Here is a 127166-nt window from a genome sequence, read left to right as displayed (position 1 = left end):
GTTCTTAATTATTAATTTAAATAAAAAAATATAAAATATAAGGTATATATTATAACTTAACTTAACCATGCGGTTAAAAGACCCCACTTACCGGTATAAGGATACGATAACCCGGTCCGGCTACGATATTACAGCTAGTAATTACACCGCCAGCTATATTAATATGTACGTAGCTACACTTTAATATTATATAATAAAATAAGCGGCCCCAGCCCGTGTAGCGATGGAACGAATAAAAGTAGATATAATAACCAGGTACGAGGAGTCACGTAACGGGCCCCGGAGCGACAAAGGCACGACGCCCGAGGTAAGCCAACCAAGGTTAGATCACCGTGATCTAAGGGATGGATCACTATGAGCTAGTAACGAGATCACCGTAAGCTTATAGGTGATCTAAAGGATTAATAGAGGAGGAATTAGATATATAACGAGAAATATCTCTTATATATTTTATATAAATATTCTTTATTTTAATAATCAATTTAATATAACGAACGTTATTTAAGTTTTAAAAGAAACCTAGTAAAACGTACTAGGGTTTATATTAATAATATGAGAGAGTATTTAAACGTGCGATAAAAGTCGCTTTTATTAATATAATAAGTAATAGCTTATAAGAATAAAGGTAATTAAAGTGCGTAAACGTTAAAGGTATTTATAATAATTTTATTAAAACTATTTACCTTATTAATAAATTAAGATTAATATTTAAATTAATTACTAAAGTAAAAAGTATTTATATAAAATATATAAGGGACGTCCGTCGTTATATATTTAATTTCTTTTCTTTATTAATCCGTTAAATCGCTTATTAGCTTACGGTGATCCTATTATTAGCTCACGGTAATCTATCCTTTAGATCACGATGATCTTATTATTAGCTTATAATAATTTATTTTTAAATCACGGTAATCCTATTATTAGCTCACGGTAATCTATCTTTTAGATCACGGTAATCTATTCTAATAGCTTATTTAGGGCGTCGTAACCCCGTAGCTCCTGGCTTACTTAGTAATGCGGTAATTTAGTCGCTTTTTATTACGTAATTCCTTTTTAACTACTTTTTCGGGTCGGGTCTATCCTTTCGTTATTTAAGATATTTTTATAGTTATGTTTATATATTTTTATAATATAGGGGAGTTTATATTAATATGGTTAATAATACGGTTAATAGTTATAACGTTATAGCTTAGTCGAGATATAATAACCCTGTTTAATAAGTAGGGTTTTAGCTGTATAATTAAGTCGGGTTATAATATTATCCTCCTTTTTTTAAATACTTTATTTTTAAAATATTAACTTTATAAATACTTTAATTATTTATATTATTAAGTTATAATAAGTTTCTTTTTTTTATTATTTTTTATTATAATATTTATTTATTATAACTAGTCGTGTTAAGAAATCTCGGTTTAAAAAAATTATTACGCGTTTAGTTTTTATTATTAATATAAAATTTACGGGTAACTTAATTAATATATTTTATACTCGTTATTTTCGTTAGAATTTAATTTATTATATAAACGAGAAGTTATTTCGTTATTCGAAATATATTCGGGTTAATTATTTTTATAATAATACTTTTATTACGTCGGTTTTAACGAAGCTGGCCGTTTAATAGAAGAAGCTGGAGGCGGAGGAGTCGGACGTAAAAGAGGCTTTATTCCTTTTATAAACGTAGCTATTTACCGCCCTAGGTTGTTTAGCCCGCCTTTATCGTATAAAAAAAGTTATAGTAAAAAAGCGTTCGGAGGCGTTTCGTTAAGGAATATAGGAGCTAAACGAGGAGGACGGCGTTTTTCCTCGATTATTAATTAAGAGAACTTCGTTTTTAATAACCTACGTTTTTTAAGTGTTTTTAAGGACATTAATTAGTCGTTTTTTTTGGTTTAATAAGTTTTTTCGAGCCTAGGCCGTTAATCCTCGTAAGGGAAGCTTTTTTTAAATTTTTAAAGTTCCTCCGCGGCGTTCGCTAAGTATTTCTTAAGCTTTTAGGTATTATTCTTTAATAGGTAGCCTTTTTATTAAACGAGGTATTAAAAGTTTTATTCTTTCTTTTTTTTATTAATAATTTTATCGATTTCGTACTCGTATTAATCTGTTTTAATTTCTAATTATATATCGATTAAAGTTTTTTTAACCGCTAGCTCGAATAATAAAATATAAAATATAAAGTGTATCCGTATTATTTTAAGTAGTAATAATCGGTAATTAGTTTTTAAAATAACTTTTATAATTTTAAATAGTTTTATTTTTTTAAAATCTAATTTATCGCTTAATCGTTTTATTTTAATATTTCGTTATAAGAAATTAACTTTTTCTCCTTTTTTATAAATTAATCCTTTTAACTTTATTTAATCGGCGTATCTTTTTATTCGTTATTAAAAAAATGTAAGGTTTTATTATAATATAATTTAAAGTTCTTTTAGTTTTTTAATTTATATAGTCGTAATTAATACTAGTTCTTTTTCTAAAGGTTTTTTAATAACTTTTAAGTCGTACCCGTAATTCGTTCGAAATAATAAAATACGCGTAGCTTCGTTATTTATATTATTATAAATAAATTAAGTTATAAATAATAATTATATTTAATTACTTTATTTATAATTAACGTAGTAGCGTAAATATTATTTTAAAGTTTAATTTATTCGTTTAGTTTATTTATTTATTTAAAAGTAATAAGCCGTGAATAGTTTATATTTAATACTAAGTTATATTATAAGCGACTTTTAGAATTTAACGGTAAATAATTTATTTCTATTAAAAATGATCGTTTCGGGTAACCCGTACTAGTTAATGATTGTTCGAAGGAATATATATATTAAGTTGTTAATATTATTAAATTTTTTATACGGTAAGAAGTAAGTATATTTTATAAGTTTATTCGTAATTATTAAAATATTATCGTAATTAATTTTAATTAAGGGTTTTTTTAATAAAAATAGTTTAATAACGAAATTAAGTATAATAGTTTTTTATACTTTATTTAATAATAAGATTAGTTATAACTTTCTATACGGCCGGTGTTGAATAGTTTTAACTTTATTATAAAAGTTATATTTATTAATTATTTTAATTATAATTAATTTAAGGTTTTTATAATCGAATTACTTAATAATTCTTTTTTAGGTTTTAAATATCCCTTAATATTTATATATAAGATATTTATAAAATTCTTTAATAAAGTTTTCGCGATACCGCTTAAGGATATAGATCTTGTTTCGGTAGAAAGTAAGACCGTTACGGTTTTCGAAGTAATCTTTAAAATAGTTCGCGGGGTTAAAGGTTTAATTAAGTTATCGAAACTTAGTAACTTAATTATCGTGGTATTAAACGTAGTTCGTAACGTTTAATTATTTTAATAATATAAGGTTACCGTCCTGGTTATAAGTAAGGATAGTTTGCGTTTCGGGTAAAACCTCTTTTTAATAGTTCGGTTATTAATTTAATACGTTAACGCGACCGTTCTCGTTACCATTCTAATAAATAATAATAAAGTTAAATTTTAATAAGAATTTAAATTATTATATTTATTATTTATTTAATTCTTTAATAATAATAAACGTTATAAAGTTTTTATAATTAATATAAACTTTAATTAGTTTTATTATTTTATTAAAATAATATCTCTATTTTTTATAAGTTTTAATAATAGTTATTAATTTTTTATTATAAATTTAATAATTAAATTCTAATTTATTAAGCTTTTTCGAAAAAAATACGACCAGGTGTAATTTCTCGTTATTATTTCGTTAATTAAGTTATCTTTTAATCGTATAGTTCGATGCGTCGGTTTTAATTTTAAAAGGTTTAGACGGATTTATTACGTAAAATATTAATTCGTTAAGGATTCGTTTTTTAATATTATAAAAGGCTTTATTTTTTTTTCTCCGTTTATTAGAATAATTTATCTTTTTTTATTAAGTTTATTAAGGGTGTCGCTATCCTGTTAAATTTGGGGACGAAAATCCGGTAATAATTAACTAGTTTTAAAAAAATTTTAATTTCCGTAGCATTTATAGGCGTAAGTTATTCTCTAATAATTAAAATTTTCGAAGGTTTTATTTAGATTTCGCCCGAAGATATTACGTATTTTATAAAAGTGACGGATCGTTAATAAGATTCGTTTTTTTTAAGTTAATTAATAGGTTAGCGTTTTATAGTTTTTAAAATATTAGTTTTATATATTCTCGGTATTACTCGTTATTTTCGGAATAAATAAGGATATTATTAAAGTATATTACGATAAATTTATTAAGATATTTTTATAAAATATAATTAATTATAAATTAAAAATTAATTAATATATTAATTAAGTTAAATAGTATAACTTAGTATTCGAAATAGCCGTATTTAGTTCGGAACACGGTTTTTTATTTTTTCCTTTTTTAATTTAAATTAAGTTATATATATTAAAAAGGTTAAGTATTATAAAGATTTTAATATATAATAGCTTATTTTATAAATCGTTAATTAAAAAGAAAGGGTACCGGTTTTTAATAATAATTTTATTAAACTTTTAATAATTAATATATATACGTTATTTAGGTTTTTCGTTTTTGCTCTTTTTTAAAACGAAGAGGATGAGGAAGCCTGTTAGTAATATGGATAGTTAAATAACTCTTTTCTCGAGATTTTCCGTAATATACTTTTTTAAAGCTTATTTATATTCTTAATTAAGTTTATATATAAATATAAATAAAGGTTTTTTCTTATTTTTAAAAAGTATTTTATAATTTTATTATATATAAAGCGGTAAGTTTATTTCTAGTTTTTTATTAAAAAGAGTTTTAAATTATTAATACTTTTTTAATATAATTATTATAACGTTTAGTTTAAATTTTTTAATAATAATATATACTTTAAAAACTTTAAATTTATTAAACAATTACTTTTTAAACCGTTATTTATTAATTAATCCTTTTTTTAATATATTTTATTAAAATTAATTTATTTTTTAATTAATTTTAAAATTATTTATTTATAATTAAGGTATTTTTAAAATTATATTATATTTTACGACGTCCGTAATATTATACGTAATTTATTTATAGCGTTTTTTAATATTAATTAAAAGGTTCGCGATTTTTTTTCATATTTTTTTATTATTATAAATTATAAATCCTTTATTAACGGTTTTAAATCGGTATAGGGCGTTTTTTTATTATTATTCGAATTTAAAGTAATTAACGATTCGTAATAAAATATAGTTTTTTTATATTCCGTTATCGAGTAGCGCTTTAATATAGACTTTTTTTACGCTTATTATTAATATAATATACTTATAGATAGCTCGATTATCCGTTATTTAATATAAAGACCTATTTTAGTCCGCTTATTATTATCTTTTTATAATAGGCGGCGTCCGTTTTTTAAACGCTGTTCCTATAAGTAATTAACGATCTTTTATAATTAATCCTTATATTATTATTATTCTTTTTTTTATCCTTTTTAAAGCGCTTCTTAATATATTAATAAAGGTGTTTTTATACTTTTTTTTATACGAAGTACTATTTTTAATACTTAAGATCCGGGTTTTTTTAAGTAATTTAAAAGTTTATTAAGTCCGCGATAATTTATAAACGTTTTATAATTTCTTTAATATATTAAAGGGGTCTTTTTATTAAATATATATTTATACGTTTTAAAAATATTAAACGTTTTCTTTTAAACGTTTATAAGCTTACGATTTTTTTTAAGCGTGTTTAAAATATTAATCCTTAAAATACTTTTTTTAATCTCGTTTTTTTAAATAATATTATTATAATTATTATAAGTCTTTTTATATTAATAGGTACGCGCGTTATTTATTAAGGATCGATATTTAAATTCTTTCGATAATATAGTTCGGATATAATTATATAATAGGTTATTTATTAATTTTTTAAAGAAACTATTCGTGCTCGAGTTTTTCCGCGAGGTATTTTATATAAGCGTTATATATACACGAAATCTATAAAAGCGTAAAATATTTTTCGTATATAAAAGAAATTTGTAAATCGTTTTTTATAACGTAATTACTATAAATTCTTTAATTAAACCCGGCCGTAATAAATATTTAGCGCAAGTATTTCGAGTCGGGGTAAGGAATATTAAAGATAATTAATTATTTATTAATCTTTAAATCTTTAAATTTAACGATCTCGTATATTAGTTCGTTTATAAGTATATTTGTTAAGCGTTCGTGGTCTAAAGGTTACTCTAATTAGTTCGTAATATTGTTTATTAAATCGCTATTTTGTTATAAAGGAGGGATTATTCTTTTTATATTATTATAAGATTTCGGCTATAATTTTTCTTATTTTCTAAAGCTTTAAGGAACTATCCGGTACCTTTTTTATCCGCTAAATAAGAAGTATACCTATTATTATAATAAGCTATTTAAAATATGCCACTATTTAATAATAACGTTATTATTTTTAATAACTATTATAAAAATATTTTTTATTTTAATAACGTTAATATATTATTTATTAAAAACTCGTTAAAAGTTTTTCCTTAATATTTAATATTTTTAAACGTAATATCCTAGTTTTTAATAATTATAATAAATATTACCTAATTTTTTATCTTATTTATTATATTTAATAATATTAAGGTTTATAAGTTTATTGTAATAATTATACGCCGTAATATTTTTAAATAATATATAATTATATTAACGTAATCGTTTTATATTAATTTAAGTTCGATTAATTTATCGTTAAAATCCGCTTTATTTTTCGCGGCGTCGTTTATATATACGAGTATCGATTTTAATAATAAGCTCTATATACGAAAAAGAGTTATTAGGGGCGTTAAGCCGGCTAAGTTCGTTTTTAATATTATTTTTTAATTCTTAATAATATATTATAATTTTCGTAACTTCGGTATAGTTTAATCGAATTATAATACGCCGGAACTCGGCTATATAGGAAGCGGTTAATCTTTTTTATTTAAGGGTTTTAAGTTCTTTCTCCGCCTATCGTTTTTTATAAGTTTATTTAAATAAGGTTTAAATTAAGCGAGTATTTTATTTTTAAAAAACGAGGCGGCGTAAATAATTCGTTAAGTAACGTTTTAAAACGTTCTTTTATAAAATTATTAATAAGTTTTCGCTGATTTTATTAAAAAATGTTAATATATTAATCTTTATACTTTTTTTTAATATAATAAGGGTTTAAATAATATTAATAGTTATATAAAAGAGATATACTTTTTTATATAACTTATTAATATTGTGAAGTATTTATTTTAAAGCGCTTTTAATTAAGAGCTTATTACGCTCCTTTTTAAGCTTAACGTAATAATATTAATAATTAATGCTTTTTTACTCGAATTCCTTAATTCGTTTTATTAATATTTATTAAATAGGTTCGTTATTACTATTATCGCTATCGATATTTATAATAGGGTCCCGTTAAACGGTATTAGGGGTAGCGATAAAAGTCTTTCCTTATCGGATAATATTACTAAGGCCAGGTATAAATATAGTTCTTATAATATTATTATTTAAAAGTTTAAATAATAATTTATAAGAATAAAAAGTAATTAAAATATAACGAACGTTATTTAAGTTTTAAAAGAAACCTAGTAAAACGTATTAAAGTTTATATTAATAATATGAAAAAGTATTTAAATATATAATAAAAGTCGCTTTTATTAATATAATAAATAATAGCTCGTAAAAACGAAAATAATTAAAATATATAAATGTTAAAAATATTTATAATAGTTTTATTAAAATTATTTACCTTATTAATAAATTAAAATTAATACTTAAATTAATTATTAAAATAAAAAGTATTTATATAAAATATATAAGAAATGTCCGTCGTTATATATCTAATCTCTTTCCTTATTAATCCGTTAGATCGCTCGTTAGCTTATAGTGATCCTATTATTAGCTCACGGTGATCTATCCTTTAAATCACGGTGATCCTATTATTAGTTCACGGTAATCTATCTTTAGATCATAGTGATCTTATTATTAACTCACGGTAATCTATTCTTTAGATTACGATAATCTATTCTAGTAGCTTATTTAGGGCGTCGTAACCCCGTAGCTCTTAGTTTATTTAATAGCGCGGTAATTTAGTTGCTCTTTATTACGTAATTCCCCCTTAGCTGTTCTCCCGGGTCGGGTTTATTCTTTTATTATTTAAAATATCTTCGTAATTATATTTACGCGTTTTTATAATATAGGGGAGTTTATATTAATATAACTAGTAGTACGGTCGGTAGCTGTGATATTATAGCCTGGTCGGGGTATAGTAATCCTGTTCCGGCGAGTGGGGTTTTAGCCGTATAGTTAAGTCGGGTTATAACATTTAAGTATTAATTTAATTTATTAATAAAATAAATAATCCTAACGATTTTATTATAAATATTTTTAAATTTATATATTTTAATTACCTTTATTTTTACGAGCTATTATTTATTATATTAATAAAAGTAAACTTTTATTATACGTTTAAATACTCTTTTATATTATTAATATAAACCCTAGTATATTTTATTAAGTTTTTTTAAAACTCGAATAGCGTTTATTATAATATATTTATATTATTTTAAATATTAATAATTAATAATTAGTTTTCGAAATAAGTTTTATAATTTTAAATAGTTTAATTTTTTTAAAGTTTAGTTTTTCGCTTAGTTATTTAGTTTTAATATTTCGCCGTAAGAGGTATATTTTCTTTCTTTTTTTAAAAATTAATCCTTTTAATCTAGTTTAGTTAGCGTGTGTTACAACCCGACCTAACCATACGGCTAAAAGACCCTACTTATTAGTATAGGGATACGATAACCCGGTCCGGCTACGATACCACAGCTAGCAATCGTACCGCCAGCTATATTAACATACGCGTAGCCACACTCTAATAATGTGCGATTAGACAAGCGGTCCTAGCCCGCGTAGCGATGGGACGAATAACAAGGTACGATGAGTCACGTGACGGACCCCGGAGCGACAAAAGGCACGACGCCCGAGGTGAGCTAACCAAGGTTGGATCACCGTGATCCAAGGGATGGATTACCGTGAGCTAGTAACGAGATCACCGTGAGCCCACAGGTGATCTAAAGGACTAATAGAGGAGGAATTAAATATATAATAAGAAACATCTCTTATATATTTTATATAAATATTTTTTATTTTAATAATTAATTTAAGTATTAATTTAATTTATTAATAAAATAAATAACTTTAATAACTTTATTATAAATACTTTTAAATCTACGCTTTTTAATTATATTTATTTTTATAAATTATTATTTATTATATTAATAAAAGCGGATTTTTATTATATATTTAAATACTTTTTTATATTATTAATATAAACCTTAGTACGTTTTATTAAGTTTTTTTTAAAACTTAAATAACGTTCGTTATATTTTAATTACTTTTATTTTTACGAGTTATTATTTAAACCTTTAAGTAATAATATTATAAGAACTATATTTATACCTAGCCTTAGTAACACCGTCCGATAAGGAAAGGTCCTTATCGCCACCCCTAGCACCTCTTAGCGAGACCCTACTATAGAGGTCGATAATAACGATAGCGATAACGAGCCTACCCGATAAGCGTTAATTAAACGAATTAAAAAGCTCGAGTAAAAAAGCGCTAATTACTAGTATTATTACGTACGGTTTAAAAGAGAGCATAATAAGCTCCGGACTAAGGATACCTTAGAATAAATACCTTATAATATCGATAAGCTATATAAAAAAGTACGTCTTTTTTATATAATTATTAATATTATTTAAACCTTTATTATATTTAAAAAAAGTATAAAGATTAATACTTTAATATTATTTAATAAGATAAGCGAGAATTTTCGAAGCTTTTTTATTTAAATTAAAGCTTATTAATAATTTTATAAAAAGATATTTTAAAACGCTATTTAATAAGTTATTTATACTGCCTCGTTTTTTAAAAATATGGTATTCGTTTAGTTTAAACCTTATTAGAATAAACTTATAAAAAACGATTAATAAATTAAGCTATGCCGTACCGAGGTATAACGAATTTTCGAAAGTTACGACGGCTTTAAATAAATCTTTAAATCATTTTTTTAAAACCTTAATAAAAAACGACAGGCGGAAAAAAAACTTGAAACCTTTAAATAAAAAGGATTAACCGCTTTTTATATAGCTAAATTCCGACGTATTATAATTCGATTAAACTATACCGAAGCTATAAAAATTATAATATATTATTAAAAATTAAAACAAAATATTAAAAACGAACTTAGCCGGCTAGATACCCCCGATAATTTTTTTTTCGTATATAGAGTTTATTATTAAAATTAATACTCGTATATATAAATAACGCCGTAAAAAATAAGGCGGATTATTATAATAAATTAATTAAATTTAAATTAATACCGGGCGACTACGTTAATATAATAATATACCGCTTAAAAATATTACGGCGTATAGCTATTATAATAAACTTATAGATTTCGACGTTATTAAATACGATAATTTAAATAAAAAATAACGCGTTATTTATTATAATTATTAAAAATAAAGATATTACGTTTAAAAATATCGAATACCGAGGAAAAACTTTTAATAAATATTAAACGAATAATATATTAATGTTATTAAAATAAAAGATACCTTTATAATAATTATTAAAAGTAATAATATTATTATTAAATATAATAATTTATTTTAAATAGCCTGCTATAATAATAAGTATATTTTATACCTAGCGGATAAAGAAAGTATTAGATAGTTTTTAAAAGCCTTTAAAAGTGGAAACTATAATCGGTGCGTCGCGATGCTACGGAGGGGGCAACCCTTCTCACATAATAACGATAGCGATTCCACGGACGACACCATAAATTAATTAGCGTAACTACTAGATTACGAACGTTTAATTAATATATTAATAAAAGAGTTAATAAATAAGATTATAAAGTTTAAAGACTTAAGGATCGATAAATAGTTAACTATTTTTAATATTCCTTACCTCGATTTAAAATATTTACGCTAAATACTTATTATAGTTAGACTTAATTAAGGAATTTATAATAACTATACGGTAAAAGACGATACTCGAATCTCCCTTTACGTACGAAAGATATTTTACGTTCTTATAAATTTTATACGTATATAATATTTATATAAAACACTTCGCGGAAAACTCGAATACGAATAGTTTTTTTAAAAGATTAATAAACGACTTATTATATAATTATAGTTTAATTATATTATTAAAAAAAATTTAAATATTAATTCTTAACGAATAACGCGTATACTTATTAGTATAAAAAGATTTATAATAGCTACGATAATACTATTTAAAAAACGAGATTAGAAGGAGTATTTCGAGGACCGATACTTTAAATACGCCTAAGAAAAATTACGAGCTTATAATTATTTAAAGGAAAACACTTAACGCTTCTAGGATATATAAGTATATACCCGATAAAAAAACTCCTTTAATATATTAAAAAACTTAAAAAATATTTATAAGTTATCGCGAACTTAATAAACTTTCGAATTACCCGAAAAACCCGAGTCTTAAATATTAAGGATAGCATTTCGTACGAGGAGGAGTATAAAAATATCCTTACCGGCATATTAAAAAGCGCCCTATAAAGAACGAAAAGAATAATAACGACGATACAAGGATTAATCGTAAGAGAGTATTAATTACTTATAAAAGTAACGTTTAAGAAATAAACGCCGCTTATTATAAAAGGACGATAATAGGCGGACTAAAATAGGTCCTTATATTAAATAATAGATAATCGAGCCATTCACGAGCATATTATACTAATAATAAATATAAAAAGAGTCTATATTAAAGCGCTACTAGATAGCGGAGCGTAATGAAACTATATTTTACTACGAATTATTAACTGCTTTAAATTCGAATAATAAGAGAAAAACGCCCCATATCGATTTAAAACCGTTAATAAAAAACTTATAATTTATAATAATAAAAAAGTACGGAAAGAAGTTACGAACCTTTTAATTAATATCGGAAAACACTATAAACGAATTACGTGTAATATTACGGACGTTATAAAATATAATATAATTTTAAAAATATTTTAATTATGGGTAAATAATTTTAAAATAAATTAAAAAATAAGTTAATTTTAATAAAATATATTAAAAAAAAGTTTAATTAATAAGTAACGGTTTAAAAAGCGACCTTTTAATAAATTTAAAGTTTTTAAAATATATATTATTATTAAAAAACCTAAGTCGAATATTATAATAATTATATTAAAAAAGTACCGATAATTCGAAACTCTTTTTAATAAGAAATTAAAAATAAGTTTACCGCTTTATATATAATAAAATTATAAGATACTTTTTAAAGATAAAAAAGAACCCTTATTTATACCTATATATAAACTTAATTAAAAGTATAAACAAACCTTAAAAAAATATATTACGGAAAATCTCGAAAAAAGAGTTATATAACTATCTACATTACTAGCAGGCTTCCTTATCCTCTTTATCCCGAAAAAGAGTAAAAACGAGAAACCTAAGTAGCGTATATATATTAATTATTTAAAGCTTAATGAAATTACTATTAAAAACCGGTATCCCTTACTTTTAATCGGCGACTTATAAAATAAACTATTAAATATTAAAATTTTTATAATACTCGACCTTTTTAATATATATAACTTAATCCGAATTAAAAAAAAAAAGAATAGAAAACTATGTTTTAAACTAAGTATAAATATTTCGAATATTAAGCTATACTATTTAGCTTAATTAATATACTAGCTAATTTTTAATTTATAATTAACTATATCTTACGAGAATACCTCGATAAGTTTATTATAATATATTTCGATAACATCTTTATTTACTCTAAGAATACGTAAAATTAATACTCCGGAAGCTATAGGATATTAACTTATTAATTAACTTAAAGAAGAGCGAATTCTACCGATAATCCGTTATATTCGTAGGATACGTAATATCCTCTAAAGAAATCCGGATAAAACCTTCTAAAATCTTAGTAGTTAAAGAATAGCCTACGCTTATAAGCGCTATAAAAATTAGATCCTTCTTAGGATTAGCTAATTATTACTGGATATTGATCCCTAAATTTAATAGGTTAGCGATATTTCTAATAAACCTGACGAAAAAGGACGAGCTATTCCGATAAATAGAGAAGGAAGACTAAGCCTTTTACGATATTAAAGAGTAAATCCTTAACGAACCAGTACTCCGCGTAGCGGACCTTTCGAAACCTTTTAAAATCGAAACCGATATATCGGATTATATGATCGGAGGATAACTAAATTAACGGAATAATAACGGAAAATCGTACCCTATCGTATTTTTTTCAAAAAAACTTAATAAATTAAAACTTAATTATTAAATCTATAATAAAGAGTTAATAGCTATTATTAAAGCTTATAAAAAATAGAGATATTATTTTAACGAAATAATAAAATTAATTAAAATCTATATTAATTATAAAAACTTTATAACGTTTATTATTATTAAAAAACTAAATAAATAATAAATATAATAATTTAAATTCTTTTTAAAGTTTAACCTTATTATTATTTACCGGAAGGGTAACGAGAACAGTCGCGTCGACGTATTAAGCCGGCGACTAAATTATTAAAAAGAAGTCCTACTAGAGATACGAACTATTTTAACGCACGACTAAAACGGCAACCTCGTATTATTATAATAACTAAACGCTACGAGCCACGTTTAATATAATAACGACTAGGTTATTAAGTTTTAATAATTTAGCCGAACTTTAGACCCTATTAATCACGCTAGGGACCACCTCGAAAACTACGACGGCTTCACCTTTTACCGAGATAAGATCCATATCCCTAATGTTATAATGCGTGTAGACTAACCACTACGCTACAAAGTAAAAGCTTCGGAAATAACTCTTCGGGTCATTTCTATTTAATTCTACGCCTTAAGTACTACCCCGCGGGGGACTAACCCGCCGATCGTAATACTATACCCTCTCTCTAAAGGTATACCCTCATGCCTAGGGCGATAAACCCCTAGTACTATATAATTTATTTAAGCTCGGTATAGAGAAACTCTAAAGCTTTTATACGGGTAACTAGTTCGTATAAGGCCTTACCTATTTATTAATAATCTTACTTAAATAATTAAAAAGAGCTCTTATTTAATAAGTATAGGAATCGAACCTACGTCTTTTATTTAATAAAAGCGAAAAGTTATTATATTATAATATATATAAATTAATTATTACGTTATAAAATAAAAGCTTTAAAAATAACTCTTTAAGTTATTTCTATTTAATTCTACGCTTTAAATACTACCTCGCGGGGGATTAACCCGCCGATCGTAATACTTAAGCGGTATCGTGAAGACTTTATTAAGGGATTCTACGAGTACTTTATATATAGATATTAAGGGATATTTAAAACCTAGAAACGAATTATTAAATAATTTAATTACGAGAACTTTAAACTAGTTATAATTAAAGTTATTAATAAATATAACTTATATAATAAAGCTAAGTTTATAAAATATTAATTATATAAAAAACTATAATTAATTTTACCGTTAAATAAAGCGTAAAAAATAATCGCGCTCGATTTTATAATTAAATTACCCCTATTAAAAAAACCTTTAATTAAAACTAATTATAATAATATCTTAATAATTATAAATAAATTCACGAAATATACCTACTTTTTATTATATAAAGAATCTAACGATACTAGCGACCTAGCTTATACCTTCTTTCGTACTGTTATTAACTAGTACGGACTATTAAAAATAATTATTTTTAATTAAAATAAATTATTTATTATAAAATTCTAGAAATGATTTATAATATAACTCGGTATTAAGTATAACGTATCTTATAAACGAATATCCTATATAAACGAATGTCCTATTCTTTTACACCTTTTTAATAAAATATAAATTAATTTCATTATAACGTATTTAAAATATTAAAATTAATCGGAATCCTTATCTCTAGATATTTCTATATTATTCTAATAAGTACGCGTATTATACCCGGGCTCTCCGTAAATTCTATAGCGTTATAAGCGTGTTTCAAACGTCCTTATACAATTACTCTTCCAACGCGATTCGTTTTATAACTATTTATTAACGTTTTTTTAAAACTATAAATCTTTTTTAATTTATATATAAAGTAATCCTCTATTTTATAACCGTTTCTTTTTCGTACGGCGGCGCCGGCTAAACATCTTATTTATTTTTCGAAGTATCGCGTTCTTATTTTTTAAAAAAGTAACTCGGTATATAATATACGTTATAACCTTTATAATCTAATTAAAATTAATTAAAATAAACGTCGAAAAGTTATTTTAATATTATATAATACGGTTTCGAATATATTTAATTTAAAATTAAGCCTTAATTAAATTATTTAAAGTTTTTAATTCTTAAAGAAAAAATAAGTTAAAAAATATTCTTAAAAATATTAAAATACGTATTTTTATATTTAATTATAAAATAATATATTCCGGATTATACGAAACGAGTCCTATTTTTCGAAAACTTTCTCGTATATTTAAAACGGTGAAAATCGCCTGGAACGCTTTTAAAAACGCTAGTAGGAAGCCTTTTTTTAAAATATAAGTAATATACGCCCGTATAAAATATTTAATTTTTTTTATACGCCTTTTTTAACGTATGAAAATAGCCAATATTAAAAGGTTAAAACTTATACGATAAATAAAAAAGTATATAAAATATAATAATCGAGTTGTTTTTATAATAGAGCTTAAAAGTTATTAAGTAGTGGCTTTCGTAGCCGTTTAAAACTAAAAAGCGATAATAACCCTTTGTATAAAACTTAATATATTAATTAAAATATTGAATTTAATCCTCGCCTTTTTTATTTATAATTTAGTTATTTTTAATAATTACGATCACTTAGTCCTTCGGTAATAAGCTATTTTCGTATTAAGAAAAGAGGTGCGTTTTCCCGGTAAAAATAATATACGAAAAAATGGCATAACCGTGTAATCCGACACCTTAAATAATTATAACTTATTCCCGGTTCTTTTACTATATTACCTTAGGCTTTCCGCATCGATCGGAGGTGGTTACGATTATTTCGAACGAGATTTAACTTATAAAAAAGCCGGTTTTATTAAAATTATAAATATCCTCCTTTTAAATCTCGTATTTATAAATTATATTCCGTATAAAAATAAACTACGCGTAATATGCGTCGGGATCTTTATAAAAGACTCTTTAATAATCGATTCTTTAATTAAAACGCGTTCGGAGGTTTAGTTATCGTTATACGAAATTAAAGGCCTAATTAACGCCGACGCGTCCCGCGTCGCGTAAACTAAATAATTGATTCGCTATATTTTTTATATTACTTAGCCGGGGAAGAAACGATCGCGTATTTAAATTAATAATATATTAAATAATCGTATTTTTTTTAAAATTTAAAAGCTTTAAGAATTTATAAATATTTCGCGTTATATAAATTAATTATTTTATCTATATTATAAAGTTTTTAATAAAACGTAATAAATTAATACAGCTTTTTATACGTTTAAAATTAAGTCTTTTTAAAACGCTTAAAATATTAAAATTATATTACTCTTTTTTTAAAGTTATAACATTTTCGGACGTAAAAGAATATAAAAAAAGATTAAAGCTATAAAGAAATTTATAAAAGTGGGATATTCGCTTATATAAAACATTCGCTTATAAGATACGTTAAGTTATTTATAATTTATTACTTTCAAATAAACGAATAAATAAATAAAAAATTAAATATTAAAATAATACCTACGTTATTACGTTAATTATAAATAAAATAATTAGGTATAATTATTATTTATAACTTAATTCGCTTATAATAATATAAATAACGAAATTATACGTATATTATTATTTCGAATAAATTATAAATATAACTTAAAAATTATTAAAAAACCTTTAAAAGGAGAACTAGTATTAATCGCGATTATATAAATTAAAAACTTAAAAGAACTCTAGATTATATTATAATAAGGCCTTACCTTCTTTTAATAGCGAATAAAAAAATATACTAATTAAATAAGGTTAAAAGGACTAACTTTTAAAAAAGGAGAAAAAGTTTACCTCTTATAACGAAATATTAAAACAAAGCGACTAAGCAATAAATTAAACTTTAAAAAGATCGGACTATTTAAAATCGTAAAAATCGTTTTAAAAACTAATTACTAACTATTACTATTTAAAATAATACGGATACACCTTATATTTTATATTTTATTACTCGAGCTAGCGGTTAAAGAAACGTTAATCGATATATAACTAGAAATCGAAACAAATTAGCACGAGTATAAAATTAATAAAATTATCGATAAAAAAAACGAGGCTTTTAATACCTCGTTTAATAAAAAAACTATTTATTAAAAAATAATACTTAAGAGCTTAAAAAATACTTAGTAAATATTATTAAAAAGTTATAAACATTTAAATAATAACCTTAAAAATCGGCTTAAAAAAGAAATCGGTCCCGTTTTAATTAATAATACTAAAGCCCCTTTAAACCTAAACGGCTATAACGGCTTTAAACTCCCGACGCTCTTATTTTTCTAATTCGTCCAGGGAACGTAAGCCACGTTACACTAATTTAACCCCCTGGGTACGAGCTATCTCCTTCTATTTACGGAAACGAATAAAGCGAGCGACGGCTTCGTTAATCTAGTACTAAAGCTCTAGGAAATGAGCCTCCGCGGCGGACTCTTCTTAAGACAAGCGGTCGTGCTCGTTTTATACACGCCGTAAAAAAAATAATAAAACTTTAATACTATTATATATATAATTAATATAAATATATTTTTTATATTTATTAACGCTTTTTATTATTATATAAAATTATTTTTTTATTAAATAATAATTATAAGGTATAATTTTAAAACTAAACTTAAAAAAAACTTCGATAAAATCTATATAATAAATAATAAAAAAACGATTAAACTTAATTCGAAATTTTTTAATACGATTATTTATAATAAATATATATTATAATAAAAGCGATAAAAAAAGAAGAATTTATTATAAAATTATAATAATAAACGATTAAAATACTTATATAGTTTTACGCTTTAAAAATAAAATAATTAAAAAAAAGAGAATAATATTATAACCCGACTTAATTATACGGCTAAGAACCCTATTTACCGGTATAAAATTATTATACCTTAATTAAGTTATAATATTACCGCTATAAACCGTACCGCTAACTATAATAATATAAAATTAAACCTTTTTTAATAACGAGTAATAATAATATTACCTCGTTTAGCGATAAGACGAATACGCTTATAAATAACGGCGGCCGCTAATAAATTATATAACGCGGCGAATACTTAAGCGAAACTATTAAATAGTATAGAGCGTAATTAAGGGAGATTATTAAGTAATATAAAGCGTAATTAAAGGAGATTATTAAGTAGTGTAAAGCGTAATTAAAAGAGATTATTAAATAATAACAAATTAATAAAAAAGGGATTAAATATATAATTATAAACGTTTTTTATATATTTTATATAAATATTTTTTATTTTAATAATTAATTTAAATATTAATTTAACTTATTAATAAAGTAAATAATTTTAATAACTTTATTATAAATACTTTTAAAATTTACGTACCTTAATTATCTTCGTTTTTACAAGCTATTACCTATTATATTAGTAAAAGTAAACTTTTATCGCACGTTTAAATACTCTTTTATATTATTAATATAAACCCTAGTACGTCTTATTAAGTTTCTCTTAAAACCCGGATAGCGTTCGTTACATTAACTTTATAATTAAACTACCCCTATTAAAAAAACCCTTAACTAAGGCCGATTACGATAATATTTTAGTAATTACGGATAAACTTATAAAGTATACCTACTTCCTGCCGTATAAAAAATTTAGCGATACTAACGATCTAGCCTACACCTTCCTCCGCGTTATTATTAACTAGTATAAATTATTAAAAATAATTATTTTTAATTAAAATAAACTGTTTATAATAAAATTCTAAAAGTTACTTATAACATAACTCGGTATTAAACATAAATTATTTATAACTTATTACCTTTAAATAAATAAATAAATAAAAAGAATAAATTAAATATTAAAATAATACCTACGCTATTATATTAATAATAAATAGAATAACTAGGTATAATTATTACTTATAGCTTAATTCGTTTATAATAACGTAAATAATAAAACTATACGCATATTACTATTTCGAGTAAACTATAGGTATAACTTAGAAATCACTAAAAAAACCCTTAAAAAAAAGCTAGCACTAATCGTGATTATATAAATCGAAAAACTAAAAGAACTCTAAATTATACTATAATAAAACCTTACCTTCCTCTAATAACGAATAAAAAAACACGCCGACTAGATAAGGTTAAAAGGATTAACCTTTAGAAAAAGAGAAAAGGTTTATTTTTTATAACGAAATATTAAAATAAAGCGACCTAGTAATAAACTAAACTTTAAAAAAATCGGATTATTTAAAATCGTAAAAGTCGTTTTAAAAACTAATTACTAATTATTACTACTTAAAATAATATAAATATACCTTATATTTTATATTTTATTATTCGAGCTAGCGGCCGAAAAAACCTTAATCGATATATAATTAAAAGTTAAAATAAATTAATACGAGTATAAAATTAACGAAATTATTAATAAAAAAAAAGAAAAAATAAAGCTTTTAATACTCTATTAAATAATATCTTTTATTATTACGTAATTTTTAATTATTTCTTTTTTATTTATTTATTTTTATCTATTTATAATTAACTACTTTTAATATATTATTATTATAATATTAGTTATCGAGATTTTATAGCGATATAATAAGGCTAGTTATTATTAATAAGGCGTAAATATTAACCGGGTTCTTTCGTAAGGTCTCGATACACCTCGGGTTATTATCGGTCCGTGCCGAGGGTGTGGGTCCTAGCCGTATTTTTAAATTAAATCGTAATATTAAACCGCTTTTAAAAACGCTAGTAAAAAGACTTTTTCTAAAATATAAGTAATATATACTCGTATAAAACCCTCGATTTCTTTTTTATATAACTTTTTTAATATATAAAAATAATTAATATTAAAAGGCTATAACTTATATAATAAATAAAAAAGTATATAAAATATAATAATCGAGTTTTTTTTATAATAAAGCTTAAAGGTTATTAAATAATAGCTCTTATAGTTATTAAAGATTAATAAGTAATAAATACTTTTTATATAAGATTTTATATATTAATTAAAGTATTAAATTTAGTCCTCGCCTCTCTCGTTTATAGTCTAGCCGTTTTTAGTAATTACGATTACCTAGTCTTTTAATAATAGGCTGTTTTCGTACTAAAAAGAGAGGTGCGTTTACCCGGTAAGTATAATATACAGAGGGATAGCGTAACCGTATAATTCGACGCTTTAAATAATTATAACCTATTCTCGGTTCTTTTATTAAATAGCCCTAGGCTTTTCGTATTAATTATAAATTATAACGATTATTTTAAAAGAGATTTAATTTATAAAAAAGCTAGTCTTATTAAAGTTATAAATATCTTCTTTTTAAATTTTATATTTATAAATTATATTTTATACGAGGGTAAATTATACGCGATACGCGTCGAGATTTTCGTAAAGGATTTTTTAATAATTAATCTTTTAATCAAAACGCGTTTAAAAGTTTAATTATTATCGTATAAAGTTTAAAGCTTAATTAATGTCGACACGTCTCGCGTCGCATTAATAAAGTAATTAATTCGCTATATCTTTAATATTATTTATTTAAAAAAAGAAATAACTATAAATTTAAATCGATTATATATTATACGATTATATCTTTTTTAAAATCTATTAATTTTCGTAAATTAATAAGTATTTCGCGTTTTATAAAAATATTAAGCTACTCTGTTGCCAACAATCCAGAGCAATCGGGACTCCGGCTAGAAGCCCAGAATGTACACTGGACAATTTTTTCTTCAGATGGGCTTGTTGAAAAAGATGTCGTCTGATCAAGCAGCTACGCATTAGCCGGAGCATCACTCCCGGGATTACTGAGCACCTTCCAGGTCTAAGACACGTTGACCAGACTGATGAATCAAATGCACCTGCTATTCGATTTCAAGACATGAACATCATATCATATCCAACCACATCACATCATGCATCACACGACAACATCATCATAGAAAAGACATTGATACCGACCTCTTTTTGGCCCAAGTTCCGTGGCACCGACATGTCATTCTTCACGCTGTCTTTGCCAAGCAGGGCTTTTACTCGAGATAAGGTGCAAGAAGAAGGGTTGAAGCCGAAAAGCCCTGGACGGCGTCGCAGCAACTTATCAGCAGCTTTCTCAGGTCTCTAGGAGAACGATGAGAATCGCCCGTCAAATGCCAGGGCTCCTGCCGTTCCACGAATCCCACAAGGCGTGTTGACAAAGCGAGACGAGAATGCGCAACATATTAGGCTGCCACGAGACAAAACTCCGGTGACGTCCTTCGAACCCGAAGAATGTACAGAACATCAAGGCAAACCAGAAAGTTGTGTAACGGAGCCGCCAAAGACTGGCCCAGACCTTTCCCATGTTCGCACTCCTTCGTCAACATATGCTCCGGAGGGTGGGTTGTCGTCCCAAAGTGACCATGATGAATCGTCCGCCAATTCGATCAATGGTGGGCGCTTGACCTCAATATCGAGTATCGAGTTGTTCTGTGGTACTCGATTCGACCTCGATTGGACTCGCTCACATTCCACTGTCGGCGTTGAACAAGGACCGAATCTCATGGAGGAGCTGGCAGCCGCAACCGGGTCTCACGAGGACATCCAAGCCTCGCTCCCTACCACGGCACCCAATCTAGAAACCGCCACTTCCGGCGGCGTCGAAGCACCACCTCGGGTCGTTCAATGGGCGGATGTATCAATACGCCCGTCTGAGTCAGAGCTAGAAGGCATTAGCTCAACAGATAGACATCTACGAGGTCGGCACTTTCTAGGGATTCACAAATGGGCGAAGGCTTTCTGGAAGTCAAGGGCGCGTTTCCTCCAGGGAATCAGCTTGGGAAAGGCCAAGAAGAAGATGATGACCTCGAAAGACGGAAGATCGGGAAACAAGGAAAACACTGTGTAATCAAGAGGTATTGTAGTAGAATAACTGCCTAGATACCATTCACCAAAGGCGCATAGTAATTAATATATTTCCTATACCCCTAATTCGACCTCAAAGAAAGAAAGAAAGTCATTAATCCTTAGGCATAGCATTTTCGTGGGCTCGTTTTCTGATTGAACGATACTTCGCCCTTTCTCGCAGGAGGGGCTGTAAAGCAGCGCTCTTAAAAGTCCAAATTCTCGTGTAGCTAGCTTACAGGATACTATACTATAAGTGTGACGATTCATGCTTAAGATTATGGAGTATCAAGGATATCGGCATATAGTTAATCAGGTTCATCTTCACTGACCTCGCTCGTATATGACATCACAAATTCGTGTTGTCCACAACCAACCTCCGGTGCTTTAGATGCGTTCACCTGCTGTGGAGATGACCTCTAATGCACTGGTGGCCATGGTACAGTAGCATCAACGTAGAACGCATGACGCCTAGAGCTTCCAACGAAAATTGTGAGAGAGTTGAGTCGCTTCTTGCTCGTATTCCAGGTCCGCCTCGGATCATTGACACCCTGCAAAGTGCTTTGCTTAGGACAGGTTCGTGCTAGTACGGGTTTGATTTTGGCTATTTTCCAGGTGGAGGATTGACTCCTTACATGTGCTTTAGGTAGTGGGGTTTGGGATTGGCCAACCCATGCTTTACCTAAGGTAACATTGCGAAAGCAGATGTCAGGTGAGAATCGATTCTGACATCTAGCAATAGCCATTTTCAAGTATATATTCCAACGTATGAGCTGAAACTCAAGGAGCGACGCTGAATCGCCTGAGCCATAGAGTAAATCTCGGGCTCGTTTGTCAGCCAACATACCCTGTATTGTCAGCACGACCTATCATTCATTCGCTGATCTATGACTGACTGACGACTGCGCATACGTAGCACATGCTGTACACCCATCCCATACTTTTCGCCGTCTATCTACAGCACCGTGTTGGCTAAGACGGGATGCGTCTTAGGATATTAGGACGTGGTTCCTTATTATGATCATCTGACGCCATACTTCGGATTATTTGTTACTCAGCAGATGGATCCAGAATATCCTCCAGGTCCGCCCCGGCTCCCTGGCCCTCCACCACCGCCCCTCTCAAGTATATCATCCCTGGGTTACGATGCGTCTTCCGCCAACAACAAACCCTGCCACGGGTGCCGACGGCGAAAAGTATACGATCCATTTATTTCCCTTTACTTCTATCCGCCATCACAGTTAACGGCGGCCGGAGTTCTAACATCTATCTTATAGGTGCGTTGTGACAAAAGTCGACCTTCGTGTCTAAATTGCAGTCGCCATGGGGAAACGTGCGTCTACGAAGGGCAGCCAGAAAGTGGCGCCTTCACTGCCGAAACCCAGCAGAGGATGCAAGATCGCTTAGACAGACTCGAGCGCTTGGTTCAGGGGATGAACTTCGTTGGTGGCCCCTCTACTGGAAGGCAGTCCCGGCTGCCGTCCACCGAAGCGGTAATTCAAGGCTGGAGCCCCGAAAGCTCTTCGACTGTCGAGTCAGAAGACCAAGGCTTGCAGTTGTCTGAGCCGAACATCTGCTACTACATGCACCCAAACTACTGGCTGAATCTGGAAGAGTTTGTGGACGAGCCGCGTGACCTGCTGAGATGGCCGTACGACGACAAGATGAATAGCAACTGGCCCTTTTCGGCACAGAGCATACCCCCCATCTTAACCGAGAGTTTGGCACCGCTTCATCTACCCGTGGAACAAGAAGACCTCTTTCATGATTGGTTCTATAAATACGTCGATCCATGGATACGTGCCACCCATTACCGGGCCTACATGAACGAGGTCTCAAATTTCCGGATAGGGAAGAGTAGCATGCCGAGGAGGTAGAAGCGGTCATATTCTCTGTCCATGCCATCACAGTTGCTGCAATGCCAGACGACCAGGTTCAACAGCTGTTTGGCAGACCTAGAAATCACCTGCTTTCTCACTTTCAATCTGCGACCGAGCTTGCCATGAATCGCGCCAACTTCCTGCGAACGAGGAACATGTTTATGTTTATGGCTCTCCTGCACTATATTGTATGTCTCTTGCTGATCCCATCACCTACGGTGCTTGACATGGTGTGGTAGTTTTCACTGGTGGCATGATCTTATCTAACTTGCATCTAGACATTCTTGTTCCATACTGGACAAGCGGAAAAGGCAACCTCATTTTTGGGAACCGCAGCAAGAATTGGCATGCGGTTGGGCCTTCACAAAGACCCCTCCTCGCATCTCTTCACCCCTTGGGTTGCCGAAATGAGGCGCAGACTATGGACATATTTCCTGGTTATGGACCAGCCCATATATAACTCCGAAGGTGCCGAGTCTCTCTTCAACACTCTACCATGGATCCCAAGGCCAGTGAACGCGAACGACAACCAATGGCCACCCCATAGATTCATGAAGCCGGAACAGGTGCCGATGGATGCGGACGGATTTACTGACATGGCATTTGCCAACATACGCGAGAGCTCTACTACATGAGCCGAGAAGTAGGCAGACTGTTCCGTATGACGGAGCAGGAGCGGCTCCTTGCTATCATCACTGATTGTGATAACGCCATACGGAAGAAGTATATTGACCACATGAATGTACAGAATCCCATGCAGGCGGTTATCATCGGTTACTACAGTTTCTATCACCGGTGCCTGCGGATAAATGTAGAAGTCACGGCGGTGAAGAGCAGAGCTCAGTCAGAACTGCCAGGAGACATCCAATCACGGTATGACTTGTCCCTAAGGAGTGGGAATTACCTATTGACGTAGCGTTCTAATAATAGCATTCTGACTACCCAACTCGAACTCTTCGAAGACCTTGAGCGCGTCGAAACCATTGCTAAGCAGCACAACTGGCACTGGATTTTCAAGTGGCCCCCACCGTTTCACGGTAAGCACGCGCACCAGTTCGGACCTCCCTCCAAGTTGTAGACCGTTTGGTTCATCATTCAGTGTTTCGACTTGCATCTTACATCCGCACAGGAATAGCACGCCTTCTCCACAGCCTAGCGGAAGTACCCAAAACAACCGAATCTGAACGTGCTTGGAAGCAAGTCGACCTGATATTTCGCCGGCATCTCGGCGATGACATGGCCATGCATGACGTGCCTTCGTGGCGTCTGATCGAGCGTCTCTGCGACATTGCCATGTTCGCTCATTCCAGTCGGGTTCACCAAGGCGCGGCGTACACCTTGCGCGGACAACCCAGGCAGGGTAGTACAGACGGCGAAGCAACAACGAGCACGGGAATGAATCTTGTCAATCAGTTGGCCTATCCTGGGTTCGGGCAAGCATTCTAATAATTCAGCACCGGGAGCGAGGATACCACGAGCTGTCACGTCAAACAGCGGCAACATAATGCAATATACCTCAACCAAGGGTAACAACTTACAGCCTCGATATTGAAGAAGGATCGGAGCCCGTCAGACAGTAGGCCAATCTTGAGCCAATAAGAAGTATTTCCAACTGCGTGGTTCGTCTATTGTTATGCATACCACCTGGCAGGATGAAGCCGAAGAGATATGGGGCTGCTCCAGTATGGTCTGAAAACCCTACCACGCTGTCCCCTGCGTGCTTGTTGCTTCTGTTCTGGGGTATCCATGAGTGGTTGAAATACAACTCTTCTTCGGGAGTTCATCCCATCCTGGTGTGCCTGGAAATTGGGCAGGTATTCACCCTGCTCCATTGGACAGTTCCGGGATGACACCGTAGGCGCTGTAATCTCCGGGGAGACCTACCAGTATATGACTGAGCATGTGGGCTTGGCCACCGGAGGACAGCGAGAACCAATTGTTCACCGAAGCCTGGTTTGGTTTGCCAATACGTACCGCCACTTGTTGACCGCAGAGAGAACTAACTACATGCATATTGGCGATGACCGTCGGGCTATGTCGGCCTGGAACGAACGAGACAATGGCCCGCAAAGTCGAGAAGGCAGCTTCCTAAGCCAGTGTAGTCGAGGCCCACCACGGCGGCCATGGCATATCCCCCAACCCCCTGCCGCTATTACTACCAGGGAGGACCCTAGCGTTATCTCCAATTGACCTCTCACGTCACAAGGATAAAGCAGGTGGGCGATTGATTGTACCATGCAATGCATGTTCCCTCCGTCCTCTCTCTCAGCTTTCCGCAGCTGAGATTTGACCTGGAAAAAGAAAGAAGCCGAGATACGGCCTCGATTCCATATTGACATCATGCCTGGCTATGTACGTAGCTCTTCCTACATCTAGAAAACCTCTAATCCCTGTTGCCGGCGGCGCAGCCCTCCTAGTAAAAGGTATGCAGGTACGTTTGTAAGTAGGTATATAACAAAAACAGATCGCCCAACGACTCCCGCCTTTGATAAAGTGCCTTCCCTTCGCCCACTCTCTCGCAGCCTCGGTCCCCGTACGTAGCCCCCAAGCTACTCACAAGCTGAATCACCATGGCCAACACTCGCCGCCACATCGCCGCCTTTGCGCCGCTGCTGTTCGCGCAGCAGGCCCTCGCCGGTTTGTACCCGGGCCTGAGCAACCTCAACCACACGTGCTCGCTCGTCGACCCCGTTCTCTCGTGCTCCGCCGGCGCCTCCGACCCGAGGGCCGTCGACACGTGCTGCACCGAGACGTTCGGCGGTCTGGTGCTGGCGACGCAGTTCTGGAACACGTACACGGGCTTCGAGTTGAAGGGGCAGGTACTGCCTAAGGATGCCTGGACACTTCACGGTACTGGTTTTCTCTTCTTTCTTTTCTTTCTCTAACAGTATAGGCTATTTACTTACACATGTCACATAATAGGTTCTGGCCCGATTTCTGCAACGGGTCCTACACCCAGTACTGCGACCTAACCCGGCAGTACGACCCCCTCCCCCACGCCCAACACCACAACGGGCACGCCCGAGGGCCCCCCGGTCCCCGCATGGCGCGGCGCGGACATCGGCACCTTCCTGGCGCCGCTGGGCAAGCTGGACCTGCTGGCGTGGATGAACGAGCACTGGGTGGCGCAGCCCGGCTGGCGCAACGGGGACTTCTGGGGCCACGAGTTCGGCAAGCACGCGACGTGCTACAGCAGCTTCGACGTCGAGTGCTACGGCCCCGGGTACCGCGAGCACGAGGAGGTGGCCGACTTCTTCGAGACAGCGGCCGCCTTCCACCGGCGCCTGCCGACCTGGTCCTGGCTCGAGGCGAGCGGGGTCCGCCCCTCCAACGCCAGCACCTTCTCGCTCGGCGACTTCGCCAGGCCCCTGACCCAGGGGTTCGGCGCCATCCCCTACATCGGCTGCTCAGGCCCGAAATACAATACCACCGAGGCCGGGAAGGGCAGCACGGACGCCGGCTACACCGTCATCAACGAGATCTGGTACTACTACCACGTCTACGGCCGCGTGCAGCGCCAGCAGGGCCTCGCGGTCGACGCCAACATCACCGGTGGCCGCCTGACCAACTGCGCCCGGACTCCTGGGGCTCTGCATTACTATGAGCGGACAGCTGGCTCCGAAGTTTAGAAAGGAGATTCCGTTCCTCACGAGGGCGGGAAAGATACCTTAGTCCGTACCAAAAGCAATTATATACACATAATAATAATTTTCAATGCGAGTCAGTGCGAATAGAGGATAACTCCTAGCACCACTACAACATAACTATGCAGCCGCATCGCTCTGCCTGGAAAGTACCGCCAGAGCAATCTAGAGTAGTAGACTAACTCTTCAACGCCATAAACGCCGTGCCGTGCATCTGAACACCTCCCTATCGACTTTTACTCGTCATCACCCAGCTCCTCCACCTGAGGTGCCGCGTACGCCCGCTGCTGGGGTGCAGTCTGAATCTGGGTATCGGTGCCGGTCGTCGTCGCAGTGGCAGGGCAGCATGTCCGGTGGAGCCAGCGAAGCCAGCGGCCGTCTCGTGGCTCATACCCCTGGACGACTTCGTCTTCTTCTTCTTCTGCTTGGTAGTCTATATGAAAATGTTAGCGCATTGGTCGCAATGGGGCATGCAGCACCCGTGTATTGAGCTTACCTCGTGCCATCCCCAGACGGGTCGGAAACTGTCCATGAATGATACATCCTCCCACAGGTTAGGGAATAGCCAGAGACCAGGAGAGGTGGTGAAGTAAGTGATGCAGAACAGGATAACTCGGAAAATAGCCATGGCGAAGAACAGCCCCAGCAGACACAAGAAGCCCCAGCTGAGATAGTAGACGCCCTGTCGCAGAACGAGGGGCCACAGGGGGTATAAGACCAGGGTGAAGATGACAACGAGGGCCAGGCCGGCGTAGACCTTGCGCATAAGCTGGCTACCTTCGTAGAACCAGATGTAGTACATATCGTCGGCGGCCTCTTGCTGCTGCTCGATCTTGACGGTCCACAGACCCTTGACGCGCTTGCCCTTCTTGGGCGCATGATCGTGGCCCTCGTGGGGGTCTGTCTTGCTCACTCGCAGCGCCAACATCGACATGGGAAGCAGCTTGAAGGCGTTCTCGAGACTGGCGCGGTCCGTGATCTCGGGCAGCGCGGGGTTCTTCTTGCGCGCCTTCTCATATGCGGGGGACTGGAGGGCTCGGAGAGCACGCTTGACTATTGGCGGAATATCAGTATGCACGTCTCGAATGATACTAGAGACTGGGGGACTAGGTATGATCTACATACCTTTGAACATGTCCTTGCGCTGCCCGTTGAAAATGCAGGTTCTGGGCTTCAGGGTCTGGCCTCGCAGGAAATTAGCCATGGCGATGGCGACGGGATTCGGAGGACCAGGCTGGATAGGCTGCGGCTGTCCTTGCTGCGGGCCGCCTTGCTGCTGCTGCTGGGCCTGCATTTGTTGCTGTCGCTGCATGGCCTCCATCTGTGCTTGGCGCTGCTTCTTGATCTCCTCCAGGAACTCGGGAATGGTCATGCCAGCCTTGGCGGCATCCGCGGCCAACTTCTGCTTCATCATCTCAATCTGTTCGGGCGTGGGCTGAACGCCGGGCGGGAATTGGAAGGTGATTGTTCCTGGTTGACCGGGTTGAGGGCCTTGCTGGCCTTGCTGGCCCTGCTGACCCTGCTCTCCAGACGGAGGCTGCTGCTGCTGCTCTTCGTCCGCCATCTTGACTTGGTGGCTAGATGCAATACGAACTAACAATGTTCAATGGAATTGGCTTGTCTAAATTGAACGCGCAGGAGTGCGACTGGGTTGTTGTTGTTGGATGGCGCTTTAGAGTGTAGAATTAGATGGCAAGGTTGAAGGCTCAGTCGGTACTGATATCTGGCAACTAAGGTCAGAACGCGGGTTGCAATAATTTAATTGGGTCCGTTGGCTTAAGGACACGAAACGTGTTCAGGCCACTTCAGCCTCAAGCTTATTAAATATGTGCCATGCACCGCTTTCTCGCATGTATTGGGAGAAAACTCAATCAGTAAGCATCATGTCTATCCAGACAAGGGGCAAAATGTATCTACAGTAAGGCTGCTCGTCCACTCCCATTTTATCTCCATCTCCATCTTGCCCCCAATGTGTGAAGCGATGCTGGGTAGAATAGAACCACCGATTAGTGCAATAAAGCCTAGCGTCTCCTCAGGTAGGCGATTATCACATCGGTCTAAAAGGGACCAGAATTCTATGAGATGCTAGAAAGAGAAAGAGGGAGAGTAGCTGCAATGAGATACGTTTTCAAAGAGTTAAGGTGATATATGCAGAAACGCAACCATTGATATCGGGCAGAGATATTAAATGCCAGTTAATATTAGATGCTGTACATGAATACCTCAGTATTGAGAGAGGAAAAGGGACCTCCATCTCTATATGTATGTACGCATGCGAGATTCGAGAACATAAACAATCTAATCTGTGACTGAATTATGTGTATCGACTTATATTGAATAGAACCACATCCATTGGCTATTATTAGAAGCTTCAGCGTTTGTACCGGCCTGTCTTCGTTTCAGCTCAGGATGAAACGGCACATGCTATTGGCCCAGTTTCTTTCCAATCTTTAGACGCTGTGCTTCAAATCGAAACAATCTCGTTATTATTATCATCACTTTCTCCTTGATTTCTGTTTAATGTTTCACTCCCAGAAATTGTTTCGAAGCGGGCGGCTTCGATGCCAAAAATAAGAGAATGACCCTCCTGATGTCACACGCCCGGCCCCTCTTCTCGTTTACCTTGCATCCGCTCCAAAGGGCCGCCGCTTTGTCTGGTCTACATCCCAGCCTTCGACTCTTCGCCGTCGCCGAAGCTATTGTGAGAATCTGCTCTGCGCGCACGAATTGCGATTGTCAGATCTAAGACAAATGATGACACTATGGCCTTTCCCCCCAACCTCGCTTCACGACACGGGTGTTGCACTTGGACCGCATCAGCCCCAAGGCCGCCATTTTTTACGAGCGCTACTAGTCCTGAATGATGCATCAATCCCATGATCTGAGAACGAAGGAGCCGCTGCTTACGGGATGAGGCAGGTTTCTTTGGTGTCGTTCCATCGAGGACGGCTCTCTAAACTTAGTACATATGGACGGGTCTTTGACTGACTATGTTCCCTTACTGCCTTGATTTCTGTGGGAACATACGCATTAGCTAGAGGAAAGCTGCATCAGCGCGCAGCAAAGTTGCTGCTGGAATGCATGTTTTGACTGGCTTTCCTTGACCTTTGGTGGCCCCAGAAACTGCTCCGCCCCAGCTCTGTCTGCCAGAAAGAGGGTCATCTGCGCGCGCTATCCGATCCCGCAACGGGCGGAGGTATTCATGGAGGGGAAGGCAGGGGGGAGGGGGAAATAAACATTTTGCTTCCTTGGCTTGGAAACAATTTAGACGGGCGGCCACTCCTAAAGGCCAATCTGTATGGTACACGAGACACACCTGTCGGGACTATGTGGCGAGGTGGTAGTAATGGATGGGCAGACGAGTCCTGTAAGAGCAAAGAATCCAAGACATCGACTCGCTGGTCGCCCTTCATTAATCTTACACCACCGGGGTGGTCGGCGAATGGGAGGCTCCCGACACCCCAACCTCTAACCGCCATGGTTGGTCCATTGTTGAAGAAGACCAAGCCCGCACAGCCTATCAAATCCTGAATCCAAGCATCAAGGTCATCAAGACTTTTTTGGCATCCTAAATGCAAATGTCGGGCCCCAAGAGAAGGAGCCTGCGCCCGCTCAGCTGCGCGAGCCTAAAAAAAAAAAAAGGTAGGGGTCAGAAGGTAGTTTTCATTCTCACACTTTCCTGCATAAAGCCGTTCGCGGATCCGGTCAAGCATGTCTGTGGCACGCCGTCTTTGTTTCTCGGTATCTATTTCAAAACCAACAGATCCGCTGGTCGTTCTTTCTGGTATCCATTAGATCCTCGGCAGATTTTGGGTCACGAGCTATGAAGTCGTAAAATATGAAGTCATTCAACACGGTGCTTACCGAGGTATACGACTGCATATCCCATTCGTTTCTGTGCTGTTCGGTTGCTCTTGATGATGAGAAGCCTCATTATACTAGTAAGCTTCCCTGTCCACCTCTAACCCCATACCTACAGCAACAACTAACACCAACCCCAACAGCGTCTGAGAAGCTCCCATTTGTTCTTCAGCAACAACCCTTGCTGATGCCGCCGCCGCCGTCTTATGAACCGATGGACAGCAACGGTGCTTTTTCTTATACGGAGCGGGCTCCCAGGAGGAGGAGATGGTTTGGATCTGATCGGGACGGTCTCTCTATAAGGAGACGACTTAGACTACGACCTCGATGGTCTTCGGGCTCGCGCCGGCCGCAAATCTCGGCTCCAACCAACTTCAGCCACCTCGATTCCGCATCATATAGCATTCCAGAATACGGCCATTCGCAACTAAGACAGCTGCCCCGGCCGTCTTCATTCCGCCCAATTCATATCAACTTGGACGTAATGTCCCCTTACTACCGCATTTCGAGCCTGTCCAAAACCCCCGCACGCCCCCTGATCGCATCATTGGGGCCCATCAGACCAGCAAGGACAGCAGCCCAAACCGGTCGCTTTCTCCGATGTCATTCCAAATTCCCAGGAAACCGACCCCGACAGGATCTGTCTTTGATTCACCGAGCTTGAGCGTAGTAAAACATCCAGCGCCAGCTCATCTGAGGACAGTATCCCCGTCGGCTGGCCAACCCTCCATAGATGATCTCATTGAGAAGATCGCCAATGCCATGTTGGAACGAGACCACATCCAGGACTGCATTGAAGATGCAGTGGAGTTGGCGAGTGTTTATAGCGCCGTCAGCAGGTCGCCAAGCGTTGCTTCCAAACGCGCTGGCTCGTTTTGATCGGTGCGCTCTCGCAGAATCACAGATATGGAGCCCATGCCAGATATCCCCGCTTTGCCGCCGAATGCGCCGTCGTTTAGTGATCGTCTGAGCTCCGATCGCCCGCGCACGGCACCTTCCAAGACTTCATCTTCAAGTCCCCACTTTGTTTTGCCTGTGGCTGGCACCGACTTCAATATCAAGCAAGAGTCTCCGCGCCGGCGGCCAGCAGAGGAGCAAAAGCTGTGGCCACCGCTACCCCTCCAATACCGGCCTCCTCTGCGAAAGAAGAAATCTTTTTCGCGAGTGGCTGATTGGATTGGACGGCAAGACCGCCCCCACCGATCCGGCGGTGAGCCGATCACGAACACGCCTTTACCTGTCCAGCACAACAATGGATATTACAAAGTCGTGGCAGCGAACGAATGGTCTCGCGGTAATTCATACGCGACATTCAGCGATTGTAGTTCCGATACGGACGAATATGAGGATGATTCGCAGACGTTGCCGACGACGCTGGCTAGTCCTTACAGCAGTGTTGCTGCCAGGGCCGTTGGACAGTCCCGGCCCGCTGCTCTCGACCCTTATCCGGTTCCCTTCCGGACAAGCATTGTGGGGGTGGCTTTTTGATCAAAGAGTGATGCGAAACTTACGGAGTCGGTTTCTTTCCTTGCACTAGTAGTAGTATATTTGCATGATATCATGGGTTGTTTAAGCGGTGCTATTTGGCAGGAACTTAAACTTGGGTCTGTACGGGTTTTAGTAGCAGGTCTGGTCGGGTTTTAATAGCAGGTCTGGTCGGGTTTTAATAGCAGGTCTGGTCGATGACGGGCCAACCTACCTTGACGGGCTATATAGTATAGATGAGATGTTGGAGAAGCTCATCTTTGACGACTGCACGGTAAAAGTGCTGGCATTCTTGTATGAGGTCGTAATTGAGTTGACGAGTGCCCTTTGGTGCTCCGTTCTTAATGGAAATTAGTATGCATTCAATCCTTGAACGAGACGGCTTGGTGGTTATCCGGTGATGTTCCTGTTGACTTGACTGGACTCTGCATCTGATGTTGATGGATATTCGTGCTGTCCAGACCATCCACTAAGCAAGACTGCCCAGAAGTTCAGAACACTGCCTCAGCACGACCGTCGCCCCACTGAGCTGCAGTAACCCAAAATCCCCAGATGGAGGTCCACACTCGGTGAGAGGCCTCTTTGTCATTTGAGATCCTAACCAATGCTCACCAACCCGCCATTATATCTATGCGACCCCACAGCTTGCATTCGAGATTCATTTATCACATTCATTTGCAGTTGGGCTAAGCTTCGCCGACTGGGATACTGGATCCTGAGATTGGTTCTGATCGGCGTGGTCAAATGAGCTTGCAGGTCTGGCCCACGTGTTTGGAACACCGATTGCTTCTGGAATACTGCCGAGTACTACCTCACATAGTACCTGCCACCTCCTAACTTTTCTATATTTCGACCGACCCCATCATGGGCATCAAAGATGATATCGCGACCATGTTTAACAGGCAATGGGAATGGCTGCCCAGGTCACATAAATACAGTCCTCTGCCCGTGACAGCGCGCAGCCGCTCTGTGCAACCCCCGATATTAACCACTTGGACGGACCAGGGGCGCAGACACGCGCTTATGAAACTCGCCATGGTCGGTCTTCTCATTGTAGTAGCCCTTTTCTCTGTGGCCAGCTATGCGTCAGTATCCATCCAACCTCATGTACACCCTGTGCCGAAAGCATCATGACACTAACTCGTCACATAGACAATCCCCTCCGAATGGATCCTGTGACTCTGCTCTGCACGGGTTCACATGTTTGCCTGAGATATCTCGCTCTGGGGTCAATACTCACCGTTTTTTCCGGTTAACTCGGATATCAGTCGCTCCACTCCAGAGGGATGCGAAGTCACTTTCGCGCAGATACTCTCACGGCACGGAGCCCGTGATCCTACGGCATCTAAAACTGCCATCTACAGCGCTATAGTTCAGCGCATCCACGACACAGTTACAAATTATGGGAAGGACTACGGGTTCATCAAGGAATACAACTATACCCTGGGTGCTGATCAGCTGTCGCCATTTGGACAACAGCAGTTGGTGAACTCGGGAATCAAGTTCTACAAGCGGTATCAGCACCTGACCAAGCAGGCCGTGCCGTTTGTGAGGTCCGCTGGCCAGAGCCGTGTGGTTGAATCGGCACAGAACTGGACTCAAGGTTTCCATCAGTCGCGCCTTGAAGACAAACTCGCAGAAGAGCCTGATGCATTTCCGTACCATATGGTGATTATTTCTGAAGACGAAGGAGTCAATAACACGCTGAGTCATGCGAACTGCAAAGCCTTTGAAGACGGACCGACCTCATCGGTCGGAGACCAGGCACAGACAGCTTGGCTCCAGATTTTCGCACCGCCGATTGCAGAGAAGCTCAACCAGAACCTGCCAGGCGCGAACCTGAGCTTGGTTGACACGGTATACATGATGGACCTTTGCCCGTTCAATACGGTCGCCGACATTAATGGGAGATTATCACCTTTCTGCGGCCTTTTTACTCGCGACGAGTGGAATGGGTACGACTACTACCAATCTCTGGGCAAATGGTACGGCTACGGAAACGGCAATCCCTTGGGCGCCACCCAAGGAGTTGGCTTTGTCAACGAGCTCATTGCTCGCTTGACGGGAAAACCTGTGGTGGATCATACGACAACGAACACGACACTGGACAGCTCTCCCGACACGTTCCCCCTGGACCGATCGCTATATGCCGACTTTAGCCATGACAACGACATGACGGGGGTTTTTGCTGCATTGGGTCTCTACAATGCTACCGAGCCTCTCTCAAACACCACAAAGGCGTCCCCAAGGGAGACAAAGGGGTTCTCATCAAGCTGGACGGTGCCCTTCGCAGCCAGGATGTACGTTGAGAAGTTGACTTGTAACGATGATGCAGACGAGGAGTTTGTGAGAGTCTTGGTGAATGACAGAGTCATTCCCCTGCAAAACTGCGATGCAGATAACTTGGACGCTGCAAGCTGAGCCAATTTGTAGAAAGCCTCAGCTTTGCTAGGGCTGGCGGGAATTGGGGTCAATGTTTCGCTTAGAGAACGATATACAAATACATGTATGAGCCATGAGCCTGCCTAGTGGTGGTCGTTCTTGTTATTTGGATTTTGTTACCTTTGAGGCCTCACCATGTATGATTACGATAAACGAGCTTGCAGTAGCAAGCTTTTGCTGCGACATATACGAGCTAATAAATGTGATAGTCGTATTGTAACCTTGTTCTGGTCGAGCAAAGCCACCTCTTGGCAACCAAACGATACGGGCGAATGTGAGACATACACAAGAGGCTGGGAGATGCAAGCATGGCTGGCAAGGCCACACTGTCAAATTCAAATTTTGATTCGCTGTATGATATAAGACACGATAACTTGATGGTGTGTTGATAAAGTGGCTCAGGCATTGAGAGGGAAGAGGACATTCCCAACGTCACTCGTTGGTTGGCATAATTATCGGGGGGCGCCTGCAGGCTGCAAGCACTCCGCAGTCCACTAGAGATCCCCCAGAGCACTGAGTAAGTCACCCCTTGTAGGCATGAGTGAGCCCCTGTGGAGATGTTTTAGTCGGATCTGTTCAGTGACGCAAAACGGGCTTTTTAGTGTACCTAACCCAAGCTAAGGTTCTATTGTTGGCACCACCCACCAGTCGCCAAGGAAACCTCTTCTCTCTATCTTTCTTGAAGCATGGTACTACGTCGCGCGCATTAGGCACGGCATGCTAACCAGCCTCGTACGTTAATCGCTGCAACCCTACTCTGCGAGAGACAGCATACCGATTCGCGAAACTCCTGCCATTTCCCTTTGGATCGCATAGTCGCCACATGAGAGAGAGAGAGATTGAGAGCGCAGATTGATGCACTCTGCTACTGCATGACCTCTCCTATTGAGCAGAACACCATCGCCTACGCCGAAATTGTGTGTTGTGTTGGCCGTGGGCCGTGCTGGCAGACATGAACGGCCTCGGCATTTTCTTCCTCGTCCTCTTCCTGCTGCTCATCGCGGCTGTGGTAGGCTGGATCGTCTTCACACAGCTAAGAGCGCGACGACTAGGTGTAAGTGCCTTCCTCCCTCGATTGACCTCTTCCTGTCGTCTGCTACACACTGCTTGTAGTGCGAAAACTCACGTCGCTTGGACCGATCGATCCGTACTTTCCGTTGGAATCCATTGTACTTTACCCATCATTATGGGTTCTCTACAGACAGCCTCGCTCGCCGTGGACCTCCGAATGCTGACTGGAATAAACCACAATCGCAGCTCCCCGCTCCCACCATATCCTCGTACAATCCCTTCGCACGACCCGAGCCCTCGGCGTACGGGACACCTACTCCGGCGCCTGGCGGGATCCGCGGATGGTTCAACGATAAGCTGCGCGGCCGCGGCAACAACCGCTCGGCCGGCGGCGCCTACGAGCAGCCAGGGCGAGGCCGCGGGTTTGGGCCGCTGGACCCCGACGAGGCCTGGGATTCTCGCGTGGGCCCCGAGGCCGACACCTACGGACCCGGTGGCTACTACGAGGAGCAGGAACTGGGCCTCCGTAACGACCCGTACTCGGGCAGCGGGTACAACATGAACCTGGCTTCGACGCCTGGCGCAGCGCCGGGTAACCGGGGCCGCTCGCGAGACCGGGATAGCCTCGGTGTGCCCGGGGCAGGCGGCCGGAGCGCTGCGAACCCATTTGACGACGACGCGGCCGAGCCGAGCAACATGAGTATGCGCGGAGTGAGCCCGAGACCCATCGACACGGGCGTTACACCGAGACCTGGAGGTGGCGCAGCCAAGAATGACAGCCCAACAGAGCGACGGTCGGTGTTCCGAGAGAACGTGTGATGAGGTGGGCTCTGTACAAGTGAGGCAGAGACGATGGCGGGTTGAGAGGCGTTGAACCGTGTCAGCCACCTTCAATATTTGTTCTACGGTGACCCCCAGGATGGTACCGGGTATTACGGGAGTTTGGATGGCTCATGAGGAGTTATTGGGGCGTTTTGCACTGTACATTTCCGTGAGGGTATGTAAACGGGTGATTGTACTGATCTCATTTGAATTGGGCATTACCAAAACGAAATAATACGACTCAAGCAGAACATGGAAAACTGGCTCAGTATTATCATGGCGAATCACGTCTCATATTAAGGCTCGGGGTATTCTGTATATGGTCTTGGAACTGCTCTCGCATGTCATCACCCTTACGGCACTCTCGTGACTATTACCCTCTGCCACTTTCATGTCCGTAACAGCATCATTCCTCACTCCCTTTATCTTCCATCAGGCTTCAGGAAACGATGGTGTACGCAATCGAGTCGGTAATCCCAAGGCTAGGGTCGGTCTCGCGCTCGTATCGCGCGGGCGTTGTCGCACCACCTCTGTACACCTCGCCAAACCAGTAACGGCCCCCTGTGCTTCCCGAGTTGATACCTATACGAGTAGACAATGACGTATCAGCAGACTTGTTTGTACGATCTGACCGTACCTCGGCGGAAGGAACCTTCCCTGCCCCCGAACCCAACGAACTGGATTGGCAGTGTGGGGGGTCTTCAGAGATGCCTTGCTTACCCGAGTAGGAAATGCAGGATGTGCAGTCGCGGTAACCCTGACACTTCGCCAGGATGTACGCCGCCCAGCTCTCGGCCGACGCGTACTGGGCTGTCTCGGCGCTGTATGCCGCGATGATGTTACTCGGGTACAGCGACGAGTCGGTCATCCAGTTGGCCGGCGCCGGCAGGCTCACGCGGGCGAAGCTGGCGGCGCGCGAGTCCAACTCGACGGCGTCTGAGAGGGGCAAGGCCGCGGCCGTGGCGGCTAGGAAGAGGGTAGGGAGGATGGAGAGCTGCATTATGATTATGATTATATAAGACCGAGGATCTGTATATATGTGTGTGATTATGCGTGGAAGAGACAGTCTAAGTGTGGTCGGTGAGATCGGTGGTGTTGGAGACAGACCAGCCAGAGGGAAAAGAATAAGAATAATATGGGAGCCGATATCACAACTTATACCTGATTTTTATCTTATGATTTATCTGCCCCCCTCACCACACGTCCCTCCGATGGTATTCACATGCCCGCTGTTGCGACCCTCGACCCTTCAACCCAGCCCCCCGTTTGCCGTCGCGATGGGTGTGGAGCCGCATACTCAATCGAGCAATGGAGCCTCTGTGCATGCCCTGCAGGCAATTGCCGCATGGAGAAGGTGATGGAGGCAGCACCCGATGGCTTATCGGGAAACCACGATCGCTTGTGCAGGGGATATGCAGGCCAGCAACGCCCAAGTAGATTGGCTCTGCTTCGTAACGGGGTTATGTGTACGAATTGGGCATGTTCGTCAAAGCGTTTGTTGATGTGTGGATGTTACCGCTCGCGCGTGGGAGTGAACGAACGATACGGACTGCTCGTACGAGTCAGTAGATTGTTATTAACATGATTGGTGGAGTTCTTTTTCGGCATACAATCTTCTGATCGGAGAACGGTGTTGATTTGTTTACTCATTCACGATATGATGGCTTTGATTACCCCTTTCTCAAGCCTTTCGCACGTGCTGGCGCAGTATTGAGTGGAAAGTCGCAATGTGTCCGAAGAGATAGGGACTGACTGGGGCAATTTATCCCTTCATCGGAAAAGGCCGTTTGGATCTCGTCGGGAATCTTGCAGTCAAGACCTCCAGGCTATTTCCAGCCGACCAAGATGGTGTTGTAATGAATGGTATTATAGATATTATATATCATATCTTGGGAGACCGCTACTGCCTACTACACTGCCCCGGTGAGAAAGGTAGACACGAATCGATTTCAGGCTATTTTTTCTATTGCTTTCTTTCCACTTGACTTACCAATGGACTTTCTTGCTTCGTACTGTATATCTAAAGACGGCTTTGCTCGTGTATGACGTCTTCTACATTGAAGTTGAACACGGGACAGCAAGCTGTTGCAACTCTAGAATTCGAACGGGGAGCATCTTAGCGTGCAATACTGAAAGACCCTGATGTGCTTAATATGTTGCCGGCCATCACTTTTGCTACGTAGCACTATGCAAGCAAACAATTTCGGTCTGCTATTTTCAGAAGCGGAGACTCCAATACAAGAGCTTCCTCCTGGTGGGTGTGCCTATCACCAGTCCTGCAGTGATGTGAATCATGCGGGAGCCGAGCTTGAGAGATATCATCAAAGCCACCGATGTGTACAACACTCTGTAGTCAATCCAGGCTGGGTATTCGAGGAAAGGCGGGCGGTTCTCAGGCACAATCTTATACTCCCTGATGGGATCCCAGGTTCTGGCAAAATAGCTTCGTAAGTAAACCAGTGACACACATATCACCATCGCTTCACAAGATGAATTTGAGGGACTGCTACAAATTACGGTACCTATCATGCCCATATAACATGGGATAATGTCAGCAAAATGAGTAAGTATCTTACATTAACTGCAATATCCGTCTCCCTCAACTACGTGCGGTTGAATTAAGACGCCGTGCGGCTCTGGGACTGACTAAGCCATCAAAGAACGCTTCTAAATTTAGTTGCATATGTTTGGTTTACTAGACTATCGGAACATCTCACCGCATTGAATGTTTGGGGCGACGGAGATACCAAGAAAGCCCCTCCCGTGACTTCGGGGCGCCGGGGCATCCGGATACGCCGGAACGCGGAGGGGTGCATCGTTATGCAGCACGAGTATAAAAAATTTCTCATATCGAACACCTGACTGCTTCTAGAAGCTCTCTCTGGATTGCACCGGGTTGAGCGGAAACACGTGTTACTTCTCTATTGACTCATTGTAACTTGGCCGACTGGGACTCAACTATTGTATGGTGCCCATTTCTTTCCGAGGTTGATGGTCTGGAATATGGACTCTTCAAAGTACCCGATGGGGTCCGCCATCCAGGACACAATGTGCTCCGGCTGCACGAGAGTCCGAGGTCTATCTCAAGCTGCCGAGAGGTATATGTACATTCTTCAAAACCAAGACCGTCTATTGGCCTCATGAGGCCACAAATCTCCGCTGTTCATCGTGTATAGCGCCCAAGCTATTGGCCCTAACTCCTCGCCAAAAATGCACTATAATCGTAAGAACGCTTAATCTGTCGTAGGCTGCTGCATTACACAGTCTCGATGCGCTTTAGGATGGATTCGACGTTACTGTCGCTCCCGCTGCCCTCCGGGCCACCCATCCAGCGCCGGATGGACTCCAGGGCGTGCCCGTATTCGATGTGGACGCTCTTCTTGGGCCACATGGGCGGCGGCTTATCCCATGCATGCTTCGCGCCTTCCACCACGCGCACATTTATTTCCTTGTCGGCATCCTGGAGACGGTCAGCAAAGCTGTGCCCCTCGGCCAACAACATGTCGTATTCGCAGATACACAGATGCAGAGGAGGAAGCTTTGCCAGGACATCATCTGGCATGAGCCCCGGTGATAGACGCGGGTCATCCCTGTCTTCCTTCGGCAGCTTCGGGTACAGGTAAGAAGCGTCGAAAAGGTCTGTCATGTTCTTGGGCAAAGTCAGATCGGGCTTGGAGCACGTGGTACGTTTCTGGGGCCGACTGATGGTGTAGTCCAGCAGAGGGTAGAATAGGCAGAAACCGGCAATCTTGGGCGGCGCTGTATAGGCCAGCTCATACCCCCATCTCAGGGGTGTCTGCAGAAGCACCCAGCAAGCCAATGACAAGCTGCCCCCGGCGGAGAAGCCCGAGATGTACACACGATCAGGATCAATACCAAATTCTTCAGCTCGGGATGTGATTTGAATGATTGCATCTGCACAATCCTCGACTGGCGTGGGAAAAGGAAACTCCGGCGCAAGACGATAGTTGACAGAGAATACAACAGCTTCTATACCCTTCATCGCCGCACCGGCCCAATAAGCATCATCTGTCCCCTGACCAACAACAAAGCCTCCCCCGTGGAAGTTTATGATGGCGGGACGGTTCGTCTTGGCGACGGTTAAACGGTTTTTAGACGTTTCCTGCTCCGATGATTTCGGTTCCCATATCTCCACCTTGATCTTGTCTTTGCCCTTGAACTTGCCCAGAGTCGAATCTAACCAAATGATTGCTGTAGGTGCTAGAGCTGAGAAGTTCATTAGACTGAAGCCTAAGTGAGCGGCTTGCCGGAGTGCGTAGGCGCGGGCCGATAGAAGCCAGCGGGAGCCCTGCTCTAAGGGATTGATGTAGTCGTCATCTTTGTTGTCCTTGTCCGTTTCCGTTTCCGTTTCCGTGTCATTCGGGCTGGGCGTTGTAGATTTACTGTTTTTGCTGCTTTTGACATTCAGGAGAGATGTCGACCTCTTCAAGGCTGAGGCGGACCGCCTAAGAGAGCTGCGGCTGGCGGTGCGGCGAAGACCGTTAGAGAACCACGAGGTAGAGTGACTGGTGGGCGCCGCCGGACGTTGGGGGACTTGGAGACGATCAGCCATGGCTGTGGTATCAAAAGAAGGATTTCAGAACGAATGTCAATCAAGCTGGTTTAGAACAGAAAGACTATGGCGGCCCGTTGGACCTGGATTCAAGGGATGAATTGTAGGCACGGAATAGCGACAATCAGGAGGGTGAGAATCCGGTTACCGGCAGAAAGGCACCGTCCTACGTGGTATTGAGGTATGATGTCAGCAGCAGGATCGGGTACAGTACGACGCTATGGAGGGGGGAATGGGTTTAGACGATGTATCGGGAGATGGCCGGGGCGATCGGGTTTTAATTAGCAAGCCATTATTGGAGTTTTGTCCAAACTTCACACTTCTCGTATGTAAGCAGCCCGTTCAGGCACAGGGCAGGGAAGAGGGGAGAGCCTGCTCGCAGAGGCTGGCAGGATCTGAATCAAGCAGAAGTAGGGGCTGGACAGTTAGCTGGGGCCGCTGACGTCAGGTCACAAAATCACCCCACCGCCCTAGCATCGCTGACACATGTACACTACCTGGCGCTGGTACTGGTACATCACACACCCACCCTCCGAGAGTGATCGTGCACAGCTGGGGAGGACGAATCAGAAACAAATCGCGTGGCTCTTGGCAGGCCTGCATGCGGGCGACAAGGGTTGTGGCAATGTGGACATTCAAGCATTTTTGGCGCCTGGGCGCCCTGTTCACTGCTGACTGCATTGCCCTGTCTGCCCTGCGCGCGGGACCTGATTGCCGGCCGTCAAGGATCTACAGACGTAACATAGGTGGTATTTTTTTGTTTCCTTTGTTTCTGATGTTCGCCAGCCAGCCAGCCAGAGCCAGCGGTTCTGAGCGGGCCCCAGCCTGGAGCGAAGTCTCCGGTGGGTTCTCGACGGTATTACTGAATCCTAACACACCCACACTGGAGTACAGGGCCCAACGCATGTCTGAACTTCTAAGCTAGACCGGCGGGATGACGATGACGTACAGAATCTCGATGTAATTGTAATCCGCTCGCTCAGCTTCCATGCACAAACAAATCCAGCAAATCCAGTCGAGAACTCTGTACTGAGTGACCAGCCGGGCCCTGTTGGGACGAAATTCAAACCCGCTCAAAAAGTGCTGCCTCCCCTCCACCCTCGCCTCCTCCCTTCCTTCAGCTGCCTCGGTCGCGGTCTTGACGGACACTATTAACTGCACTACCCTGACTCATTTCATTTTACATCTTGTAAACATTATCTGCCCTCCCTAAAACGAGCAGATTGCCCGTCCTTTCCATTTCTTCTTGTTTTAGTCATCCAAGTCAATACCAAGGGATTTCTTGTGCTGGTGACTTCTTAAGATTTGCACGGGACTCTTCTTAGAGGACTCACCTGCTTCCAAATTCGCCACCATGCCCCATACACTATCATCGGTTCCGAACCCTTTGGCTCGGATTACCCCATTCGGTAACCACACGGCTACGTTCGAACAGTAGCCCCAAGAGCCCCAATGGCTCCAAGAGCCTCCATAGCGCTCAGAGCTCCCAGTCTTCCAACCTGCCCAGAGAATCTGCCTCTTCCGATGGCAAGGGCTCCCGCCGCAGCGAGGACAGGCGCAACGCAAAGCTTTCTAAAGACGAGCGCATTCACCACGAGCGTGAAAGCCTAGACTCGCGCCGGAAAGAGGAGTTTGCCCGAGCTCTGATTGAGGATGATCCCGAAGTCCGCGCCCGCTACGGCCAGCTTGGCGAGCTCGCCGAGTTCTCCTCGATAGAGGAGATCTTCCACGCTCCCCCTGAGTACCGAAGTCGCCTTCCGAGCTAGGATCTTCACCCAACGCCGAGTCTCGGCCCACCTCGACTTCGTACTGTTCCGTGACCAGACGCACTCTATCCAAGGCGTTTTAACCGATGTTGAGGGCAGCCGGCACATGGTTCGGTGGGTTCAAAGACTGCACCCAGAGTCCCTGGTTCACGTGAAGGGAAGGCTAAAGGAACCTCATGGTGCTGTGCGTTCTGCCACACACTCCAACGTTGAAGTCGATATCCACTCGATTCATCTTGTCAACCCAGCAAGCAACTTGCCCGGGTGGGACAATTACGAGCCCTCCGACTCCCTCCACACGCGTCTGCTAACAAGAGTTTTGGATCTTCGCCATCCATCCAACCAAGCCATCTTCAAGATCCGCTCCATGATCACACGCACGTTCCGAGACACGCTGGACCAGAGCGGTTTTCTCGAGATCCAGACACCTAAGCTGCAACCAGCTGCCACCGAGAGCGGAGCTTCAGTCTTCAAGGTGAACTATTTTGGACGTACGGCTTTCTTGGCCCAGAGTCCCCAATTGGCCAAGCAAATGGCTATTTCAGCTGATCTAAACAAAGTGTTCGAGGTATGTACCACCTGAGCGATAGAGTTCCTTACTCACATACTAATCCTTGTTTCAGGTCGGCCCGTATTCCGTGCGAGAACTCCAATACCCATCGGCACTTGACTGAATACACTGGGTTGGATATTGAGATGGCAATCCACCAGGACTACCACGAGATGATGATGGTTGTCGATCGGACCCTGAAAGCCATGATCAAAGCGGCCCAAGCTATGCCTGAGCTTCAGGTGGTTAGGGAGAGGTGGCCAAGCGAGGACGCTGTTGTCCTTGAGGAAACGCCCGTTCTTCACTTCCTCGAGGGTATCGAAATGCTGCGATCCGATGGAAGGGAAGTGGACATCGAGGATCTCTCAACACGTGACGAGATTCGACTAGGAGAACTAGTCAAGGAGAAGTACAACTCTGATCTCTACATCCTCGACAAATTCCCCCCCAATGCCCGCCCCTTCTACACCCACAGGGACGACAACAACCATGACTTCACCAACTCATTTGACATCTTCCTGCGTGGCCAAGAAATTTGCACGGGAGGTCAGAGAATCCACGACGCGAAGCTGCTGCGGGAAAGCATGGCGAAAGCCAAGATCCGAGAGGACGATATGAAGGAGTACCTGAGCGCATTCGACTTGGGAGCCCCTCCACATGCTGGTGCTGGTCTCGGTCTGGAGCGTGTGGTATTCCTCCTGCTCAACCTTGGCGACGTAAGAAATGCGACTATGTTCCACAGAGACCCCAGGTCACTGCCAGAAAAGCCGCCCACTCTCCCCCACCCCGAAGCAGATACTACCAAGCACTGGACATACAACCAGGCGCCGCCGCTTGAAAAGCTTATCGCCAATTATGGTGATGCATCTAACACATCCTGGTTGGATGATCGCTTCGAGATATGGCGCCATTCGAACGGTGCTGCGATTGGCTGGGCCAAGCAAGACCGCTTTGCCATGGTTGTTGGTGACCCTCTTTGCGACCAGTCACAATATGCCGATGTCACATCAGCGTTCGTCAAATATATCACCAACGAACTGAAACTGACACCAGTATGGATGCTGGTGTCGGAAAATGTCCAGCAAATCCTCGCCCAGAACCAAAAGTGGCGCACTCTCAGCTGCACAGAGGAACAACGTGTCGACTCGAACAAACATCACCAACCTGAGAACTACAAGCAGAACCTCCGCCGCGTGGAGCGCGAGGGCATTGACATTGATGAGGTCAAGGTAGATGACGCCTTCATGAAGCGTGCGGATAAAGCCATCGAAGCCTGGAAGGCAGCGCGCAGCGAGAAGGGCAAGCAGGTGCATCTGACGGAAATCAGACCCTGGGTTGATCAAGAGCACCGTCGCTACTTTACGGCCGAGAAGGACGGCGAGGTTCTTTGCATGGTCGTGCTTGCGCAGCTGGCCCCTCGCCACGGCTGGCAGGTGAAGTGGGCCATGGACTTCCCCGGTTCCCCCAGCGGCACTATCGAGGTCCTGATTGAGAAGGCACTCAACGCTGTCTCCGGCCCCGTCACGTTCGGTGCTGGTGTGTCAGAGAAGCTGACGCCCGGTGCTCGACTCTCCGGTGTCCGAGCCAAGTTCCTTGCCAATTCGTACGAACTCATTGTCAAGAGTCTGCGCCTCACGAATAAAGCCTCTTTCCGCGAGAAGTTCGGAGTGGTAGGCGAGTCGGTCTACATTGCTACCCTCGCAGTGGCGTAGGTGTTCAGGATCTGAAGGAGATCGTCAAGTTCTTCGAAGACTAAAATCTTCTTTCCACGGTTTTGATGATCAAAAGGTTCATCAAACGGGTGCATTTGTTTCACAATTTAGAGAGACTTGGTTTACTCTGCATCATAAAATTATACCCCCCCTTCTCCTCACAGATTCCCCTTTTTATTCTGCAGCACCGAAGCATTTGCCTTTTCCTTTGTCTTTACATGAATACGGGAAAACATGAAGCCCGCTGCGCTGGTCGACGGAACTTCTTGTTGGGTTACGAAATGGATGTTCAATTGCATGACGGTTTTTCTCTCGATCTTAGCGGATTGGACAGCGCGGCTTTTGATCGTTGAATACAAGGACATGGCTTCTTCTCTATTTGATATCCCTTCCCTGGCACTCTTTAAGACCCATAATACATATTTACTCACTGAACTCATGCCTATCTTATGCTGTCCCTTTCGACTATTCCCATGGTACGACATGCACACCAGTGATCAACAACTACGTTCTTTGAGCCCGGGTTGTCTCCTGTGTGAATAGATGACGTCTGAAGTTTCCCAAAACTCGAGAGGGTGGTCTAAGTTGCGTGCCGGCCCGCTGTTAGTTGGCGATCAATCTGAAACCATAATGAGATCATCTGTGGGAAGGTGGGATATTCCTGGTATGACACGGCAGTGTGGAAACTGGATGTGTGCGAACTGTACACACGTGCACGTTGTATCCGCTTAGGATGGAACATGTCGGAAAACTGCGGCTGGTGTGCCGGGAGAGGATCTAGCATCAGTTACAGAAATGAATGGAATAGATAGACCGTACGAAATATTATATAATGACTATCGGAGCCATGCTCTCTCACTCTCGAAGCAGTTGAGTTGGAATGGCCGCATCAATTATTTCAGTAACGACCAAACAAGGGACGTTAATTATAGGCTGGAGCCCCAGGATAGACTATGTAAGGGGCAGGTTGCTAGGTTGGTGATTGTTTCATCGGGGACATCGACGCCAAGACTCGGAGGTACCTGCAGGATCTCCAGGGTCAATCAATCGAGATGCAGTTCTATCTTTCACTTTTAGGCTGTGGGATATTGAAGCTTAGGCTAGATACAATTACAGGATTATCTTCGTCTTCTTTCCATCGTCACGTCAACCAAATCAAAGCCCCTTAACACACTTCAACATGCCTGGCATTTATCTCTTCATCTCGCCTCACTTTTTTCGTGGCGTATTTTTCAGTGTGTAGTTTTCTTCTATCATCACCATAACCAGGTATAAAATTTGGCGAACTGCCACAACAACAACAGAAAGGTAGTGGGGGGAAGAATCAATCACGGCAGGGAAGCCAAAGCCACCACCAAACCATTTTGCTTGATTGATTGATTGGGAAGAGGGAAGGGAAAGAAATTAAGGATATATCTCCCCTCCCCGCGATAAAGAACAAGATGAATATTTCTTAGAACAGAGCCGCCAGCACACCACCGATCACGGCCACGACGCCGGCGATCTCCACGCGGCCGGCGGCCGCGGTGGGGACGGCCAGGTAGGACGAAGTGGGCTTGGGCGGCGATATGGGCGCGCCGGTGCCGCCGTAGCCGTGGCTCTGCTGGGGCGTCGGGGCCGTGGTGACGCCGTAGGGCGCCAGAGGTGTCCGCCGCCTCGGTGGTGGGGACGGGGACGGCGATCGGGTAGGTCATGACGACGGTGCCGGTGGGGACGACGCTCGAGGTGATGTAGGTGCTGGAGGCGGGCTGTCCGTTGGCTGTGTTAGCTGGGGGGCTTTGAAGGATGCAACTCGGGAGGATTGGGAATGGAAGAACTTGGCAAATCTTTCCAAGTGTCGAGGAAGAAGTAGGTGGAGAGACATAGAGAGAGAGAGAGAGAGAGAGAGAGAGAGAGAGAGGTGCCCAGTGTGACTTCATGGATTCAGGCATGGATCACTCACGCAGTCAGGAACCGTGGGCGCGCACTTGGTCACGGTGATCTGCGACGTCGCATACAAGGTCGAGGTGCTGAAGGCGACCGGGTACGTCAAGACGGTGGTGCCGGTCGGGATGACGCTGCTGGCTACGTAGGTGCTGGAAGCTGGCTGTTTTCACTTCCTGTTAGTCGTAGTCTCTTCTTTGTCCTCTTTACCACCTGCCACAAGGTGGGTCGGTAGACGAAAGGGGGAGGTATAAAAGGAAAAGGGTAGACTTGGGTGACTTACGCAGTTGGTCACAGTGGGCGCGCACTTGGTCACGGTGAACAGAGATGTCGCGTACAGGGTCGAGATAGAGGTGCCGACGGGTACGAGGAAACAGGGTAGCCCGTGGTCTTGGGCCCGCCGCCGCCGCTGACCGGGCACGTGGTGACGTAGACGTTGGTCACGGCGGTAGTGTAGGGCTTGGTCGTCGCCGGGCAGTCGACGACGGTCGACGAGCAGCTCGTGACGGTGTACGAGTGGACCTCGGTCACCGTCGACGTGGTCATGGTCTCGCTGGTGGCGCTCGTCGATGCCGTCACGCTGGCGCCGGGACCGCTGCTGCTGGCGGTGGGCAGGATAACAGTAGTGCTGCTGCTGCTCGTGGCCGGGACGACGGAGCTGGACGACAACGGCACCGCGGCAGAGCTCGTGGCCGGCGTGGTGGCGGCCGGAGTGGACGACGACGTGGTCAGGACTCCGGTCGTGACGGCGGACGAGGTCGTCGTGGCAGGAGGGGGAACAGCAGACGACGACGAAGAGTGTGAATAGGTGTAGGTGATGCAGGAGCAGGCCGAGGAGAGGAGCTTAAGTCGTTGTCGCAGTTCTTGAACTCCGGGGGCACGCCCGCCGCGTCCTGGTGGGGGTGGTCAGGAAGTCCCAGCAGAAGGCCGGGGCCATGCCGATGTGGGCCTCGTCGATGAAGGCGCGGTAGCAGTTGTCCGCCTCGCAGTCCGGGTACTTCCAGCGGGTGTCGAGGCGGGCGGCGCTGGCTAGGCCGCTCAGGGCGAGAGCGCCTAGGCTCAGGACGGTTCCGTGCATGGTGAGGGTCAGGGTGAGGGTGATGATGACAACGATTGGGTATACGAGGTGAGGTGGTGAGGTAGGTACTTTATGCAGCCAGTGACTATAGCGCAAGGCTACGAATATGTGTATGGGTATCAGGAAACGAGTGACTTGATATACTTTGGTTTACACGAGAAGGAGAGAGAGGAGGGCCTACACGACGGAAAGGGGAAAGGGATATCCAGATCTTATAGAAAAATGCGTGAGAGTACCAACGCACGTTACCATACCATCTACACACCACCAAACAACCAATAATACCATAACACCCACCCCCAATTAGTGTTGGTGTTTGTCATGTATGTACGATCCATCCAGTCATCCAGTCATCCCCCCATCCACCCATTCCAACTATGGTGGGTGCGGCGTCGCTGACAACAGTATTGCTCGCCCGCAGGAGGAGCGCAGGAGGATGGCCAGGCCGTTTAATGCAGGGCAGAAGCAGGCTAGCAGCAAGACGCATATGCAGCACACCCATCCATTCCCAGCGTCCATACATAGAAATCGTCAGATCAGATCCATGTGCCGACTCTTTCTGATTGGCCAGATGCCAATACGGGAAATCCGGTCAGCAGAGGCCTAGCAGTGCCAATGGACCCCAGAGCCAGAGGCAGGAACCGAAAAACGATGTCACCTACTTCCAGAGTTGCCTCGCGAATGGATTTCTTCTGCCTTCCCTTTTCCTGCAGCTGTACTGCCGCAGACGGCGCGAATGGGAGGTGGCGTCCAACGAGAGCTCGAGAAATGGGACCACGGCGCGTGTGGGTTCGCCTTATAGAGAAATGTGCAAATTGCATTTCAGCCCGGTAGCCAATCTCTGCAAAGTGCGCATCTGCCCTTTTCCTTCTTCATCACTGCTTTTGTTCTCGCCCGTTGACTATTGCATTTTCCTTTTTCGCGGCTGCGATAATGGATGTAGGCGGTTAGGTTCGGGCGGACTGTATTTGCCGCCCGGCCACGCGACAACGAAGTAAGAGCTCTAGCAAGGTTTTGAGCTAGGGAGTTGGAACTGGCATTCCGAGCAAGAAAGATGAGCCTGGCTGCCTGATCCTGAGGGGTGCTTCTGGATTGGGTTGGCCCTCATGTTCAGGCTTGGTGTTGTTTGCCAAGGGGGCCCCTAAGGCAGAGCACAGGGGACCAACAGCGGCACACCACGCAGCAGCGCGGATTTTTTTTTCCCTTTTCGTATATGACCGAGCCTGTTCAATCGGGTAAACGATGTAGTAAGTAGATACCTACGAAGTCTTAGCTATTTCCAGCTTCGCATTATCGAATATTACACGTAGCAAAATATACTTCCCATAGTAATATATATTTCTACCGACCAGATTTCGTATCGATCGATATTATTGAACAAGGGGACGCCATCGGTTCCTGTTGTGGTTAAAGATTACCGACTATGGTGTTAGACCCCCGACAGGACCTGCAGCTTTCGCCACATATTGCTGGCTTGGACTCCGATCTTTACGGTTCATCGGCTCAGGATAATGTGATGGGAAATTAGGGCAAAATTCGTTTTCGTGGTGGCCCAACATGCATGGTATCCTAACATAGGTCAATGATGATTTTTACCGACTGGCTGGGAACGCGATCCAACCGTGTCGGGCTACGTCTGAAGCGTTCCCGTCTCTTGTTAGTTCCCGTGCTAGGCGCCTCGTTTCGTTTTGTTTTTGTCGTGCCGCCTCACAGTCAAGCGACTCTCTCATTTCATTTTTGCTTGGTATTGTAGCTCGTTGAATATCTCATTACTATCAATATCATCATCGCGGCGCTATGCTAAGCCAGGGGCACTATCTCATACTCGTAAGACCGACATGCCATGTGACTTCGTCCTGCCGGAACGCCTTTCATCTCATCATCACAGGTATTCTATTCTGCTTGACGTCAAACCTCAGTCCAACGGGAACAATAAAACATGCAAACCCGCTCACGTCTATATCTTGTAAACCAAATCGCCATCCGTATACCTACGCAGAAGAATATTAGCATTGAGCAAGGAAAAGGGTTAGGCGTATTGGGGAAGGGGGAGAGCCGTCCAAACTTACATCACCTGGTTGGCCTCGTCCATGCGCTTGAGAGCCTTGATCGCTTCGTCGCGGCCGAAGGCGCCGCCGTTCCTGCTGCCAACGCGACCGTTGACAGCGGTAATCACCGCGCCGACATCCGCAGAATCGTCATCAAACAGATCCGTGTTAAGGAGCTGACCCAGAGTCGTGCGGAACGTCGCCAACCGTTCAGAGCTGATGGGCCCCTCAATGTTGAGAGAGGCCGCGCCCAGGCAAGGTCAGCGTCTTCTTGCGTATCCTCTTGCGATTGCGACGCCAGCTGCGATGCGGGCACCGATGACGCAAACGAGGTCTGTGATTGCGTAGGTGCGGCGGCGCTCGAGGTACCAGGCGCAGTACGACGCGACCGTCGTGGCGTAGCATCGTAGATGTCCTCTTCCTCTTCCTGGGGCACAGGCGCCGGCGTGGAAGACCCGGCATTGGTACCGTTAGTAGCGGCACGGCGGCCCTTCTGTTGATCCCGCGCAGACATCCGCGCCGATCGAGCAGCACTTGTGCTTGTGCGATTAGAGGTACCCCTACCAGTGCCACCCTCGTCATCATCGTCAGAGCTCTCCTCGCTGGAAGAATCAGACTCCACTACCTGAGTGCGCCTGCGCTTCTTACGGGATTCGTCCTCGACGACCTCCCTTGAACAAAGCAAATCTCAGAATGCCTTCAGCTGCAAGAGCATCTCGCTCCTCAACGCGATTGGAAAGACGGGCCTTGGCATGCGCGGTAGCCAGACGGATGATGGTCTCCAATGAACGGACAGTCAGTGGCGAGGTCCTTCGCTGGTTGCCTTCCATCTCGTCGTTTCGGAGACCGACATAAACCTCCGCTATCCGCTCAGAAGCGGCCTGGGTAAGGACGGGCTTTATTCTGTTCTTGGCATACTGGATGTACTTCTTCATGAAAGGGATGCTGAGAACCTCGTGACGCTTGTTTGCGCCACGGCCAGTCGTGAGAGTGACACCTGCGTGAAGCATACTATCGAACTTCTCGTAGACATCCGTGGGTCTCTGGGTGTCATTCTGACTCTGCATGGCAACACCAAGAGACTGTGAGTTGTTCTCACGCACCGGGGCACCTTCATCGGTACCGGCTTGACGGTAGCGGTGCATACGCAGAACGTGCTCCGAGATCTGTCGATCTCTTGTATCCTCAATGTCATCCGTTACAACGAACAGCAAATCGAAACGGGACAACAGGGAGTCTGGAAGTGCGATGTTCTTGTGGGGATCTTTGTGGGGATCGTATTGTCCGAAAATTGGGTTCGCAGCTGCGACCACACTGCAGCGGGCATTCAGGGAGGTATGAATACCAGCCTTGGCAATAGTGACGGTCTGTTGTTCCATGACTTCGTGAATTGCCACTCTGTCAATGTCAGACATCTTGTCGAACTCATCGATACAGACCACGCCGCGATCTGCCATAACCATAGCACCAGCTTCAAGTCTCCGCTCGCCAGTCTCCTTGTCTGAGGTGACGGCAGCTGTCAGACCAACACCGGACGAACCGCGACCAGTTGTGGCGATAGCCAGGGGTGCCGTGTTCAAGACGAAGCGAAGGAGCTGGGATTTGGCTGTCGACGGGTCACCAACCATGAGAATGTTGATGTCTCCTCTAAGATGGGTGCCATTTTCCAAGTTCTTCTCCATACCACCAAGAAGCATGAGTAAGATGGCCTTCTTGATATAGTCGTGACCGTAGATACTAGGCGCCAGTGATTGAGAGAGGAGTTCAAAGAGGTTCTTCTTTTTCGCAATCTTGTTGATGTTGCGGATATCGGTGTCGGTAATGACGGCTGAAGCGAGACCGCCGCCCGACTTAGAGGAGAGGTGGACAATGTTATTGGCTAACATTACCGTTTTAAACAAGGCACTGTTATGGTTGGTGTTGCGATTGCCGAGTGTCCGATAGATACCGACCAGCTGGATTCGATCGCCGGGCTTCACCTTATCGACGAGATCATCGTCGAGGATGACATCGACACCACGAGGCAGCTGACCAGCGGGAGCCCTCTCGGGCATCTCTTGGATAGAGATGGTCTGGTGATCTCTATAGGTACAAAATCCATATTCGGTAAGAAGCGGGTTGCCTTCATCGTCTTGTTGGGGATAGACGCTGGATGTCGTGACACCAGTGGTCATAGTCTGGTCTCGATACTCTCGGAAATGGAAGATATTCTTTGCCTCGTTGAAATGTACACTCTTGACAACCTTGGGCCGGATCAGGGACGTTCTGGTGACGATACCCTCGATAGTGACCATGTTGTTGAGATGAAATGACGACAGCGTGCGCGGGTTGCAGGCATGCAAGCCAAAGCTGCCAGCAAAGGCGCAATAGTATAAAACATCTGCATCTGTCTGGTCGGGTCGAGCTTGTGGCAAAGTTTTGACAATCTCCTTGAGGGCATGGTTGAAGGCGAGGGTGTAATCAAAGGGGTCGTTTAATAAACCCTCGGCCATTTCTGGGTTGTGATCGCGGACAAGGTCGATGTCGACGACCAATCGCCTTTGGTTCTTCTGGAGCATCGTAATGATGTCGGATCGGTAGCTTCTAGCATGTTGATCGTCTGTGTTGGTCGGCACAGTCAGAATCTATCCTGTCTACTGGGCCTACGACGGCTTGAAAGAGGGGGGTAAACTCACTGGGATCCAGGAACTCTTCGGCCAAGCGAATGCGCTCCTTGGTCGCTTCATCACGAAGCATTAAAGCGTCCATGGTGCCTCAATTCCTCTGTCACTACCTAGGGTCTGTTGAGGGTGGGCGTTGTGAGAATTGGGTGGTGAATGTCGGTGATGTCGCTTCGTGTGCGGGATAGGCGAAAGCGCATAAAGTTGCAAAAAGGGTCAGGACTTTCACAAAAGAACGCGACGCGTTTTTGGACCACGACGCGGGCGGGTCGTGTAAAGTGCTTCTGGATTAGGCCTAGTGTCAATTAACTGAGATCGTACCTACGGGCTTACCACGCAACCACGATGCGTCCCCAATTCAACCACAACGACGGTGTGATCTCGTGCTAATCCACGTCCAAAAAGATTGTGATACCAGGCGAGCAGGCGGTGCCTTGATTGAATGGTGTATAAAGATCATGCTTCATTGCAGGTTGATATGCATTTGCTTCCCAGCTGCCAACAAATAGTACGGTAGATGAAAGACATGGAATATGTGGCCACGATCTCGCTCTTGAGCTTGATGGGCACGATGGCTAATTGGCCACTCGGTAAGCCAAAGCCCATGCAGCCAACTGACTCCCGAGAATCAGTTACGGAGAAGTTGATACCTTCTCAATGAGGGTCTATGCCAACCGTAAACGGTGGGTTTCTCATGCTGTCCTCGCATCCTGTGACTATTGTTGTTTGGATAGCTTTACTCAGAACCTACAGCAGACCGGCAGGATTTACGGTGATGCTTGATCTCCCAACTTGAATTTGGTTCTTTCGTTCGTGCTTGATGGAACACACATGAACATCCTTTGACCAGTGGGTCTTCAGTTTGGCGTCGATGCTTTTCTTTTACCGCAGAACGCTGTAACTCTATCAGAGTCCCGAGAGTGGGAAGACAAGCCAAAACAGGTACCGGAGATGAGTCCAACTCTGAAGAATATCATTTCACTCTGAGAATATTGGAGAAATGGACAAACCCGAGTCTATCTAAGTATGTAACAGCAGTCACTCTTCGTTCTTAATCTCATTCCTCTTTCCATACACTACCCACCATTCATTCAAGAACCATCGTGTTGGTCACATTTCCATACCAAGAGTCTTCTTTTTCTCCTTCATCGAAGTTCTAGAGATCGTTGGCTCTGTACAGCCACAATCCACATCACCCGAAGATGGCTTCACCTATGAGGGCGACGGCCACCAGCAACATACTCTGCGAGGTCACAACTTGCACACGCAAAATGAATAAGGATACGCTCTGTGACAGAGTCGAGGCCTGGAGGGATAATACGGGAAATATGAGGCGACGCAGAGCCATTGACATTGCCAGCGCTGATATTTCCCGTTTGAGTGACGTTATCATCCCCGACGAATGTTGGAATCCGGGTCTTAAAGAGACTTTAGGCGCGCAACTATGTGCCATTCAATCTGCCATCGACGGTCTCAAGGCCAGGAGTCCATACGATGCGAACATCTTTGGGGTTGTGCTTGGAAAAGTCAGATCTAAGTACTCCGAGCCAAAGGATTGGCCAAAAGACCTTGCCGACGACCACATGACTATGATGCTAGCAGTCTTGAAATATGCCATCGAACGATGCTATTCGAGCACCGCCCGCGAAAGCTCAGACGACGAGCCAGAGACCTGCTACGGCAGGGTCGCCGAGGCTCTGGAGCAGGGTTTCCTCTACCGGAAGAGAGGCCTAGCCCGCGCGTCGCAGCTAACTTGCGGCCTTTTCAGGGCATTCGCACTGGTCTACTCAGATGCTGTAGTAGACCTGTATTTTGAGATGAAGGGGCGACGGATCCGAGGGAAGAAGTAGAACAGTGTATGTCAACGCTTGGGGAGCAACCGCAACGCCCAAGCGGAGGCGCCTCTTCCTTGGTCGACACAGGAAACAAAAGCTCGGCGGCGACGAAGGAGATGATGGACAGTCGGAAGCAAACGAATGCGGCGAGGAAGCAGAGGTGGCACCGCATATCTGCGCCTGCCGTTCTGTGATCAGGAAGATGCGGCAAAGAGGCCAGGAAGTGGCCCAGAGGCCGCTGGAATACAGGGGGAAATGGCGCGAACTGGTTGGGCAAGGCCAAAATTCCTACAGACGGACTCGGAGCCTATAATCCCTTCGCCACTAGGCCAGCTCGTTGGAGCTGCCCATTAACAAGCTCGGTTTAATCGGCACCAACGGGGGAGATTGCAGAAAGGGGCTTCCTCAACCATCGACGGAATGGAAGCCAATGGGGTATTATGGGCAGGGACTATCGTTTTGAACACAGCGAAGGCGTTTGCGTGTTGGTTTCTTGTGATGGTCAAAGTCGTAAGATGTGAGATGACAATAATATTGATATGAAGCCTCTTGAGCCATATATTTGAATATCTTAATATCATCCTGTTTGACTTCTTATGTCACCAATGTCGTACCAACCCATGGATACGGCTATTCAACACTAGTGTCTCTTCATATTTTACGTGACATGTAGCGGCCTGGCTCGTATCAAGTTGCCCAAGGGCAATCCATCCAGCGCTATAAGGTCGAGTCCATTCACCGCTCCCCTGAACCACGTGCAACCAAGTGTTGACGAACTGGAGCGAGGCCTCGTCGCGCGGGAGAACATGACCGAGCTCCTCGAAGCTGTAGGCGCTGTCCGCGCCGATGAATCTGGTTCTGTTGTTGGTGGTGTTACTAGCGAGCTGGGAGAAAAGGGCGTAGCTTCCCGTCGTACCGACTCGAAGGTGTAGAAGGTGTCCCCGGGCGATGATGCCTTCAAGCAAGCTGCCTCCGGTTTGTACCCCAGACAGATCCGCAGCTCCCGCGCATGCCCATCATGGGGCCAAAGCCGCGACTCAAGGCGCTCTCATTGCAAATGAAGTATCTTCTGAAAACCCCCTTTACAGTGATGATGACGACCCGTACTTCATGATTCAGGAAAGATGGCAACCCCACGAGCTTCACATCTCTACTGCCGCAGACTGAGAGGGTGCTTATGATGTTGAAATCAATTTACCGGCCTCGTAGATTGCTACTTGGCCCGCTCGAGTCATGCCAGACGACCCATGCTTCTCCGGGCTCAGGGTGCTAGCTGTAGGGCTTATTGGACGTTTGCATGACCCATTCTCCGAGAGACCCCTATTTCATTTGTTAGTATACGCTGAGCCACCACCAACTTCCTCATCTACGCTTGCTTTGACGGTATCAATTCCATTTATGTCCAATAATGATACGAATTCCCAACCGGATTCCAGGGAGCGCTGAACATAACCTCGTCGTAAATGTGATCTATTAATACGGCGATTTCGGATCAGGTTATAACCCAATTCCCACCCCATGTAGGGTCAACTACTAGCAGCTCCGAAACGCTGGGTTTAGAAATAGCTAGCCTCGACCAAGAAACCGACAGTAAGCTAGAAATGGGGTAGTGCCAGCGTCAGCCAGTCTTCATAAGCAAGCCCACGTAGAACGAATAGAGAGAGACAGATAGAGATAGGAGAGATAGGAGAGATAGAGAGAGCTTACCTTGGCGTGCTGCAGCATGTGCGGGAAGCTAAGCGTCGACACGGCGTCGCTGGCCGAGTGAATGTAAGGGCTCGAGTCGGACATGACCTCGTCGCAGACGTAGGCGGCGGGGTATCCGGCGTCTCTGGCGGAGCCACTGGCCATATAAAAAACCGCCATGGTCAGTACCGTATTACATACACATGGGACTGAAGCGGGATAAAACTGCAGGCTAGAGGTCAAGGGTCATAACTCACTGGTCGGAACAAGCGTAGCCGCAGCGATCCGTCGCGAGCTTGAGCTGGGTGTAGACCGGTACGAGCTTCTGCATGTACGACGTGAGGCCGGCGTCGACGTAGTCGGTGTAGACAGCAATCACGTTGTTGGAGAGTAGCCGGTCATCTGAAGAGGTTTCATCCAACGAAGTCAGCTACGACCCGGCCAGTCATGGAGTTCTGCCTACAACGAACGGAGAAGGGGGAAGGCGATTGATCCACTTACGTCTTGGTTCATGACGGCCAGGACCTTGACGCCAGATCGAACGTATGATTGCATCACGCCGCGCGACCCTTGAAGTCCACCCTCCTCGCCTATCAGAGCCGGAGTCAGTAAAATATGTCTGCGGAAGAGGTGCGAGACCCCTGGAGAAGTAGGGGACTAGGTAGTGATTCAACTGGTAAGCATACCGGAGTAGAAGTGGAACTCCAAAGTGTTGGCAGGCTTGAACTTGGCCTCAGCCAGCACACGGAGAGCCTCAAGGATTACGACTACACCCTAGTTCGCCAAGAATATTAGCATCAGCATGCATTCCAGACAGAGCTTACCAGGCACAAAGCGACCGACTAGGGGAAGGCCCATGGACTGTCCTTCTCTTCTCATTTGGCTGGGTCAGAACATTACTCACCCGAAGCATTATCATCCGCCCCCGCGCGCGCCCGCTCGTCGACGTGCCGATACTGTCGTAGTGGGCCGACACGACGACGACCTCGCCCGAAGTGCCCGGGATGGCGGCGATGACGCTGGGCTGGTTGTACGAGTGGGCGAACTGCTTGACGGTGATGGCGGCGTTGGCCGAGGCCGCGGACCGCACCGTATCGTACATCCACCGCGCGCTGGTCGCGGCGTAGCTGCCCCGGTAGTACCGGTTGTAGAAGTCGGCCATCGCGTTGGTCCACGTCTGCAGGTTGCTCTGCGACAGCCGCGCGATCAGCGGGCTCGCCTCCGACTGGTGGCCCGCGCCGCTCGGGAACGTGGCCCGCTTCGCCACGGCGGCTGCCACGCGGTCGGCGCGGAGCGTCTCGAGCTCCTGGTTCCGGTGTTAGCCTGGGGGTTTCCGTCGATGGCCCCTATTCCTGTGTGTGCTTTCAGGTGCGAAAAGGGAGACTTGCCATGGTGTTGGTGATATCGGCAAAGTGGATCCCCTTGGAGATGAGTCGTTCGAACTTTTGCTCCTCAGTCATCCATGTGCCGGCGTCATCCTCAGAGGTCTTGACGAGCCGCAGATCTTCATCTCGGGCCGGCAGCGACTGAGCTGTCAGGGCACCCAATGCGACGGTGGCATGAAGCGCGGCCGCGCCAAGAAGAGCGAATCTAACCATGATGAGCGAGCGAGGGTTGAAGTTGAAGACGAGACTGGTAGGACGATCTTGGAAGGGATGGAGGGGAAGTGCAATGGCCTGGCGCAGACCATCATCTCAGAAGTCGACACTGGAGGAAACCATAACGTTATATATCTCTGTCTCTCCAGCATGTCGAACTCCCCGAGCACGATATTGTCTTCATTACTACCCAATGCGGAGCGCTCATTCGCCAAGGCGAGCAAACTGCCGTAGCTGCAGCTCGTACCTTTTCTGTCCTTCTAGATGCGGCGTAGTGTGCCGAAGCCAACTACCCTGCAGAGGAGGATCCCCGATGCCAAGACGCCTTGGTCCTCCGACGTAGTACGCCAAGCTTTCTTATCTTCAATGCAAAGCCCACACACACAACAACAGACAGACAGACTCCCCAAGGAAATCAATATGAACCTTCCATTTCTTTTGTTTGATGAACCGAGGAAGACGGCTCTCACTGGTTCGATTTCACGTGCCCACGATTAAGGCATTACACCGCATTTGCTGTATGTGGTCCGGGAGGTCCCTTAGAGGCAGGTGGTTCCACCCCTCGAGGGCGAGGAAAGATGCCTGCTTCGCCAGAGCAAGCTTTCCGGTCAACAATATGAGGAAATCCTGAAGTTGCTGATGCATCGGAGCTTGTATCACATAATGGAAGAACACCAAGCGTCATTGGTGCATTTAGAGGAGGTGGGATCCTGAAGATCATGTGTTCAAACAAGTGCGTCGCATTCTCTTTCAAACATACGCGCCTAGACTATACTGCGGCCATTTCCCGGCTTCTCTTCAACGGCAAAGTTAGCATGTACTCTCTTGAGGGTAGCGGTGTCAGTGTCAGGGGTCCGATCGCGATCCAAGACTTCTACCCGGTCCGCATCCGCATTGCCATAAAGACCGATCTTGTACCAGGGGAGTTCGAACAGCCTGTTCATGCTTTCCAGATTGCGGCCGGCCGTCTCGGGGATGGAGACCCACACCAGACTCCGCCGACGATGGTGACGGCGGCGAAGAACCAGAACGTGCCGGCAGGTCCCAGCCCACCGTGCTCCGTGGGTAGAAGCATATGGGGCAGGGTGCGGGAATTGCCGTAGCTGTTGGCGAAGTGCACCGTCATGGCGAGCGAGGTCGAGACGGCGCGTATGCGGAGCGGGAAGAGCTCGGCGGTCAGGAGGTACTGCATGGAGTTCCAGCCCAGCGCCCAGCCAATGCCGGAGAGGAAGATCATCGCGATCGCGCCGTAGCTCGCTGGGACCAGAGCCTCGGGCAATACGAAGTCCGCGGCCACGCCGAGCTGAGGCACTGCCGATAGGAAGCTGGCGACGTAGATCATGGCAATGGCTTGGAGTGTGATGCCGGCCATCAAGGACCGCTTGCGCCCAATCACGTCGACCAAGAAGAGGGCGCAACAAACGGCCGACAGTAGTTTGACGACGCCAAAGATGACGGCGATCAGCAATGACTCGTTTTCGCCGTTGAAACCGAGAAGCATGAAGAGGTCCGTAGCATAGATAGTAATTGAACCGGATCCAGACCATTGCGCCATCAACTGGGCGACGGTGGCGAGGTATACTCGGTACAGATTGCTGGGTATGCAGAACATCTCTTTCAAGACACCAAAGAATCCCATGCCACTCGTTTCTAGGAGCTCCTCTTGATGAGCAGCCTGAATGGATTTCATCTCCTGAACGAGATATGGGTCTGTAGTATCGAGGTTCCGGAGACGAGACATGTTTATCAGTGCCGCTTCCGGCTTACCAACCTTGATAAGGTAGCCTATGAAACCTGTAAGCATTTATCCCGCTAAGCTGACATGGAAAGCGCTAGGAACCTACGGGGAGATTCATACTGAAAAACTGTCATTACCAAGATGACTGTAGCGAAAACGATATGGATACTGGTTGGGGCGAGCTGCCACATAGTATTAGCGAGTTTCTTTAGCCCCTTTAGTCAGAAAGCCGACGAACCCAGCGAGCGTGTGTTGAATCACCCAGGCCCACCTGAGCACCGTAATTGGCAAGGTAAGCCAACACGATGCCTAAGTAGACGAAACCCGTGAAGATGCAAGTGCATAGCCCTCGAATGGACGCAGGTGTAATCTCGGCGATGTAGATGGGACCGACTACGGCAGTCTGCCCAACACCTAGGCCAGCAATGAACCGGCCAGCATAGATGGCGGCAAGGCTACCATTGCTTCCCATGAATATTGCAATACCCAAGATCCACAGAAAGCATAGCTGGCGCGTAGCCCAGATCCGACCGATGCGGTCGCAGATAACGAAAGCACTGATGGATTCTCATCAGCCAAGCAGTTCTGGAGGCGGGCAGGCAGAGCAGGAAGCGACTAACATGAGGGCACCGCCAATTGACCCGAGCTGCACCATGGCAGCGACATTGCCCTTGATGTTTGTTTGCTCGACCAGGCTGTAAGAGCTGAGCCGGATTGTTTTCTGGAAGTCGGCTGAGCCAAAGGCTCCTGCAATCAGGCCCTCATCTACGCCACGAGAAGCCCCAGTAGACCGAAGGAGATAACGGCGAACCATAGGCGCCAATTGACTATTGGATGAATCTTGTCAGTTTCATGGTTTTATTTCCCCCGGTCTTCTGTGCGCAACGATGTTGAGACGAGGGAAGGGCGATGGCCCCGAATTTGGAGACGGAGGAGATTCATTCACCGCTTGAAAGACTTACAGACGTTTTTGGGCTCACCCAGGTTCTTCAGCTTGAAGATATTGACGGATTTCTTTGGACCTCCAGCCATTTTCGCGATTAATGACCACTTATCTTGATAATCCGTCTGACAACCAAAAAAGGGACTTGGAATCGGGCGAAGACTGCATTTGGCTTTATACCGCAGCCAGATTGAAACGCTCCATGCTTAAATCAAATACCGTAAACCGTTTTCTTGGCCTGCTCTCTATCCGACCGGGTCGCCAGTTACACCTCATGAGTATTCGTTGCATCAGGCTGGGCAACGTAGGAGCTCGATCTTGGTATTGTTCCGGCCCGCGATGGGCGTGGTAAGCAGCCAAGCGAGCAGGCTAGACCGCCGTGGTCTGTCTCATCGGCTGGCATGTCCGACAGCCAGATGAGACGTGGACGTGGTATGGCCGAAACGTGGTCCAGTCTCATCCGATGCCGACGCCGACGCCGGGCAGGGCTTAGTCGTGGAATTTCATTTTCCTCGATTTTATTTTACAAGCGCCGCGGGCTAGTGGCTGCCGAACCGGGAAGCCACCATGACATGGAATAAGCACTTGGAAGTTGGGACGGATGTTTTGAGTCAGACCAAGCGCATACCTACTTGGCGTACGATAAACTCGGGGAGGGCCCGCCTCACTCGCTAGCGGTTGCGCTACCTGTTCTGTTACTTCACCCCTTTACTTCAAAGGAAATTCGAAGAGGAGTAGTCTAGAAAAGGAGATCCTAGCACCGCTAACAAGGCTCAGCAGACCTATCCGAACATATCTGTACATTGCCCTTAATTTAAATCCCAGTTTGGAACGCGTCGCAATCGGTTTCCTCGCAGTAACTGACGCATAACGACGAGCAGACGCCACAAATTCGTTCCATTGCTATCTAAGTAGATTACAGTCATACAAAGTGGATATCTCTGGGTCTCCTATAAAGAGGCTAGAAGATTGTGTTAACAGTCGGCCCTGGGAACTTGGAAAATGAGAGAAAAAGTGACAATATCATTTCAGTTAAAGGCAGATAGTTGAAAAGGTCATGTTGTTGACCGTCTTGCCCCTTTCCCCCTTGGATACTTTCTCCCTGCCCGTGGCATTCGTAGCTTGATTACTTATCTCTTTGTTTGTTCCGGATCATGATACTCATGCACGGCCCATCCTTTTCTGAGGAGGGGTAAGACCAGGTCGCTGAGTCTTGAGAGACGAGATAGCCGTGCCTGTGTTTTCGCCATCTTTGCAACCAATGAACGATTGATTTTACATGAGAAGCATACTATTTATGAACATTATCAACCATTTGGGTCGGTTAGTTACAGTTGCAAATAGTCCTACGAAATCACCACGAGATAGTATTTACCATAAACTCGAACATCTGTATACTTCTACTACCCCTTTTAGCAATCCCTATACTATACCCTGCGGTGAATTCCATCTCCCTGTGACTCGTAGAATATTCGTATTTTCTGAATACGGTTATAGAGATACGACCCGTGTTGGATTGCCCGGAAGGACAAGGTAGCTTGAGACCATATCCGTGTGTTCCCCAGGTGAAGATCCAGCTGATTATCGACCTACCAGAGCGTGAGTAGTAAGTAAGGGACTGGCCATTATAGTGTTTGCGCAATGTATAGGAAAATGGTGGAAGAAATGTAAGTTCTCCGTTACAAGAAGTACCAAGTGAGACTCGACATGTTGGTTACTGACCTTTGCATTCAATGCTCCTTTGCATTCACTGCTCCATCATCGGTTTAAAGGTAATTATCTCAACTGCCGACGATTATTTCAACCACTCCTTCTTTCCTTCCTCACAATAATCTCTCCTCCTCAACCTCCAGTCACACCAACCACTTCCGACACGACCAACATCAACGAGTCAAGCTTTCACGGAGGAGAAACCATCATACAACACTCGTCAAGTAAAATACACTCATCTTCTCCTGTTCGCTGCATCATCGACAAAATGCAGTTCATCTTCGCCCTTGTTTTCTTCCTCCTCGGTCTCGGTGCCAATGCGGCCACCTTTAACGACATCACTGGCAGTCTCCCTGATTGTGCTTACATGGCTGACATGGAAGACATCCACCATGGACTTCTGAACATCACGGATCTCGATGGAAACCCGGTTCAAGGATCACCATTCGTTCTCGACACAATCTCCACCTCCGCTCCCGTAATTCATGATGATCCGATCCGGACTAAGGATGCTTGGGGTGTAAGTTTGCGTCTCTGGCCCAACCCATACACCATGAACCCCCAGCTTTGGCTTCTCTCTTCTTCCTTTAAGCTTCGAGCCCCCTCATGTTTGCTACGTCCATGATTCGCTGACCAATACATCTTTTTCCTGACACAGTGCGTCGCGAACGAATTTGGGGATTACGGCTTCTGGCACGATGCGGGCCAAAAGCTGGGTCGCTGGTGCGACAATAACCAGATGCCAGCGAACAAAATCTACTGGTGGCAAACGGAGGAGGAACAGGCCTACATCTGCAACTGGGCCGGTGTGCAGGCTTGTAGTTACGATGCGTGGGACAATCGCATGAGGGGCACCATTGACCAAAACTGCAACGGAAATGGCGCCGGCTGGTTCCTCGAGGGCTCCGGCAACAAAGGGTACGGACGCGGAATCAAGGGTGGTAAGAGCGACCCGCTTACTATTTGCTGGGCTCTTTGTATCTACTGCCTAATTCTTGATCAAACCAGCCAAGCTAGTCTGCGTCTACAAATCACATCCGCGTGGATGAAAACGTCACTGCGTGCAGATTTCGCAGTGTTTTCTGTGTTTGAGTTGTCTTGAATGGTACCGCAAGTCCCTATCTACATCCCTATATCCATCAGTGAACACGAGATATGATGTGACTTGTTTTCATTATGGGTGCTTCGCTACAGACTGTCTTTCCTGTGTTATTCTCATTTAGCCAACCCAGATGATCACTGGTCAATACCACTTCCCTCATGATGAAACACGGAATCTTCGCTGAGCCTCATACACTGCCTGATCTTCATTTGCTACCCGGTTCTCATCATTCTCCCCAAAGTCGATTTGGTACTGTCTGACCCGGCAGTACTCCTGTACTTCATAGCGGTTCAAATCTCGAAGACCAGGAAGCAAAGTAACGTCTTCGTAGGGAATCCACACTGCTCCTGCTTTAGTAGGGAAGTTGCCGTCAATAAATCGACCGTCCATTGTCTCTCGGACCAATTTCACACGAAAATTCTCATTTGCACCGAGTACACCCATGACAGCATGCTTATCTCAGATTTACCTGCAGCAGAAGATCTACTCCAAAAGCCCACCAAAATACGAGTTGGTCTTGTACCTGGCAGCTGCAAATCGCGGGGGATTTCTGTCAGATTAAGGGTTGAGTTTCGGGCTTCGAGTCCATCAATCCAAGTTGGGATGGCTGAAAGAGAAAGCTGTTGAAGATGGCGGCCAAGATGTCGGCAATATTTCGACTTGCTTTCTTCCTTATTCATGCTGGGAGCCCATGCATTGCAAAGAGGGCAGGCACCTTCGCCATAGTCATCCTGGTGTTTCTCACAGGATTCAATAACGAACGGCAATTGAGCTTCTGTGACAGCTCCTGGATGATGGTGACTCAGATGGCTCGCCAGGCCATCTCTAGAGACACAGACTCCTTCGTAGCATCGATCACACACCCATCGCTTGCGATGGCAATGCGTCTCGTGGCTAAACCAATCGTGCCGCGTCGAGAAGGGCTCGTGATCGCAATCTTCGAATGTACATACATAGGGACGAAGCTCAGAGAAGACATGACGCCTAGCTTCCAGTCAGCATCTCAGAAATCATTTTATGTCAGGCACGATGCTTGCTTACTTCCATTCTGAGGGCTTAGTGAATAACTGAATGGTACGACAAAAAGGACATTCTATCTCATCATCGTATTGGAGCTCGATCCCATCGAGGATCAGGTTGGTGAGTTGAGGCACGCTAAGTTCTCCAGAGTTGTCATCTGGAATGATGCTGGCGAAGGATGTTGCCACTGTCCTTAATGTGTGTCTATCCGGCATCATCTCTTCCATTGCAGCGCTCGGATCGCCGGCCTCAAGAGTCGTTGCGATGGTGGACGGATCATCGCCAACCACTTCTCTAAAGCTTTGTTCGTCTCGTTGGTTCGCTAGTTTTGATCGGTGAAGCTGGCGGTACTTGATGGCATCTCGTCTCTGTGTGTTGCAGGTCCCTAGTCGAGTGACAAGCCATCCAGAGTCCCTAGCCTTGGGAAAATTATCCCTCAAATGCCTGATATCGAGGCTTGGATCAATGTTTGAAATCGAAAGCTCGGGAGTCGCCCCCTCGGACGTTGGCGCCGGAGGAGCATAGACAGCCGCATCAGTTGTCTGATTGCCGAGCTGCTGTTGGATAGTAGAGTTTCCAACTCCGTTACGATGACCTTTGAAGAGCCATGAATGTGCCGAGTCCTGCTAGGTAGCTCTACTAGAGCAATTTTTGTTGCTAAATTGGGTCAGATTAACGACAGGCACTTTGCTCAAGCATCGTCAGCAGTTCTCACCTCGTACAGTTAAGCCGTGAAGCCTCTCCAAATTCCCTACAGCTACTTCTCTCATTGGAGGAGCATCGTTGATACGATAGTCCAACGAGGCTTTTGATGTTAGGGGCCGACTTGCACCTACGTTTTCCCGGCATACTCGAAATCGAGCCCTCAGCTGATCAGGGGAACTGAGGGCAGTATCGGTAACAGGGGGGACTGAGGAGCAGAGCCGATCCAACTGTGTAAAGGTGCTAAGAACCTTTTCAGAAATCATTGGGGATTGCATAACTCTAAGTTGGTGATGAAACAGAGAATCTGGCAGAAGTTGAGTCAATAGTCATGTCACTTTCCCGAAAACCCGTTCATGCGTCGGATCAACTCATGCGGAAGGTAGTAATACTCGACGCTGATACGTTGTGACCCCTCACCAGAATATTGCCTCATGTGATCTTTGTAGAGCCTGGGCAAATGAGGCTGGGGCCTAAACGACATTGCTCTCGCCTGTCGTGAAGTTTGAACTACCGGCGGATGTTCATTTTGAACTGACCTACGACAACGCGTTTCAAAAGTTCAAAACCGCATGAAAGCCGAATCATTTGGGCTACCTCTCGACACTATTATAAATAATAACCATGTCGGGGATCGAAGTTGCTGGGCTGGTTCTTGGCGCATTCCTATCGCACTGGAGGGCCTTAAGATATTAAAATCGTATGTGGCGTCGCTAGAAACGTGGTGGGAATACGAGGCGGAATTCGAGGACTTCATCTGGGCGGTTGAGAACGAGTCCAACTCTTTCGTCCAGAACATGCAACTATTATTGAGTCGGTGCAATCTCGATGACGAAAGATGCACCGCATTTCTCAAGTCGAACTCGCCGATCTGGGCCAGCGAGGAATTCCAGGCCGCGCTCAAGTATCAGATAGGAAACCAATTCCTTGACTGGTTCTTGAGTCGGCTTCAACACATACGCAAAGCGTTAAGCGAGCTGTATGGCATGCTACCCATAAAAGACGGCAGGGTAGGTATCTTTCACAAAACACAGCCGTTGGGACACCGCGAACTAACAATCTGTTTGTAGGTAACTTTATCCCAGCAAACAGGGGTACAGTATGAGATGGACCGAATCTTCTTCAGCATTAACCAGAAGCGCAAACCGATTCTATCGAGGCTCAAGGAGACAAACGATGTCATCTATCTGCATCTCCAAAAAACGAGTCTCATGAGCACCAACAGGCCGTACAACCAGATAGGGATCTACACAACTTTGCAAGCCCATTCTGTACGGTTTTTGAGGTCACTACAAAGCATACAGGACTGTTCCTGCGCCAAGCCACACTTGTTTGGAATATCGACAACGTGGTCACGTGTGTCAACCCCAGAGTCGAGAATGAAGGGGGAGATCTAGATCGTCTTGGGTGAACCTGGAAGGCCTCGACTCATGACACGCGATTTCAGGAGCTTGGATTTACAGGCGTCGGTGGGACCACAAGCGCCAACAGCCCTCGATCACCTTTCTGAGATCAGCCACCATATCGAAACTAAAGCCCAACACGAAAGTCTCATCAGACAGGCAAACAAACACAGTTTAGGCATAGCCGTTCCAGCGACTATCTCGACCGCTGTGAAACCCTCTGGGACGATGACGGAGTCGCTTTGGAAAGACAAGTCAAAGCTACTCGTCAAGTCTGCTCTGAAGTCTGCCATGCGCAAGACCCCAAGACCAGTGACGGCCCTAACGGCCAGCTCATCCACTGGGAACGCGACAAGCCCACCTCAAGTCGTGACTTCGATGCCACCCAGGCAGGTTCGATTTCTCAATCAACCCAAACCTCCAGATGCTGCCGTACCGGTTCAAACCGACCCACTAGTAATCGACAAGCTATGCTATCTCATGACAGCCCCTCTCACAGATGGAGGGTTATTGGAAATACTGGAGACAGAGGAACCAGCACACATCGTTCTGAAGATCGAGTCAAGTTCCCAGATTGGCACTGGCCCTTCGAGCATCATGTCACTGAACCAGTTTTCCTCTTCAGCAGTCGTTCTGAAAGAACGAATGGTCACAGCTCTTGGGATCCTTCGAACATTTCTAAGCCTTGGAGTAACACAGTGGGTCCCGGGAGGGCTAGGCAAGGATGATATCCAGGTGATGAGGAACCCAGGAGGCTCAGTAGTGTCTCGGACGCAATCTTTCATCCACCACGAATCGCTGTCGGGTACACTGAAGTCAGCGGTTGCTTCCAAGAGGCAGCGGACAGAAGCCACGCTCTTCGCCTTTGGCGTCATCTTACTCGAGCTCCTGTATCAGCAGAGCCTGGAGCAACAGCCCTTCCGCAACGAATATCTGAGCAACGGGCAGCCCAACGACTACTCCGACCTGTGCACGGCCAAGCGATGGCAGGAGACGGTGTATGAGGACTTCGATGAACCCATCTCAGAAGCCATTAGACGATGCATCGACTGCGCCTTCACGCCTCGAGCAGATTTTGGTGATAAAAAGTTTCTCCAGGAAGTCTTGGATGGTGTCCTGGTTCCGCTGGAGGATTTCGTCACACAACTCGCTTGAGTTACTGATTCTTCACAGTGCAATCTCAAGATTCCTACTGTGAGCTATAGGGGCTGACATATTCATCGTTGCCTCATCCGTGAAGCCAACCAAGGCTGGATATTTCCGTCAAGGAATAGAACACATAACATCACAATTAAAACACATAGATACTGAAACCGCCTTTTGAGAGCTCATTAGGGCTTATATTCCGTGAGTTTGGCCCTGCCCGATTAATTATTAGACCTCACACGCGATGTTGTGACCCCGTAAAGAACCCGTTCCTCGTAAAACTAACCGTTTCCCCAAAACCTTGACCCACTAATATGGCCTAATCCACCTTCAAGTTCACGAGTCTAGGAAGCCCATGGCCTTGTATGTAAACGGTCTTCGAAGGGAGCCAAACCAGGCTCACATGCACCACGATGTCTCATCCTCTGGAAGTAATATAGCATCCCTATATGTCATATTCGCTAAAGAAAACCCAAAAGTGGACTCAGGTGTTCTGTGAGTGACCATCAAATCCCAGGTTTAAACTTCACATGAAGCCAGGAAGGATAACACATTTGAGTTATTTGAGTTAGGGACAGGACAGGCAGAAAGACATAAATGGCTGCTATATTATTGGAGATGACCCCCTTTTCTAAATTATTTCAATCGGGTTTCCCATACTTAAGGAAAATATTTTCCTTCGTCTCAGATACTTTGCTTCGAAGTCTTTCATACCACACAAGACGATAACCACCCACACTCTTGAATCATCAAGCCTCTTGAATCTCTGCGAATACACAACAAATCGCACAGCTCAATACCGTGACGTGAAAAATCTCTAGCACTATTGATTCCCTGCCCACCAATTTGCATCCAAAAGATCAAAATGGAGTTTCAAACCCAAGCCCCGTTGCCACCCTTTCGGTCACCAACCCAAGCCCCAGCCCAGGGAACCTCGTTGCTACCCCTTAGGCCACCACCCCCATCCTTCGACAAGCAGAGAATTTACGATGCCATGAATGAGAATGAACGTAATGGGTTTCATACCATCTCGCAAAGTCAAACGGGGGACAGCAGGTTCAACATGCTGGTGCTCGTCAGTGGTGTGGTTTCCAGGCTGGAAGAAGAAAAACCCGATCAACTGTACGCACCCGACAGCCCACAGCCCACGCGAGCATCAACGGCAGGCCATCGGTCAATTGCCCACGGACCGGCATCAAGTCCCCAGCAGACGCCACAACACCGTGAAAGCAGAGAGACGTCATCCACCATAAGCCCCTCTCCCCGGGCAAACGGAGGACGCAACCGGGCACCCCTACCGGGCCACTCGCGTGGCGGAAATTCTGAGCGAAGCCAAATGCCGGCGTCGCCCAGCCTAGCAGCAGCTCCTCTACCCAGCATAGAGACGGCATCCACCGCAAGCCCACCTCCTCGGGTACGCCGGAGAAACAACCGAACAGCCCAATCGAGCCTCGCTTGCGGCGGGAATGCTAGCCGAAGCCGAACGTCGGGGTCGCCTAGCGGCGCAGCAGCAGTCCCCACAACCAGCACCGAAGACGCTCCACAGACAACTCAATCCAGAGCAGCACGGGCAGCTAGGTCTCAACAACATAGGAGCATTCGCACCACGAAAAGTGAGCGCAACACGACAGATAACGAGACGAGGCTCGCCCTTGAGATCGAAACATACGGCCACAAAAGTCCGAATGGGCCCTGCGATAGTGCAGAGCCAGTGGCAATGACTGTATAGTATCTCCCGAGAAGTCGAAGCGCTGAGCGAGATGTACAAAAATGAAAGGCAAAACATGTCAGAGGACAGCCCAGAGTATGCCGGCTGCACCATAGCAGCAGCAGCAACCTGGTTTGCCAAATACCAACTTTGTAGTCTCGACATCGCATACAGCCTGATTTCTGGACTACAAAGGAGGTGCCAGAAGAGGGAAGGGAGCTTCGCGGTCCAAACCCCTCAACAATATCTCTTATCGGGCTGCTCAGTCCCATAGAGGCATTGTGCTCTCACGAGATACCTGATTTGATACCATAGCCCAGGTTCATGTCGATGCTCCTGATCAATCGGTCTGAGCTGACGACGTGAAGTCCATGGGTTGGTCGACGCCACTTACCTGGGATGGGCGTCAAATTGTGGTTGGCATCCGACAATGCTGGATGCAATGAATTGACTAGTTGGTTATCATTAATTAGTTGAGTTTGCTCATGGCTGCAAGTGCTTTATGATTGATGTCCGTCAATGCTTCACGCTGGAAGAAAACCCCTTCAAGAAACAGGAGCGGGGTTTCACCAGTAGGACATCCACAACCACTCTCAAGGGTGTTTTCTGACGGACACTCTCAGCACTAGGAGGTTGTTTGGATTTATCGCGGCAAAAGCTGTTTTAGTTTCGAAGGTTTTTGAGAAGGAGATCTTTCCTGGTGTAAAGGGAGATGGCGTGGGAATTGGTGCCAGGGTTGGGGGGGCAACCACCCAAAGGTCAAGGACGATGTACAGTTCAACGGTTCTTCCACTAAAGCCAAAGATATCTATTGATGTACATGTACACCATAAAAGATGCTACATCGATGATCCATTTCGTAACCAGCCCTTATGACATGATTTCATATGCGAGACTCACGTAATTACTCGACGTTGCAGACACGCGCCCACGAGCGCATTGCTTCTGTCCAACGCATGCGAGGGAAGCGCACGAAGAGTGTGATGGGAATATGATATAACCTCTGCAATTTATTCGTAATCTAGTCATGACCCTATTCTCGCGTTCTCAATGAAATCTCCAGCACGATCCCATGTGGAAACCCAACCTTTCCCATCGTAATCGTGACCGATTCCCGTAATTACCAGACTCACCTTACACTTCCCAAGCCCAAACTACAATCAATCACATGCCAATGAAGAGGAAAGCTACAGAGCTGTCCCCATCCGCCCTCTCTACGCCAACTGGGCGACCAGCGCATTGAACTCCTTGTCCGTGTGTTGCTCCAGGTCCCTGTAGCGCCGAGCCAAGTTGGTCTCCCCCTTGCGGAACTGCTGCAGCTTCAGCTTCCCGCCCGCCAACCGCTTGGCCTCGAAGAGGTCCTCGACGTCCACCAGCGACGGGACCACCGTCATCCGGAACTCGTACGGGACGCCGCTCGCCTTGATCAGCTCGATGCTGTCCTCGAGCACGCGCGGGTCGATCTTCTTGCCCGTCACAGCCTTGTAGTTCTCCAGCGCGCACTTGATGTCCATGGCGACGAAGTCGACGAGCTTCTCCGCAAACACCTACCGCAGCACGTCGGGCGCCGTGCCGTTCGAGTCCAGCTTGACGCTGATGCCGGCGTTCTTGAGGATTCGCAGGAAAGGTACCAGGCCCTTGTGGATGGTCGGCTCACCTCCGGAAATGACCAACGACTTGTGCGTGGTGGACGAAACATGCCTAAAGACGTCGAGGCTTGTCATACCGTCGCGTTCGTCACGAACCAACGGCCCGTTGTGGCACCAAGGACAGGCAAGGTTGCAACGCGATGTGAACATTATGGCCGCCTGCACTTTACCGGGATAGTCGCTGAGCGTGTTCTTGATGTAACCTGCCACTGGGAGGTCAGCAATATCGGCGATCTGACGCTCCAGGTCCAGAAGCCCGCTCCCATTGCCCACCGTCGGCGAGTTCGTAATGTATCGGTAGGTCTTGCGGGCGACGAATTCCTTCGCCTTGCCCTTGTTCCAGTCCCGGGTTGGACGGAAGTAGCCCACAATGCGTGAATAAACGAGCGTCGAATCACCGCAGACTGAGCATTGCGGTTGCTCACCAGGCAGATAGCCATGCGTCTGGCAGATGCTGAAGGTCGGCGTGAGGGTGACATAGGGGATGCGGAATCGAGCTGTCAATATCCTAACCAGGTCCCGGGCCAGCTCCCAACTATGCAGTTGCTCGCCCAAGAATGCGTGGAAGACAGTACCACCAGTGTAGGCACATTGAAGATTCTCTTGATGCCCAAGAGCTTCAAAGAGGTCATCTGTACTGTCCACCGGAAGCATGGTCGAGTTGGTGTAGAAAGTTGGGATTTCCTGCTCCGGAAACAGTTTCTTGTCTCTCTTTGCCAACTTGTAACACGTGCTTTCGGCTGGGGTGGCCTCCAGGTTGTACAAGTTGCCAGTTTCGTCCTGGAAGTCCTGAAGCCGAGTTTTGATAAACTCCAAGACCTCAAGTGCAAACTCTTTCTGTTTGTCAATGCCCTCGCCAAGCAGAGCAACCAGAGCTTCATTCATGCCGTCCACACCGATGGTGCTGAAGTGGTTCGTCCAGCAGGATCCGGTGCGATGCTTTGTTGCAGAAAGGTAGTGTGCAGCATAATGATACAGAGCCTCGTTTTCATCCACCGTCTTGCGTTTGATCTCTAGGGAGTCCTTCGCCACCCTCAAGGTATCCGACAATTCTGATATGAATCTGTCCTTGGAACCGCTAGAGCGATAAGCTATATTCGGAAGATTGACCGTGACCACACCCAAAGACCCGGTCAAAGGGGTTGCGCCAAACTGGCCACCCACTCGGCAGTGAAGTTTACTGATGTCGAGACGAAGACGGCAGCACATGGACCGAAAGTCCTCGGGGTCCAAGTTGCTGTTGTAGTAGTTTCCGAAATAGGGAATCCCGTACTTGGCCGTCATTTCCCAGATCGGTTTCCAACGCGGGGATTCCCAGTCGATCCCCTCCCAGAGGTTATAGGTCGGAATCGGAAAGGAGAATATATTGCCGTCCCCATCTCCCTGGATCACCACCTCGGCAAAGGCCCTGTTGAGCATGTCCATCTCCTCCTGGAATTCCGCATAAACCCATTCTAGTTTGAGTTGGCCGCCAATGACGACGCACTGATCTCGAAGCTTCTTCGAGCAAACAAGGTCCATCGACACGTTGGTGAATGGGGCCTGGAATCCGCTTCGAGTAGGCACGTTGAGAGATTAGACGAAGCTCTGCACGTACTTGAAGACTTCAGGGTACGTCAAGCCATCCTTCCGAACGAAGGGCGCAAGGTATGCGTCGAAGCTAGAAAGTGCCTGTGCTCCGGCCAGTTAGCCCTGTAGGGTGAACAGAAAGTTGACGAGCTGGTTAAGGGCGGTGTTGAGATGCTTGGGTGGTCGACGCTGGATCTTGTTATCGACGCCGCCAAATCCTTGAAGGAGGATGTCCTCGATTGACCACCCTGAACATTAAGCGCCGAGGAAGCCGAAATCGTGAATATGGAAACGGTTCTCGCGGTCGTATTGACGTATTTCGTCTGTATAGACCTTCTCAACCCAGTACTGTGCGATGATGTGATTGGAGAGATACTGCATCAGCCCCTGGTGGGAGAAGGTCGAGTTTGCGTTCTCCGCTCCTTTCCATGATCCTTTGGCGAGGTACTCATTGACAAGGTCGACGCTCGGCGACATGACTGCAAGTAACCGGTTATGAGTGGACTGGACAAGTAGAAGGCAGTCACAATGTATGCTCAAAGCTCGCAGAGTAGTACTGAAGTTTTTCTCGATTGTGACTGAGATTCCATCGTATTTAAACTATTGGAGGTATGTTGATGGCGGACGCGTCGGATCGCAGTCGACAGCTACAGGCGCGTACACACATCTCTGGCCCGACTGTGACAGCAAGGCCCGGCGACATGGCGCGGCTAATGCTGTTCAGCCTCCAGACATGGTGCGATTATCTGATGCTAGACGCGTTGACCGATCGCCTGACAGGTCCGGGCTTGGGCGCGAGTCGGGCGCGATACCATGTGACTTGTGCGGAATTGGGCTGACAGCGACTTGATTGAGAATCAGAAATGGCTGAACAGTCTGGGCCTTGGCCTGGGATGGCGGGACGCGCATGGAGCAACACGGTCATAGATTCGACGCGTCTCGGCGACCTCCCAGTCGCAAGCACTCGAAGTGCAGCTTGTTTCGCGGGCCGCGGAATCCATGAGAGTGACACGAACGTGCTGCCTAAAATGGCTCAATGGAGCAACGATGCAAGAACGTTTCACTCAGGCATCGAGACATTCAATGCCGTCCCCGTACACAACGAGTATCGGCCTGCGACGGAGGCCTCAACATTGAAATGAACATGGGCTCAATCCCGATTTATTGCAAGTAGTGCTGGTGCAGAGTGCCTTGTTGAATAAAGGCGATCAGTGGAGGATCGTTATGCAATTAGAGGGGTAGTCCACGAGGTGGGGGTCGTTCCCCCCACGTGGAGACATGCAAGGTGCAAATTATTCACTGAAGCGGCTGAGATTGTACCGCAACCCCGCTATAGACCTGTACCTCTTTGCTCGCTATAGCCTCATATAGCCTGCTTCAGCGGCCTACGGACATATATATGTATATATCTCATACAGGAAGTACATAGTATTTGTATGGTAGCAACCATGGCCCCCAACAGCGATGACGTCGTCAAGGGCGCCGCAGCCCTCAAAATCTCCGACGAGCCCGAAAAGCCCCGCGAGGGTTCGGCGGCCGTGGCGACGGTTCCGGAGAAGGGGGATCCCAACATCTCCGCCAACCATATGGGCGGGGACATGTGGGTGGTGAAGCCCGTCCCGGGGGCCGGATACGGCGCCGTGGCGCTGCGGAAGATCGCGCGGGGCGAGCGGATCATGGCGGACGCGCCCCTGTTCGTGGTGCCGACGACGGTGAACGACGTCAAGACGATGCAGCAGATCATCGCGCTGGGCCTGAAGAAGGCCTCCAAGAGCCAGGCGCGCGAGTTCCTGACCCTCGACAACGCCCACAAGGCCAACGGGCCCCTCGTCGGCACCGCCAGCACCAACGTGCACCCCATGGGCGGCGGCGGCGCCACCGAGGCCGGCCTGTTCCTGGCCGCGTGCCGCATCAACCACGCCTGCGTGCCCAACGCGCAGAACAAGTGGCGCGCCGACCTGGGCCGCATGACGGTGCACGCGGCGCGCGACATCCCGCCGGGCGAGGAGATCACCCTGACGTACCTGCCCGCGCTCTTCCCCTGGGCGCAGCGGCAGGCGATCCTGAAGGACCACTTCGGCTTCGCGTGCGCGTGCGCGACGTGCTCGCTCCCGCCGGGCTTGCCGCGCGACGCGAGCGACCGGCGGCGCCAGGACATCAACGACCTGGACGAGAAGCTGGGCGACGGCAAGCGCATTGTGAAGCATGCCGAGGCGATGCTGCACGACGCCTGGCGCAAGCTGCAGCTGCTGCGTGAGGAGGGCATCACCGATGCCTGGGTCAGCCGGGCGTACCACGACGCCTTCCAGATCGCCATCGCCAACGGCGACCAGGCGCGCGCCAAGGTCTTCGCTGAGCGGGACTACGAGGCCACGGTGGCATGCGAGGGCAAGGACAGCCCCGAGGCTGCGCAGACCATGGATTGGGTCAAGAACCCTAAGGCCCATCCGCTGTACAGTGGCAAGCTACAATGGAAACAGGGTGTGGACAAGATACCAAAGGGTTTGAGTGATAACGAGTTCGAAAAGTGGCTATTTAAATTGCCCCAAGATGGCCTATCGAATTAGGTAGACCTTGATGGCCAGCGTTGGTTAGCTGGCCACAACGATTTTGAATCTTGTATTTCTGTATGATCGACTAAAGCCTCGGACTCTTTGGTGAAGAACTCAAATCAAATCCACAAGCATGCTGGCGATCAATAAACCCCCTGTGAAAAAGGTAACACACTAGGCAAAGATGTAAGTGTTCGTAGATACGCTCGTGGTACTATTGAAGAAGTCTCAGCGCTATGCTCAGCTACTCTATACTGTATGTATATCTAAACGTGCATGTAAACTGGCAGTCCAAATGGACAGCCGCTATGATGAACCTTACGCCTGAAAATGCTGAGCATGATATGGTGTGTAACTCGTGAAATCATGCGCGACCAGGGTCGGAACAATCTTAGAGTGGGGTAGTGTCGCCTGCCGCTGCGCAGGCGCTCTGTTCCTCGAAGTCATCCGACTCGGTCAGCCGCAGAGCATCCTTGACATCATGCACGAAATGACGCTCTCCGCCCACCAACTCAACAATGCCACTTCGTTGTGGTAGGGACCAGATCTTGTTGGACTTGCTGGGCGAGCGACTGAACCAGACCCGGACGCCACGTTCGCGGTAGGCCCTTACAATTTCCTCCAACACCTGGGCCCCCAGAGCCATCCAGTGACGTTACGCCATGGATGTCAAATATGACATTGCGATTGCTCTTGTGGGGACGAAGGCGTGGTAAAGCAGGGTGCGCATTGCCTGTGCCGTAAAGTTCCAGTCTCCGAAGCCGATTCTTCAACTCGCCAGTGTTGGCGAAAGTGAGGGGCTCTGGAATCTTGACGATAAGGCAGCCCTCAATGAACTCTAGGTGCTCAGGGTTTTCCTCGGCGTTCTCGAATTTGTCCGTTCCAGGAATACGCCCCAAGATCTGAATGCGCGGGCGTGTGGCATGCCGAATTACCTGCAAAAGAGACAATCCAATACCGATGGCGATACCAAGGTTGAGCGAGAAGAAAACTGTCACCAGGAGAATGACGGCCATGAGCGCCAACTCGGTCCAACCACGGATTTGAAGGAAGAACGAGATATCATGGGGCGCTTCCTCTATTAAGGAATAAGCCACCACTATAATCAGGGCGGAAAGCACAGGTTTCTAGAAGTCGTCAGTCTGTTGTTTTGATGTTCTAATTCGAGGAGAATCCTCCTTACCGGGATATAGTAGAACCAAGGCAGAATGAATATGATGCAGAAAACAGTTATAATGCTAACGAAGATGGAGCTCATAGGGCTTGTGCCACCCGTGGACTTGTTTACCTTGCTTCTGCCGTAGCCACCGAAAGCGGGAATGGCCATGAAGCAAGAACCGAGAAGATTGGCGGTACCGAGAGCGACGAGTTCCCTATTCGGGCTCAGCTGCATACCTTCGATGGCATCACCGGTGCCAAGACTTTTAGCGGCAACAGAGGACTCAAAGAAGCCAAGCATGCCGATCAAAAAGGAGGTCCCCATGGCTTCACGGATGTGTGGCATGTGCTGCAGCTGAAATGGGTTTTGGAATCTGAAGGTTTGGCCAGATGCGGCTTCGACACTTCCAAGGACTTCAACGCCTTGCTTGTCCCATTGCAGTCGCCAAGCTAACAGAGCAGACAATACTACAACCATAAGGCGGTCAGGGAAATATGCAATAGAAGGGTATCGTGGCTGAACATGCTTCTTTACTTCACTGTGACATGGTGAGCTTCGAGCAGGTTGAGATTGGGCCGGTTTACTTACCGAAGCACCATAATAACAGTAAAACTCACAACACCCACAATGGCAGAAAGCTTGTGGATATCTCGAGGTTGGTGAATAGGAACTTCAGCTTATCCACAGAGCTGGGGTGCTTAACAGCACTTGCGCGCCCAGCAGCCTTGGTCAATCCCAGTACGGGGACTAGTTGGTCAATAAAAATAACGACGCCAATGGCCGAGATAAAACCGCGTAGGAAAGGTCGACTAAGAACACTATCCAGGAAGCCCAGACGGAATGCTCCCATGATGAAGACAGTCGCACCCGCAATTCCAACGGCAACGCCGGCGATTCTGGCTTGCAAGACACCGTTATTGTCATCGCCAGCTCCCGAGTCGATGCTGCCCTTAACGATGGAACCTATCAGCAACGATCCTGCAGCTTCAGGCCCTACGACCATCTGCGGGCAGCTTCCCAACAACCCATAGATGAGAGGATTGAATACGAAAGCGTATAGACCATTGATCGGAGGAACATGTGCAAGATTGTCGGCGTAAGAAAGCGCCATGGGGAGATACATGGACGCTATCGTAAGGGCCGCCGTAAGGTCGCCCTTGAGCCAGGTCCAGTTGTATTGTCGCATCCAAATCAGACAAGGAACATAGTATGACAGGTACATCAGCGGAGAGTCCTTGAATCCGTGCTGTTCTGCCAGAGCGCCGGAGCTGGTCATCTTTTTGCTCTTAACCTTGGCCGACAGGGCTCTCTTCCAAGATATCCTAGCAGCGCGATCGCCGTCCTGCTCCGAACCCGCGATTGAGCCGGTATCGGTATCGGTCGTCGTCTTATAGCTGCTGCCCATAGGGCTCTCTGCGCGGGCGAGAAGGTGCCATGATTGCACGGACCGGAGTGTGCATGCTCGTGGAGCAGTGAGGTCGTTTCGGTCGAGTCGTCGGGAGACTTTGGAGAACTCGGACCGGGTCGAGAGACTTCGTAGTCTTGAACGTCTGTCGCGTCTGGTGGAGAGGCAGAATAGGTCTCGTCTTGGTTCTCCCGGTGCAAGGACGTGGAGGAGAGTGTCTGGCTCTGACGTAGACCGCTCGGTGTCAAGGGGGCATGATCAGCTCCCTGGCGGGAATTGGTCCGCGTCGGCTGAGGCCTTCCAGAGGCCATGGTCGACTAAAAAACGGGGGTGATATCGCGGGTTCTACTGATCCATTAGGCGAGGTCGTATGTTGGTTCGCATGGGGGGTTCCAAAGAACAGGAAAAGGTCACAGTCGTAATTTGCTAAACAAAGGGCTGGTGGTAAATATTAGGAAATAGCAACGGGTAACGCCAAGAGATCAAATGATGCAAGCTATTTTTCTTTTTTCTTGGGCCTGGGGCATAGCGCATTGCACGGCTTGAGACCATCCCATGACTGGAATTGGGGCTCTCTGGGGCGGCCTAGCGGATGTGTCTGAGAAAATCGTTTGATTCGTTTTGCCTGACAAAGTGCCTGCAGCTTCACCGTCTTAGGTACCCCGCCCGAAAGCCAGATCGGATCTGCTGTTCCTCTGATCCGCAATCAGCGAAGATAACCCAACTTTAGAGACAACAGAACAGGCCTTATAGAATGAGAAGACGTCAAAGTTGCTGAAAGAAAAGTCCGTATCAGCAGTTGGTGTAAGATTGCACCGGTGGACTTCTTCTGAATAATTCGCGCACAGCAACCCGCCCATCCACCGACCAGGCACTTCAACTTGCAGACGGAAAGAAGTATGCAATTGCGCCACTAAAGCCATCCCATCTCAGGCTGTCAGCCCAATGTTCAGATCGCTTTCCGGCGTCTTGGCGTCACACAGGCGACAAATTCGGATATTCCCTCACTTTTCTGCTCGGGTGTGTGAACAATGTCAAATTTTATGACCGACACTCCGGTCGGTTATAAGCCAGCGTCGCCTAGGTTCTAGGTGTTTATTTGCGATGCAAACCCGATCATCCCCGGCCACCCAGCTCTTACTCAGAATGACTAGCTATCCGGCTGTCATCTATTCCGTCACACGTGACTTCTTGATAACGATTGATTCTGTCGCACATTATCATGTCGTTAGCGATTCTATTGTTGATATCACATCACCAGTCTGACAACCAATGTCACTTGAACTTGCATTTTGGGGGGGCTAACTCTGCCAGTGCTATGTATGGATTCTCCTCATACTGCAGTGTCTGATGAGCTCGAACAGGATCCATGCAGGAACCGTATTTCTCCTTCTCTGGTCCTTCGAATATCACTTGCAAGCTCGGTCCCTCATGATTCCTAGACAGCTAGCACAACCGCACTCAAAGTGAGATTAGTCGATGGCTATTTCATATCGGCTCGAGCCTCGAATCACAAACCGGCTTCTTTCGACTTCGCGATCGTCATTTGAAGCAACATCTTGTTAGCACCAGAGATGCTTTCGCAGCTAAGAAAATGCTCGGCAGAGGCAACATGTATGAACTGAACTATGGTTAATCACGATTGCTTGCGCTGCTTATCGCGCAAGGTCTGCAACTACCTCACGCTCAGATGCGCCTCCGACTCGGGTGCCCATCAATCACTTTGACACAAAAACATATCACTGCCAAGCTTGTGCAAGGTCTCATCAGCGACTGGTTGAAGGTGGGCTTGGCTGAAGGCAGGCCTGGCTGCCGATTACCTTGCTCCGTCTGAATCTTCGAAACCCAGGACGGTGTCGCTCCGCGATTGGCGGTCAGGTTTAGGATGATATGCCTTTGGAGTAGTTGATGCGGATGCCAGACTCAAGTGCGATACGGCTGACTCGACAAGGTTGCAAGATTGGCCCTCAACCAATTTTGCTTCAGGGGCCGCGTTTCCGTAGATATGCTACCGACAGCGTGTTAGTTGCTTGATTCGTTTGAGTCATCTTGACCTAATAGGCACCTGATTTAAGCAGACTCGGTTGTTCTTAAATGTTGCAGACCGGAACTTACAAACCCGATCCGCGTATTGGAAGATCCGACGCGCAGAGCGACGCATCCGGAGAAATAGGTGTTTCTTTTTTCTTCCGAATCTCAATCGGACCTCTGTCCGAGCACGATTAGGCTGTCCAACTGCATGCAGTGTGCAATCTTACCTATGCTACATAGCTGGACACAGAGTGGCGTTGAAATAGATGAATGAGGAGCGCGTTGCAGTGAACGTCCTGCGATACCTCCCAAGAACAACCTGCGATTGTCCTTTCAGAAGAAGACCTAAAAAGATGTTCATCGTTCGGAAGTGTTTCTCAAGTCTTCCGGGCTTGCGGTTGATATCGGCGTCATCTTCACCGCGGATTAGATGACGAGTCACGCCCGCGTGGCCCCTTCGCGGATGCTTCGGTGGGCTGGGCGCCTTACACCAGGTGATCGGATTTAATGATCTCACCGCAAGTCCTACTTCACATTGATGCGCATGTCAAATCATCAGGTGTCAGTTTTGGCCGAGTCAGCACCGTCCTCGGAGGCTGAGTATCAGACCAGGGCACTAGCGGATTATCCAAGCCCCAAACTAGTATCGAATGCACTGATGAGTCCGAGTCCGACCTCTTCTCTGACGTGATCTGATTCTTTGGTAATACGGTACCATCAGATGAGGGACGGGTCGAGGTTTTTCGAATTTCCATAGCGTGAGGTGTTTTGCGGTTCTCAGCCTATCATGATGCTTGGCGAGAGGTGGCAGTGTATAGTGGCGTTCAACCAATCAGAACCCGCGGCCAAAAGGGAGGCAAGTTTGGTTAACTCTGCCCCCTTTTCGGTAGTTGCAGCGGAAAAGGCCAGAAAGAGAATTGAAATTAACAGTGCGAGTTGTAGGATGCTGAATTCGTATACAAAGGTCTGCTCTGTACGCAATCGATGTCATAAGGTATTATTCCGGACTTTGGTGGAAAATGGGTATTCCCCAACAAAGTTGGTCGACACCAGTAATAGAGGACAATGAAAACCCATTCTTGCAAGAACGCACGAAGAATGGTTTGAACAAGGGCCAAGTGCCTATTTGTAAGGAGGTGCATATTGGTAAGCCGGCCGGAGCTCCGTGAAGCATTTTCGGATGTCCGGTGTAATATTTCTACTTTGGTCGGAGGGACTGTTGCAACTAGAAAAGAAATCATTTGCCAAGTAATATCCGTTCGGAAACACCAATATACTGTCTAATACAACACTAATTAGGCAAGTGAGGCCAAATGTTGATAACCAAGACGAAGATGAAAATACTGTGTTTACATGGTAAAGGGACAAGCGGCCGGATCTTCAAGTCACAGACAGGTATTTGCACTGCCTCCAATCTCCACAGCCACCAACTAACTGCGACAGCCTCTTTGCGCTCCAAGTTGGAAACAGCGGTGCCGAAGTTCGAGTTTGACTTCATAGATGGGCCGCAGCCATCATCGCCGGCACCAGACACCCCGCTCTTCTACGAGCCGCCTCACTATGCCTTCTATGAGGGGACCGATATAAAAGCCATCTGCGCCGGTCACAAGTGGCTGAGGGGAGTTTTAGAGCAAAATGGACCATACAATGGAGTCTTGATGTTCTCCCAGGGCTGCGCCTTGGTCTCTAGCTACATGCTCTACCAGCAGTGGTACAAGCCCGACTCGCCGCCCCCTTTTCAGTTTGCCATGTTCATATGCGGGGGCGTTCCCATCACGGCGCTCAAGGATCTGGGCGTGCAAGTGTCCAAGGAGGTCGAGAATCTGGACGTGCGGACCAAGAAGCAGCTGCTGGAGAAGACGACGGCCGAAGTCACCCGGGACCGGTGGCAGCTCACGGACTACGCCTCGGTCGTGCGGAGGGCGCAGTTCGACTCGGACGACTGCTTCGGCCTCAACCTCAACAAGATCCCCGCCGAGCTCAAGATCAGGATCCCCACGGTCCACGTCTTCGGCGAGAAGGACCCCAGGCTGCCAGCGTCGATCCAGCTGGCGGGGCTGTGCGATCCCTACATACGAAAGGTCTACAATCATGGCGGGGGCACGAGATACCAAGGGCCAAGGAGGTTAGTGAAGAGCTAGCCCAGCTGCTGCAGTGGTGTGCGATCCGCGGGACTTGGCCTGGGCAGGATACGATGCGCCATTAGTAAAAGTTTCGAGGATGACTACCAAGACAACACTACCTTCCTATCTGGCATAATAACTAATGCGTTATTGATTCCTTTTTCTAGCAATGCATTTTCCTCTACTCAACCCACAAGAGGCGGTCAGGGGAAACCGGTGAACAGAACCAACCCACTATCAAATTATCTTTTACGTGGTAAATGTTGATGCCAGTGTATAAATATGTAGACCCCTGCCCCGGAAGCTGTAAAGAGGCTTCATAGCACTATACTTGACAATCGACGGATTTTGAATGTAATCTGCTGGTGCTTGTTGGCTGCAAGGTTTTCATCTCGGCTGGGCTGACTTGGCGTTTCATCAAAGTTGAAAAGCAACTACCTTGCTTCAAACTATCTTTGCTTGCTTTCACACTCCCTACACAAGGGACACTTGCAAAGTACATACTGCACTGCCGGTGTATGTGCCGGTGCATGCCCGGACTCGGAGGATCGACCCGTGCAGTGGATACGGAATCGATCGAAACAACGACAATACGGAGGACGTATGCCAAGCACGCATAGCCCATCGAGGCCTCCAACGCGAGGCAGCATCGCCCATTACTGTTTTCCAACCTCCAGCTCTTGAAACCCTCTTTCGAACTTCTCCGCCCCTTATTGGCACCAGAACAACATGACCTCTTGGCCCTGCATCACGAAGGCCAGAATGGGGGAAACACACGTGAGGATCAAACTTCCGATACACACAATCTATGCCTTCGGATCCCATATCCTACGGCTTTCTCTTTTTTTCCGCCCTGTCCTTTCTTCGACTTCGATCCATTCCCAAGTCAGCACAATACCACCCGGCTTCACGGAAACTCGGGTGGAAACGATCCATGTCGGGTGGAGGTTGAGCCATTTGGCTATTCGACTGACTGCAGCGAAATTATCTCGGGATATCAAACTCTAGAGCTCTTTTTCATTTCGGCCGTCTCTATGCATGGCATGGTTCTAGAGCTTGCAGACCGACCACATGTTCATGTAACTCCTTAGTCGTCCCGACCTGCTGTATTCAGCAGGAACTTGATAGAGGCCCCACTTCCTTATATCGGCCATGACGGCCTCGTGATTGGCCGATAACCGAATAAGGTTTAGGTAGTCGCTTAGCCAAGATACGCCCCACTCTGGGCTGCTTGGGGCCTCCCATGAGGCAAAAACAGCACAGCCTCAACTACTCGCAGCACCCGTGCTTGGCACTGGCAGCTGTAGACCTCTTTCTGGTGTGCTGACGATCTGGACTGACTCGTATTCCCTCGCCTTGGCTCTTCCGACGCGGAGATGATCCCAGCCGACAGGTTTCTGTCGTTTCCTTCTCGTTTCCTGCCGTTGCTGATCCACCCCGCCGTACATCCCAAATTGTTGGGTGCTCAGACCTCTGTCATCTGCATGTGTGCTTTCACTTTTCAGTCGACACACAATCCCAACGTACCTACCTGACATTACACTGCCTCAACTAGTGGCCACGGAAAGTACGATGCAACACCCAAAAGCCTCAATACCTGGCTATTGAGATTCATCCGTTTGTTGGCCTGGTTTGGTAGGAGTTGTCAGTGACACTTGGGAAAGAGCCAAGGCCCCGATGAGGCCGATTCATGTTTGCTCTCCGTTGGCAACCACCCTTTCAGAGCGAGTCCAAGACACCTCCCTCTTGCACAGCCTACCTAGGTACTTCCCTAATCTCACAAAGCTACGTGTGAGTACCCAAGTAGTCATGTATGGCGTATTCTAGGCAGCGGGTCGGCCAAGCGCACCTGTCGCTTGGGAAAACTGTTAATCGTTTGATCGAGGTTACCCTGACTTGCGATTCATTGGGTGCTATCTGCCTCGACCGTCATCACTTTCCGCCCCCGAAAAAAAGCCTCAAGGCGGTGCAGAAGGCCTCGCTTATAATGCATCCATCTTCTGCCGTTTCCCTGGGAGGCCTTTGCTGTTGACACGGATAAACGGCACACATTCTTGCATCACCGAATACCTGATGAGAGGACTCTTTACTATACGTTGCATACTCAACAAGACAAATCGAGTATACTCAGGTGGAGTACCCCTTATTCGCTATCATGGCCGGCCAACATACTTTAACGCCACCGACGCTTCAAGTCAACACCCACCTGGGCCAAGACAACGACGTTGGAGATGCGCGAACGCTTTCTCGCCTTTCAACCATCTCCAACCCTTTCCTCACACCTACGAGATCGAATCCTTTCCTTACACCTAGTAATCGAAGCCGCGCCTCCAGTGTTGCAACGGGAGTCCACAAACCAGAGGATGCGCTGCGTCCAGACCCAGGAACTGAAAGGTGACTTCACAGTCGAAGAAAACCCCTTTGCATTCAGCCCAGGGCATCTCAACAAACTCATCGACCCGAAGTCGCTTCAGGTATTCAAGGCGCTTGGCGGCTTGCGCGGGATCGAGAGAGGACTGCAGACTGATATCCATGCCGGGCTCAGTGTCGACGAGACATCCGCACGACGACGGATCACGCTTGAAGAGGCAACTCAGAACATTAAGCATGAGGCGTCCACAGAAAACATTGCGGCTACCCTGAAGCCTTCTCTGACCGTATCCGAGTGTATGGAAAGAACGTTCTACCAGCCAAAAAGGCGACATCGTGAGTCAACAAAACTGTTTCTTAGCTGTTCGCCCGATTATCGTCGATTTCAGACTCGCCCTCACCTTCCAGGTGTGGTAGTCTTGCCGCCTCGAATTGCATGATTTGCTAGGTATGAGCTAACATATCTAATCCCAGGCTCTGGAGGCTAATGTGGAATGCCTACAACGACAAAGTCATACTAGTTTTGACCGGAGCGGCAGTCATCTCCTTATCACTCGGCTTATATGAAACTCTTGGAAGGCCTCATCCGCCTGGAAGTCCTCCTCCAGTTGACGTACGTATATATTTTGTCACCTACGTCATTATAGTGGCTTGGTACTGACGATGCCATGTTGTAGTGGGTGGAAGGAGTTGCTATATGCATTGCCATCATTATTGTCACCGTTGTTGGTTCATTGAACGATTGGCAGAAAGAGCGCGCTTTCGTCAAATTGAACGAGAAGAAGGATGATCGTGAGATCAAAGTCATCAGATCAGGAAAGTCGTACATGATCAACGTTCATGATGTTCTGGTCGGTGACGTCTTGCACTTGGAGCCTGGCGACCTCATCCCAGTTGATGGAATCTTCATCAGCGGTCACGATCTGAGGTGCGACGAGTCATCGGCCACTGGCGAGTCTGACTCGATCAGGAAGACTGGCGGCCAGCAGGTGATGGACATTCTTGAAAGTGGCCAATCAGCGAATAACCTCGACCCTTTCATCATCTCAGGGGCTAAGGTTCTCGAGGGTGTCGGGACCTTCGTATGTACCTCTGTGGGCGTCAATTCCAGTTTCGGCAAGATCATGATCTCTGTACGTACAGATATCGAATCGACACCCTTGCAGGCCAAGCTTGAGAAACTGGCTGTTGCAATCGCCAAGCTTGGTACGGCTGCCGCTGGCCTCCTGTTTTTCATTCTCCTCTTTCGTTTCCTTGCTGGGCTACCTTCAAACCACAAGATCCCAGAGGAGAAGGCGTCCGAGTTTTTGGACATATTGATTGTGGCCATCACCATTGTTGTGGTTGCTGTCCCTGAAGGACTGCCACTGGCTGTTACACTGGCTCTCGCATTTGCAACGAAACGTTTGTTGAAGGAGAACAATCTCGTTCGTGTCCTCCGATCGTGCGAAACGATGGGCAACGCAACAACGATCTGCACCGACAAGACGGGAACTTTGACCACGAATAAGATGACCGTGGTCGCAGGGACCTTTGGATCAACAAGTTTCGACAAACCAGACGGCAAAGGGGCCAACACTCAGACAGTGTCCCCAATGGGCCTCCGGCCTCACAGCTGCTACAAAGGAAGCTATCATCCAGTCTGTAGCCATCAACTCCACCGCGTTCGAAGGAGAGGAAGAGGGTCAATCTACTTTCATCGGATCAAAAACCGAGACGGCTCTGTTGCAACTGTCCAAGGAGCACCTTGGAATGCAGTCTCTATCACAAGCTCGGGCGAATGAGCAGGTGGTCCAGATGATGCCGTTTGATTCTTCCAAAAAGTGCATGGGCGCAGTCGTCAAGCGCCACACAGGAGGTTACCGGCTGCTCATCAAAGGTGCCTCGGAGATCTTGCTCGAATGCTGCACCAGCAAAGTAGTCACTACCAACCTGGTGACTACCGAACTGACTACTAGCGCTTTGTCGGAGTCGGATGTCGGTGTACTCAACGATACGATCAACTCGTATGCGCGCAAATCTCTTCGAACGATCAGTCTTGTGTACCGAGATTTCAGCCAGTGGCCTCCAGCTGAGATCTCCACCGAAGATGGACACGTGGACTTGTCTGACGTACTTGGAAACCTCATTTTTCTTGGCCTGGTTGGGATACAGGATCCCGTTCGATCCGGAGTCCCAAAAGCCGTTAAGAAGGCTCAGTACGCCGGTGTCGTCGTCAGGATGGTCACCGGAGACAATGTGGTTACTGCGCAGGCTATTGCCACCGAATGTGGCATCTACACCAATGGAATCATTATGGAAGGGCCAGTCTTCAGGAGGCTCAGCGACGAGGAAAATGGAGAAGACCATCCCCCGGCTTCAAGTACTTGCTCGATCATCCCCCGAGGACAAACGGATTCTGGTTATGTGCCTGAAAGAACGTGGTGAGACGGTTGCTGTGACCGGTGACGGTACCAACGACGCCCCTGCTCTCAAGGCAGCAGATGTGGGCTTCTCCATGGGCATTTCGGGTACAGAGGTGGCAAAGGAGGCTTCGTCAATTGTATTGATGGATGACAACTTTGCGTCAATCATCGTCGCCTTGAAATGGGGCAGGGCTGTGAACGATGCAGTGCAGAAGTTTCTTCAGGTGAGCAAGCTCCGTTTCCACTATACTTATGTGCTTTGACTGACCAAGACTCACAGTTTCAAATCACGGTCAACATCACGGCTGTGCTGCTGGCGTTCATCAGTGCGGTATCCGATCCGGAGATGAAGTCGGTCCTTACTGCGGTACAGCTTCTATGGTGAACCTCATCATGGACACGTTCGCGGCGCTAGCTTTGGCTACAGATCCGCCAACTGAGAAGATTCTGGATCGCCCGCCCCAGCCCAAGTCAGCACCCCTAATCACCATCAACATGTGGAAGATGATTGTTGGGCAAGCCATCTTCCAATTAACGGCCACTCTGATCTTGCATTATGCGGGGCGTCAAATCTTAGATTACACCGAGCTTGAACTTGACACGATGGTCTTTAACACATTCGTGTGGATGCAGATCTTCAACGAGTTCAATAACAGGAGACTCGACAACAAGTTCAACATCTTCGAGGGTGTCCATCGCAACAAGTTCTTTATCGGGATCAACTGCGTGATGGTTGGGGCGCAAATTGCCATCGTCTTTGTCGGTGGCGCGGCATTCTCCATTACCAGCATCAACGGTACGCAATGGGCCATTTGCGTCGTCTTGGCTCTCATATCTTTGCCTTGGGCGGTGGTTGTGAGACTCTGCCCGACATTCGGTACGGAAAGGTTGCGGGGGTGGTCGGACGTCCCGTCGTGGTTGTCTACTATGCTTTGGGGGCGTTCTTTTCACGAATCGGCCAGATATTCGGCAGGTTCAAGAGAGAGAAAGCCACTACGACCGAAGGGGATGTTGAGGCGCCTCGGGACTCGCAGGTGCCAGCGGTGGTAGTGACGGATGGTGCAATCCCTTCTATCCAGATTGGATCTGCCAGCGATGACGAGAGAAGTCGAATTTAATAGCATGTTTCAGTAATATAGTTTTAGATGCGTACCCCTACACAACAAATAACGCAACCCAATGGTAGTCACTGAATAGAGCGTTTGTTATCTTTATCTCCGAAGCCTTAGACCGTCTTGAAGTCGGGTGAAGCTTTTGGCTGTGGAGAAGCAGGGGCGGGGAAGAACGGGAGTGCCGGCCATCGTGTGGAGGAAGAGGGGGGGGGGGAAGCCACGCCGTTAGGTCGCGACCAGTACGTACCTACGTAATTCACGTCCACACTAAGTAGGTTACCTGATTGACAATTCATCAATAGAAACCAATCAATGCATTTGACCTCGTTGCTCCGCAGAATGATTGAAAGTCCTAAGGCCGAGGTTTTGACCGAGGGGGGTTGGGTTCATAAACGCAAGCCGACCCTTTCCGCATAAAGATACATCGGGGCGCGAGCGGGTACCGATAGCACCGAACTTACCCTCGTTATCCCACAAGTGCCGATTCCAACCCGACCTACACTAGCTTCAACGGCGCCCGCCTCACGAGGACAGAGATAAAAGACAATGATCTAGTCTCTGGAAGTGGTATTATATTTAGTTTCGGCTTGACCAACCTTACTATCACATATAATTTCAAAACAATCGACAGCAGTCTACTATTTCGCCCAAGAGGACAAAAAATATAAATACTCAAACGAAAAGAGTCTTGCAATATTCCTGTGCATTTCCCCGCTCCTTGGGCCTCACTTTTTTTCCCGTCCGAAATGCAGCTCTTTAGTACATACCAGACCTATATTGCTCTTGCCGTGCTTGCTTTGGAACTTCTTGCGGTAAGTCATGTTCCAACACCATGTGACAAGTTGTATCAGGGCCAAAACTAAACCAATCTACAATAGTATTTGTTCAGTGCTGTGAACGGCCCTCTTGCGAAGCTACCTGGTCCGTGGTATTCCAACTTCACCGAAGCCATCGGAAAGTACCACTTGCTCAAAGGACGCAAACCCACCTACATACATGAACTCCACGAGAAATATGGTACGAGACCCTGATTGAGATCGTGTATGCACTCGAGGGAAAGACTATCGTCGTGCTAAGGAGAAGCAATCAGGCCCTATCGTGAGAACCAGCCCGCACGAGGTTAGCATCAAGGATGTCGCCGCCATGCAAAGGATGTACTCGGTCAAGGGCGAGTTCCCGAAGACGTCGTGGTACACGCAACTGGTCAATGTGGAGAGCGTCTTCAGCACCACCAATATTGCTTTGCACCGTCGATACCGCAGGCTCATGTCGGCGGCTATGTCCGACTCAGGCCTGGTACGACACAAGCAGACCATCGACGGCAAAGTCCGCATGGCGATCCAGCGCATGGCGGAAGAGACGCAACGCCGTGGTGCAACTGTAAGCTTCCGTTCGAGATTTATGACCAGCTAAAAGAGACTGACAGCAAATCCAGGATGTCTTCTTCTGGTCCATGTGTATGGCCACCGACATTATCGCAGAGTTGAGCTTTGGCCAGTCTTTCAACCAGCTGGAAATGGGCGAAGTGAGTGCGAGACCGAAACCGCACGCTGCATGCATGAATGGCTAATGTTTTGAGCAGAAAAATGAATACATGCGAAACCTTGCTGCCATTGGGTCTGCACAGAGCATCCGCATCTCATTTCCCATTATGACCAAACTTTCCCGATACCTCCCTTTCCCGGTCCCCTTTATACGGAAGGGCACGGAGGTCCTGGACCGCACCCAAAAGTTCGCGACGGAGATACTCCAGCGACACTACCGCGTGGTCGAGGAGGAGGGCGAAGAGGTAAAGCCGTCGCTGCTGTCCAAGCTGTACCACCCCAAGCCCGGCGAGGAGGGCCTTGAGTTCCACGAGGTCCGCGCCAACGCCCAGTCCTACATCGTGGCCGGGTCGGACACGACCTCCAATACCCTGACGTACCTCATATGGCTCGTCTGCAAGCATGACAAGGTCAGGAGCAGGTTGATGGATGAGCTTGATACGCTGCCCGATTCGTTCGAGGACGGTGACCTCAAGAAGCTTCCGTACTTGAACCAAGCCATAGAGGAGACCTTGCGACTGTACTCGTCTGTGCCAGCAGGGCTTCCTAGAGCAGTAAGCACACCCCGTCTCCCTCCCTTTCTCAAGCAAGAGTCGACGATGCCACTTTACTCTCTCTGAGCACGTCAATGCATTAGTAACTATTGTCTACCATGATTACACTCTGCCTAGTTTGGCTGGTTACTAACATTCATTCTTACTACAGGTACCTCCCGAGGGCATCGAGTTTTGCGGTCACTGGATCCCAGGGGGCACCACCGTGAGCACGCAGGCATACACGATGCACAGGAATCCAGCCATATTCCCCAACCCACTCAAGTTTGACCCTTCGAGGTGGGAGAGACCAACACAGGCCATGAAGGACAGCTTTGTCCCCTTCGGTAGCGGAAGTCGAGGTGAGTTGACATATATACACATAACCCCGGAGTGTTTACTTATGACACCCCCAATCGTTCCATGGTTCATCGGTACTGACAATAGTGTGTGACAGTATGCATGGGTGTGCACTTGGCCCGGATGGAGCTACGGCTTGCCACGGCTCGCTTCTTCCTTACCTTCCGTAACCCACGCGTCTCTTACGGTCGACGACTTCTGTGACGAGGACATGGAGCCAAGTCAGTACTTCCTGATGACGCCAAAGAAACAACGATGTTTGATCGAGGCTGTTTGAGGAAGGTATTGGAGATGAGTGTATTGTTGTGGCTGCCATGGATGCAATGGCATTCTACCACTTGAGGGGGGAGGAGGATCATTCGCTTACCCTTCGAATTCTCCTAAACATGTCTGTGACAGGCAGAACCCTAGAGATGTGTAATGGTAAACGGAAAGAGCATCTAAAAACTGGATACCAAGTTAACTCAGTATATACGGCGCTAGACTGGTGAACCGCGGAGAATATACGCAATTTGTCATAATATTAGCTTCATTCAAGTCGTATGTTGATATAGATCACTCAGCTACATAGCCTAGGTTCCCATTAGTAACTTCTCAAGCGCATATATTAACTCGAGAATGCAACGTTGTTGCATCTATACACTTGCCAAGGGCTCAGAAGCTTGGCTTGTGGTATTACCCCTGTCTTCTGTTTCGAAATAGTGACTAAGGACAAGATATCGACATTAATAACAAACTAATAAGGACGAGGCGAAGCTCGCTGTATTCGCATCGGGTCCAATGTAATTTGTTATCCTTGTGCGGGTGTTGTCCGGCGAATTATACGGGCGGCATCTACTCAGCTCTTTCAGCTGGAGACCACAGGGGCCAATGGGATTGCGAGAGAGGGTAGTTAGGAGGTGAACGTCACTAATTAGTATGCAGTGGCTTTGATGTCAGCAGTGCCATGGACATATGTTACTCGTACAATAGGGCTTACGTGCGGAACGAGCTAAAGAGGGGGCGGGCTACTCGTGGCTGGGCTAAGCGTGGCGATCTGCAACAAATACGAGGAGTGGAAAAGTAAGCAACGTAGCACAGTGACACGGAGACACGGTAACACAATGACACAGCGAAACTGCTAAGCAGTCAAAGTCCCTACCCGCCGATCAGCATTCCGATGGTAGTTTGCCATTGACTCGCGAAAGTCTTAGAGACAGGTCACGTTACATGGTGGCTGAAATTAAATGTATATAAACGAATGGAAATTCCACTGGTGCAGACTGAGATAGTTCCATAGCTTTAACGGACATACAGAATAATCCTTTCTTATATAGATCCAACTCTTTTTATCATATCCCTCATCGGACAACCCCAGGCCATCTTATACCATCAAAATGATCGCCTCCATGATCGCAGTCGCGTCCACCATTACGGCCGCCGCCGCCTTCAACCAAGGCTACGCCCAGAACTTCCAGTCCTCTTCCTCCCCCTCCAAACCCATCGCGTCGCGGGATGCACCGCCGTACGCCGAGTGGCCCGCAACCGACTTCGCCGAGGCTGCTCGCCCGGCGGGTGCAGCGCCTCCTTCAACATCAGCGCCCCCGCGGGCTACATCGCGGCGGCGCCGGCCTTCGATGTCGTCTGCCACCCCATCTACATCCAGCAGGGTTGGCTAGACTGCGACAACGTGGGTGCTGGGCAGGCCAACTCGCGCGTCCAGTCCATGTGGACCGACGCGTCTGAGAGCGAGCTTATTAAGATCTCCGTCGCGCACATCTGGACCGACGAGGGTGGGAAGCGGACCAATGCCACGGGATTTGCGGAGATCGAGGCCGGGACGGTGGCGTTCAATGTGCCCGTCACTATGTTGAGTGCGGTGCTTTGAAGGGGGGAGAAGGGGGAAGTAGGATACAACATTTCGGGTGGAGCGTTGGCCGGTGTTGAGGATTGACCGTGTCAGTAATGAGAGACCCGACGACACCTGCATAGAATAAATTAAGTAGCCCAGCTATATGCCCAATTCTGACTTAGCTCACCTACTTAGCTAACCCGATGCCACCTTGACTATTTCTTTCTCTTCATTACACTAGCTTTTGATGATGGATAGTATGGTATGACCACAGATATTTGTGTCCCTTCGTTCGCAATAATATCATGTTGAACCAAATTGCTCTGTAAGATCGTTTGGTATAACACGATGTATCTATCGTATGGCCAGGCGGGTTAATAGCACAACCAAATCGCCAAATCGATATACCTTCTGGAGATCTGAGGTCGGGGGAAATTTGATCTCAATTCCAACCGAAGGGTGGGCAGTAAAGATCCAGTGTATCTGGAATCGTATTGCGGGCCAATAGGGGCGAATTGGGGGAGAAGTAGCGTCCAACGCAGTTTTGCATTGAATATAGGCAGTGAGATATACTTATCCCGATGTGGCAATACCGAAGCAACCGAGCCAACCCGAACACCCCTCGCAGGTGGGAACCAGGTTCACGCCGCATACACCTGCGAAGGTCGCATCTGACCATGCACGTTGGTGGTGATGATGTAATCTAGAAGTTGCCCAGCTGCATAAGCTAAAGCACCCCCTCACGGGCCACTTTACTGAGCTACCCTTACCCCTGTAATCAAAGCCATTTCTACGGCTAGAATTGACGTAAATACACTATCTTTCGTTATTTTTAATAATAATATAGTCCTCCGCCTCCGTGCTATTATTTTTTATAGTTTTTATAGCGTTACGAGGCCCTCTTAACACTTCGACGTCGCTAGCTTTATCCTCGTATACGACCCTACCCTTTAGCCTTCGCTTAGCCCGGCGTATATTAACTATATAAATAAATCGTTATCCTAATGCGATTTTTACTTTTTAACGTATTTCCGTAATTTTTTTATCGAGTTTAGTTTAAAAATAATCGACTTCAGCTTTAAGATACGTAATTTTATTAACACTTTAATTTAAAGCTTTATTAACTTTTTTAATAAAAAACTATTAAAAAAGTATTTTAAAAGTAAAATTTATAGTAATTAATTTTTAATTATTATTCTATAATTCTTAACTATTAAAAGGTATTTTAATAAGTATTAAAATTAATTCGGCGAAAAAATCGAATATTAATTCTTTTTTAATTATTTCCGATAATTTTAAACGTACCCGGGTAATTTTTATATCTTTTAAAATAACGTATTTTAACGATAACGACTTCGAGTAATCTCGCGAATAAATCTTAACCGTTTTTTAAACGTTTTTAATTATAAAAGAAATTAATATATTAATTTTAACTTAATAATATATTTTTAATATATCTATTTTTATAAGCTTTAATTTAAAAATCGTATTCGAGTACTTTTTTAAAATAATCTTTAACCTTTTCTTTAATAAATTAAAAACTTTTATATTTAAAACTTATATTATATAATTATAATATAATTTATAAAAAATAAGTTATATTTTATTTAAAAAATAAAACTATAAAAAATTATTATTTATATACGATTTATAGTTATTATAAATTAAAACAACTTATTTATTATTATAACGAGATTATATATAAGGGATAAAAATGTCTTAAATTTAATCTAAAGCTATAATATTACTTATCCACTTTTTAAGCAACGCTTTAAACAGCTAGTTATCTTAAAAATAGCCGTCTTAGTCTTAAAACTACTAGCTTTAAACGTCGGCCCCTTTAAAAATAACTAGCGGCGAGAGGGGTACCCTATTATAGCCTACACACTCTAGGGTAGTAATTTATTCCTTTTTTTCGACGTCTTTTTTAAAGGCTAAATAATTAATAGTTTTAATAATTACTTAATAGTTACCATTAACGCCTTAGCCGATACTTATTTTATTAATATTATAAAAGCGTTTAAAAGAGATATTAACTAGTTTTAAGATATTAAGTTTATTAAAAAAAACGTTAATATTTATTATTATAACTTTATTAACCCGGTTATAATTAATTATTTTCGACTTTACGGTTTTAACGAACTTATTTTTAATTAAAAAACGAGTATATTATTATTATTTTAAATTATAAAAGGCTTTAAAAGCGTTTAATATTCGTTAAACTATAAATTTAAACTTAATTAATAACTTAATATATTAATTCATTTTTTAAAAATAATAATAAGACTTATTAATCTTTAATAAACTTATTTCTAATAAATATACCGGCGAGACGAGGTTAAATATATAATCGGGTGGTTAACTATTTACGGGCGGATTCGCGAATAGCTGCTCCGAGCTTTATGTCGCGTACGGTAGCCTGTGCACGCTTTTAAATATTAAACGAAAATATCGTTATAAAGAGTAGAAATAAGCGAAAAGAATAAGGGTAATAGTAATTTTAAAAAATAAAAAGTAATAATTAAATTAAAGAGTTTTTTAATTGAGATGCATGGTAAAAAGACGCGTTCGTGGGGTAAAACGCGGTGGCCCGTGACGGGGTGGCCCGTGAGGGGGTGCTTTAGCTTATTCTATCCCTTGCCCGGAAGACGCAATTAGGCCTATCGTGGGAAAAGTCCCCTTTCTTTCCCTTTGCTGATGATGTTTGTATACTGTGTAGCCACCATTTTGGGGCAACAGCTTGCGACATCGCCTAGACAGAAATGTGCGTAGACAATAAGAAACTAAGAAAAGAAAGAAAGGTGGTAAACAGAGAGTTAGCTGCATAGATTATATAAAAAGCAATGAAAGCTGCCGCGCTGTAGACCTGTTGGATCTGGCTTATCGCGTATCCTGCTCTTTGCCTTTTCTTCCTCTCCATTTTCTCTCTGCAATCGACACAGTCAACATGGATCTGTTCTTCAGTGGTGGGTTGCGTGGCTTGCTTATAACATGGTTGCTACTGGATGTCACCAAGGCAGCCACCTCATACGATGGCAGAACAGTCAAGGAATCCTATGATTACATAGTGATCGGCGGCGGGACTTCTGGGCTCGTTGTTGCAAATCGACTATCTGAGGACCCGAAAAGTACGGACTAGGTTTCTCAACCCCTTTTCTCAACCTCAACACAGCTCAGGGGCATACATATCCTCCAGTCACCTTAGGGGATGATACTAACAAGCCATAGAGAGTTTACTTGTGCTTGAACATGGATATATCAATGATAGCCCCAACACCATGATTCCCCGCGCTGTGGCCAAGTTCCCGAACCTGGGGATCGACTTTTGGAATGTGACCTCGGCGCCGCTCGAGAAGCTCCAGAACCTGAGGACCACTGTGCAGATGGCTGATGTGGTCGGGGCCAATTTCCAGGACCACCCGCAGATGATGGCGTCGTGGAACCTGACCAGCGGTCTCGCGGTCCCGAACCCGGGCACGCTGGCGAGCAACGCGACCTACAACGCCAGCGCGTGGGCCGAGTACGAGGGCAACCGCACAGGGCCCTATACCGTGGCGTGGAGCAACACGGCCGCGTTCCTGCCGCTGCGGAACTTCACGAGCGCGGCCGCCTACGCTGCCATCATGGACGCCGTCGCCGACCCCGGCAGCAGTAAGCGGCGACAGGAGGATGAGGAGTTGATCGGTCTGCCCGGCATCTACCACACCTCCCCCAAGCTTTGGCGGGCTACCGAGCCCAGCGTGCGATCCTGCGGCGGCACCTGGGGAGCCCAGACGCCGCTGCCATCGAGTATCCCTTGACGGCCGGCGGGCTCGGGACCAGCGGATTGAATAAACCGCTGTCACGCGGCACCATTACTCTGGCCCCATCTAGCACAAACAGCAACATCAACAACACTCTTGGTAACATAAGCCCAGCGGACCGCGCCGTGGTCCTAGCCGCAGTGCGCTGGATCCGCGACCTGTACGCCACCTCGCCCCTCCTGGCCAGGTACGGCCCCGTCGAGCTGGCGCCGGGCCTCGCAGCGCAGACGGACGAGGCGATGTGGACCGCGCTGGTGTCCGCGGGCCTGGTGCGGCCCTCCAACGCGCACCCGAGCGGGACCTGCGCCATGATGCCGACGGCGCTGGGCGGCTGCGTCGGGGCCGACCTGCGCGTGCACGGCATCCGGCGGCTCGCCGTCGTCGACGCGTCCGTCATGCCGCTCATCCCGGGCACACACTCGCAGACGACCGTGTATGCGGTGGCGGAGAAGGCGGCTGATCTCATCAAGGCGCGAGCGAGGTAGGGCGTTGGCGGCGGCTCGAAAGGCTACTTTGTGTGGGATTAATAAGTATCTACTACTATGTTTATATATGTAAGTCACGGAAAGAGTGGTGAGGTCTTGCTTGGCAAGATCTGCACTTGGTGTTATAATAATCTCGTTGAGGCTGTTTTTTAGTTATAGGGGGTCTTCGAATATATTAATGTACGTCACCTCATAATTGACACCCCTGTCAACCTCCACCACGATTCACCGCCATTTCGATTCAAAAAGAGATTTCTTAACGAATTCTGATCCGAATTATTTCATTCTTTTAAATATATACTAATTCACTAATAGTGCGTTCATATATCGAAAACGACATCTCTGCTGCCATCTAAGATGTGGCAAGCGGCGAATCTATTTATAAGGCTGCCCTTTATTAGGGTATTTTACGGTCTACCTTTATTAATCGACTTCACGGCCGATAGTTATGTTAAGAATTAAAATCTATTTATTAAAAGCTCTCTCTAGTTTAAGAGAAGTATCTAGCAGACTAGATTTTAGTTTAAAAAGCCCTTAGCGTTATATTAATGTATATATAAATTAAGGAACTAGCTTAACACGTTTTAACCCTTTATAGTAGCCTTATATTATTAGGTAAAAACTAGATATATTTATTTTTTTAACGTAGCCTTATAAATAAAGAGGTAACGTTATATCGACTCTTAGTATATTAATAAAGTATTAATTAAAGTAATTAAGTTTTAATTTTTAATTAAATTACGTATACTTTAAATTTAAGCTATTAAACTTATAAATAAGTATAATATTAACGAGCACGGTATTTTAAAAAGCTAAAGAGGTAATAGCCTTATAATAAGCAGTTTAAAATTACGTTTTATATTAAATGGGCTCTCGTACGTACGGTGGTTCCGGTTTTAATCGGGGTTTAATCGTTCTTATTCTATTATTCATATTTATTTTCAGTACGAGCTACGAGGGGCATCGTATACCCCTTTTAATGAAATAGGAAAGGGGTTCGTACGCGTAGGTACGTGGCACTTTTTTAAAGTAATATAGAAAATCTTAGTTCTTACTGTTCTAATACTAGTAACTTTTTATTTTAACGATAGATTTAGCCAGCTCCCCTTATTAAGACGAGTCTTCCCGTCGTAAAGGTCTCGTACGGATGGGTTGCGTTAATCCGGTATTCGGTACCTGTTTAAGCCGTATAAGTAATGCTATACCTTTTTAATATTATTTTTATTAAATAGCAGGTCTTTTTAATTAGTTATTTTAATTATTTAATAATAATAACGGTATTAAAGAAAAATTATTATATATTAACGCGTTTTTTTTCTTATTATAAATTAGAAAGAACTGTTTAAAAATAATAATAGTAATAGGTACGCGCTTTTATATATTAAATTACGTTATATTTTATTAAAGATCGTATCTCTTTTTTTTTTTATTCGCCGTGCGAGTCTAGCCGCTCGATATATGCTTTTATATATACGGTAAGGCTATTTATCGAGATTATCTGCTCGAGGGCTTTATTTAAGGATTTTTTAGTAAAAGCGTTTATAAGGTTATTTCGGCCGTCGACCTAGCAGATTTCCGAGATCTCCTTTTTTTTATATAATTTTCGGAGTGATATAATATCGATTATTAGTCTTTTCTCGTTCGTTATTCCTAATTTAATTAAATATTTATCGAGTAAATATTTTTATTAATAAGCCGGTAATAAAACGCGGCGTCCGTTAGGTAAGTAATATTTTATTATACGTTTTCCGGATCGAAATAGTCGTACTTTTTTTCGTCGTTTTTTAGCTTTTCCTTTTTCCTTTCCTAGTTTCGGACGAAATCCCCGTATTTTTTTTAAGTAAAGAGATCTTGTTCCACGTTATTATACGTTTAGAGGTATTAGATTATTATACGGGGTTATTTTTCGGCTAAGTGATTTATTAATTAATAGTTTTATTTATAGTAGATTCGGTAGGTTTTTTGTTTAAACTGCCGGTTTTTATACGATAACCTTAGCTAAAAGGTGTTAACGGGTCGCTAGTTACTTTCTTATCTTAATAGTCGGTTATTATATAGTAATTTATTATTATAGATTAATTAGTTTTCTCGTGTATAATTATTTATAAACCGTTTATTAATTAGGTATATATTTTTAGCCGGGTATCGATATAATTTTTCCGTTAAGTATCGTTCCGAGATCTTTTAATCCGCTGCTATATTTAGCGATACGCGAAGGTCCGAGAATAGCGCTTTATATATTAGCTTTTAGTGGATAAGGGCTGGTGAAAGTTTCGGAACTCCTCGATAAGCTTTTACGACGGAGGTATAGAGAGCGATCTTTTTTTTAAATCCTTTTCCGAAGGCTCGTTATATAAGCTAGAGTTTATTTAATAAGATTTTTAAAACTTTAATAAGTTATTTTTTAACGTTTTTATTTTTTACTCGTATAAAAGAGGTTATTATTTAATCCGTAAAATATTATACGTAATTTATTATTATATTAAAGTACGAATCTATTAAATAATATATCTTATCCTATCTCTTTTTAAGTCCGATATAATTAAAATAGAATACCTCCGCACGGCCAGAAAAAGTATTTAAAAAAACTATATAATATTAGTTTTTTAATATATCTAGCCGTTAATATATTTTAATAAATATCTATACTTTATTATAAAAGATGTCGTAAAGCTTGCCGGTATAGTTCTTTTTTTTTTTATACCTTCGAAAAAGTAACGATCTTATTTTAATCGATTTTACCGTTATAAATAGCTCGGCTTAGAGGGATATCGTATTTCGTAATATACGCTAGACTAGATAATCGTGCCGTCTGGTCCGGCGGTATTGGAGTCGGAGAAAGAAAAAGGATAATGTTTTACGACGCTTAGATATTTAAGAATCCAGGGTTAGACGTCGGGCCTAAAGTATTTAAGATTCCGGGATTAAACGTTAGTCTTAGAGTGCCCTATAGTGTCGCGAACGATTACTCCGTACGGAGACCGGGTGTCTCTCGCTTAGGCGGCGGTTCTTTAATTATTTATTCTCGGGAAGAGTATAGAACATCCTCTTTTTAAGTTTCCGAAATCGGTTCTGCCGGTCGGTTTTATTAATATATAAGATCGGCCGGTAACACTAGACTTATAAGCTTAACTTTAAAAGATCCGTTCGTTAATATATTAACTCCGTATTTTTTAAAATAATTAAAAAGCTCTTTTTAAAATATACGGTTAATTTAGCCGAACTAGTATTCGGTTTATTCGTTAAATTTTATAATAAACAATTTTTTAAAAAAGGTTTTTTTTATTTTTAATATATAATATTTTAAAAAGTATCGTATAAGGTATATTATAAATAGTTTAGGTATTATTTTTTTAAAAAGTACGTTTAAAGGTTCGAGTTTTTAAAAAACGAGGTTAACGTTTCTTTTTTAAACTATTAAAATGATTCCGATATTTTAAAATACTTTTTCATATATAAACGGTTCGGGGTTTAAAATCGTCGGTTTATCTAGGTTCGATACGTCTAAGCTCGATCCCAATTCGCCGACCGCGATTAATTCTATTTAATAAAGGTTATTATTTTATAAATCGTATAATAAAATTATTTAAATATATAATTATATATAGCTTAACTAGTTTCGCGTATAATTTAAAACCTAGTCTCCTCCTTATAATATATACTCGGGAAAAAGGGTTCCTCTTCGTACAGTTAATTTAATTCGGCTCTTCCTCCGAATCTCTAACGGGCGGAAATTCTCGGGGCTCTTTAATACGGTCGCTTTTATATCGATAAAGGCGTAAAACCGTTTCTTTATTCTTATTAATTTATAATCGTTACGAGTAATTATTAATTAATATTAAATAAGCTCTCGTATATATAATAATTCCGGTTTTAATCGAGGTTTAATCGTTCTTATTTTATTATTTATATCTATTTTTAATACGAGCTACGAGGGGTATCGTATGCCCCTCTTAATAAAATAAGAAAGGGGTTCGTGCGCGTAAGTACGTAGCACTTTTTTTAAAGTAATATAGAAAATCTTAATTCCTGCTATTCTAATATTTTATTTATTAAAAACAGCTTAGTTTAAAGTATTAAACGACGATATTAAAATATATATTAATACTTAATAGGGCTATTTTTCTTTTAGTAATTTATAAAGGTAAATCGGTCTAAGAGTAATAGTTCTCTTAAAAACTAAATAAATTTAAAGAATAAAAGTTCGATATAAGTAAAAAAGGCTAAACGAATAACGAAATCGCTATTAAATAACTCGAAGATATCTTTATATTAAAAACTACTTTAAATAACTTAAAGAATACTCGTTTACTTATTTTAAATACGTATAATAGTTATATAACCGACGATTTTATATTATTTTATTATTAAAATAATATTTACTTATTATTTTTACCCCTTTATTTATTATATATTCTTTAACCTTTTAATGTGAAGGTTTTTACTTTTATAAAAGTTTAATATTAAAAAGAGATTAGTTTCTTATTTTTATTAAGAAATAAAACTTCTTTATATACTATATTAGAGCTTATAAAAAGGCTTTATCTACTTAAAATATTAAGGGTGGTTAGCGTGGTAGTAATCTTTAGCTCGTAAGCTAAGGCACTCCTCTATAGACCACCCCCTTTACGAACCACTGTGTTTCGCGTTATAAACGCGTTAAAGCTTTAAATAATAATATAGATTTCTTTTATTAATTTTACCTTTTAATTATATATATTATTATTATTTTATTCGGTTTTTTTAATTATTTTTTTATATTATCGTTTAATACTTAAAAACGCGCGTAGGTTATAATACGTGACGTAAAGCTTAGACTAAATGTTCGCGAAGCCGTTCGTAGATAAAATGCCGACCGATCGTACGTTATCTGGCGCCTAGCCGGTATACCGACGCGATAAGAGCTGAATAAAGACCGGCAGGTATTGTTATTATTTTTAAAGAATTAATTAACGAATTAAGTTATTAGCTAAGCTAGATTAAGCTTCGCACTAACGCTTATTAAGTTTAAATATATAGCTTAATAAATATTAAACGCTTTCGAGGCGTTTTATACGTTAAGGTAACGTTAATATATTCGAATTTTAATTAAAAACGAGTTTATTAAAACTATTAAGTTTAAAATAATTAATTATAGCTACGTTAATAAAATAACTATTATTAATATTAATATCTTTTTTGATAAATTTAATATTTTAAAACTAATTAATATTTCTTTTAAACGCTTTTATAATATTAATAAAATAAGTATTAATTAAAGCATTAATAATAACCATTAAGTAGTTATTAAAGCTATTAGTTATTTAATTTTTAAAAAATACGTCGAAAAAGGGGGAATAGATTATTACTATAGAGTATATAGGCTATAATAGCGTAGCCCTCTCGCCGCTTGTTATTTTTAAGGGGCCGACGTTTAAAGCTAGTAGTTTCTAGACTAAGACGGCCATCTTTAAGATAACTAGCGGTTTAAAGCATCGCTTAGAGGGTGGACTAATAATCCTATAATATTAGATTTAATTTAAAATATTTTTATTCTTTATATTCGATCTCGCTATAATAATAAATAAGTCGTTTTAATTTATAACGGTTATAATTTATATATAAACAAAGATTTTTTATAGCTTTATTTTATTAATAAAATATAACTTATTTTTTACGAGCTATATTATATAGGTTTTAAATATAAAGGTTTTCGAGCTATTAAAGAAAAGGCTAAGAATCTATTTAAAAGTATACTTAAACGCGGTTTTTAAATTTAAGCGTATTAAATTAAATATATAAAAAGTATATCGCTAAGCTAAGATTAACGTTTTAACTCTTTTAATAATTTAAAATGTTTAGAAAATAGCTAGGATTTATCCGCGGGATCGATTGAAACCTTTATTATCGAAATATATTATTTTAAAGGATTAAGGTGTCGCTTAACTACGTTTAAAGTTACCCTCGACAGTTAATAAAAAATCGACGCTTAATTTCGTCGCCGAATTAGTTTTAACGCTTATTAAAACACCTTTTAATAATTAAGTAACGTGCTTTATAAGCGAGCTATGTATTTTTAATTAATTTTCTTATAATTAATTTTATATTAATGTTTTTCTTTTTATAAGTATAGAATTAAAAAATAAAGAAAAAGGCTTAATTTAACGTTTTAAGCGTTTTAAAATAACTCGAAATTAAGTATATAAAAAGCTATAGCGAATCGATTATTTAATTTACGCGACGCGGGACGCGTCGGCGTTAATTAGGCCTTTAATTTTATATAATAATAATTAGACCTCTAGACGTATTTTAATCGAAAAATCGATTATTAAAGAGTTCTTTATAAAGATCTCGACGCGTATCGCGCGTAATTTATTTTCGTACGGAATATAATTTATAAATACGGGATCTAAAAAAGAGGATATCTATAACTTCAACGAGACCGGCTTTTTTATAAGCTAAATCTCGTTCGAAATAGTCGTAACCACTTCCGATTAACGCGGAAAGCTTAAGGTAATATAGTAAAAGAACCGGGAATAAGTTATAATTATTTAGGGCGTCGGATTACACGATTACGCTATCCCTCTATATATTATTTTTACCGGGAAAACGCACTTCTCTTCCTAGTACGAAAATAGCTTATTATTAAAGGACTAGGTGATCGTAGTTATTAAAAATAGCTAAATTACGAATAAAAAGGCGAAGACTAGATTTAATATTTTAATTAATATATTAAATATTATATAAAAGGTCGTTATTATTTTTTAGTTTTAAACGGCTATAAAAGTTATTATTTAATAATTTTCGAGCTTTATTATAAAAAGAACTCGATTATTATATTTAATATACTTTTTTATTTATTATATAAGCTTTAACTTTTTAATATCGGCTATTTTCGTATATTAAAAAAGGCGTATAAAAAAGAAATTAAATAAGCTAGTTAACGGTGCTTCGGTCACCTAATATAACGGCGACCCTAAAAACTAATAATAATACTATATAATAATAATACGAATAATTCAATTAAAAATTACTACAAAATCTTAAAAATACCGTTTCAGTCTCGAAACGTATTTATAACACTCCTAATCTCAGATTTAGAGTTATATTTAATTATAACGGCTTTCGGCGCTAACGATAAACGAGTGATAGCCTAGGGTTCCGGTATAACGCTATTTATTTCCCTTTTAATTATTATAGTATCTCGTATATACGTAAACTTTTAATTAAGGTTAAATATTACTCTTTTTTTCTTTTTACTTCTTTTTTTTAAAATTACTTTTTAAAAGTTATTTCTCGTGCTCTAATTAGCCGATCTAGTTATTTAAAGTATTTAGACTTTTTTAGAGCTTCCGGAATAAAACCCGGCGCGTCGCGCTATTAAAAATAATATTATTATTATTAAACGTATCTGCTAACTTTTTAATTAAGCGGCTAGTTATAAATATTAGTAACGCTATAGAGGAGAATTATTTATCGAAAACGTTGGGGGGAAGCTTAGATAGTCCTACTTCTGCTTGGTTTTCTATCCTCCGGTTTCGGTTATTAAGAGGCTTATTAATATTACGAGGGAATATATTAATTACGGCCTAGCCGCTAGCTATTATATACGGCTAAAAGGTAAACCTTTTAATTAGTTCGTAATACCGGAAGAAGTCCTTTTACTTATATTTATATTATTAAACCCTATATAGTATAGGGTTATTTTCTAATGGTAGGTATCCTTTAATATATTAAAGGGATTAAGATCTCGGGGGTTATAATAGGTGCAACGAGTATGCCAAAAGGAAGAGAAGCTATATTTTATACTTTAAGCACGTTATAATAAAGTTCTCGCTTACGTGGCTAGCGTGGCTATCCAGGATAATAAGCCGCCACTAATCTTCGTTTTAAAGCTTTATATAAGGGATAAAAACCTTATTTAACCACACCAAGGCCAGCTCTTTATTGGTCTAACCTTTAAGGGATGCCGTAAAAACTTAATCCTCCATAGCATTCGTTAGCGAGTCCTCCTCCTCCGGAAACTATTACTACTAGACCTATTAACCTTTAAATATAATAAAAGGAGGCAAGGCTCGGCCTAAAGCGTTATTATATTTAACCGTAAAAGCCTATTCTCGGTTAAAAGAGTTTATAACTAGTATTTTCTTTATTTTAATAAGTTTAATAATTATTATATTCGTTTTATAATCGAGCTAATTACCGATCTCGTCGATATTAAACCGAAACTTTAGAAGGATCGATTTTAAAATAAGATTATTAAGCCGTTTAAAAAACTCGATAATTTTTTATATAAAAGTTACATTAAGCTTTAAGAAATCTATCCTTTTAAAAAAAATAGTACTAATAAATAAATAACGAGTAATAAATCTTTTAACTTAATATTTACCGAGTATTATATTAATCCCGTTAATTTAAAAAATTCGTTAAACAAATATCCAAAAAATAACGTACGCCGGTAAGTAGTTTAAATTATATTACGTAAGGTATTAAATTATAATCTAAAACTCTTCCGCTATTATTAAGGTTTAAAAAGACTTATTCCGTTATTTTATAGTTTTGCGGCCATAAATCCGAGCCTTTAGAATTATTTTAAAGATATTATGCTTTTCGGCGGCTTATTTTATTAACGAGCTATTTATAACATCTTAAATCGCGCGTTATAATACTAACTCGTTAAGTTTACAACCTATCGAAAAGAGGAAAAAAAAGGAAGAAGATAGTATTATTTAATTAATTATAAATTAAAAGCTGACTAGTTTATATACTAATTTATATATAATGCTGTCGGGAGCTATTTAAATTTAAGGGTCGCCGTTACATGAGGTGACCGTAGCACCGTCAGCTGGCTTATTTTATACGGATATATATTATTTATATTTTAAAGGAGGACTTTTTATTAACGTTTTTAAAAGCGTTTTAAGAGATTTTTACCGTTTTAAATATATAAAGCTTTTAAAAAATAGGACTCGTTTCGTATAATCCGGAATATACTATTTTATAATTAAATATAAAGCTATATATTTTAATACCTCCGGGAACGTTTTTTAGCTTATTTATTCCTTAAGAATTAAAAACTTTAAATAATTTAATTAAGGCTTAATTTTTAACCGAATACGTTTAAACCCGTATTATAAAGTATTAAAATAACTTTTTAACGTTTATTTTAATTAGTTTTAATTAGATCGTAAAAGTTATAACGTATATTATATATTAAGTTACTCTTTTAAAAGGTAAGAACGCGACATTTTAAAAGGTAAATAAGATGCTTAGCCGGCGCCGCTATACGAAAAAGAAACGGCTATAAAATAGAGGATTACTTCGTATATAAGCTAGAAAAGACTTGTAGTTTTAAAAGGACGTTAATAAATAGATATAAAACGAATTACGTCGGAGGAGTAATTATACGAGGACGTTTAAGATACGTTTATAACGTTATAAAATCTACGGAGAGCCCGGGTATAATACGCGTACTTATTAGAATAATATAGAAGTATTTAAAGATAAAGATTCCGATTAATTTTAATATATTAAATACGTTGTGGTAAAATTAACTTATATTTTATCGAAAGAGGTATAAAAAAAATGAGATATTCGCTTATATAGGACATTCGTTTATGGGATACGTTATAAATTATAACGAACTTAATAAACCTTTAAACTACTCGAAAAACCTAAATTTTAAATACTAAAGATAATACTTCATATAAAGAAAAGTATAAAAACAGCTCCGCTAATATACTAAGAAACGCTTTATAAAGAATAAAGGGAATAATAGTAATAATATAATAAACGATCGTAAAAAATCGATAATTACTTATAAGAGTAGCGCTTAAAAAATAAATGCCGCTTATTATAAAATAATAATAATAAGCGGACTAAAATAAGTCCCTATATTAAATAATAAATAATCGAGCTGTTTACGAGTATATTATATTAATAATAAGTATAAAAAAAGTCTATATTAAATCGCTACTCGATAATAAAGTATAAAGAAATTATATTTCATTATAAATCGTTAATTACCTTAAACTCGAATAATAAGAAAAAAACGCTTTATATTAACTTAAAACCGTCGATAAAGGATTTATAACCTATAACGATAAAGAAATACGGAAAGAAATCGCGAACTTTTTAGTTAATATTAAAAAACGATATAAACGAATCACGTATAATATTACGGACGTCGCAAGATACGATATAATTTTAAAAATACCCTAATTACGAGTAAATAATTTTAAAATTAATTAGAAAATAAGCTAACTTTAATAAGATATATTAAAAAGAGGTTTAATTAATAAGTAGCGGTTTAAAAAATAACCTCTTAATAAACTTAAAATTTTTAAAATATATATTATTATTAAAAAGTTTAAATTAAACGTTATAATAATTATACTAAAGAAGTACTAGTAATTCGAAGCCTTCTTTAATAAAAAAATAAAAATAGGCTTACCGCTTTATATATAATAAAACTATAAAATACTTTATTTATAAAAAAAAGAGGTCGTAAATTAATAAGCCTTTTAACAAGAGTAGTTACTTCGCTAATTAAAGTGCGTTAAAAGGTACCTGAGAAATAAAAATGTGGCCGGCTTAAAATAAACCGGTTAAAATATATCTCTTAAAAGATAACTTTAAAACACCTTTAAAGCGGTTAAAAAAGCACTTTAAAGAATGTTCACGCTTGATTTTAAAAAAAATAAAGCTTTAGTTCATTATAATAAAAGTCTTTTTAGTATTATTAAAACTTAATATATATACGTAAAATCTAATAATATCGTATATTTAAACTCGTTAATAAAAGAGATTATAGTTATTTATATTAATAATTAACTTTTCTTTAGATTAAATATTAAGGTTAATATATTTCTTAATTCATTAAATAATATCGACTAGTTTTTAAAAGTTAAAATTTGTTAATAAATAATAATAAGCTATATTAAGCTTAACTAATACTAATATATTAATAAGGCTTTAAAAAAGTTAAAGTTTAATCGAGGTAAGGCGATAAAGACTTTAATAAACTTTAAAGTGCTCTCGAAATTTACGAGATAATATACGTATACATTAAGTGAATTAAAATATTATATTTATATTTAAATAACTCGTATATTATTATTTATAATAAATATAATATAGTTTAATATTTAATTCGTTATAAATAGTTAATTATAATATATAATTAATTTTATATTAATATAATTAAAGCATATAATTAAAGTATATAGTTATTTATAAAGTGATAAAAATAAAAGCTTATTATATTAGTAATTAAATAGTTTTTTAGTTACTTATATATTTAATTTACTACGCTTAATTTAAGAATAATATATAATATAAACTATAAATATAAATAAAATATTAAACAATCGGTTATAAGCTGTATAACTTTTATAATCGAGTATTTCGTTATTTAAAAATTAACTTCATAAAATTATATAATATTATTAATTACGAAAAATAAATACGTGGCCGTAAATAAAGTTATAAAAAAACTTATTTATATTTAAAACTTATTAATAAAACTAAGTTAATAATTAAAAAAGCTTATTATTATATTAAAAAAAATATAATAATAGAGTTGTTAATTAAAATTATATAAGTATTTAAAAAGTAAAGGCACGTTAAATACCGCTATTATTATATTAAAAATAAAATATAAGTAAATAACGTATTAATTAAATATATAAAATGGATTAAAGATTAAATTAATAAGCTTATAAAGCCGCTCTCGATTAATATATTTAAAGATTTTATTAAATTAATTATATTAAATAATAAATTAAAAGCGTTAAAAGGCCTTTAAAAAATATAATAATATATTTCGTAGCTTTAATAAGGCCGTATAAAAATAAAATATTACGATTTAATTATTAATTACGAGAGCATTTAAATATATAATAATATATCGTTAAAAAGTCGTATAAATAATTAATTTAATGTAATAATATATTATAATATATTTTAATACGAGATGAAAGTATATTAAGGTTTCTTTATATATCTTATATAATAAGCGTATATATAAAAAAGAGTTAATATACGTTTAAATACTAAAGACTTATATATATAATATAAAATAAACTCGGTAAATAAATATAAAACTTAAGCCTTTAAACCCTCGCTTTTTTAAAAATTTCTATATTAATTAATCACTTATAATACTTATTAAAGTATCGAATTTAATTATTTAATCGCTTAATAAGTTATATATATAATATTAATTTATAAAGTAATATTAACTTTAAACGATTAAAAACGAGGGAATATATTAATTTTATAAATTAATATATTTAATAAGTATTAGTTATTTTCTATTATTAAATGAAATTAACTTCCCTTTTTTATATTAATTAACGCGTGTTATAACGAATATTAATTTAATTATATTTATTATAAAACTAGTTTTATTAAAACTTTATATATTTTTATTTAAAACATTATATTTAGTTTTAATATTCGCGATTAACGCGAATTAGCCGGAAATAATACTTAAATCTTTATAAAAAGCCTTTTAATAATCGTATTAACGGTTTATTTAGTTTTTAAAATCCGGGCTATAATTAAAAAAGCGTTTAATTTAATACTTATTAACGCGGTCCTCGCCGCCGCGATTTTAAACAAAATTAACTATATTTTTTATAATATTAATATTAAAAAACATTTTTTAAATATTTAAATTAATTATATAATTATAAAGCACCTCTTTTTTAATTAAATATAACTTATATTATAAATATTAAATCTTATATTAAAGCTTAATATTTTAAAATTAATTATTTAAAATAATTTAAAAAATACTATATACTTTTATAATAACTTTTTAATTAATTTAATTTAAACTCTTTCGCGTCTCTTAAATTATTAAACTAATACAATATTTTTTAATTAATTTAATATTATAATTATAAAAATATTATATATTAAAGTTTAATTATATAAAATAAAAAAACTTTACTTAATAATATAGTTAATTTAATAATAAACCACGTTAACTTTTTTATATATGAAAAATATAATTATACGTTAATAATTAATTAATTAATTTAATAAAATTATTAAGTTTTAATACTTTTAAAGGGGGGTTAATAAAGAGGAAGGCCGTGCGGGTTAGCGAGAGGGGGTTCTACCTTATGTATTACTCTCGAGCGCCCTAAGCTTAGTCAAGCATGATTACCTGGAAACGTCGAGAGAAAAAATGCTGGCAGATTGTTTCCATAGTCGCCTCGTTACATAACTCGGGATTTTTAGCTGGAACCCTAGTGTTACAGTATGTGTAGACTAACCACTGCGTTACAAAGTAAAAGCTCCGGAAATAACTCTTCGGGTTATTTCTGTCCAATTCTACGCCTTAAGTACTACCCCGCGGGGGACCAACCCGCCGATCGTAATACTATGCCTTCTCTTTAAAGGTATGCCCTTATGCTTAAGGTAATAAACCCTTAATATTATATAATTTATTTAAGCTCGATATAAAGAAACTCTAAGGCTTTTATACGGGTAACTAGTTCGTATAAAGCCTTACTTATTTATTAGCGATCTTACTTAAGTAATTAAAAAGAGCTTTTATTTAATAAATATAAGAATCGAACCTACGTCTCTTATTTAATAAAAACGAAAAGTTATTATATTATAATATATATAAATTAATTACTACGTTATAAAATAAAAGCTTTAAAAATAACTCTTCGGGTTATTTTTATTTAATTCTACGCCTTAAGTGCTACCCCGCGGGGGACTAACCCGCCGATCGTAATAACTAGCTGACCTGATCAGGAATTTTATCGGCGTCGATTTAAATAACGACTTAATGTGTCATGCCTAGTTTAACGAACGCTTCTATTATAACGAGGACACACTATTTAATGTAACGTATATAACCTTATAACCGACACCTTATTAAAATAGAACGCGGAAATCGACTATTAACTTTAAATAACTACTATTTCTTTAATTTTAAACTATAATGTAATCGCTTTTTATTATAAATATAATAGATATCTTAGAATTCGATTCTTTAATTTTAACTTAGCCTAGCCCCTCTCTTATATATTATATATTTTTAATTAATACGAATTTCGAATTCAAGATAATTTATACCCTTCGCTTCTTTTAAAGCCTTATAAGCTTTAACTTCTCTTTTAAAGACTATATTTATAATTCCGTATTAATTAATATATAATTCTTTTTATAATATCTTTTTTAAATCTTTATAAATAACTAGTGTTATAAAATAAAGTTATCTTAACTTAATTAATAAAAGTATCGAATTTAATGCTTTAAATTAATACACTTTTTAATATTAATTATAATATATTATTAATTAAAAGAGTTTAAATAAGTATAAAGGCTTTATTTTAATTAACTAAGATTTGTGTTATTTCTTTCGATCGCTTTCAACTATTATTTTCGAATAAAAGAGGGCTAGTAAGTGGCTTAGTAATATATACAAGCTAAATACTATTATTACGTTAATTACCTTTAATATTATAAATCGATAAAGCTTTTTTATAAGCTTTAATATAATATATAAAGAAGTTTTATTTATTAAAAAAAAATCCGTTAATAAAGTTAAGAAACCGATCTCTTTTTAATAATAAGTTTTTATAAAAGTAAAACCCCTAATATTAAAGGGGTAAAAAACGTGTAATAAATAAAGGGGTAAAAATAAAAAGTAAATATTATTTTAATAATAAAGGGATATAAAATCGTCGGTCGTATTTTTACTATACTTATTTAAAATAAGTAAACGAGTATTTTTCGAGTCGTTCGAGGTGGTTTTCGATATAAAGATATCTTCGAGCTATTTAATAGCGATCTCGTTATTCGTCGAGTTTTTATTATTTATATTAAACTTTCATCTTTAAAATTCATTAAATTTTTAAAGGAACTATTATTTTTAAACCGATTTACCCTTATAAATTATTAAAAAAGAGATAACCCTGTCGAGTACTAATATATATTTTAATATAGTTATTTAATACTTTAAACTAAGCTATTTTTATTAAATAAAACTTAGTTTTAAACTATTAATTATAAAGCTATTACTTTTTTAGCCTGTTGAAATATTATGCTCGTTTATATTATACTTATTTTTAAATTTAATAGCTTAAATTTAAAATATACGTAATTTAATTAAAAACTAAGACTTAATTATTTCGATTAATACTTTATTAATGCGCTAAGAGTCGATTCGGCGTTACTTTTTATTTTTAAAGCTAAGTAGCGTCGAAGAAAAGCTTTTATTTATTTTTTACCGAGTGGTTAATAGTCCCCTTTAAAGGTTAAAACTCGTTAAGCTAGTTCCTTAATTTACGTATACATTAGTGCCACGTTAAAAGCTTTTTAAACTAGAACTTAATCTATTAAAAACTTTTCTTATATTAAAAAGAGTCTTTAATAACTTTTTTTAGCCTCTCGCTTCGATTTAGTTTTACCTAGCGTAGTTTTTAATATACTTTAATTTAAAGCGGCTTAACGTATTAGTTTATTATTTATAACATTAAAAATTACGATAATAATATTATTTTATATATAAAGTGTTATAAATACTAAATAAATATAATATAAAAAGAATGAGATAAATTATTTTAAAATTAGTTAAGAAAATAAGTAATAAAGAAAAGTAGCGGTGAGCCATTTTAGTATTATACAGGGGTGTCGGTTATGGGGTGACATACGTTACCCCCAGAGTGCCGCGATATGGCGATACTCGACTCTACCCGGCGTTTTCTACAAGCGTCTCCATCTACCGACCTCTACCAACTAGGACTCATGATTTGGCGTGTCGCCAACGGCCTGGAAGCGGTGCTCTCATACACACTCTGTGGGCTAGCCGGGTGTAACACGAGCCCGGACAAAGTATGCAGCTAACCTCATGTGGATCCAGCCTATCTACCGTCCCTCGACCAAGATGTTCCCAGGTACATCTCACAAATCATTGAAATCTGTCGATCTGCCAATCCAGCTTCACGAGAACCGGCTTGGAGATTATTGGAGAGGTTTCCCTCGGCTACAGAGCGAGGTTGGATTCGGACAAAAGAAAACCCTCCCCACCCAGTGGATGTTGATGCATGGCGTTTGCGGTTGGTATATTGTGACAGGTGCCGGGGTTTCACGGGCGAGCAATTTTATCATTGCGCTTCATGTTTCTCGGCAAACTTCGATATCTGTCGTGGCTGCTTTTCCAGAGGGGCGCACTGTCTCGATAAAGACCATCTCCTTCAGGAAATGCCCGACGATACACATAATTCGTGGTACACATGCGTTGGGGCCGATGGTAAGAGAGAGAGAGGACATCTTCCGGACCTCTAGCTGTCGCAAGCCGTCATCAATGCGGCGCTGGAGCGGCGCTGGTCAATATTGTATCTTGTTTGTATCGACTCCAACTTAATTAAGCTTTCCTTTCCTTTCCTTTTCAGTAACATAAAGAACGAGGTACAGATAGTAGTAGGTAACCAAAGTCTCAAGATTTGTCCATTTGACATGGTCTACTGCGAATGCCAGAGAATGCTTGCGAGGAGGGAACCAGCGAAAGAAAAGAGGCGCATCCTCTTATGGCTGTGTTCCACAGATATTGGCCCCTGGGAATTGCTGGGTTCAACACATCCCAACAATGAAGTGGAAGAGGAAGTGAGGGGTTCCAAAATCGCAACGACTGATTGGCTCGACCCCTAATCATGTAGTACACCTACAGAACCCGAACCCCCCACTCTCTGCTACATGTACTTGAGGAAAGGTCCTGTTTCAGGCAGCAAACAAACCCTTCTCTGGGAACACCACCTGTTGCAGCCAAAACCTCACAGCCAGGCAATGATAAACGAATACTCAACGAGGATGACGGAAATTCAACAGGTTGACCACAAGATCTTCACAGCAAGATGCTTTTGCAATGCCCTACACTACAGCCTGGCCCTTCCTTCCTCAGCACTCCCGCTCAAAGCACATATCTGCCACTGCAGTCAGTATCGCTACATGCATGGCGCGATGTGTAGAATCCATGCACTTCTACCTCGAGGAATCCATCCTCACTTTCTTAATCCCTCCGATCTTGAGCAGTCCACAACTCGGTACAAACAAGAGACTGGCAACCACGTCCATTTTTGCAAAACCTGCGGGGCACATATGGGCGTCTTCGATACGGGCGAAGACCAGTGGTACATATCTACCGCACTATTCCCAAAGGACGAGGATGTCTTCGTATTGAGCCAGCACGTCTACACCCAGTCAGCACCTTGTGGCCTACATGAATGGTTGCCGAAAATCGGCACTCGAGAACTGGAGGTGTGGAATCCAAGTGACGACTCAGCCCGGCCTGTTGTCCCAAAAGCGGTCATAGGGAATGACGGAGTTGATCGACTCTTGGCTGAGTGCCACTGCCGCAACGTATCATTCTTGATCGACCGACCCAAAAACGAGGTTCTGGCAGACAGCGACATGAAGACGTTCGTCTCCCCTATCGACAAGACGAAGTGGAAGGCCTGCCTGGATACGTGTAACGACTGCCGTTTGGCCTCTGGCACTCACGTGAGTGCTTGGATGTATGTCCCTACCATGGTATGCGACCCGCGGGAGAGTGCAAAGCTGACGATCTATTCGTCTTCGCCGGGAAAATGTCGTGGGTTTTGCGGTACATGCGGAGCTACTGTCTGCTTCACGTACGATAGACCAGGCGTATCAGCCACGAAGTCTGTCTCGTGCATCGCGGTGGGGATCCTGCATGCTCCTGAAGGGGTAAGGGCCGATACGTGGCTCACCTGGCGCACAGAAGAGGTGGGTTGGCTGGATGCTGGCCGAGATTATGACAAGGAATTGTACGAAAGCTTGAATAGCGCGTATCGAGCCTGGGGGATTGCCAAGGATGGCAGAGCTCTGGATTTCCGGCTCATCCAGTCTTGAGTGTATACTATCAATAAGACGTGTGGGCAAATGTAGCAATGATCTTTACAGTACAAAGCTTTCTGCGGTAAGATTTCCGATGTGCACGATTCATAATCCCGTTGCGCCTAATGTATTCGATATAGCCATTATGGAAATAACGGCGAGGATATATACCTAGTATAAAGAAACGCCCCGGCTCCTCACCCCCTTTTTGCGTATGGAATGCATACTAAGTAATTAAGTTGTGCAATTACCTACCACTGATGCATCCATTTTTATGCATTCAGTGCATTAAAGCCCCCTTTATATGCGTTACTTTGGCTGCACTTGACCAACCAACTGTTGGTTCCCAGTTTTCCATCCCTTTGAAAGTGCGGTGAAGCGGTAGGGGTAGATTAGGCAGCGCACAAAAAGGTCTGCTTGGGAGGAACGAGCCGGGCCCCCTCTCTCAGAAAGTCTTTCGGGGTTTTAATTAGCTCCTGCTGTGCCCAAACAGTATGGGGGCCTCACAACTGCGAGATGCAATCGTGCAGGCTCAAGTCTACCAACAACGCGATGAGCTGATAGCTTCGATACGAGAATAGCAGATATGTGAGCTTGCCTCTTCTGTTCGACATGGCGACCGCTGCAGCTACTTTTCTCCGCTCGCTCGCGGTAGTTACAATGTTTGTTTCTTTGTCGCCTTTGACGATGGAGAGCGCTGGGTAGTGCGCATACCTCTGCCGCCGTGTTTGGCTGCCGGCGCGAAGAAACTTGAGAGCGAAGTTGCGACGATGCGGTTCGTATACCTTTCGGACTTGGAACAAATCAGAGACCATTGACCAGACTAACTCGATCTTCTTGCATCGCAGTCTCGTGTCCGAACGTACGACCATTCCGGTCCCACGGGTCATCGCACACCGCGTTGGCGCGACTTCCGACCTGCTATCGTCGTTCGTCATTCTCGAGTACGTCTAAGGCAAACAACTCTCATATAGGGACATCAAAAAGATGTCGGACGCACAGAGAACCTGTTTTCACAATTCCCTGGCGAGCATCTTCATACAGCTCAGAAGGCTTGAATTTGGTTCCATCGGGTGCTTACAAGACACTCCGCTTGGCTATGACGTGTCCCGGATGACCACATCAGTCGACACCAATATGCAGGAGCTCGAAGGAATCAAACCCTCCGCGATACAGTCTGCTTACTGGAACGACGGCCGTTTGACCTCGGCCAATGCATACGTGTCGATGCTTCTAGACATCGCTGATAACGCGTTTGCCAAAAGTCGGAACAGTGTCACAGACGAAGATATTGGACCCGAGGCATTCTATCACCTTAGAATCTTCCGGCAGCACTTTGGGAAGTGGGTCGACTGCAACCTGGACCAAGGTCCCTTCGTCTTGGTTCATGGCGACTTTGAACCGGACAACTTGTTGGCCAACGAAAGCATGGAGGTGGAATGCTTCTTAGATTGGGAACGGAGTCGCGTCGTTCCACGACAGTTCTTCAAGCCACCTTTGTGGTTCGACGACCCTAACCCCGTAAGGCTCGCCTACAGTGCGTTTTACAAGTTTTACCGGAAGAAGTTGGACCCATTCCTATCCGTCGTCAAGCGGCTCGAACGAGGGATGTACGGGAACGAAATGCTGGCGGACGAATGGACCCATGCTAAGCCCAACAGCGGATTCCTCCGTCGCCAACGCTTTGGAGAACTGCACCGATATCGAATGGTTCGCTTTCCGCTACCTCGACGTCAAATGCTATCGCGACCAGGATCTGGCCACACGCGTCAAGGCCTTCATGGACGAGGACCCGTCTCGCAAGGAGTTTATCAAACGCAAGCTTGAAGAATTTATTGCATATGAAGCTGAATTGGAACGAGTCCAGAAGCCGAGTCGTGAGTGAGCTGGGTGTTGAGACTTCCCTTGTTTCTTAGGAACACTGAACAGGAATACAACAAAGGCAGACTAATTCGTCAAATAAATACGGTCCAATTGGTGTCTGTATACACCCAAAGGGAAACTATGTCATTGTAATCGACCTTTGTGCTTCTCTGAGGGGTTTGCCAGGTTTCTTAGTCGTGTCTCAATGGCTGTTTTAACCAAGTAGGTACTTTACATAAGAAGGGCATGTCTGCCACTAATTTCTTAGCTACAATGGTAATCCCAGCAAGAATTTGAGAACTAGTTCACATGCGGATTCAGTCTATTCAGAGCAACGCGACGATGGATGCCTCAACGTCCTCAGCCAAACCCAAGGGAGCCGGGGAGTCCGCTGCGAGCGGCACAGAGCCTACAAATACAGCAATTGCTGCTTCCAAGGTAAGTCAAAGGAAACAGTGGAACCGGTGCGACGATAAGCCTGAAGGGCGCGCCTACACCCCCTTCTACGGCAAGAGCAGGGACACCAGCTGGTGTGAAAAGGAGGTCGACACCAAGGGCGTCAGCCTCAACTGGACCTGCCAGTACCACCAGGACGCCTTGTTGCAGATGGACGACTACCGCGCGGGGCACTCGGTCGAGTCGGCGCTGTCCACACTGGCCGCGCACCTCGGCTTCACCTACATGTGGATCATCCACGGCCCCCGCGAAGAGACCCGCCGGCCATCATCGACGGCGCCGACGAGAAGCCGCAGTGGTCTATCGGGGCCTGCTTCGGCAGCGACGAAAAGACCTGCATGGTGTACGGCAGCGTCTATGTCACGGTCGGCGCCGAGAACAACCAAGTGGTCACGGGTCTGCTGAAAGAAGACGAGGAGGGGACTACTAGAGAGGAAGCCCTCGCAGCTGCTGGAGGTAGGTTTCTCGACTTGTATGTCGCAGACGACGATATACCTCGGCCGTTTGCGCCCATCGCGAAGAAGTCTGCTCGCAAGCCTCGCCACAAGAAGCTCCAAGATGGCAAGAGGAAGCCAAAGGTATTGCAGCCCAGTGCAAAGCTCGAAGACCGCATCACGAAGCCTAAGGCTAACAAGCAGAGAAAGAGAACTAAGAAAGCTGCCGAGAAGAAGGAAGATAAATGATGGTGGGTTCCACCACCACCATATCTATCCATGCGCAAGGTCGAGTGGCCCTAATTCTACGGCGCATCCACTGCCTAGTCTTCCGGGGCATTTGGGGGACAAGTCACAAGTTAGATGTCCCTTTCCACGAAGGTATGTTGGGATAAGAAGCGAGACGTTATAGCCGCAATCTATATATAAACTTGGTATTGGTGCTCCAGAGACCTATTTGTGGTGTAGCACTGTCCAGGACTGAAATAATGTTCGTAACCCCATAATTGACCACCTTAAAAAATTAATGGTATAAATTAACCACTAACTTTAAATAGTAATTATTCCTTTAATTTTAAACTATAATGTAATCGCTTTTAGTAATAAATATAATAGATTTTTTAAAATTCGATTCTTTAATTTTAACTTAATTTAATCTCTCTTTTATATATTATATACTTTTAATTAATATAAATTTTAAATTCGAATTAATTTATACCCTTCGCTTTTTTCGTAGCTTTATAAGCTTTAATTTCTCTTTTAAAAACTATAAATTAATGCCGTATTAATTAATAAATAATCCTTCTCTTAATATTTTTTATAAATCTTTTTAAATAGCTAGTGTTATATAATAAGGTCGTTTTAACTTAATTAATAAAAGTGTCGAATCTAGCGCTTTAAATTAATACACTTTTTTAATATTAACTATAATACACTATTAGTTAAAGGAGTTAAGATAAGTGTAAGGGCTTTATTTTAAAACTAGTTAAGGCTTGTGTTATCTCTTTCGATTACTTTCGATTATTATTTTTAAATAAAAGAGGGCTAATAAATAGCTTAGTAATATATAAACTAAAGCACCCCTTCGCGGACTAGAAACCTTATTAAATATACTTTTTTAATTTAAGTTATTTTTATAACTAAAATTAGTTAAGATATATTATTTTTTAATATTTTTAATAATAATATAATCTTTTATCTCCGTTTTTTATCGTTTTTTATTCCTTTTATATCGTTCTGCGTCTTACTTAACACCTTAACGTCGGTGGATTCGTCTTTAAATACGACCCTACCCTTTAACCTCTACTTAGCCCGTCGTATATCAGCTATATAAATAAATCGCTATCCCGGTATTATTCTTACCTTTTAACGTATCTTAATAGTTTTCTTATTAACTTTAGCTTAAAAATAATTAATTTAAGCTTCGAGGCTCGCGATTTTATTAGTTTATTCGTTAAAGGCTTTATTAGCCTTACGAATAAAGAGTTTTTAAAAAAAGAGATTAAAAAGAAAATTTATAGCGGTTAATTTTTAATTATTATTTCTTAATAACGTAAGCTAGCTAACGGTGCTACGGTCACCTTATACAACGGCGACCCTTAAATTTAAATAGCCCCTAATAGTATTATATATAAATTAATATATAAACTAGTTAGTTTTTAATTTATAGTTAATTAAATAATATTATCTTTTTTTTCCCCCTCTTTTTAATAGGCCGTAAACTTAACGAGTTAATATTATAACGCGCGATTTAAAATGTTATAAATAGCTCGTTAATAAAATAAGCCGCCGAGAAGTATAATATCTTTAGAATAATTCTAAAGGCTTAGATTTACGACCGTAAAACTATAAAATAACGGAATAAGTCCTTCTAAGCCTTAATAATAGCGGAAGAGTTTTAGATTATAACTTAGTACCTTACGTAATATAATTTAAGCTGCTTACCGGTTTACGTTATTTTTTAAATATTCGCCTAACGAATTTTTTAAATTAACGAGATTAATATAATACTCGATAAGTATTAAATTAAAAGATTTATTACTCGCTATTTATTTATTAATATTACTTTTTTTAAAAGGATAGATTTCTTAAAACTTAATATAACTTTTGTAAAGAAAATTATTAAGTTTTTCGAGCGGCTTAATAATTTTATTTTAAAATCGATCCCTCCCGAGTTTCGGTTTAATATCGACGAGATCGGTAATTAGCTCGGCTATAAAACGAATATAATAATTATTAAACTTATTAAAATAAAAAAAATATTAGTTATAAATTTTTTTAATTGAAAATAAGCTTTTATAATTAAATATAATAACGCTTTAAGCCGAGCCTTACCTCTTTTTATTATATTTAAAGGTTAATAAGTTTAATAGTAATAGTTTTTAGAAAAAGAGGACTCGTTAACGAATATTATAGAGGATTAAGTTTTTACGATATCCTTTAAAAGCTAGATTAATAAGGAGCTAGCTATAATATAATTAAATAAAGTTTTTATACTTTATATAAAGCTTAAAAACGAGGATTAATAACGGTTTATTATTTTAAATAGCTACGCTAGCTACGTAAACGAGAACTTTATTATAACGTATTTAAAGTATAAGATATACCTTCTCTTCTTTCCGGCATATTTATTATATTTATTATAACTTTTAGATTTTAATCCTTTTAATATATTAAAGGATATTTATTATTAAAAAATAACCCTATATTATATAAAGTTTAATAATATAAATATAAATAAGAGTAACTTTTTTTAATATTACGAACTAATTAAAAGGTTTACTTTTCGGCCGTATATAATAACTAGCGGCTAAGCTATAATTAATATATTCCCTCGCGATATTAATAAGCCTTTTAATAGCCGGAACCGGAGAATAAAAGACTAAATAGAAATAAAACTATTTAAACCTCTTCTTAACGTTATTAATACTTATAATTAACCGCTAAATTAAAGAGTTAGCGGATACGTTTAATAATAATAATATTACTTTTAATAACGCGACGCGTCGAGTTTTATTTCGAAAGCTTTAAAAAAATCTAAATATTTTAAACAATTAGATCGGTTAATTAGAATACGAGAAGTTACTTTTAAAAAGTAATCTAAAGAAAAAAAAGAGGTAAAAAGAGGAAAAAAGTAATATTTAACTTTAACTAGAAATTTACGCGTATATAAGATATTATGGCAGTTAAGAGGGAGATGAATAGCGTTATATCGGAACCCCAGGCTGTTACTTTTCTATCGTCGGCGCCGGAAGCCGTTGTAATTAAATCTGACTTTAAATCTAAAATTAAAAGTGTTATAAAAGCGTTTCGAGACTGAAACGGTATTTTTAAGATTTTGTATTAATTTTTAATTAAATTATTCGTATTATTATTATATAATATTATTATTAATTTTTAAGGTCGCCTTTATATAAGGTAACCGTAGCACCGTTAGCTAGCTTACCTTATAAGCGAGCTACATATATAAGCGAGCTGCGCACTTTTTATTATTAAGCCTTATAAGTTATAAATTAATTTAATTATAACGTTTAAAACTAATTAAATATATTAATAATTATTGTTTTTAAAGGTTTTTATATTATTTTAATAAGTACGCGTATTATACTCGAGCTTTTTATAAATCTTATAGCGTTATAAGCGTGTTTTAAACGTTTTTATATAATTATTCTTTCGATATAATTCGTTTTATAACTAGTTATTAACGTTTTTTTAAAACTATAAGTCTTTTTTAACTTATATACGAAATGATCTTCTATTTTATAGCCGTTTTTTTTATACGGCGGCGCCGGCTAAGTATCTTATTTACCTTTTAAAGTATCGCGTTCTTACCTTTTAAAAGAGTAACTCGGTATATAACTTATATTATAGCTTTTATAATCTAGTTAAAGTTAATTAAAATAAATATCGGAAAGTTATTTTAATATTATATAATAAGGTTTTAAACGTATTCGGTTTAAAACTAAGCTTTAATTAAATTATTTAAGGTTTTTAATTCTTAAAGGATAAATAAGCTAAAAGACGTTTTAAAAGGTATTAAAATACGTAACTTTATATTTAACTTTAAAATAATGTATTCTAAATTATATAAAACGAGTCTTATTTTTTAAAAGCCTTTTTATATATTCGAAACGATAAAAGTCGCTTAGAACGCTTTTAAAATCGCTAGTAAAAAGTCCTCTTTAAAGATATAAGTAATATACGCCCGTATAAAACCTTTAATTTCTTTCTCGTACACTTTTTTTAATATACGAAAACAGCCGATATTAAAAGGCTAGAGCTTATGCGACGAATAAGAAAGTATATAAAGTATAATAATTGAGTTCTTTTTATAATAAAACTCGAAAGTTATCGAGTAGTAGCTTTCGTAACCGTTTAAAATTAAGAGGCGATAACGACCTTTTATACGAAACTTAATATATTAATTAAAATATCGAATCTAGTTCTCGCCTTTTTTATTCATAGTTTAGCTATTTTTAAAAATTATAATCACCTAGTCTTTTAGTAATAAGTTATTTTTATATTAAAAAGAGAAGTACGTTTTTATAACGAACGTTATCTAAGTTTTAAAGGAAACCTAAATCGACGTACTAGGGTTTATATTAATAATACGAGAGAGTATTTAAACGTGTAATAAAAGTCCGCTTTTATTAATATAATATATAATAGCTATAAGAATAAAGGTAATTAAGGTATATAAATTTAGAAGGATTTATAATAATTTCTTTAAAGCTGTTTACTTTATTAATAAGTTAATATTATTATTTAAATTAATTATTAAAATAAAAAATGTTTATATAAAATATATAAGGAATTATTTATCGTTATATATTTAATCCCTCTTTTATTAATCTACGCCGGATTATTAAGAGCGTCGTGATCTTATCGCTCTTTATTTTATTAATACGTAACTTCTTTCTATTTATTTAATTTATATTAGCTATCTCTGCTCGTTTATTTTTATTTATCTACTTTATATTACCCTTCGAGTACTACCCTAAGTTAGCCGTATACGTTTATCGTCGTAATATCGGTTATTATAATTAATATAATAAATTCTTATTATTATAAATAAGGTTATAAGTGTTAACTAGCGGAGTTAATAATTATTTATTAATTCGTAAGTGTTTCGAGTTATTTTAATTCCGTCCCGAAGGTAGGTACTAGCTACGTCGTCGAGTTAAGTCGTAATATTATCCCTCTTCTCTTTATTATTTTATTTTTAAAATAGTTAATTATTAGAAATACTTATCGTATATTATTATATTAAGATTCTATAAGTTCCCTTTTTTTTATATAATATATATTTATTATAGTTTTAAATCGTATCGAGAAATTTTCCATTAAAGTTTACGAATATTATTTTTTTATAATTATATTTTTTTTATATTTTTTTAAAAATAAAAAACTAAATTATTATATTTTAAATTATTTTTCTCGTTACGAGAAGTATATAAATCGCGGTCGTTTATATAACGGTTTTTTAATTATTTCGTTCTTAGAAAAGGTTTTAAAACAGTAGCGAAAATTAAACGCGAATAAAGAGGACGAGAGCGAGAAGCTCTTATCGCTTTATTTAAAGCTAGCTAAGCTTTAATCTTAGCTCGCCGAGGCGGCCGATCGATTATTACGAATTCGAAAGATTCGTCGAAAGGTGAAGGAAAGGGGCGCCGACTTATTTAATCGTAGTATAAAGGAGTTAAATAAAGAGAATAATATCCTACCTACGCTAGATAACTACGAGGGTTATTTAATTAATAACCTCTAGAACTTAGGCGTCCTTATCGATATAGACTAGTCCTCTTTAGGCCTAGCTAATTTTAAAGGCCTAGGTCCCTTAGTATCTCCTATTATTATTCGAACTTCCGAAGTTCCTCCGCAGTGTTCGCTAGGGATTTCTTAAGTTTTTAAGTATTATTTTTTAATAAGTAACCTTTTTATTAAACGAAATATTAAAGGTTTTATTTAGTTTTTCTTTTATTAATAATTTTCTCGATTTTATATTAATATTAATTTATTACGACTTTTAATTATATATTAATTTATTACGACTTTTAATTATATATTAATTAAGGTGTTTTTAACCGCTAGTTTAAATAATAAGATATAAAATATTAAGTATATTCGTATTATTTTAAATAACGATAATTAATAATTAGTTTTTAAAATAATTTCCGCGATTTTAAATAATCCGATTTTTTTAAAGTCTAGTTTATCGCTTAGTCGCTTAATTTTAATATTTCGCCGTAAAAGGTAAACTTTTTTTTCCCTCCTTTAAAATTAGTTTCTTTAATTTAATTTAGTCGGCGTATTTCTTTATCTGTTATTAAAAAAGATAAAGTTTTATTATAATATAATTTAGAATTCTTTTAATTTTTTAACTTATATAGTTACGATTAATACTAGCTCTCCTTTTAAAGGTTTCTTAATAATCTCTACATTATACTTATAGTTTATTCGATATAATAACGTGCGTATAATTTCGTTATCCGCGTTATTATAAACGAATTAAGTTATAAATAATAATTATACTTAATTAATTTATTCGTAATTAACGTAATAGCGTAAGTATTATTCTAAGGTTTAATTTATCCGCGCGGTTTCTTTATCTATTTAAGGGTGATAAGCCGTGGATAGCTTATATTTAATACCGAGTTATATTATTAGTAATTTTTAAAACTTAGCGGTAAATAATTTATTTCTATTAGAGATAATTATCTCGGGTAGCCCGTACTAGTTAAAGATCGTTCGGAGGAACGTGTAAGCTAGGTCGCTAGTATCGTTAAACTTTTTATATAATAAAAAGTAAGTATATTTTATAAGTTTATTTATAATTATTAAGATGCTATCGTAGCTAACTTTATTTAAGGGTTTTTTAATAAAGGTAGCTTAATTACGAAATTAAGCGCGATTATTTTTTATACTTTATCTAGCGATAGAATTAGTTATAGTTCTTTATATAATTAATATTAAATAGCCTTAGTTTTATTATATAAGTCGTATTTATGAATTACTTTAATTATAATTAATTTAAGGTTTTCGTAATTAAATTATTTAATAATTCGTTTTAAGGTTTAAATACTTTTTAATATCTATATATAAAGTGCTTATAAAATTCTTTAATAAAATCTTTACGACACTACTTAAGGATATAGATCTTATTTTAGTAAAAGGTGAGACCGTTTCGGTTCTCGAAATAATCTTTAATATAGTCGGCGAGATCGAGGGTTTAACTAAATTATTAAAATTTAGCGACCTAATTATTATTATATTAAACGTGGGTCGTAACGTTTAGTTATTATAATAACACGAGGTTATCGTTTCGATCGTAAGTTAAGATAGTTCGCGTTTCGAATAAAACTTCTTCTTAATAGTTTACTTATCGGCTTAATACGTCGACGCGGCCGTTCTCATTACCTTTTTAATAAATAATAATAAGTTTAAACCTTAAAAAGAATTTAAACTATTATACTTATTATTTATTTAATTCTTTAATAATAATAAATATTATAAAGTTTTTATAATTAATATAAACCTTTATTAATTTTATTATCCCGCTAAAATAATATCTTTATTCTTTATAAGTTTTAATAATAATTATCAATTCTTTATTATAAATTTAATAATTAAACTCTAGTTTATTAAACTTTTTTAAAAAGAATACGATAAGATATAACTTCTCGTTATCGTCTCGTTAATTTAACTATCTTTTAATCGCATAATCTAATACATTAATCTTAATTTTAAAAAGTTTAATAAAGTTTATTACGCGAAATATTAATTCGTTAAGAATTCACTCTTTAATATCGTAAAAGGCTTCGGCTTCTTTTTTCGTTTATCGAATTTATCCTTCTTTATTAAGTTCGTTAGAAACGTTGTTATCTTATTAAATCTAGTAATAAAAATCCGGTAATAATTAGTTAATTTTAAAAAGGATTTAACTTTTATAACGCTTATAAGCATAAGCTATTCTTTAATTATTAAGATTCTTAAAAGTTTTATTCGAATTTCGCCTAAAGATATTATATATTTTACGAAAGTAACGAATCGTTAGTAGCATTCGATTTTTTTTAAATTAATTAATAAATTAGCGTCCTATAACTTTTAAAGTACTAGTTTTACGTGCTCTTAATACTATCTCATCGTTTTCGGAATAAATTAAGATATTATCGAAATATATTATAACGAACTTATCGAAGCATTCGTATAATATATAGTTAATTATTATTTAAAAACTAATTAATATATTAATTAAATTAAACGATATAAATTAATACTTAAAGTGTTTATATTTAATTTAAAACGCGGTTTTTTATTCTTTTTTTTAATCCGGATTAAGTTATATATATTAAAGAGGTTAAGTATTATAAAGATCTTAGCGTATAATAGCTTATTTTATAAGTCGCCGATTAAGAGTAAGGGGTGCCGGTTTTTAATAATAATTTCGTTAAGCTTTTAATAATTAATATATATATGCTATTTAAGTTTCTCGTCTTTGCTTTTTTTCGAGACGAAAAGGACAAGGAAGTTTATTAATAATATAAATGGTTATATAACTCTTTTTTAAGGTTTTTAATAATATATTCTTTTAAAGCTTATTCGTACTCCTAGCTAAGTTTATATATAAATATAAATAAAGGTTTTTTTTTAATATTAAAATCGATGTTTTTAATTTTAATAGTTAAATTTTTACTTATATTTTTAAATTTATATTAAATAACGTACATTATAAGCGAATTTATTAAATAACCGAATTTATTATATACGCTAACCTTATATATTAATTCCGTTATAACGTATTTAATATATTAGAATTAATCGGAATTTTTATCTTTAAATATATTTATATCGTTTTAATAGGTGCGCGTATTATGCCCGGGCTCCCCGTAGATTTTATAGCGCCGCGGGCGCGTTTTAAGCCTTTTTATACGATCACTATTTTAGCGCGATTTATTTTATAATTATTTATTAATATCCCTTTAAAACTATAAGCTTTTTTTAATTTATATATAAAATAATCTTTTATTTTATAGCCGTTTTTTATATACGGCGGCGCCGGTTAAGTAATATATTTCTTTCTTATAATGTAGTTCCTTTACTTTTTAAAAGAATAAGCCGGTATATTACTTATATTATATTTTTTATAATTTAATTAAGTTTAGCGAAACTTAATATTAAAGAGCTATTTTAATACCGCGTAATTTAATTTCTTACGTATTCGGTTTAAAATTAAGCTTTAATTAAATTATTTAAAGTTTTTAATTCTTAAAATAAAAGTAGGCCGAAAGAGTATTACGACCTAACCTAATTATGCGGCTAGACCCACCCTCGGCACGGCGACACGATATCCCGTGGCGCCTACGAAAACCAGCACCAAGACTTACCCCACCGGTTAGCGCTGACGAACCCACCTAGGATAACGAACACACCTACGATAACAAACCCCGCTACACCGCCACAACA

At 42.0% G+C, this 127166-nt stretch overlaps 32 protein-coding genes across 32 annotated transcripts; 20 read left to right on the top strand and 12 right to left on the bottom strand.

Annotated features, from left to right (window-relative positions):
* Positions 1 to 21225: 21225 nt before the first annotated feature.
* PG994_000199 (uncharacterized protein) lies at positions 21226 to 22116 on the top strand (the record flags this gene model as incomplete). The annotated part of the gene is made up of 2 exons (XM_066851608.1): positions 21226 to 21276; positions 21355 to 22116. 2 exons carry the CDS (start codon positions 21226 to 21228, stop codon positions 22114 to 22116), a joined length of 813 nt encoding a protein of 270 aa, XP_066722240.1.
* A 1914-nt stretch (positions 22117 to 24030) lies between these two features.
* On the top strand, positions 24031 to 25438 carry PG994_000198 (uncharacterized protein; the record flags this gene model as incomplete). The annotated part of the gene is made up of 5 exons (XM_066851607.1): positions 24031 to 24180; positions 24271 to 24558; positions 24741 to 24865; positions 24923 to 25029; positions 25122 to 25438. 5 exons carry the CDS (start codon positions 24031 to 24033, stop codon positions 25436 to 25438), a joined length of 987 nt encoding a protein of 328 aa, XP_066722239.1.
* A 1124-nt stretch (positions 25439 to 26562) lies between these two features.
* PG994_000197 (uncharacterized protein) lies at positions 26563 to 27621 on the top strand (the record flags this gene model as incomplete). The annotated part of the gene is made up of 2 exons (XM_066851606.1): positions 26563 to 26798; positions 26973 to 27621. 2 exons carry the CDS (start codon positions 26563 to 26565, stop codon positions 27619 to 27621), a joined length of 885 nt encoding a protein of 294 aa, XP_066722238.1.
* Positions 27622 to 27862: 241 nt separating this feature from the next.
* Positions 27863 to 29200, bottom strand: PG994_000196 (uncharacterized protein; the record flags this gene model as incomplete). Its single annotated transcript, XM_066851605.1, has 3 exons — positions 27863 to 28069; positions 28133 to 28689; positions 28762 to 29200. The coding sequence occupies 3 exons, from the start codon at positions 29198 to 29200 to the stop codon at positions 27863 to 27865; spliced, it is 1203 nt and encodes a 400-aa protein (XP_066722237.1).
* Positions 29201 to 32403: 3203 nt separating this feature from the next.
* On the top strand, positions 32404 to 32985 carry PG994_000195 (uncharacterized protein; the record flags this gene model as incomplete). Its single annotated transcript, XM_066851604.1, has 1 exon — positions 32404 to 32985. The coding sequence occupies one exon, from the start codon at positions 32404 to 32406 to the stop codon at positions 32983 to 32985; it is 582 nt and encodes a 193-aa protein (XP_066722236.1).
* An 861-nt stretch (positions 32986 to 33846) lies between these two features.
* On the top strand, positions 33847 to 35403 carry PG994_000194 (uncharacterized protein; the record flags this gene model as incomplete). The annotated part of the gene is made up of 2 exons (XM_066851603.1): positions 33847 to 34067; positions 34251 to 35403. 2 exons carry the CDS (start codon positions 33847 to 33849, stop codon positions 35401 to 35403), a joined length of 1374 nt encoding a protein of 457 aa, XP_066722235.1.
* A 973-nt stretch (positions 35404 to 36376) lies between these two features.
* Positions 36377 to 37254, top strand: PG994_000193 (uncharacterized protein; the record flags this gene model as incomplete). Its single annotated transcript, XM_066851602.1, has 2 exons — positions 36377 to 36478; positions 36538 to 37254. The coding sequence occupies 2 exons, from the start codon at positions 36377 to 36379 to the stop codon at positions 37252 to 37254; spliced, it is 819 nt and encodes a 272-aa protein (XP_066722234.1).
* Positions 37255 to 37696: 442 nt separating this feature from the next.
* PG994_000192 (uncharacterized protein) lies at positions 37697 to 38257 on the bottom strand (the record flags this gene model as incomplete). The annotated part of the gene is made up of 1 exon (XM_066851601.1): positions 37697 to 38257. One exon carries the CDS (start codon positions 38255 to 38257, stop codon positions 37697 to 37699), a length of 561 nt encoding a protein of 186 aa, XP_066722233.1.
* A 2256-nt stretch (positions 38258 to 40513) lies between these two features.
* On the bottom strand, positions 40514 to 41830 carry PG994_000191 (uncharacterized protein; the record flags this gene model as incomplete). The annotated part of the gene is made up of 1 exon (XM_066851600.1): positions 40514 to 41830. The coding sequence occupies one exon, from the start codon at positions 41828 to 41830 to the stop codon at positions 40514 to 40516; it is 1317 nt and encodes a 438-aa protein (XP_066722232.1).
* Positions 41831 to 43184: 1354 nt separating this feature from the next.
* PG994_000190 (uncharacterized protein) lies at positions 43185 to 45858 on the top strand (the record flags this gene model as incomplete). Its single annotated transcript, XM_066851599.1, is given in 4 exon segments — positions 43185 to 43255; positions 43266 to 43532; positions 43573 to 44157; positions 44220 to 45858. 4 exon segments carry the CDS (start codon positions 43185 to 43187, stop codon positions 45856 to 45858), a joined length of 2562 nt encoding a protein of 853 aa, XP_066722231.1.
* Positions 45859 to 47311: 1453 nt separating this feature from the next.
* PG994_000189 (glycoside hydrolase family 16 protein) lies at positions 47312 to 48859 on the bottom strand (the record flags this gene model as incomplete). The annotated part of the gene is made up of 4 exons (XM_066851598.1): positions 47312 to 47513; positions 47826 to 47940; positions 48120 to 48515; positions 48652 to 48859. The coding sequence occupies 4 exons, from the start codon at positions 48857 to 48859 to the stop codon at positions 47312 to 47314; spliced, it is 921 nt and encodes a 306-aa protein (XP_066722230.1).
* A 2065-nt stretch (positions 48860 to 50924) lies between these two features.
* Positions 50925 to 53655, bottom strand: PG994_000188 (DNA replication licensing factor mcm3; the record flags this gene model as incomplete). The annotated part of the gene is made up of 4 exons (XM_066851597.1): positions 50925 to 51123; positions 51237 to 51509; positions 51556 to 53506; positions 53583 to 53655. The coding sequence occupies 4 exons, from the start codon at positions 53653 to 53655 to the stop codon at positions 50925 to 50927; spliced, it is 2496 nt and encodes an 831-aa protein (XP_066722229.1).
* A 1183-nt stretch (positions 53656 to 54838) lies between these two features.
* Positions 54839 to 55417, top strand: PG994_000187 (uncharacterized protein; the record flags this gene model as incomplete). Its single annotated transcript, XM_066851596.1, has 1 exon — positions 54839 to 55417. One exon carries the CDS (start codon positions 54839 to 54841, stop codon positions 55415 to 55417), a length of 579 nt encoding a protein of 192 aa, XP_066722228.1.
* Positions 55418 to 56671: 1254 nt separating this feature from the next.
* PG994_000186 (peptidase family M28) lies at positions 56672 to 58686 on the bottom strand (the record flags this gene model as incomplete). Its single annotated transcript, XM_066851595.1, has 7 exons — positions 56672 to 56722; positions 57110 to 57245; positions 57346 to 57518; positions 57590 to 57678; positions 57775 to 57862; positions 57993 to 58394; positions 58477 to 58686. 7 exons carry the CDS (start codon positions 58684 to 58686, stop codon positions 56672 to 56674), a joined length of 1149 nt encoding a protein of 382 aa, XP_066722227.1.
* Positions 58687 to 59450: 764 nt separating this feature from the next.
* Positions 59451 to 61456, bottom strand: PG994_000185 (uncharacterized protein; the record flags this gene model as incomplete). The annotated part of the gene is made up of 6 exons (XM_066851594.1): positions 59451 to 59654; positions 59690 to 60471; positions 60531 to 60606; positions 60663 to 60981; positions 61045 to 61189; positions 61387 to 61456. 6 exons carry the CDS (start codon positions 61454 to 61456, stop codon positions 59451 to 59453), a joined length of 1596 nt encoding a protein of 531 aa, XP_066722226.1.
* A 1889-nt stretch (positions 61457 to 63345) lies between these two features.
* Positions 63346 to 64169, top strand: PG994_000184 (uncharacterized protein; the record flags this gene model as incomplete). Its single annotated transcript, XM_066851593.1, has 3 exons — positions 63346 to 63597; positions 63736 to 63995; positions 64145 to 64169. 3 exons carry the CDS (start codon positions 63346 to 63348, stop codon positions 64167 to 64169), a joined length of 537 nt encoding a protein of 178 aa, XP_066722225.1.
* A 166-nt stretch (positions 64170 to 64335) lies between these two features.
* PG994_000183 (uncharacterized protein) lies at positions 64336 to 66167 on the bottom strand (the record flags this gene model as incomplete). Its single annotated transcript, XM_066851592.1, has 4 exons — positions 64336 to 64520; positions 64703 to 65163; positions 65221 to 65753; positions 66051 to 66167. The coding sequence occupies 4 exons, from the start codon at positions 66165 to 66167 to the stop codon at positions 64336 to 64338; spliced, it is 1296 nt and encodes a 431-aa protein (XP_066722224.1).
* A 1365-nt stretch (positions 66168 to 67532) lies between these two features.
* On the top strand, positions 67533 to 68459 carry PG994_000182 (uncharacterized protein; the record flags this gene model as incomplete). The annotated part of the gene is made up of 1 exon (XM_066851591.1): positions 67533 to 68459. The coding sequence occupies one exon, from the start codon at positions 67533 to 67535 to the stop codon at positions 68457 to 68459; it is 927 nt and encodes a 308-aa protein (XP_066722223.1).
* Positions 68460 to 69315: 856 nt separating this feature from the next.
* Positions 69316 to 70179, top strand: PG994_000181 (uncharacterized protein; the record flags this gene model as incomplete). The annotated part of the gene is made up of 1 exon (XM_066851590.1): positions 69316 to 70179. The coding sequence occupies one exon, from the start codon at positions 69316 to 69318 to the stop codon at positions 70177 to 70179; it is 864 nt and encodes a 287-aa protein (XP_066722222.1).
* A 1193-nt stretch (positions 70180 to 71372) lies between these two features.
* PG994_000180 (uncharacterized protein) lies at positions 71373 to 71672 on the bottom strand (the record flags this gene model as incomplete). Its single annotated transcript, XM_066851589.1, has 1 exon — positions 71373 to 71672. The coding sequence occupies one exon, from the start codon at positions 71670 to 71672 to the stop codon at positions 71373 to 71375; it is 300 nt and encodes a 99-aa protein (XP_066722221.1).
* Positions 71673 to 71705: 33 nt separating this feature from the next.
* Positions 71706 to 73328, bottom strand: PG994_000179 (uncharacterized protein; the record flags this gene model as incomplete). The annotated part of the gene is made up of 1 exon (XM_066851588.1): positions 71706 to 73328. One exon carries the CDS (start codon positions 73326 to 73328, stop codon positions 71706 to 71708), a length of 1623 nt encoding a protein of 540 aa, XP_066722220.1.
* Positions 73329 to 73631: 303 nt separating this feature from the next.
* On the bottom strand, positions 73632 to 73853 carry PG994_000178 (anaerobic ribonucleoside triphosphate reductase; the record flags this gene model as incomplete). Its single annotated transcript, XM_066851587.1, has 1 exon — positions 73632 to 73853. The coding sequence occupies one exon, from the start codon at positions 73851 to 73853 to the stop codon at positions 73632 to 73634; it is 222 nt and encodes a 73-aa protein (XP_066722219.1).
* A 971-nt stretch (positions 73854 to 74824) lies between these two features.
* On the top strand, positions 74825 to 75943 carry PG994_000177 (uncharacterized protein; the record flags this gene model as incomplete). Its single annotated transcript, XM_066851586.1, has 1 exon — positions 74825 to 75943. The coding sequence occupies one exon, from the start codon at positions 74825 to 74827 to the stop codon at positions 75941 to 75943; it is 1119 nt and encodes a 372-aa protein (XP_066722218.1).
* A 376-nt stretch (positions 75944 to 76319) lies between these two features.
* Positions 76320 to 78803, bottom strand: PG994_000176 (SWI/SNF-related matrix-associated actin-dependent regulator of chromatin subfamily A member 3-like 1; the record flags this gene model as incomplete). The annotated part of the gene is made up of 5 exons (XM_066851585.1): positions 76320 to 76556; positions 76588 to 77055; positions 77112 to 77625; positions 77705 to 78500; positions 78536 to 78803. The coding sequence occupies 5 exons, from the start codon at positions 78801 to 78803 to the stop codon at positions 76320 to 76322; spliced, it is 2283 nt and encodes a 760-aa protein (XP_066722217.1).
* Positions 78804 to 81857: 3054 nt separating this feature from the next.
* PG994_000175 (EF-hand calcium-binding domain protein) lies at positions 81858 to 82664 on the top strand (the record flags this gene model as incomplete). The annotated part of the gene is made up of 1 exon (XM_066851584.1): positions 81858 to 82664. One exon carries the CDS (start codon positions 81858 to 81860, stop codon positions 82662 to 82664), a length of 807 nt encoding a protein of 268 aa, XP_066722216.1.
* A 2137-nt stretch (positions 82665 to 84801) lies between these two features.
* On the top strand, positions 84802 to 88539 carry PG994_000174 (calcium-translocating P-type ATPase; the record flags this gene model as incomplete). Its single annotated transcript, XM_066851583.1, has 9 exons — positions 84802 to 85040; positions 85078 to 85313; positions 85378 to 85429; positions 85491 to 85629; positions 85694 to 86443; positions 86544 to 87378; positions 87434 to 87645; positions 87749 to 88276; positions 88384 to 88539. The coding sequence occupies 9 exons, from the start codon at positions 84802 to 84804 to the stop codon at positions 88537 to 88539; spliced, it is 3147 nt and encodes a 1048-aa protein (XP_066722215.1).
* A 740-nt stretch (positions 88540 to 89279) lies between these two features.
* On the top strand, positions 89280 to 91174 carry PG994_000173 (cytochrome P450; the record flags this gene model as incomplete). Its single annotated transcript, XM_066851582.1, has 7 exons — positions 89280 to 89345; positions 89412 to 89550; positions 89594 to 89913; positions 89960 to 90058; positions 90116 to 90631; positions 90783 to 90972; positions 91068 to 91174. The coding sequence occupies 7 exons, from the start codon at positions 89280 to 89282 to the stop codon at positions 91172 to 91174; spliced, it is 1437 nt and encodes a 478-aa protein (XP_066722214.1).
* A 1172-nt stretch (positions 91175 to 92346) lies between these two features.
* Positions 92347 to 92837, top strand: PG994_000172 (uncharacterized protein; the record flags this gene model as incomplete). Its single annotated transcript, XM_066851581.1, has 2 exons — positions 92347 to 92474; positions 92531 to 92837. 2 exons carry the CDS (start codon positions 92347 to 92349, stop codon positions 92835 to 92837), a joined length of 435 nt encoding a protein of 144 aa, XP_066722213.1.
* A 2911-nt stretch (positions 92838 to 95748) lies between these two features.
* Positions 95749 to 97089, top strand: PG994_000171 (choline dehydrogenase; the record flags this gene model as incomplete). Its single annotated transcript, XM_066851580.1, has 3 exons — positions 95749 to 95929; positions 96030 to 96485; positions 96518 to 97089. 3 exons carry the CDS (start codon positions 95749 to 95751, stop codon positions 97087 to 97089), a joined length of 1209 nt encoding a protein of 402 aa, XP_066722212.1.
* Positions 97090 to 114054: 16965 nt separating this feature from the next.
* PG994_000170 (uncharacterized protein) lies at positions 114055 to 114966 on the top strand (the record flags this gene model as incomplete). The annotated part of the gene is made up of 1 exon (XM_066851579.1): positions 114055 to 114966. The coding sequence occupies one exon, from the start codon at positions 114055 to 114057 to the stop codon at positions 114964 to 114966; it is 912 nt and encodes a 303-aa protein (XP_066722211.1).
* Positions 114967 to 116088: 1122 nt separating this feature from the next.
* Positions 116089 to 116836, top strand: PG994_000169 (uncharacterized protein; the record flags this gene model as incomplete). The annotated part of the gene is made up of 2 exons (XM_066851578.1): positions 116089 to 116488; positions 116613 to 116836. The coding sequence occupies 2 exons, from the start codon at positions 116089 to 116091 to the stop codon at positions 116834 to 116836; spliced, it is 624 nt and encodes a 207-aa protein (XP_066722210.1).
* Positions 116837 to 117156: 320 nt separating this feature from the next.
* Positions 117157 to 117953, top strand: PG994_000168 (uncharacterized protein; the record flags this gene model as incomplete). The annotated part of the gene is made up of 2 exons (XM_066851577.1): positions 117157 to 117461; positions 117524 to 117953. 2 exons carry the CDS (start codon positions 117157 to 117159, stop codon positions 117951 to 117953), a joined length of 735 nt encoding a protein of 244 aa, XP_066722209.1.
* Between the last annotated feature and the right edge of the window lie 9213 nt (positions 117954 to 127166).

Source organism: Apiospora phragmitis, assembly GCF_038363925.1.
Source record: "Apiospora phragmitis strain CBS 135458 chromosome Unknown utg000001l:1.0-2902119.0:1.0-2906034.0, whole genome shotgun sequence".
NCBI classification, from domain to species: Eukaryota; Fungi; Ascomycota; class Sordariomycetes; order Amphisphaeriales; family Apiosporaceae; genus Apiospora; species Apiospora phragmitis.
Note: the sequence above shows the minus strand (reverse complement) of the source record. Positions and strands in the feature narration are given on the sequence as shown.